The sequence below is a fragment of the Ambystoma mexicanum genome, chromosome 1p (assembly GCF_040938575.1).
Source record: "Ambystoma mexicanum isolate Mex_15411 chromosome 1p, UKY_AmexF1_1, whole genome shotgun sequence".
NCBI classification, from domain to species: domain Eukaryota; kingdom Metazoa; phylum Chordata; class Amphibia; order Caudata; family Ambystomatidae; genus Ambystoma; species Ambystoma mexicanum.
The window spans coordinates 41,628,684-41,769,077 of NC_090921.1; the positions used below are offsets into that span (position 1 = coordinate 41,628,684).

General features: G+C 47.7%; 1 protein-coding gene across 4 annotated transcripts; it reads right to left on the minus strand.

Annotated features, from left to right (window-relative positions):
• Positions 1–12,787: 12,787 nt before the first annotated feature.
• On the minus strand, positions 12,788–89,774 carry LOC138565729 (zinc finger protein 79-like). Of its 4 annotated transcripts, XM_069643003.1 has the most exons (4): positions 86,594–89,774; positions 86,236–86,285; positions 18,461–20,049; positions 12,788–16,310 (listed from the first exon to the last, which is right to left on the minus strand). In XM_069643003.1, the coding sequence occupies exons 3-4, from the start codon at positions 19,344–19,346 to the stop codon at positions 15,277–15,279; spliced, it is 1,920 nt and encodes a 639-aa protein (XP_069499104.1). In that variant the 5' UTR covers positions 19,347–20,049; positions 86,236–86,285; positions 86,594–89,774; the 3' UTR covers positions 12,788–15,276. The 4 variants fall into 4 exon arrangements, with proteins under 4 accessions (XP_069499104.1, XP_069499103.1, XP_069499101.1 ...); XM_069643002.1 differs by lacking the exon at positions 86,236–86,285 and having other exon boundaries at positions 86,544–89,774; XM_069643000.1 differs by lacking the exon at positions 86,594–89,774 and having other exon boundaries at positions 86,236–86,530.
• Between the last annotated feature and the right edge of the window lie 50,620 nt (positions 89,775–140,394).

A 140,394-nucleotide genomic window follows, 5' to 3' on the forward strand; every position in this document is an offset into this window, starting at 1 on the left:
TGAAATACTTGTATAAAGTCTTGTGTGCATTCGCTTGCATGCGATGAATGTAGTGTGTACAGCAGCACATCAGTTACCTTAATATTCCTATCCCAAGCACAGTCTTTATTCTGACATAATTGTGTAAAGTCATGTGTGCATTAGCTAGCATGTGATGACTGAGTGTGTACAGCAGCACACCAGTTACCTTAATCTTCCTATCCCAAGCACAGTCTTTATTCTGACATACTTGTGTAATGTCTTGTTTGCCTTCGATGGCACGCGATGAATGCACTGTGTACAGCAGCACATCAATTACCTTAATCTCCCTATGCCAAGCACAGTCTTTATTCTGACATATGTGTGTAAAGTCATGTGTGCATTCAATGGCATGAGATAACTGCAGTGTGTACAGCAGCACATCAATTACCTTAATCTTCCTATCCCAAGCACAGTCTTTATTCTGACATACTTGTGTAAAGTCATGTGTGCATTCGATGGCACACGATGACTGCAGTGTGTACAGAAGCACATCAATTACCTTAATCTTCCTATCCCAAGCACAGTCTTTATTCTGACATACTTGTGTAAAGTCTTGTGTACATTCGATAGCATGAAATGAATGCAGTGTGTGCAGCAGCACCTCAGTTACCTTAATCTTCCTATGCCAAGCACAGTCTTTATTCTGCCATACTTGTGTAAAGTCGTGTGTGTATTCAATGGCATCTGAGGAATGCACTATGTACAGCAGCACATCAATTACCTTAATCTTCCTATCCCAAGCACAGTCTTTATTCTGACATACTTGTGTAAAGTCTTGTGTGCATTCGATGGCATGAGATGACTGCAGTGTGTACAGCAGCACATCAATTACCTTAATATTCCTATCCCAAGCACAGTCTTTATTCTGACATAATTGTGTAAAGTCATGTGTGCATTAGATAGCATGTGATGACTGAGTGTGTACAGCAGCACACCAGTTACCTTAATCTTCCTATCCCAAGCACAGTCTTTATTCTGACATACTTGTGTAAAGTCTTGTTTGCATTCGATGGCACGTGATGAATGCAGAGTGTGTACAGCAGCACATCAATTACCTTAATCTTCCTATCCCAAGCACAGTCTTTATTCTGACATACTTGTGTAAAGTCTTGTGTGCATTCAATGGCATGAGATGACTGCAGTGTGTACAGCAGCACATCAATTACCTTAATCTTTCTATGCCAAGCACATTCTTTCTTCTGAAATACTTGTATAAAGTCTTGTGTGCATTCGCTTGCATGCGATGAATGTAGTGTGTACAGCAGCACATCAGTTACCTTAATCGTCCTATCCCAAGCACAGTCTTTATTCTCGCATACTTGTGTAAAGTCTTGTGTGCATTTGATGGCACGCGATGACTGCAGTGTGTACAGCAGCACATCAGTTACCTTAATCTTCCTATGCCCAGCACAGTCTTTTTTCTGACATACTTTTGTAAAGTCTTGTGTGAATTTGATGGCATGAGATGATTGCACTGTGTACAGCAGCACATCAATTACCTTAATCTTCATTTGCCAAGCACAATCTTTATTTTGACATACCTGTGTAAAGTCATGTGTGCATTCAATGGCATGAGATGAATGCAGTGTGTACAGCAGCACATCAATTACCTTAATTTTCCTATGCCAAGCACAGTCTTTATTCTGACATACGTGTGTAAAGTCATGTGTGCATTCGATGGCATGAAATGAATACAGTGTGGGCAGCAGCACCTCAGTTACCTTAATCTTCCTATGCCAAGCACAGTCTTTATTCTGCCATACTTGTGTAAAGTCGTGTGTGTATTCAATGGCATGTGAGGAATGCACTATGTACAGCAGCACATCAATTACCTTAATCTTCCTATCCCAAGCACAGTCTTTATTCTGACATACGTGTGTAAAGTCATGTGTACATTCGATGGCATGAAATGAATACAGTGTGTGCAGCAGCACCTCAGTTACCTTAATCTTCCTATGCCAAGCACAGTCTTTATTCTGCCATACTTGTGTAAAGTCGTGTGTGTATTCAATGGCATGTGAGGAATGCACTATGTACAGCAGCACATCAATTACCTTAATCTTCCTATCCCAAGCACAGTCTTTATTCTGACATACTTGTGTAAAGTCTTGTCTGCATTCGATGGCATGAGATGACTGCAGTGTGTACAGCAGCACATCAATTACCTTAATATTCCTATCCCAAGCAGAGTCTTTATTCTGACATAATTGTGTAAAGTCATGTGTGCATTAGATAGCATGTGATTACTGAGTGTGTACAGCAGCACACCAGTTACCTTAATCTTCCTATCCCAAGCACAGTCTTTATTCTGACATACTTGTGTAAAGTCTTGTTTGCATTCGATGGCACGCGATGAAGGCACTGTGTACAGCAGCACATCAATTACCTTAATCTTCCTATGCCAAGCACAGTCTTTATTCTGACATATGTGTGTAAAGTCATGTGTGCATTCAATGGCATGAGAAAACTGCAGTGTGTACAGCAGCACATCAATTACCTTAATCGTCCTATCCCAAGCACAGTCTTTATTCTGACATACTTGTGTAAAATCTTGTGTGCCTCCAATGGCATGCGATGAATGCAGTGTGTACAGCAGCACCTCAGTTACCTTATCTTCCTATGCCAAGCACAGTCTTTATTCTGACATACTTGTGTAAAGTCTTGTGTGCATTCAATGGCATGAGATTAATGCAGTGTGTACAGCAGCACATCAATTACCTTAATCTTCCTATCCTAAGCACAGTCTTTATTCTGACATACTTGTGTAAAGTCTTGTGTGCATTCGATGGCATGCAATTAATGCACTTTGTACAGCAGCACATCAATTACCTTAATCTTCCTATGCCACACACAGTCTTTATTCTGACATACTTGTATAAAGTCATGTGTGCATTCGATGGCACGCAATGACTGCAGTGTGTACAGCAGCACATCAATTACCTTTACCTTCCTATACCAAGCACAGTCTTTATTCTGACATACTTGTGTAAAGTCTTGTGTGCATTTGATGGCACGCAATGACTGCAGTGTGTACAGGAGCACATCAGTTACCTTAATCTTCCTATGCCAAGCACATTCTTTATTCTGACATACCTGTGTAAAGTCATGTGTGCATTCAATGGCATGAGATGAATGCAGTGTGTACAGCAACACATGAATTACCTTAATTTTCCTATGTCAAGCACAGTCTTTATTCTGACATACATGTGTAAAGTCATGTGTGCATTCCATGGCACACGATGACTGCAGTGTGTACAGCAGCACATCAATTATCTTAATCTTCCTATGCCCAGCACAGTCTTTATTCTGACATACTTGTGTAAAGTCTTGTGTGCATTCGATGGCATGAGATGAATACAGTGTGTACAGCAGCACATCAGTTACCTTAATCGTCCCATCCCAAGCAAAGTCTTTATTCTGACATACTTGTGTAAAGTCTTGTGTGCATTCGATGGCATGAGATGAATGCAGTGTGTACAGCAGCACATCAGTTACCTTAATCGTCCTATCCCAAGCACAGTCTTTATTCTGCCATACTTGTGTAAAGTCGTGTGTGTATTCAATGGCATGTGAGGAATGCACTATGTACAGCAGCACATCAATTACCTTAATCTTCCTATCCCAAGCACAGTCCTTATTCTGACATACTTGTGTAAAGTCTTGTGTGCATTCGATGGCATGAGATGACTGCAGTGTGTACAGCAGCACATCAATTACCTTAATATTCCTATCCCAAGCACAGTCTTTATTCTGACATAATTGTGTAAAGTCATGTGTGCATTAGATAGCATGTGATGACTGAGTGTGTACAGCAGCACACCAGTTACCTTAATCTTCCTATCCCAAGCACAGTCTTTATTCTGACATATTTGTGTAAAGTCTTGTTTGCATTCAAGGGCACGCGATGAATGCACTGTGTACAGCAGCACATCAATTACCTTAATCTTCCTATCCCAAGCACAGTCCTTATTCTGACATACTTGTGTAAAGTCTTGTGTGCATTCGATGGCATGAGATGACTGCAGTGTGTACAGCAGCACATCAATTACCTTAATATTCCTATCCCAAGCACAGTCTTTATTCTGACATAATTGTGTAAAGTCATGTGTGCATTAGATAGCATGTGATGACTGAGTGTGTACAGCAGCACACCAGTTACCTTAATCTTCCTATCCCAAGCACAGTCTTTATTCTGACATATTTGTGTAAAGTCTTGTTTGCATTCGAGGGCACGCGATGAATGCACTGTGTACAGCAGCACATCAATTACCTTAATCTTCCTATCCCAAGCACAGTCTTTATTCTGACATACTTGTGTAAAGTCTTGTGTGCATTCAATGGCATGAGATGACTGCAGAGTGTAAAGCAGCACATCAATTACCATAATCTTCCTATGCCAAGCACAGTCTTTATTCTGACATACCTGTGTAAAGTCATGTGTGCATTCAATGGCATGAGATGAATGCAGTGTGTACAACAGCACATCAATTACCTTAATTTTCCTATGCCAAGCACAGTCTTTATTCTGACATACGTGTGTAAAGTCATGTGTGCATTCGATGGCACACGATGACTGCAGTGTGTACAGAAGCACATCAATTACCTTAATCTTCCTATCCCAAGCACAGTCTTTATTCTGACATACTTGTGTAAAGTCTTGTGTACATTCGATGGCACGAGATGACTGCAGTGTGTACAGCAGCACATCAGTTACCTTAATCGTCCTATCCCAAGCACAGTCTTTATTCTGACATACTTGTGTGAAGTCTTGTGTGGATTCGATGGCATGAGATGACTGCAGTGTGTACAGCAGCACATCAATTACCTTAATCTTCCTATGCCAAGCACAGTCTTTATTCTGACATACTTGTGTAAAGTCTTGTATGCATTCGATGGCATGAAATGAATGCAGTGTGTGCAGCAGCACCTCAGTTACCTTAATCTTCCTATGCCAAGCACAGTCTTTATTCTGCCATACTTGTGTAAAGTCGTGTGTGTATTCAATGGCATGTGAGGAATGCACTATGTACAGCAGCACCTCAGTTACCTTAATCTTCCTATCCCAAGCACAGTCTTTATTCTGACATACTTGTGTAAAGTCTTGTGTGCTTTCGATGGCATGAGATGACTGCAGTGTGTACAGCAGCACATCAATTACCTTAATCTTCCTATCCCAAGCACAGCACATCAATTACCTTAATATTCCTATCCCAAGCACAGTCTTTATTGTGATATAATTGTGTAAAGTCATGTGTGCATTAGATAGCATGTGATGACTGAATGTGTACAGCAGCACACCAGTTACCTTAATCTTCCTATCCCAAGCACAGTCTTTATTCTGACATACTTGTGTAAAGTCTTGTTTGCATTCGAGGGCACGCGATGAATGCACTGTGTACAGCAGCACATCAATTACCTTAATCTTCCTATGCCAAGCACAGTCTTTATTCTGACATATATGTGTAAAGTCATGTGTGCATTCAATGGCATGAGAAAACTGTAGTGTGTACAGCAGCACATCAATTACCTTAATCTTCCTATCCCAAGCACAGTCTTTATTCTGACATACTCGTGTAAAGTCTTGTGTGCATTCAATGGCATGAGATGACTGCAGAGTGTAAAGCAGCACATCAATTACCATAATCTTCCTATGCCAAGCACAGTCTTTATTCTGACATACTTGTGTAAAGTCTTGTGTGCATTCAATGGCATTAGATTAATGCAGTGTGTACAGCAGCACATCAATTACCTTAATCTTCCTATCCTAAGCACAGTCTTTATTCTGACATACTTGTGTAAAGTCTTGTATGCATTCGATGGCATGCAATTAATGCACTTTGTACAGCAGCACATCAATTACCTTAATCTTCCTATGCCACACACAGTCTTTATTCTGACATACTTGTATAAAGTCATGTGTGCATTCGATGGCACGCAATGACTGCAGTGTGTACAGCAGCACATCAATTACCTTAATCTTCCAATGCCCAGCACAGTCTTTATTCTGACATACTTTTGTAAAGTCTTGTGTGAATTCGATGGCATGAGATGATTGCACTGTGTACAGCAGCACATCAATTACCTTAATCTTCCTATGCCAAGCACACTCTTTATTCTGACATACCTGTGTAAAGTCATGTGTGCATTCAATGGCATGAGATGAATGCAGTGTGTACAGCAGCACATCAATTACCTTAATTTTCCTATGCCAAGCACAGTCTTTATTCTGACATACGTGTGTAAAGTCATGTGTGCATTCGATGGCACACGATGACTGCAGTGTGTACAGAAGCACATCAATTACCTTAATCTTCCTATCCCAAGCACAGTCTTTATTCTGACATACTTGTGTAAAGTCTTGTGTACATTCGATGGCACGAGATGACTGCAGTGTGTACAGCAGCACATCAGTTACCTTAATCGTCCTATCCCAAGCACAGTCTTTATTCTGACATACTTGTGTGAAGTCTTGTGTGGATTCGATGGCATGAGATGACTGCAGTGTGTACAGCAGCACATCAATTACCTTAATCTTCCTATGCCAAGCACAGTCTTTATTCTGACATACTTGTGTAAAGTCTTGTATGCATTCGACGGCATGAGATGACTGCAGTGTGTACAGCAGCACATCAATTAACTTAATCTTCCTATGCCAAGCACAGTCTTTATTCTGACATACTTGTGTAAAGTCTTGTGTGCATTCGACGGCATGAGATGACTGCACTGTGTACAGCAGCACATCAGTTACCTTAATCTTCCTATGCCAAGCACAGTCTTTATTCTGACATACTTGTGTAAAGTCTTGTATGCATTCGATGGCATGAAATGAATGCAGTGTGTGCAGCAGCACCTCAGTTACCTTAATCTTCCTATGCCAAGCACAGTCTTTATTCTGCCATACTTGTGTAAAGTCGTGTGTGTATTCAATGGCATGTGAGGAATGCACTATGTACAGCAGAACCTCAGTTACCTTAATCTTCCTATCCCAAGCACAGTCTTTATTCTGACATACTTGTGTAAAGTCTTGTGTGCTTTCGATGGCATGAGATGACTGCAGTGTGTACAGCAGCACATCAATTACCTTAATCTTCCTATCCCAAGCACAGTCTTTATTCTGACATACTTGTGTAAAGTCTTGTGTGCATTCGATGGCATGAGATGACTGCAGTGTGTACAGCAGCACATCAATTACCTTAATATTCCTATCCCAAGCACAGTCTTTATTGTGATATAATTGTGTAAAGTCATGTGTGCATTAGATAGCATGTGATGACTGAATGTGTACAGCAGCACACCAGTTACCTTAATCTTCCTATCCCAAGCACAGTCTTTATTCTGACATACTTGTGTAAAGTCTTGTTTGCATTCGATGGCACGCGATGAATGCACTGTGTACAGCAGCACATCAATTACCTTAATCTTCCTATGCCAAGCACAGTCTTTATTCTGACATATGTGTGTAAAGTCATGTGTGCATTCAATGGCATGAGATAACTGCAGTGTGTACAGCAGCACTTCAATTACCTTAATCTTCCTATCCCAAGCACAGTCTTTATTCTGACATACTTGTGTAAAGTCTTGTGTGCATTCAATGGCATGAGATGACTGCAGTGTGTACAGCAGCACATCAATTACCTTAATCTTTCTATGCCAAGCACAGTCTTTCTTCTGAAATACTTGTATAAAGTCGTGTGTGCATTCGCTTGCATGAGATGAATGTAGTGTGTACAGCAGCACATCAATTACCTTAATATTCCTATCCTAAGCACAGTCTTTATTCTCCCATACTTGTGTAAAGTCTTGTGTGCATTCAATGGCATGCGATGAATGCAGAGTGTAAAGCAGCACATCAATTACCATAATCTTCCTATGCCAAGCACAGTCTTTATTATGACATACTTTTGTAAAGTCTTGTGTGAATTCGATGGCATGAGATGATTGCACTGTGTACAGCAGCACATCAATTACCTTAATCTTCATTTGCCAAGTACAATCTTTATTCTGACATACCTGTGTAAAGTCATGTGTGCATTCAATGGCATGAGATGAATGCAGTGTGTACAGCAGCACATCAATTACCTTAATTTTCCTATGCCAAGCACAGTCTTTATTGTGACATACGTGTGTAAAGTCATGTGTGCATTCGATGGCACACGATGACTGCAGTGTGTACAGAAGCACATCAATTACCTTAATTTTCCTATGCCATGCACAGTCTTTATTCTGCCATACTTGTGTAAAGTCGTGTGTGTATTCAATGGCATGTGAGGAATGCACTATGTACAGCAGCACACCAGTTACCTTAATCTTCCTATCCCAAGCACAGTCTTTATTCTGACATACTTGTGTAAAGTCTTGTTTGCCTTCGATGGCACGCGATGAATGCACTGTGTACAGTAGCACATCAATTACCTTAATCTCCCTATGCCAAGCACAGTCTTTATTCTGACATATGTGTGTAAAGTCATGTGTGCATTCAATGGCATGAGATAACTGCAGTGTGTACAGCAGCACATCAATTACCTTAATCTTCCTATCCCAAGCACAGTCTTTATTCTGACATACTTGTGTAAAGTCATGTGTGCATTCGATGGCACACGATGACTGCAGTGTGTACAGAAGCACATCAATTACCTTAATCTTCCTATCCCAAGCACAGTCTTTATTCTGACATACTTGTGTAAAGTCTTGTCTGCATTCGATGGCATGAGATGACTGAAGTGTGTACAGCAGCACATCAATTACCTTAATCTTCCTATCCCAAGCACAGTCTTTATTCTGACATACTTGTGTAAAGTCTTGTGTACATTCGATAGCATGAAATGAATGCAGTGTGTGCAGCAGCACCTCAGTTACCTTAATCTTCCTATGCCAAGCACAGTCTTTATTCTGCCATACTTGTGTAAAGTCGTGTGTGTATTCAATGGCATGTGAGGAATGCACTATGTACAGCAGCACATCAATTACCTTAATCTTCCTATCCCAAGCACAGTCTTTATTCTGACATACTTGTGTAAAGTCTTGTGTGCATTCGATGGCATGAGATGACTGCAGTGTGTACAGCAGCACATCAATTACCTTAATATTCCTATCCCAAGCACAGTCTTTATTCTGACATAATTGTGTAAAGTCATGTGTGCATTAGATAGCATGTGCTGACTGAGTGTGTACAGCAGCACACCAGTTACCTTAATCTTCCTATCCCAAGCACAGTCTTTATTCTGACATACTTGTGTAAAGTCTTGTTTGCATTCGATGGCACGCGATGAATGCAGAGTGTGTACAGCAGCACATCAATTACCTTAATCTTCCTATGCCAAGCACAGTCTTTATTCTGACATATGTGTGTAAAGTCATGTGTGCATTCAATGGCATGAGATAACTGCAGTGTGTACAGCAGCACATCAATTACCTTAATCTTCCTATCCCAAGCACAGTCTTTATTCTGACATACTTGTGTAAAGTCTTGTGTGCATTCAATGGCATGAGATGACTGCAGTGTGTACAGCAGCACATCAATTACCTTAATCTTTCTATGCCAAGCACAGTCTTTCTTCTGAAATAGTTGTATAAAGTCTTGTGTGCATTCGCTTGCATGCGATGAATGTAGTGTGTACAGCAGCACATCAATTACCTTAATATTCCTATCCTAAGCACAGTCTTTATTCTCGCATACTTGTGTAAAGTCTTGTGTGCATTCAATGGCATGCGATGAATGCAGAGTGTAAAGCAGCACATCAATTACCATACTCTTCCTATGCCAAGCACAGTCTTTATTGTGACATACTTGTGTAAAGTCTTGTGTGCATTTGATGGCACGCGATGACTGCAGTGTGTACAGCAGCACATCAGTTACCTTAATCTTCCTATGCCCAGCACAGTCTTTTTTCTGACATACTTTTGTAAAGTCTTGTGTGAATTCGATGGCATGAGATGATTGCACTGTGTACAGCAGCACATCAATTACCTTAATCTTCATTTGCCAAGCACAATATTTATTCTGACATACCTGTGTAAAGTCATGTGTGCATTCAATGGCATGAGATGAATGCAGTGTGTACAGCAGCACATCAATTACCTTAATTTTCCTATGCCAAGCACAGTCTTTATTCTGACATACGTGTGTAAAGTCATGTGTGCATTCGATGGCACACGATGACTGCAGTGTGTACAGAAGCACATCAATTACCTTAATCTTCCTATCCCAAGCACAGTCTTTATTCTGACATACTTGTATAAAGTCGTGTGTACATTCAATGGCATGAAATGAATGCAGTGTGTGCAGCAGCACCTCAGTTACCTTAATCTTCCTATGCCAAGCACAGTCTTTATTCTGCCATACTTGTGTAAAGTCGTGTGTGTATTCAATGGCATGTGAGGAATGCACTATGTACAGCAGCACATCAATTACCTTAATCTTCCTATCCCAAGCACAGTCTTTATTCTGACATACTTGTGTAAAGTCTTGTTTGCATTCGATGGCACGCGATGAATGCACTGTGTACAGCAGCACATCAATTACCTTAATCTTCCTATGCCAAGCACAGTCTTTATTCTGACATATGTGTGTAAAGTCATGTGTGCATTCAATGGCATGAGAAAACTGCAGGGTGTACAGCAGCACATCAATTACCTTAATCTTCCTATCCCAAGCACAGTCTTTATTCTGACATACTTGTGTAAAGTCTTGTGTGCATTCAATGGCATGTGATGACTGCAGTGTGTACAGCAGCACATCAATTACCTTAATCTTTCTATGCCAAGCACAGTCTTTCTTCTGAAATACTTGTATAAAGTCTTGTGTGCATTCGCTTGCATGGGATGAATGTAGTGTGTACAGCAGCACATCAATTACCTTAATATTCCTATCCTAAGCACAGTCTTTATTCTCGCATACTTGTGTAAAGTCTTGTGTGCATTCAAAGGCATGCGATGAATGCAGAGTGTAAAGCAGCACATCAATTACCATAATCTTCCTATGCCAAGCAAAGTCTTTATTATGACATACTTGTGTAAAGTCTTGTGTGCCTCCAATGGCATGCGATGAATGCAGTGTGTACAGCAGCACCTCAGTTACCTTAATCTTCCTATGCCAAGCACAGTCTTTATTCTGACATACTTGTGTAAAGTCTTGTGTGCATTCAATGGCATGAGATTAATGCAGTGTGTACAGCAGCACATCAATTACCTTAATCTTCCTATGCCAAGCACAGTCTTTATTCTGACATACTTTTGTAAAGTCTTGTGTGAATTCGATGGCATGAGATGATTGCACTGTGTACAGCAGCACATCAATTACCTTAATCTTCCTATGCCAAGCACAGTCTTTATTCTGACATACCTGTGTAAAGTCTTGTGTGAATTCGATGGCATGAGATGATTGCACTGTGTACAGCAGCACATCAATTACCTTAATCTTCCTATGCCAAGCACAGTCTTTATTCTGACATACCTGTGTAAAGTCATGTGTGCATTCAATGGCATGAGATGAATGCAGTGTGTACAGCAGCACATTAATTACCTTAATCTTCCTATGCCCAGCACCGTCTTTATTCTGACATACTTGTGTAAAGTCTTGTGTGCATTCCATGGCATGAGATGAATGCAGTGTGTACAGCAGCACATCAGTTACCTTAATCGTCCTATCCCAAGCACAGTCTTTATTCTGACATACTTGTGTGAAGTCTTGTGTGGATTCGCTGGCATGAGATGACTGCAGTGTGTACAGCAGCACATCAATTACCTTAATCTTCATATGCCAAGCACAGTCTTTATTCTGACATACTTGTGTAAAGTCTTGTATGCATTAGATGGCATGAGATGACTGCAGTGTGTACAGCAGCACATCAATTACCTTAATATTCCTATCCCAAGCAGTCTTTATTCTGACATAATTGTGTAAAGTCATGTGTGCATTAGATAGCATGTGATGACTGAGTGTGTACAGCAGCACACCAGTTACCTTAATCTTCCTATCCCAAGCACAGTCTTTATTCTGACATACTTGTGTAAAGTCTTGTTTGCATTCGATGGCACGTGATGAATGCACTGTGTACAGCAGCACATCAATTACCTTAATCTTTCTATGCTAAGCACAGTCTTTATTCTGACATATGTGTGTAAAGTCATGTGTGCATTCAATGGCATGAGATAACTGCAGTGTGTACAGCAGCACATCAATTACCTTAATCTTCCTATCCCAAGCACAGTCTTTATTCTGACATACTTGTGTAAAGTCTTGTGTGCATTCAATGGCATGAGATGACTGCAGTGTGTACAGCAGCACATCAATTACCTTAATCTTTCTATGCCAAGCACAGTCTTTCTTCTGAAATACTTGTATAAAGTCTTGTGTGCATTCGCTTGCATGCGATGAATGTAGTGTGTACAGCAGCACATCAATTACCTTAATATTCCTATCCTAAGCACAGTCTTTATTATGACATACTTGTGTAAAGTCTTGTGTGCATTCAATGGCATGAGATTAATGCAGTGTGTACAGCAGCACATCAATTACCTTAATCTTCCTATCCCAAGCACAGTCTTTATTCTGACATACTTGTGTAAAGTCTTGTGTGCATTGGATGGCATGAGATGAATGCAGTGTTTACAGCAGCACACAAGCTACCTTAATCTTCCTATCCCAAGCACAGCCTTTATTGTGACATACTTGTGTTCAGTCTTGTGTGCATTCGATGGCATGAGATGAATGCAGTGTGTACAGCAGCACATCAATTACCATACTCTTCCTATGCCAAGCACAGTCTTTATTCTGACATACTTTATTTACACCCATTTTATTAATGTTATGAGTTGCATTTAGAAGCAACAGATGAATTATCGATCCAATTAATCTCAGCATTAAACCAATATATAAAAAGGTTATACAACGAATCCAGGGAAATCACCCTTTCTTTCCAAGAGGGAGCTCCCCCTTTGGGACAGGGGTGGTGAGCCTGCTACACAATTCCCTCCCTACGGGACATGGCAGCAAGGATCCCATTGGGGGGACGCCCATCTGGGGTTAAGGAATGCTGAAGTAGGGATTCCCTTTCACCTCCCCTTACTGCTGTAAAGTCCCAAGCATTCATTGGTTGTATGCGAACTAAGCAGATTAGCCATGTGCAGGACCCCTTTAAGGTGGGCAGCTTGGTCTCTGATCTATATCTATTGCAGCCTCATTACAAAACCCAGAACCGATGGGATGTTTCCCTCCAATCCAAGGAGGGTCTAAAATACACCAGCCCATCAAATGAGAGGGAGACCATCAGAGGAGTGTGATACCGTGGCTTGCACTTCTGCACAAAGGAAGAAGTCCCTGCCACCTCAGCAGCAGCCAAAGAGGAAAGCCACAGAATTGGCACAGTCAGCAGGGACCGAATGCAGCCTGTGAAGCGCTGCCTCTTTACTGACAGCAGTGATCCAGCCAAACCCAGGACTGAAAAGAAGCAGCAGACCACTCCGGAAGACATCCTGCTTTTCCAATGCCAGAGGAGCAGACCAAGGCAAAACAGCCAACTGCCCAGTACGGAGCCGGACGAGAAAGCAGAACTGGACCCGCCAGGGAGACCACCTCCACAAGCCAGCAGTGCATCTGGAGCAAAGTTACGTGGCATTGCCGGGATAGTGGGTGGCGGGCAGGGAGAGAATACCAAGCCCATATGGGGCTGATAACCAGAAGACTCAGGAGGGGGTAAGAGAAACGACAAGCACAGAGGGACAACACAGGCCCATAGCCCACACAGGGCTGCTACTGAGAGGACCCCAAAAGGGGGCAAGAGAAACTACAACAAAAGCCAGAGCCAAAGTTGGGTGAAAAAAGCCCATAGCCTATCTGACTCTGAAAGGAGGAGTATCCAACCAAGAACGTTGCTTTTTCAGTGGAACTATCAAAGAAGGAAGTGGAAGATACTTTCTTCTTGAAAACTCTTTGGTGGTAAGAGGGGGGTTCAGTAAACCAGCCACCATCAATTAAACCCAGGGGGAGAGTAAACCCAGGGGGAGAGTAAACCCAGGGGGAGAGTTACTCAATTATTTCAATATCTTTTCGTAGGGGTAGCACAGAGGTTAGGATAGCTTAGGTTTGACAGAGGATTGAGTTTGTTTGTTCAACCTCCTGATGAGCACCCATTGTTTTTAGGGCAGGGGATCTCATTGTAGTGGTAGGGTCCAGAGAAGGATTTCTTTGATTTAAATAAAAGTTGTGCTCAAATATGTCCACTTATAATTCTCCTATATCTGACCAACCAGAGTTAGCAACCAGGAACTATCCCCACACCAATAAATAGCCAATCATTAGGGTCAACAGGAGTGGTTCAGAATACACCCTATCCATTTCCATCCCTTACATTCTTTCCTCCAAACGCCAGGCCACCCTCAAAGTAGTCGATGTTCTGTATTTGGTTAATGAATTGTACACATAATCGGAAAGAAAATGAAATAAAAGACAGTGGCCCTCATTACGACCCTGGCGGAAAGGGGTTTACGCCAGCATAATGCATGGCGTACCTTTCCGCCTTACTACGAGTTCCCGTAGCGCCATGGTGCTTTTTTCGCCTGGTTTTTCCGGGCGGAAAAATCCATGGCGCTACGGGACCTGTTGTTAATTACGCCACCGTAATTTACGGTGGCGTAATTAACGGCTTCCCCACTCCCATTATACCGTATGGGGCAAAAATGGGAATGGGGAAGGGTAAATGGGGATTGGGGACTTACCGCCCCACCAAGGTCGGAATGGGGCGGTAAGTCCGCCAACCCCCATGGCGGAGTTGGCAGTTTTGCGCCATGGACCATGGTGCAAATTGCACCATGGTCCTCCGCCAGGGTCGTAATGAGGGCCAGTGTTGCCTGTATTTTCCTAGAGTGCTGGGAAAGGTAGGTGCAATTTCAAGATGTATCTTCATTTGCATTTGCCTTACCTCATGGTAAGGTTAGCTACACGTCACAATATGGCAATCTGCTCTGGCCTCTTATTCCATTGGGGAACAATGAATAAGATAGACAATGGCCAAAAATCAGAGATGGTACATTTTTTAGATGTAACGCTATTAGAATCACCTTTGACCAACCCCCTTCCCCTACAACCCCCAATGTGGGTGCTTTTCCATTTTATGAAGCATGGCAAATGAGTCATGCTTTAACAACAAAAGACTTCTCACCAGAACACATCCTTTGACCATTATATGTACATATATCTTTTCACACACTTTGTACATTCATATGGTCGTTCCTAAGTATGAAACTTCTGATGTCTGTCTAAACTGGATCTTGTAGTGAAGCTTTTTTCACATGCAGTGCACTGGTATGGTCTCTCTCTCCCGTGTGAACCTTCTGATGTTGGTACAGATTTGAAACCTGGGCAAATCTTTTTCCACATGAATTACACTGATAAGGCCTCTCCCCAGTATGAGGTCTTTTATGTTCGTCTAGAGTGGATTTCAGAGTGATGGTTTTTTCAGACGCAGTGCCCTGGTATGGCCTCATCCCAGTGTGGATCCTCTGATGGCGATACAGATTTGCACCCTGAGTGAAGCTTTTCCCACATGCAGAGCACTGGTAAGGCCTCTCCCCAGTGTGGATTCTCTGATGGCGGTACAGATTTGCACCCTGAGTGAAGCTTTTGTCACATGCAGTGCACTGGTAAGGCCTCTCCCCAGTGTGGATCCTCCGATGTTTGTCTAGACTAGATTTCTCAGTGAAGCTTTTCTCACATGCAGTGCACTGGTATGGCCTCTCCCCAGTATGGATTCTCTTATGTGTGTCTAGGTTGGATTTTAGAGTGAAGCTTTTCTCACATGCAGTGCACTGGTATGGCCTCACCCCAGTGTGGATTCTCTGATGTGTCTCTAGATTGGATTTCAGAGTGAAGCATTTTTCACACTCTGTGCACTGGAATGGCCTCACCCCAGTATGGATTCTCTGATGTTTGTCTAGACTGGATTTCTGAGTGAAGCTTTTCTCACATGCAATGCACTGGAATGGCCTCTCCCCAGTATGGATTCTCTGATGTGTGTCCAGATTGGATTTCAGAGTGAAGCATTTTTCACACTCTGTGCACTTATGAAGTCTTTGTTGTCTCTGGGGTTCTATGATGCTGGTTGGATCTGTGAAGCTTTTCCCATATTCAGTAGATGCTCCGGGTGTTTGACTATCCTGCGAGTTTGTTGATGTCTTGTCCCATGCAGTGGATTGGCCGTTTCTACCTTCTGCAATATTTCTCTCTTCCGTCTGGATAGAACACCATCTTGGGTTTATTTGAAACCACTCGGTTTCGGACATAGCCCCATTGTCTGCAGAAAAAAGAAAGGATGAAGGTTGTTTTATCCCACCAAAAAGCACAAAGGTTAAAGCCTGTTCAGTCATTACAATGGAAACAATGGCCAATCCCCACTGATGCAAATCCCATGAGCAAGATACCATGATAGAGATGAACGGGGCCAGGTTGGGGCCGGGTGCTGAGCCCATTCAGCTCGAATGCACTGGATTACCCTGAATGACTCTTTGAAACCGGAGTACGGCTTAACCTGTATGTGTAACGGGAAGCAATAATGCACAATATGCACGTAAGCAATACAAGGCTTGCAAGCAGGTTGTCATAGGCGCTACCAGCCTGTGATTGCGGACCAAATCAATGAGGGATTACCAAGCCCACCAATGACCTGGCTAGTTCTTTCTGCCATTAGCCTCCATAAGTAACCTGCATGGTGCCATATTTAGTTCTCTTTCGCCACTCCCAGATACCAGTAAGCATTGTTTAGTGTTGTTTACAAGGCAATAATTAAAACATATTGTTTTAAGTAAAGCTGAAAAATAATGAAATCGCCTGGGGTAAGCCATCAGAGGAGCCAGCCCAGCACCAGGTAGGTTTTTTACTGTTCCTTCTATGAAGCGCATTAGCACCCATGTTTCTGTTTGCAGGTGGGACTTTTTTGTAAGATGGGAGCAGGGCATAGAGAGAAGGTTGTGGGTGGATGGGTGGTGTTGGTTTCGTTGCAGCACATGGTGGAGATGCGCAGCATTCTGTGCGCTCAGAATGTCGGCTTTTCATAAGTCAATAAGGCCCAGTCGTCTGCTAAATATGGTGGACAATTTCTAAAAAACAAAAACTATTTTATTTTTGTATGGACTTATAATGGAATTTAGTCAAAGTCCTGTACAATAATTAATGATAAGTTACAATTATGAAATGGAAAAAAAATAAAGAGAAAATAAGGTGTAAGCAAGAAAATTCATTATGAATGAACGACACGGATAAGAGTTAAGAGAACTTTTAGATCACTAAAGGTCTACGGTCCTCCTCTCCAATATAGTACAACAACAAGGGAGAATGAACAACAACAACGCACCAGCACAGATGGGCTGAAAATTGGGAAGCGGTCCAACCTCCCAGCAGGCAAATACACATAAACAATAAGGAAGAGGTATTGGGCTGCAGACAAAATACCAGGCTTCTTCCATGTGTCTGCCTCTCTTTCGCTGCGCGAACTGGAGGCCATGATTTTCCAGCTGAATCGGAATGGGCCCAAAAGTGAGCTACGCAGCAAGCCAACAGGAGCTAATGCTGCCAGATAAACTCTGCTGCATGGAATGGAGGGTCGATTGCTCCACACTGTTTGCACTTAGTCCCTTGAACCCTGATAAAATGAAGTCTGAGAGAAAGGAGACAAGCATACGTCTTAGAAACGTAATGTGGCAATTGTGTATAGGTGAAGGAGAGAAAAGCTCAGAATTTATTTTTTATTTTCAAATAGGGCCTTCTGCAGAAGATGTGTCATGGTCCCATTTGTTCGTTAACACTTATTTCTCAACCAAAACCCATATTGGACTGATTTGGTCTGTGGCCATCAAGAGAACGGTTCTTGGCAGAGAATCAGAGAATGTACATGGACAAGAAAAACAAGAAAGCCTTTGGAGAAAGCTGATCGTGAAAAGAAGATAAAGTGTGTTCACAAGGAGAGCTTCATTTTGTGATGATATTTTTGTGAGTTGCAATTTGTTCTTTAACACAATACAAATGAAAAAGGATATTTTTATAGCAAGTAGGTTATACGTTGAAAACTTAAATTACGGAAATGGGTTAATGGTATGGGACGAGTTGCATTAATGTTGACTATGAAGAGGATTTGTGAGGCCTGAGTTGGTCCTAATTGATGTGCATTGTTGAGCAAGGAAAAACCCAAGTCTCTACCTACTGAACACCAACTAGATGGCAATTTGGACTATGTCTACACTCCTGCAGTTGAGGGAGGAACTCTAACCTTTAACTTCTAGGAATGCATATGTGCTGCCTAGGCTCCTTGCATTCCCCCATCATGTCAACATATTATAACCTGCCCTTATCTTGCAACAACACGTGCAGCGCTTGGTAGCTTCCTCGCTAGATTTGCACTACAGAAAACTTCAAAATACAAATACATACAAACTCATAAAACATACATACCTGTGGTGGCTTTCATAACAATATTGGACTTTGCATTTCTTCTCACAAACGAGTTGGTGAACACGGCTCCATCAACAGGAAGCGCATCTGATCCCAGGGATGGTAACGCATCAAGTGAACGCTGCCCAGTAAGATACAGAGGATTGGAATTGTGTTCCTGAGCTGAAACCGAGTCATCAGGAGACACTGGTTCTAGGTTGTATCCTTGATGTAGATGCTGCCCAACTGGTAACACTGATTGTAGAGTAGATTTCTCATCTGGGCTATGCCCATCAGGGAGCAATGGTTCTACACCGTAGTTCAGTCCTGCACTCGGTTCATCAGAAAATATGTTGTGTAGAACTTTGGTCTCTTCTTGCTCCTGGTCATCAGGACAGAGTGGTTCAAGCTTGAGGCTCAAATTGGAGTTCCATTTTTCAGGGAACGTTTGTTTTGTGCATTGGTTTTGCTCCAGTTTCTGTCCATCAGGCAACACAGATTGTGTGTACTGGCTCGGTTGTTGGCTGTGCTCATCTGTGAGCAAAGTTTGTACATGCAGATTCAGTTGGTCCTGGTCACCAGTAATTCCTGGTTCTATGTAATGGCCCTGTTGCTGTCCTGGTACATATGGAAATCCTGGTTGAGGACACCAGTTCAACTTCCCGGGACACCTGCTGACATCACAACCTCTGCTCGTCACTGGCCCAAGAACCTCCACTGATGCTACATTATCCTTCAAGTAGTCCTCAGCCCTTGATAGCCAGATTTGCTTCATGAGCTCTGTAACCTTAACAGGCATGCCCTCCATGGTATTCTGCAAATTATCTATTTTCTCCTCAAGGCGCTGTAGCGTGGCCAAGAGGACCATGTTCGAGACTTCCACTGTGGCTGGCATGGACTCATACATCCTTCGAGCACCCGAGCCGCCGCTGGATGCTGCCAAAACATTGCATTTACTTAACAACAAGCTGCTCGCCTCAACGGCTTGATCAGTTTTGCGGTTCAATCTTGACCTTTAAATATGATGTTTTGCATTGGTAAATTCCCGCTCTCTTACCCTACTGGCCTTACCCAGAGTTGAGGCTTTAATCTTCAGGGGCGCCAAGCTGGGAGAGCTGATCCAGCTTTCATGGTCTCCAGGCTGTGAGAACTGGTTCAGTGTGCAAAGGCAACAAGCTGGGAGAGCTAGTCCAGCTTTCATGGTCTCCAGGCTGTGAGAACGGGTTCAGTGTTCATAGGCAACAAGCTGGGAGAGCTGGTCCAGCTTTCATGGTCTACAGGCTGTGAGAACAGGTTCAGTGTTCATAGGCAACAAGCTGGGAGAGCTGGTCCAGCTTTCCTGGTCTCCAGGCTGTGAGAACTGGTTCAGTGTTTATAGGCAACACGCTGGGAGAGCTGGTCCATCTTTTATGGTCTCCAGACTGTGAGAACTGGTTCAGTGTTCATAGGCAACACGCTGGGAGAGCTGGTCCAGCTTTCAGGACCATCAGGCTGGGAGAGCTGTACAGGTGTCTGGATGATCAATGCTAAGAAAGATGATTGGTCTGCATTATCTCTCTTCCCCGATTGAGACTTCTGTATGGGGAGCAAAGGATCAGGTGTCTAAAGGGCTGAAACAAATTAAAAAGGATTATAACCAATGTGGCAAAATAAATAGGTCAAAAGGCTAGTGTATGTCCCCTGCTCAACTGGGTCAACATCATCAATTGCAGTCTTTCATAGGGCAACATTCCCCCCATCCCACCCAAAACAGATAAAATCTTCCTCTCAAGAACCAATCCCTCAACCCCCAAACCCCACACTCCCTTACTGTCCCATCACAATTCTGCCATCTTTCATCAGAAGCATAGAACGATTTGGCATAAGGCAACTACAGCAGCACATCACCACAAACAACCGCCTTAACCTGTTCTGAACAGGATTCCTACCCAGCCACAGCACTTAGACTGTGACACTTCACATCCAGTATGACCGCCACAACCTCACTGACAAAGGACACAGACCATCTAATCCTCCATGACTTCTATGTCACCTTCAACACTTGACCACCCATCCTCCTTAACATCCCACAGGATGAACCTTTTAGGCACGGTCCTCAACTATTCACCGCCTTGCTCACCGATAGTACACGCATTGGGCCTCATTACAAGTATGGCGGTAAGGCAACAATGGTGCCGGTAGTGCTACTGGCACTGTTGCTACAGTACCACCATACTATGAGTTCTGCTCACGGGTGCCCTTGCAGCCACCAGGTCTGACCTGGTGGCCGTACAGGCACCATCGAGCAGAACAGGACTGTAGCACTGGTGGTGCTACCACCTTCCCCATTCCCATTGAGCCCTATGGGGCCGAATTGGGATGGAGAGTCCCTTATTGCCGGCAGCCGCAAATGAGCAATTACCGGGTCTGCCGAACCCGGCATGACCCGGTAATTGCCATTCGCGGGTGCTGGTAAAATCATGGGTCCGGCGCCAGCTAGCCGACATAATAGTCTAGTGCTCCCCATGTTATAACCTGATGGTACTTAACGTTTTATTGTGGATTTTCAAATTGTGAATGCACATTGTAAGACAGAGGCAGTCCAAAACCAACACAGTTCTGGATTGCTAGCCAACTTACACAGATGCAAACATAAAACAAACCTTGTCCAGGCAATGGGTATTTCACACAACCTTTAAGTGTGTAAAGCCACAAATACACTGCATTCACGTTTAAAGGAACGCATTTCCAATTCACTAGAATGATGCAGGGGTATAAGAATTCACCCAGCACATTCTCAAGTAGAATACAGAGCTTGATCGTAGACATTCTTAATTGTTGGCAAAATGTAGATGATATTTACATCACCCATGAGAATCTCAGTGAACACTTGCAACAAGTAGAGTCATTCACACATTGGCTGCAAAGAGGGTACCTGGTAAACTTCAAGAAATCAAGAATAGCTCATCGTGAGGTTACCTTTCTAGGATTCACTCTTTCAGATCAGGGCAGAGGCTTGGCAGCAGATTTTCTTGTGAAGTGTGCCAGGATACAGCCGCCTACCACACTTAGGCAAATGCAGGCTATTTTAGGGCTTTTGAATTTCGGCAGATTTTATGTGTCTAATTTTGCTGAGCTAGTGAAACCATTGTATGCTTTGATAAAACCGAATTTCAAAGCAGCTCACTGGCTGCCAGAACACACTCACATTCTGCACTCAGTATATTCATTAATGACTCACACTGGTCCTTTGCAAGACAGAGATACAGACAAAGACTTGGAATTAAACCTTGTGGTGGGGGACAATGCTTTCACATACATAGTTTCCAATCTAGGGGAGACTAAACCAATTACATATAAGTCATATGTATATTCTGCACCAAAATTAAAATGTACACCTGAGGAGAACATTCTGGCTTCCGTTCAGATGATTATTCAGAAGGAACGGCCATTGGCAGCAAATAGAATTATACACATAAATACACCTTTAGCTCAACTTGAGTCTGCCACAAAAGCTGGCGTGCCCAATTCAAAGGCATACTAGATGGATTCAATGGTCAGCATCTCAACATGCTCCAGATGTAAAGTATCATTATAAGGCAGAATTGCAAAGACTGAGTTGGTTGACTTGGACAATGGCCCCGGAGCTAGACACCTCATGGCCTGACATGCTATTGATTGATTTTTTCCAAGTAATTTACTGCGATGGGTCTGCAATACCGGCAGTAGGCACTCGTTCCAAATATGCTGCTGCATGTGCAGCAGTGGTAAGACATTTTACTCATGAAGAAGTATCTATACATACTGATATTGCAACAAGCATCTGGGAGACATGTCTGCCCAGGCTGCTGAATTGCATGGATTGCGCTTGCATTGCACCAAGCAGACTCAGCCCACACTGGTAGTCTCAGATTCAGATTACATTGTCAGGGCTAATAACACTGATTTTCATTGGTGGATTCAAAATTACTTCAGAGACATTAGGCATAAAACTATTTCTTCCAGGCAACTCTGGAAACAAGTTTGGGACCTTAAACAAACTTACCCTTTGCTGTGGGTGATGCACACAAGAGTACATACAAAAGGGCACATTTATAGCACAGGCAATGCATTGGCAGATACATATGGCAAAGAGCACACAGTTAGAAAAACAATAGCAGCCATAACTCACTCAGCGACTGCAATGGATGAGGAAATAAAAGAGGCTTGCTTAGGTATTGTACTCAGGCCAAAAGGTTTTCCCAGTAATTATGTTTATGACATTGAGAATAACAAAGCAATAGTCACAATTCCTATGCAACAAGGGGATCCTATACAAAGATGAATGCCTAATAGAGCAGACAGGGAAAAGCTGATTGCAGCCACGCACGCAATGGACTTGCATCTGGCCATTTTGGGATGAGTGCAACTGCACAGCTGCTCCTTGACATATACTGGTGGCTATGGCTACGACAACAGGTGAAAATATATATAGCAAACTGTGATACATGCTTGAAGACAACTGTATACTCCAGCAAAAAACCTAAGGAGGTTCCTTTAAGAAAGGCAACCTCACCTTTTGAGATCCAAAATCTGGATCATATAGACCCACTACCAGCAATTAATAAGTACACTACATTCTAGTAATAGTGGATTCTTGTACTAGGTTCACCTGGATGATTGCTCAAAAGAAAGCAGACTGAAGTATCAGTTATGCAGGCACTCCGGGGTGCAGTAGCTATTACAGAAACTCAAACGTTCCATGCTGATAATGGTCCAGCTTTTTCAGGGCGGACTCTGAAGCAAGCATTAGAGGCATGGGGAACAGAGTTGCACTTTGCCAATCCTTTTCGAGCTGAAAAGAGCCGAATTGTGGAAAGAGCGCACCAGTCCATAAAGGTGAGCCTAACTAAATGCATTCTGTCACTTGGAGGTAACTGGATAGACCATGTGCCCTTAGTGATAAGGAGTTTAAATAATTTGCCACGCAAGTCTCTATGCAATGGTAAGACTCCATTTGAACTCTTGTTTGGGAGAAAGATGTATATGTTCTTCCAACCCCCCTATCAAGGCACAAGCAGCTGCTGGCGGCAACGCTGCAGAGGGAATCCCTCCAGGTGGAAGCTGCTGAGGCAAGTCCTGAGAACACTCTCAAAGCAGGAGATTGGGTCCTGGAGAAGATCCATGATAAGAATCAGTTTAGCCCGTCTTACAGACCAGCAGTGCAAGTAATCAGAGTGAAAGTTTCAAGAACTGCTGTCCTAGCCGCACTACCACCCAAGAGAGGTACCCGCTTCAGATGGTTAACACAATGTTTCCATGCAATTCTCCTCTTCCAGGCGAGGAACCTGCAGAAGAAGAAATGGAGATCTGTCAAATGATGATGATTGGCGTTCAAGATGAGGAAGCATATGCCACTCTTGACTACAACTCCACAAATCAGGGAAGTACTGAAGGTCTGCCAATTTGGAACCAGAAAGCCTTTCTAGTTGCTAAAGTAATGAAATAATTATTTTGGACAGACTTTCTGAAACTGTGTTATAAAATGCTGGCAGTGTATTTCCTCCTATTGTGGCTCTGCCTCGCTTTGTTTTTCAATCCACTGACTTCCGGCATTTTCTGAGCAGGGTTTCCACTCCACCTGCAAGCAAAGAAGTTGTTCTAAATCCTTTAAGTTTTTCACCCATGTTAGAGAAAAGAGAGCTCAAAGAGCCAGGAACTCCAGCCTCAATACAAATGTTTCCTCTAACTATGGGTCATGTGTGGACGCCATCGTTCAAGACATTTAATGGCCCAGCTAGACAGCAGCAAGTTCACACTTTTTCTGTCATTGATGAATCCAGACTGTTTGCACTCAGTAATCCGGTGTCTAGAACAAACAGAGAACTGTTAAGAACTAGGCTCCAGACATGTACGCAAAATGCATTATTTGATATGATATGGTAGGTTATTTACAACGCGCTTAATACCCAGAAGTTTCTAAGCGTGGACCCGGGGATCGAACATGTGGTGCTCTGTGTCGTCTTGCTTCCAAGGCAAGCACATTGCCGCTGAGCTATCCTCCCGAGATCGGTTTGATGTGTTTGATGATGTGGAGGATCTCCATGAAATGGGGCCCCATGTGTGTTAGGTGCGATATTACAATGCATTTTTATTTGTCAAACTTGAGCCCATCCTGCGGCTCAAATACACATTCTGGGAACACTGTGCAGTGCTCTTTCAAACCGACAGTCCTGAATTCAAAGCACAGTTCCCATACTTTTCACTAAGACCATACCAAGCAAGGCATAACAAGTTTGAAAATCAGTATAAATTCCCTGCAGAGCCCTATAATACACAACACATGTATGTTGCAGATTGACAGAGAATACTTTTCAAACATGACTGAACAAACATGGCTGGACTCAACAGATATGGCAAATCAAAGGTGTTCACACGTTAGACATGGCATGTACATTCCCACATTTGATGTATTTTTTAAATCATATGCAGTACCAGACCACTTGTAGCAATACGAACGTGTGCTTCTACCCAGAATGGAAGAACGCAGAATGTGAGTTCTGAAGTGAGTCTTATCGAGAAGCAAAAGAGCGCAATGGCACTAAGCATATTACTTATATCAGGGAGACCTGTCTTATGGGAGGTACAAGCAAATGAATGCAATAAAAAGAAAAGAAGGGGTCTATGTGGGCCCATATAGGGCTTGGAATTCCCATAACACTTCCCTGACACAAGCTATATCCATAGGTAAACTGTGCCAAGGAATGCTTTCACCGTATCGCCTGAGTGAGGTGATACAATCTCTAGATAACTTCATAAAAGAAGAGAATTGGACAGCTATCATGTAGTCAGCTGCTGGTCTGAGGCGCACCCAAAGTGGGTGTGTCAGGAGAGCAGCTACCTGCACCACCTCTGACCCTAGAGTACCTTGTGAGGTGGGAGAAGCGTCCATAGCAGGTAGAACTTACACTTGGTCACAAGCAATAATGCAAATTCTGCAGACTGAGGCAGTGCAGCTAGGACTTCATGCTGCAGACTCTAATTATCAAGCGCTAGAGCAGGGCATCTATGCGCTACCTGATGTCATTACAGATGTGGTGGGATTAGTTCAAAATGACCATCTATGATTAGAAGTGACCAAAAAGCCACAGTAAGTCTTTCTGTAGTAACAGAATTTCTGGGCACTCTCAGCCGAGGGTCCCAGATTGGAATGTAATTTCATGGCCAGAACAAATACATGCACTTAACTTGTCCAAGGTTGCAACACGTCAGGCAAGGTCAGGCTCCACTTTCTTGTTGCTTAGTGTACTTGCAGAGTGTTGCAGCAGCATCTGCCTGGTTGCCAGGCTCAACAAATTGGATCTTGCACGGGGTGTTAAACATTCCCATTCAAACACCACCTTCCATCATATGTCATGAACTACATTCATGGGGTAATGTGCATTGGGTAAATGACGTGGTTCAGAGAAGATTATGTTGTACCGTATTCACATTCATGCGTTTAACAGTAAAGTCCTGAAATAACACTGTACTCCTTACTTGAATGCAGAGGCTCTACACAAATGGTGTGTGCACATACCGAGCCAGTGAATCCCTGTGACAGTAACTCTAAATGCACACTGTATGTTGCACCAATTGCGTTTTTTTTACAGTCAAGTACACAGCCTACCCAATGGTTCATACCTAGTGCATTCCAATGAGTCTTGATGTTATGTTGCAATGGGAGTACCAACTCTAATCACTATAAAATCACAACTTAAGTGTTGTGGTTTCATTTTGAATTATTCTAGGCCATCCCAATTGAAATTGTTGGACTGGCCTAGTTTCTCGTTAGCCAATTAGAGTACCCAAAATTGTGTCTGAACCTGGCGCGGCTGCTAAATATGCATGCTAAATATGCATGTAAAGGTGTGAAGCACGTAAGATACATATCTTGAAGCACACTTCGCTGTGGTCAAACAGATTGCATCTCTACTGGCCTCTGAGGATAAAATGGAAGAGGCCATGCACTCGTTGATTGACAGTTCACAGTTCAGTGGGTTCCATACTGGCTTCTCTGTGGTGCTTGGCAATATGAGATCCATATTATATATTTGATAAATCGACAACATTTAGATGGTACTGTAACGCTCACCTGGCTCCCACGGAGGCACGGGCGTGGCTCGGACTGCTGTGACCTCTTCTGCAGAGATGCGTAAGACCCGGAAGATGGACTGGACTGGATGCCCCAACCTGGCTTTTCTGGCTCGGAGGAATATCCCACTGTGTGTGAAAAGGAAGGGTTAATAGTCTGCGGGTGACATTCCGACCTCCCACTTCCCTTCTCTCCTTCCGTGAAACCCTTTTGGGATTCCCTGCGAAGACTCACCTTAGGGACCAAAATGACGAGCTCTCCATCCTGCTTCTGATGCAGGGGCGCGTTGTGATTCCAGTTACTTCACTGGATTGATGAGTTTAAACTAGTTTGTCCATTCCCGTCGTACCGCAAATGTTTATGGCAAGTTTGGGATTATAGTCACTCATCTGTTCTTTTCTTTCGCAGGTGCTGGAGAAGATTCCGGGCTGCAGGCGATTTGGATGAAGCCAAATTCTGGTAAGAATTCCGATGAGAGATTCCTTTGCAGTTTTAAGTATCTCCTTTAATGTCCAATGTCTTTTTCCCCATAGGGGCCGGGGTACGGCAATGCCGGAGGTAAGGCGCCGACCCGAAAAGAGCTGCTGTGTCTCTCTTGCAAATAGGTAAGTCTTGAGTGAGCGTATTGCTAATGTTCTCACATGCTCTCACTAATACAATGTCTATTTCTTTTCCCCTTAGGGGCCGGGGTGCTGAGATGCCGAAGGTATGGCACAAACCCGAAGGCGGAGAGGGAATTGAACCACAGGTAAGTTCTACTTAGATTCGTGTTTCCCTTCTCACCTCTCTTTCTCCTTCCTTCCAATGGGTGCTGGATGGCGTGATGGAGGACCAAGGCAGGAGCAGGCACGGTGAGCGTCCATCTGCTAAGTGCAGAACAACGCGAAGCGTGGTCTGCTGCTTGGGTGTGGCTTAAATAGCCTTTTAACTAGTTCCAGGTATGTATTCTTCCCCCAGAAATATGTATTCCTCCACCGGTCACACCCTAGAGATCAAGCAGTCCCTAGAAAAATAGTTCCTTCCAGTCTTGGAAGTTGCAGCATGGTCTGCACAGGTAAGTTTACACCAAGCACTACTCCCAACCTACTTCTGTATGAGCCTGGCGCTGATGGCGCCAGGACTGATGTCCCCTATGAGCCTGACGCCAACGGCGCCAGGACTGAGTCCAAAGGGCCCCCATCTGGGGCTGCTGGGACTTCCCTTGAATGCATGGTGTCTGTCTCTGAGGGTGCCGGGCCTGGTTTGGCTCCTTGGAGGCAGGCATCATGACAGTACCTCCCCCCAAGGCCCCTCCCAAGGGTGTCCAACCTGGAGGCCTCGGTTTATTTGGGAACTTCCGGTGAAAATTCCGTATTAGTCGAGGTGCATGTACATTCTCACTTGGTTCCCAAGATCTTTCCTGAGGTCCATATCCTTTCCAATCAATCAGATAAAAGAGTTTTGACTTGGACATCTTAGAATCCAATATGTCCTTAACTTCGAATTCCAATTCCCCATCTATTGGAATTGGTTCTGGTGGTTTGCATAACCTGGTTCTGGGTGGTACTGGTTTCAACAGTGATACGTGAAAAACGGGATGGATTTGCATATTAGGTGGCAGATCGAGTTTGAAGGCTACCGGGTTAATGATAGCTTTGATTGGATAAGGCCCTATATATCTTGGGTTAAAAGTTCGTGGACCTTTAAGCAGTAAATGTCTAGTTGCAAGCCACACTTGGTCTCCTACTTTGTAAGGAAGTACTTTACTTCGATGTAAATCAGCATTTTCCTTGTACCTTTCTTTGGCTTGTTGTAAATGAGTCTTTGCTTCCTTGAAGGCTTGGGTTATTGTGGCATGTAAATGATCCACGGCGGGCATTTCAAGGCTTTGAGGGGATTCAAGGTCCGAAGTCCTGGGATGATGGCCGAATAGAGTATAGAAAGGAGTCTGACCCGTTCCAGAATGCACAGAATTGTTGTACGCGTACTCGGCAATCCATAGAATGTCCTTCCAATTACCCTCAGATTGAGGTAACATACACCGCAGATACTGTTCCAGGGTCTGGTTTGTTCTTTCGGTTTGACCATCGGTTTGAGGATGGTGGCTGGTGGATAATCGCACATCAACTTGGCCCATTTGGCAACACCTTTTCCAGAAATGAGAAATAAATTGACTTCCCCGATCAGAAACCAATATGGATGGGAAGCCATGTAAACGAACAACATTTTCAAGAAATTCCTTTGCTAAGGTGGGGGCTGAAGGCAACCCCTTCAATGGGATAAAATGAGCCATCTTGGAGAAGAGGTCTACAATCACCAGGATAGTATTATACCCATGACTAGGAGGCAGGTCAGTTATAAAGTCCATCGATAAGGTGTGCCACGGTGCTGGAGGGATGTCCAGGGGCCGTAAAGGACCGGCTGGTTTTTGCTTCTGACTTTTATTTTGGGCGCACACTCCGCAGGTCATCACAAAGGATTTAATATCCTTTCGCCAGGATGGCCACCAGAAATGCCGTTTGATCTTTTCCTCTGTTTTAGCGATGCCCGGGTGTCCTTCCATTAGTGTATCATGATAATGTGCTATAACGAGTTCTTGCAATTCCTTGTGAGGCAGAAATAACCGCCCTTGGAAATAGGGTAAATCATTATTAATGGAATAGTTTAAGCCTTTCTGGCTCCATTCTTGTAAAGCTGTAGCGTCGAAAAGCAATTTAACTCTACCTTGAACATCCTCAATAGTTTGAGAAGAGATTACACCCAAAATCCTCTGTTCGGGAATAATCGGAACTGGCTCTAGACTTGAGGCAATGTCACCCATTCCAATTCGAGATAGAGCGTCGGCCTTGCCATTCTTGCAACCCGGGCGATATGTGATTATAAAGTAAAATTCTGCAAAGAACAGAGCCCAACGGAGTTGACGAGAAGATTGAGCTTTGGCTGTTTTCAAGTATTGCAAGTTCCTGTGATCTGTAATCACAGTAACGGTGTGTCTTGCGCCGAGCAGGTAGTGACGCCAAGCTTTGAAAGCTGACTTAATAGCCAACAGTTCCTTGTCTGTGATTCCGTAGTTCACTTCAGGAGCCGAGAATTTCCTGGACCAAAAGGCTACGGGATGTAGTTGATTTGAAACTGGATCCCTTTGAGAAAGGACAGCCCCCATGGCTAAACTAGAAGCGTCAGTTTCCACAACGTAAGGGAGGTCCGGACGAGGATGTTTTAACACAGGTGCGGAGGTGAATTTGGTTTTTAGTTCCTGAAAGGCTTGTTCTGCCTCCTTAGATCACTCGAAGCGTCTGTTTTTTCGTAGGAGCGCTGTGATGGGTTGAACCACTCGAGAAAATTCCGGGATAAACCTTCTGTAAAAATTGGCAAAACCTAGCATACTTTGAACTCCTTTCCAGAACTAGGAGACGGCCATTTGAGGATCGCATCCACTTTCCGTGAGTCCATTCGGACTCCTTTAGGTGTTAGGACGAATCCGAGAAACTCAACTTCCGTAACATGAAAAAGGCATTTTTCAAGTTTTGCAAACAGTTTGTGCTGGCGCAGTTTCTCCAAGACAGTTCTAACATGTTTTCGGTGATCGGATTCCGAGGAGGAGTACACCAGGATGTCGTCAATATATACAATGACACAAACATCGATGAGTTCTCGAAAAACGTCATTCATAAAATATTGAAAGGCAGCAGGTGCGTTGCACAACCCGAAAGGCATTACCTGGTACTCAAAGAGTCCATATTTGGTGCGGAAGGCAGTTTTCCATTCGTCGCCTTCTCTGACGCGCACCAGGTGGTAAGCTCCCCTTAAATCTAACTTAGTATAGATACAAGCATCTTTTACCTGGTCAAGGAGTTCAGGGATCAAGGGCAGAGGATAACGATTCTTGACCGTTATCTGATTTAAGGCGCGGTAGTCAATCCAAGTTCTAAGGTCGCCTTCTTTTTTCGGTACGAAGAATAGAGCTGAGGAAGCAGGTGACTTTGACGGGCGAATAAAACCATTGGCAAGGTACTGATCCAAATACTGTCGCAAATGAAGGTTCTCCAGTTCAGTAAGGGCATAGATTCTACTACAAGGCGGTTCAGCATTGGGTACCAGGTCGATCTGACAATCATATGGCCGGTGAGGAGGTAAGGTGTTGGCCTGTTCCTTTTGGAAGACGTCTTGAAAGTCTTGATACTCAAAAGGTAATGGTACTGTTGTGGAGTTTACTGAGGCTAGACCCATCTGTGGATTTCCTGGATAACACTTTTGTGCACAATCAGGGAAGGTTATGCTCTTTGCTCGCCAGTCAATTCGAGGATTATGTGTTTCTAACAAGGGATCCCTAAGATTACCTGAAATTGTGGAGCCTTGATTACGTCAAACACTGTGGTTTCCCGATGGCCATCTTGGCCAACCAGTGTCATTTCCGTGGTAGAGTGTGTTACCGGCCCGGAGGCAATTTCGGTTCCATCAACCGTGGTAATGACATCCTTGGTGGTTTTTGGACGGAGAGGGAGACCAATCCTGGAAGCCAATTCAAGGTCAACATAATTTCCAATAGCCCCACTGTCGAGGTAGGCTTTTATTCCGTGCAACCGTTGAGGCTGTTTTGGATCTATGAGGACCATAGGCATGATGAAATGCGAGGTCAAAGAGTCTGTCTTCACGCTCGGCAAGCGGACCTCCACGCTTGTCGGGCTTGGTCGTTTCCCGAATCAGGTTCTGGAAGATTACTGTCTGTGGCTCCAACCACCTTCTTAGGTGGTTTTACCGGGCAATCCCGCAGGAAGTGTCCAGAAGCTCCACAGTAAAGACATAATTGTTTTTGTCTTCTTCTTTCTCGTTCTTTCTGAGTTAGTGGTCCTTTAATTCCCCCAATGTAACGCTCACCTGATTCCCACGGAGGCGCTGACCCAAACTGGACTGCTACAGTTGCTTCTATGACTATGATGAGGCGTAGAACTCGGAAGACGCTCTGGGCAGGACCTCCGAATATTGACTGTCTGGCTTGTAAGGTGAGTTTTCTGCAGGTGGAAGAAAAAGGGGTAATTATAAGCTGGCTGGATAAGTTCTCCCACCAATCTTCTGCTTTTCCCACTTCTTGGTTCTCGACTGGTCTCCACGAACTCTCACCTTTGGTTTAGTAAAGCCGAGCTCTCCATCCTGCTTCTGGTGCAGGGGCACGTAGAATCCAGTTACGTCACTGGATGATTTCAGTGTTTAGGCTCAGTGTCCTTTTGTGGCTTGTAATAGTCCTTCAGGTGCCGAGGAGCTGTTGGCGACACCACCACTGCTGTGCAAGAAGAGGCTCGTGAGTATAGAAGATCTGAAGCCGCTTCTGAAGGAGCACCCTTTTATAATGTCCTTTTCTGTCTTTCAGGTGCCGAGATGCTGTGGGCGATGCCGCCGCTGTTGCACGTGCGGTGGCACGTAAGTATAACTGAATTGTGGCCGTTTCCAAATGGGCGCCTCTGATAATGTCTTTTCCTCCCTTTCAGGTGCCGAAATGCTGAGGGCGATGCTGCCGCTGCTGCGCGTGAAGAAGTTCGTAAGTATAACTGAGTTGCGAAACCTTCGGCTCGGACACCACTAACAATGTCTTTTGTCTTCCAGGTGCTGGGATGCTGCCGAAGCGAAGGCCGCGGTGAACTCCGGTGTGATCACGGATGGATAAGGTAAGCGAGCGCAGCTGCGAGCGTCTTGCCCGTTTTCTAACCTTATGTCTTTATTTGCAGGTTGGCGGAGACTGGACTCTTGTGGCTGAATTCTGGTGAGTAGATGTTCCTGTGCCTTTTCTTCATCCACAGGTTGCTGCTCGAGAAGCTGAGGGTGTGTCTGGACCTGGAATGCAGGAGCCGACTCGGTGAGCGTCCTGCTGCTGTTGCAGAATAACGCGAAGCACGTGAATTCTATCGGGCGTGGTTTAAATAGTGGAGAAGTGCTTTGGTGCGTATTCTTCCTCCAGCCTCACCCAGGTAAGAAAAGAGTTCCAGTGTCAGAGGATTAGCATCAGCCCCACCCAGGTAAGAAAAGAGTTCCTGTAACAGAGGATTGGTCCCTCCCAGCCAGTGGCTGGGACTTCACCCAGCTTGGATTGTTCTAGTTGAGTATGCAGCATGGTCTGCCACAGGTAAGTCCACCCAATCACTACTGCACACTTTAAGAATATGAACCCGGCGCCCATGGCGCCGGGACTGTGGTTCCTTATGAGCCTGGCGCCAGAGGCGCCAGGACATGGTCCAAAGGGCCCCTGTAGGGGTCTGCTGGAACCGGGGGTGTGGATGATGAGCCTGCTTCCGGGGACGCTGGGCCAGTCTTGGCTCCTCTGGAGTAGCGCTCATGACAGCACCCCCCCTCAAGGCCCCTCCCAAACTTGTCCTCCCCGGGGGTTTTGGTTTATCGCGAAAGGTTCGGTGGAATTTCCTGACTAAACGAGGAGCATGGACGTAGTCATAGGGTTCCCAGGATCTTTCCTGGGGTCCGTAGCCTTTCCAGTCGATTAGGTAGAATAGTTTTGATTTGATGATCTTGGAGTCCAAAATGTTTTTAACTTCAAATTCGGGCTCTCCATTCACCTGAATGGGTTCTGGAGGTCTGGTCAGTCTGGTTCCAGGTTGCATGGGTTTCAAAAGAGATACGTGAAACACAGGATTTATTCTCATATGGGTTGGCAAATCTAATTTAACGGCCACTGGATTAATTATGGCCGTAATTGAATATGGTCCCAGGTATTTGGGGTTGAAGGTGCAAGGTCCTTTTAGCGATAAATGTTTGGTGGACAACCAGACTTGATCCCCAACCTGGTATTGAGGGGCATCGCTTCGTTGTTGGTCTGCTCCTTTTTTGTACCTTTCTTTAGCTTGTTGTAGATGTGCAGTCGCTTCCTTGAAAGCTTGGGTAATAACAGAGTGCAACTGATCTACGGCGGGTGTTCCAAGATCTTGAGGTGGGTCGAGGTTGGAGGTTCGAGGATGAATTCCATACAAGATGTAGAAGGGACTCTTCCCGGTTCCCGAATGAACTGAATTGTTGTATGCATATTCAGCTATCCAAAGGATGTCCTTCCAGTTGCTTTCAGACTGTTGTAGCATGCATCGTAAATATTGTTCGAGAGTCTGGTTTGTTCTCTCGGTTTGCCCGTCGGTCTGGGGGTGATGGCTGGTTGAAAGTCTTACATCGATTTGAGCTGACCGACAACAACTACGCCAAAAGTGAGAAATAAACTGGCTTCCTCTATCAGAGATTAGTACCGACGGGAAGCCGTGTAACCGGACAATGTTTTCAAGGAATTCTCTGGCTAGTACTGAAGCTGAAGGTAAGCCTTTTAGCGGAATGAAGTGGGCCATTTTAGAAAACAAATCCACAATAACGAGAATAGTGTTGTACCCGGAACAAGAGGGTAAGTCTGTGATGAAGTCCATGGAAAGGGTATGCCAGGGACACAGTGGAATGTCTAATGGTTGCAGAAGACCAGCCAGCCTTTTCTTTTGACCCTTGTTTTGAGCGCACACACCACAGGACATCACAAATTCTTTTATGTCTTTTCTCCATGAAGGCCACCAGAAGTGTCTCTTCACTTTTTCTGTGGTTTTGGCGATGCCAGGGTGACCCTCCATTAATGAATCATGATAACAGGAGATTACCTGTTTTTGTAAATCGGCGTGTGGTAGGAATAATCGTCCTTGGAAATAAGGCAAGTCATTGTTTACGGTGAAGTTCTCTCCTCTTTGTAACCAGCTCTGTAAGTCTGATGGGGTCACAAGTTGTTTAGTTTTTGCCTCAATATCCTCGATGGATTGCGAAGAAATCAGACCCAAGATCCTTTGTTCAGGAATTATTGGTACGGGTTCGGGATTGACAACGTTATCTCCCATTCCAATTCGGGAAAGAGCATCCGCTTTGCCGTTCTTGTTGCCCAGGCGGTAAGTGATCACGAAGTCAAATTCAGCAAAGAATAGAGCCCAGCGAAGCTGTCTGGAGGATTGAGCTTTGGCGGTTTTCAGATACTGTAGATTTCGATGATCGGTGATCACCGTAACGGTGTGTTTGGCCCCGAGGAGATAATGCCGCCAGGCCTTAAAGGCAGATTTAATAGCTAAAAGCTCTTTGTCCGTGATGGTGTAATTAATCTCAGGCGCCGAGAACTTTCGAGACCAAAACGCCACAGGATGCAGTTGGTTAGTCTCTGGATCCCTTTGTGATAGAACTGCTCCCATTGCTAAGCTGGAGGCGTCGGTTTCAACGATGTAAGGGAGATCCGGGCGTGGGTGTTTCAGTATTGGCGCCGAGGTGAACTTGGCCTTTAGCTCTTGGAAGGCTTGTTCAGCTTCTGCAGACCATTCAAAGCGCTTATTTTTTCTTAAGAGGGATGTGATGGGTTGTACCACTCGTGAAAATTGGCAAAGCCTAGCATGCTTTGAACGCCTTTCACGGAAGTAGGAGATGGCCATTTGAGGATTGCGTCAACTTTTCTCGAGTCCATGTGGACTCCTTTGGGTGTCAGAATAAATCCCAGAAATTCGACCTCAGTGACATGAAAGGCACATTTCTCGAGCTTGGCAAAGAGTTTATGTTGGCGAAGTTTTTCAAGGACCGCCCTAACATGATGTCGATGATCAGCTTCCGAAGATGAGTACACAAGAATGTCGTCTATGTAGACGACAACACAGACATCAATGAGCTCTCTGAGGACGTCATTCATGAAATATTGGAAGGCGGCCGGCGCATTGCATAGTCCGAAGGGCATCACTTGGTATTCAAATAGCCCATACTTAGTGCAAAATGCCGTCTTCCATTCATCACCTTCCTTGATCCGTACCAAATGATAAGCTCCCCGGAGATCAAGCTTGGTATAAATACAGGCGTTTTTCACCTGGTCGAGGAGTTCCGGGATCAGAGGTAAGGGGTAACTGTTTTTTACTGTTATCTGATTCAGAGCACGGTAATCAATACAGGTTCTGAGGTCACCTTCTTTTTTTGGTACGAAGAACAGAGCCGAGGATGCAGGAGACTTTGACGAGCGGATAAAGCCATTGGCCAGATACTGGTCTAAATACTGTCGCAGATGAAGGTTCTCAGGCTCGGTGAGGGCGTAAATCCTACTGCAAGGGGGAGTTGCACCGGGTAGCAGATCTATCTGACAATCGTATGATCTGTGAGGTGGCAAGGTGTTAGCCTGTTCCTTTTGAAAAACATCTTGGAACTCTCGATACTCTTGAGGTAATTGTGGATCGTCAGTCGTTGCTGACGCTAGGCCAATGCTGGGTCGTGGATAGCAGGTTGGTGCACACTCAGGGAACATTATCGTCTTTGCTCGCAAATCAATCTGAGGGTTGTGTTTCTCCAACCAAGGGATTCCTAGGATTACTTGGAATTGAGGAGCCTTGATCACGTCGAACACAATTACCTCCCTATGCCCGTCTTGGCCTAGTAACGTCACTTCAGCATTGGTATGGGTTACCGGTCCGGAGGCGATTTCGGTCCCATCCACCGTGGTAATGACGTCTTTAACCGCCTTTGGACAAAGAGGTAGGTTCATCCTGGAAGCCAATTCGCGGTCCACGTAATTTCCTATTGCTCCACTATCAATGTATGCCTTAATAGCATGCAAACATTCTGGTTGCTTTGGGTTTACGAGGACCATAGGCATTATGAAGTGCGAGGTCAAAGAACTGGTTTTTAAGCTCGGCAAGCGGACCTCTACACTTGTCGGGCGAGGTCGTTTCCCGGCTCAGGCTTTTCAGAGTTCTTGTCAGAAGCTCCTACTGTCTTCTTAGGTGGTTTTACCGGGCAATCTCGAAGAAAATGTCCAGAGTTTCCACAATAGAGGCACAATTGCATTTGTCGTCTTCTGTCACGCTCTTTCTGGGTTAAGGGACCCTTTACGGCCCCAATCTGCATAGGTTCAACGGTGTCGACCCCTTTGGCGTTGCTTTGTGTTTTCGAGAATACTCGGGTTTCAAACCTGGATCGGTCCGCCTTTCTGTTTTGGAGCCTATGATCCAATTGGACCACCAAATCAATATATTCCGAACAGTCCTGAGGAGGATTCACGACCTGGGCAAGGACGTCTTTAAGTTCACCACGCAGACCTCTGTGAAATAGCGTGATCCTTTTATCCTCGGGCCATCTAGTTTCCACGATTAACCTATTAAAAGATGCAATGTAGGCTATGAGGTCCTGGTTGCCCTGTCGCAGGGAGAGGAGTTCGTTGTCCAGGGCCTGCCCTTGGGAATGTCTTGCAAAAAGTCTCTCTATACTCGCCTGGAAGGCTGAGAAGTTCTGAAGAAGTGGGTCATCCTGTGTAACCAGAGGGATCGACCAATCAGCGGCGCTGCCGCTAAGATACGAAAGTACAAAGGCTACCTTGGTCTGGTCAGTTGGAAAGGCTGCGGGTCTACAAAGAAAGTGCAGTCGGCATTGATTTATAAACACTGCAAATCTTTTAGGGTCACCAGAAAAGCGTTCAGGTGGTGCCAATGGCACATTTCCAGGTAGGTTGATTTGAACGGGATTGGTTGAAGTAACTGGGGTATAATTCCCCCCTGAGTTAGGTAAAGGAGTTTGCCCTGCTTGACTCTGTAATAACTGTCTGGCGAGATCGTCAGTTCGTTCTTTTGACATTATCAATTCCCTCTTAAGGGCGTTCGTTTCCTGGCGAGCAGCATGGACTTCAGCTCTTAATTCCCCCAACAACTGGGCCAATTGGTCTGTGTCGGAAGTTTCCATAGCGCCTGGGTAGGAGATTATGGGTAGGCTTCGCGTTCTGTAACGCTCACCTGATTCCCACGGAGGCGCTGACCCAAACTGGACTGCTACAGTTGCTTCTATGACTATGATGAGGCGTAGAACTCGGAAGACGCTCTGGGCAGGACCTCCGAATATTGACTGTCTGGCTTGTAAGGTGAGTTTTCTGCAGGTGGAAGAAAAAGGGGTAATTACAAGCTGGCTGGATAAGTTCTCCCACCAATCTTCTGCTTTTCCCACTTCTTGGTTCTCGACTGGTCTCCACGAACTCTCACCTTTGGTTTAGTAAAGCCGAGCTCTCCACCCTGCTTCTGGTGCAGGGGCGCGTAGAATCCAGTTACGTCACTGGATGATTTCAGTGTTTAGGCTCAGTGTCCTTTTGTGGCTTGTAATAGTCCTTCAGGTGCCGAGGAGCTGTTGGCGACACCACCACTGCTGTGCAAGAAGAGGCTCGTGAGTATAGAAGATCTGAAGCCGCTTCTGAAGGAGCACCCTTTTATAATGTCCTTTTCTGTCTTTCAGGTGCCGAGATGCTGTGGGCGATGCCGCCGCTGTTGCAGGTGCGGTGGCACGTAAGTATAACTGAATTGTGGCCGTTTCCAAATGGGCGCCTCTGATAATGTCTTTTCCTCCCTTTCAGGTGCCGAAATGCTGAGGGCGATGCTCCAGTGAACTCCAGTGTGATCACGGATGGATAAGGTAAGCGAGCGCAGCTGCGAGCGTCTTGCCCGTTTTCTAACCTTATGTCTTTATTTGCAGGTTGGCGGAGACTGGAATCTTGTGGCTGAATTCTGGTGAGTAGATGTTCCTGTGCCTTTTCTTCATCCACAGGTTGCTGCTCGAGAAGCTGAGGGTGTGTCTGGACCTGGCATGTAGGAGCCGACTCGGTGAGCGTCCTGCTGCTGTTGCAGAATAACGCGAAGCACGTGAATTCTATCGGGCGTGGTTTAAATAGTGGAGAAGTGCTTTGGTGCGTATTCTTCCTCCAGCCTCACCCAGGTAAGAAAAGAGTTCCAGTGTCAGAGGATTAGCATCAGCCCCACCCAGGTAAGAAAAGAGTTCCTGTAACAGAGGATTGGTCCCTCCCAGCCTGTGGCTGGGACTTCACCCAGCTTGGATTGTTCTAGGTGAGTATGCAGCATGGTCTGCCACAGGTAAGTCCACCCAATCACTACTGCACACTTTAAGAATATGAGCCCGGCGCCCATGGCGCCGGGACTGTGGTTCCTTATCAGCATGGCGCCACAGGCGCCAGGACATGGTCCAAAGGGCCCCTGTAGGGGTCTGCTGGAACCGGGGGTGTGGATGATGAGCCTGCTTCCGGGGACGCTGGGCCAGTCGTGGCTCCTCGGGAGTAGCGCTCATGACACCCAATTTGCATTGGCTCTGAAGCGTCGGTACCCTTGGGGCTTGTGTGGGTTTTGATCAGAACTCAGGTTTCAAATCTGGACCGATCCGCTTTTCTATTCTGGAGTCTATGATCAAGTTGGACCACTAAGTCAATGTATTCTCGCAGAGTTGAGGCGGGTTCACTATTTGAGCAAGAACGTCTTTTTGTTCTCCACGCAGACCTCGGTGGAATAATGTAATTCTTTTATTCTCAAGCCACCCAGTCTCTACGACCAATCTGTTAAATGTGGCTATATAAGATAGGAGATCTTGGTTTCCTTGCCGCAAGGACAGAAGTTTGTTATCCAAGGCCTCACCCTGAGCGTGTCGAGCGAATAATCTTTCCATGCTTGCCTGGAAGCCTTGAAAGTCCTGAAGGATTGGGTCGTCTTGATTTACCAACGGAATCGACCAATCGGCAGCACTGCAGCTGAGATAAGATAGCACAAAAGCCACCTTGGTTTGGTCATTAGGGAAGGCCCCAGGTCTGCATATGAAATGTAAACGACATTGATTCATGAAAACGGCGTATTTCTTGGGATCCCCAGTAAAACGCTCAGGGGGGGCCAGAGGCATATTTCCTGGCAGGTTAATTTGCACCGGGTTGGTTGAAACCATCAGAAAGGAGTTTGTCCTGCCTGACTCTGCAAAAGCTGTTTAGCCAAATCATCAGTTCGTTCTTTGGATAAGATTAGTTCCCTTCTAAGGGCGTTAGTTTCCTGGCGGGCGGCATGCACTTCTGCCCGTAATTCCCCCAATAATTGGGCCAGTTGGTCTGTCTCGGAAGTCTCCATGGCGCCGGGGTGGGAAATTATGGGTAGACTTCGCGTTCTGTAACGCTCACCTGGCTCCCACGGAGGCGCGGGCGTGGCTGGGACTGCTGTGACCTCTTCTGCAGAGATGCGTAAAACCCGGAAGATGGACTGGACTGGATTCCCCAACCTGGCTTTTCTGGCTCGGAGGAATATCCCACTGTGTGTGAAAAGGAAGGGTTAATAGTCTGCGGGTGACGTTCCGACCTCCCACTTCCCTTCTCTCCTTCCGTGAAACCCTTTTGGGATTCCCTGCGAAGACTCACCTTAGGGACCAAAATGACGAGCTCTCCATCCTGATTCTGATGCAGGGGCGCGTTGTGATTCCAGTTACTTCACTGGATTGATGAGTTTAAACTAGTTTGTCCATTCCTGTCGTACCGCAAATGTTTATGGCAAGTTTGGGTTTATATTCACTCATCTGTTCTTTTCTTTCGCAGGTGCTGGAGAAGATTCCGAGCTGCAGGCGATTTGGATGAAGCCAAATTCTGGTAAGAATTCCGATGAGAGATTCCTTTGCAGTTTTAAGTATCTCCTTTAATGTCCAATGTCTTTTTCCCCATAGGGGCTGGGGTACGGCAATGCCGAGGGTAAGGCGCCGACCCGAAAAGAGCTGCTGTGTCTCTCTTGCAAATAGGTAAGTCTTGAGTGAGCGTATTGCTAATGTTCTCACATGCTCTCACTAATACAATGTCTTAGGGGCCGGGGTGCTGAGATGCCGAAGGTATGGCACAAACCCGAAGGCGGAGAGGGAATTGAACCACAGGTAAGTTCTACTTAGATTTGTGTTTCCCTTCTCACCTCTCTTTCTCCTTCCTTCCAATAGGTGCTGGATGGCGGTGGAAGCTCTGGATGGACGTCGCAGGACTCGAAAACGCCACGTGCAGGTGAGTGAAATGCAGCGTGCTGCGCGCGACGCGATGCGCGTTTAAAATGTTTGCCTTCTTTGCAGGATCGTCGCCGTGCAGAATCCGGAGTGCAGATGTATCAGGTAAGGTTCTTGTTTTCACCTGTTCTCTTCCCTTTTCTTCTTTAGGTGTTTCCAGGATGCTGGCAGGCGTGATGGAGGACCAAGGCAGGAGCAGGCACGGTGAGCGTCCAGCTGCTAAGTGCAGAACAACGCGAAGCGTGGTCTGCTGCTTGGGTGTGGCTTAAATAGCCTTTCAAGTAGTTCCAGGTATGTATTCTTCCCCCAGAAATATGTATTCCTCCACCGGTCACACCCTAGAGATCAAGTAGTCCCTAGAAAAATAGTTCCTTCCAGTCTTGGAAGTTGCAGCATGGTCTGCACAGGTAAGTTTACACCAAGCACTACTCCCAACCTACTTCTGTATGAGCCTGGCGCCGATGGCGCCAGGACTGATGTCCCCTATGAGCCTGACGCCAACGGCGCCAGGACTGAGTCCAAAGGGCCCCCATCTGGGGCTGCTGGGACTTCCCTTGAATGCATGGTGTCTGTCTCTGAGGGTGCCGGGCCTGGTTTGGCTCCTTGGAGGCAGGCATCATGACAGGTACATTAACAGCCACAACTGGATATAGATGATAGTTGGAAACACTTAGTGATTAATATTGCAAGTAAAATCTTGGTCATGATAATAAAAAGGGACCTCCATGATAAGTCTACATCTTCAGCCTCTCAAATGAAATGAATAGACTTATACTATGGATGCTTTTCCATGTTGCCCCTAATCGGGTTTTATACGGATGAGGTTGTACCTTATGTAATGTATGGAGGTGAAACTCATCCAGTCAAGGTTGAATGGAATAAGGTGGAAAGCAATCTCTGGAGACGGGTTTTAAATCTTCCTAGGGGTGTACCGAGTTCTGCTATTAGATTTGAATTTGGGTTGAAATCTTTACAAGCATAAATCGACTGGAAGGTCCTTCTTTCCGCAGAGATTTTAAATCCCCCCAATTACATTCTGTTTTTTCTTTGTTATCTGAACTAATGGAGTCACAGACTAGCACGGTTTTAAATTGATGGGTTTTCAATGTGCAAATGCCATTATCCCAACTGAATAACAGTGAATGTGAGCGTATGCAGTTCCCTTTAAGAATTAAAGGAAACCCAAAGTTGATGGACTGGATCAATATCAGATAGTTACATGTAAAATGCAAACTGTTTAGACCTCCCCTTCTGGATGAATAAAGTGTGGGAAATAGTTCATTATACCTTAGAAAATCCCTCAATAGACAGTGGATAATGAATTATTTGAGGCAAAGGATCAATCTTCTACCAACAAATTAAATTATTGCATCCAGATCAAAGTCATGGTTGCGTCCAGTTCATGTAGGTAACGTAAAGATGATACCACTCTTGAAACTTTTAGAACATTGATTTATGGAGTGTCCAGCTCTCCAGTTCCTTCGAAACACTTGTGTTTAGGTGTCTTATAAATGCCATATCATATCCTCCTAGATCTGGTCTGAGACCAGCCCGATTTGGGAGGATCTTGTTCAGGACCAACAGGATGATGCAATTCAGCAGCCGGGATACGAAGGACATCAATGGCTGCTTGAAGCGATGTGAACTGGTGCTTTAGCCCATCATATTTAAACATAATGCATCAGTGGTTTCATTTTATGACACTTTTGGACAGTGCCCGGTGCCAGATCCTGAAAATAGTAAGAGTGGCCCCCTCTAAAGAAGATCCCGCGTTGCATATGCGAGAGGACAACTGGGAGCAGATGCTGCTGTAAGTTGAAATAGACCCTATGTCTGCTGTCCAGTATAAGATGGATTCCATAGCGTCTCCAAAGATCTCAGTAAACAGGTCACATACGTAGGCCTCCAGGTCCCGATCTGGTACATCCCGGGGATACCGCTCATTCTAACATTGTTCCGGTGAGAGCAATTTACGCTGTCCTCCATTTTCTCCTCTAAGGAAGTACGTTGCACCTCCAGGGCCAATACTCGTTGTTCAAGAGGCAAACATTATTGCCATGGTTGCAGAAGGTATTTGAGATCCCCCCCAGTCCGTGCTCTGCACATTATGGGGCATGTCAGTGAAGGAACCTTTCAGTTCTTGCAAAGTGCGAGCCATCTACCGCTAAATGACCTGGAGCAGGCATGCAATATCAGCTTTTGTGGCTGGCTGAGAGAGGATATCACACTGGATTGATAGTGGGGAGTCAGGCTGACTTGTCGCAGCCAATTTAGGTGTTTGCAGCAAGTCTTTAATTGAAGTTCTGGCCTTCTTCTGTTTGTTTGCCTTCATGGTGTGCCTTGACACCAACTGATGGGAGCACTCTTCAAGTACAGCTAAAGTAAGTGCCCAAACGGTCATCTCGCAGTGGGTGATTCAGATATTGAAACGTTCCTAGACTCCAGATATACCAGATGTGGAGGATGGGCTTGGAGGGAGGAGAAGGGGAGGGAGTGGTCACCCCAGCCTCACCAGATCTATGCCGTTGTGCTCCCGGGCGGCAAACAAATCTGAACACTGGTCAAAGGAAGTGCATCCAGCCTAATCCAACTGAACCCATCATAATCCGGCTAAAGAAAGACCTGCTGGCCGCATCAGGAGGAGATGCATCTATGTTAACTAATCCAGGCTGCACGCCCAGTGCCGATAGCCCAGCCCGGGTCTAATCACTCACAGGACGGAGCGGGAGGTACAAAAGGAGGCCGCCTGGGTAGGGAATCACAACACAGCATGAAGCAATCCAAGCCGCTTTGATCGCTGCTACAGAGACAAGTTACTAACATGCACGGGGTGTGGGGGGGCAGCTTGCCACAGCAGCTTGCAGAATGGTGAGCGGGGGGTACGCAACTCAGCCCCAAGACAACTCAATCCAAGCTGCAGGGGCAAGCAGTCAGGGTCCGCTCAACAGAGGCACGGGGGGCAGCGGCCATCTTGGAGATGTCACATTTCACCATCTCAGAGGCCCACCTGTTTGCACTGTCAGTCACCGCCAAAACTGAAGGAATCAAGCTGAAGTCGGCCCTGAGTGAAGGGAATCCGATGCCGACAGCCACATGAGAAATACTGCATCAGAGTTCCCACGAAGTTGCATGCTAGTTAGCAGGGCTGCAGAGCTTGTGAGTCTCATGACTCCATGCACCTTTTATACACACTGAAACAATTTACATAATTACACATTTTGTTACCAAGGCATACCACAACATCCCATTAGCTAACCGTAATTCAAAGAATTCTAATCGGACATTCTCTAACCTCATTGGACACATGAACAAGACACAACCCCTTTCACCACATGATTCTTTCCGTAGTTTGTCATGACATCCTAAACATAATTCTCTTTATTATCTAAAAACAATTCATCAGTTAAGTTGCCCCATTCATCCGAAAAATGTTATCCCAGCACGTGATGTGCAAGGCTTTTCATAAACACTTCAAAAACAAGAGGAGGGAGAAAAACAATAACAATTCCTTTGAATCAGCAGTAAAATTCTAATCGGCCTAGACGTGCTGGCGTCTAATATTATTTCTTCCTACATTCCTAAAGATCACCTTATTTGCAACTACCATCTCAAATCATACAGCCTCCATCACACATCCTGCATATTTTCCTGAATGCCCATAAAACACTGAACAAGCTTTGCCCTGAAGTATCCCTCATATGTGTTTTATTAACCAACGCCCAATTCAGCCCACCATGTAACCAGTCTTCCCTGGTCATCGGACAACAAACCTCCGTGACCTCAGGAAGAACCCAATCTACCCATAAACCCCAACCAGATGGCCTTTCATCCCGTTCTCGCCTTCAGCTCTTTGTGATGCCAACACCAGCAGCCCAAATGGCGTTTGCTACCTTCCCACTTCCATGACCTCGGTCGTCCATCTCTCCAAGCCAGGCAAAAAGCATTCCTGCAAAACCAAAAGACTCTGCGGCTCTCGCAGACCCCAACCGAGTGAAAACCAGACTCTGCGATGTCTCTATGTACCCACAATGAACCCCATGTTTCCCAATGTCCTAAAATGTTTCTGCAATTTAAACCATTGTCAAATACCCACATGTACACTGTTCAAGATTAACGCATTTCCTCACATTGATTTCCCCTTGGCGAGTTTCTCTCATGTGCGTGAAGCTCCCAGTTACATGCTTCTAAGCGTACATTGCACAAAAACATTGTATCCATGCTACTGCTTATTATGTTGCTACCTACTGCAAATCTAAAATGTAACCAAAGCTAAAGACTAAGTAAAACCGTATTCCAATTCCTTTAACTACACAAACACACATATTTAGTTGCAACATTGCATATAATGCAGCTGCATCATGGCCTAGTACAACATGCAACACATAAATCACTTTCTCGTGTTGGGACCTTGAATCTCCACCCTAACAAAACCCTCTTACCGCTGGTTGCACTGATCAAATCTTGCTTCATCGCTTGAAACACATCACATTCCTTCAACCACTTGAATGTCGCCCCCGTCCTAGGAAGCTCCCTCATCTCTTTGACATATACCTGACAAATCTCTCACAGTACTCAACTAGACCCAAAAAGGATGCCAGTCCAGACGCAGTGATTGGTTCACGCACCTCTACTATAGCCCTACCAGTGTCCAATCGCTATCCCTTCAATTGACAATCCACGGCCCAAGTATTGTACCTTCTTTTGTCTAAGCTTGCTTTACTCCAGAGTGAGTGCAAGACGAGTTTGCCAATTAAAATATGTTTGATTAGCAAACAAACCTATTTGATTAGCAATGTTGTACTAATATTTGTAATGTCACCAGAGGTTATTTGTACCCAAGACATAAAATGAGCAACATGTATGTGCACCACTGAAGTAAGACATTAGTGAGATGAGTCTGCAAAATGTAAAGGTTTGCTGCAAGAATGGACACTGGTTTGCAATTATTTCAAAATGAAATAGCCCTGGGGGCAAGAGAGGAATGAAGGGTGAGCTGTGCTTTCATTCAACAAGGTCATTTAAATAGCTAGCTTTGCTACACAAGTGTCAAATTAATTAGCAAACCTACAGAATTGCATAGCATATTGCTATGCGACACTGCTTAGTCTATGCCTTGGAGCAATTCATAAATCATTTTTTTGTTTTCCTTTTGCTTTTTTTTAACTGAAAACTGAAACTGAAACTGCACTGGTTACCTGGTCACCCTCTGATCTCAGGCCCAGGTCCCCACCCTTGCCTGTAGCACTCCTGCACTGCCTTCCGGGCAACCCCCACACTTGGGGACTGTCTTCTGTATCCCTTCAGTCCCACTTCCAGCACTTGACACCGATGTCTGCACTTACCCTTGTACTTGCCACCAGCTGGCTGCACTTTTACCTATTGTTATTTATTCTTTATCCCATGAACTGCTCAATCCCCTCCCCCACACTTTCCCCTTCCCCCTTTCCAATGACACCTGGCCTAGTAGGATCGCTGTCTTTGTCTTCCCTCTGTTCCCCCTCCCTGTCTCATCGCACCTTGAAACACTTGTGTACAGGTGCATTATAAATGCCATATCATATCACTGGCAACTGGCACCAACCCAAATGGCATCCTTATGAAGCGGAAAAAAACAATGGGCGTTACATAATAAAGGTTGTGAGATCAGAAGACTCAGGATATAATTTCACCTGGCGATAGGTCGATTTAAGAGCCAAAAGGTGTGAATACGATTGCTTCAGAAATCTCTGATCCCAATTAATTTATTTTTGGTATTGAACATTTTTCTGCTATAGTGTTCTCATTGAGTTCTCTTAAATCGATGCTCAAGCTAATTGCTTCGCTGGACTACTTTGGGGCTTACCCACTCAGGTGCATCTGTAGGTTCTATAACCCATTCAAATTGTAACCTCTTAAGAGTTCTTCCTCCAACTCCTTCCTCAATGGCAATGGAACTGGAGTCACCACTGAGGGCACGGCATTCCTCTTCAATCTAATCCTGTGTATAAAACCTTGCTTAATTACTGAATACCAATGGTACCCATTTTGCAATGTCCTCGTCTTCCCCTTTCTCACTGCTTGGACTGTTCACACCTTCCACCGAATAGACCTTTAGTCCCAAATCCGCTTGATGATCCCACACCAACAGATTTCCCCCAATAATTGTCACAAAAACAATTCCTTTGGTGACTCTCACTTGAAATTCTAACCTCGACTCAAGTTCCCCAATAATCACAATTGGTCTTTACTCTCGATTCTCTCAATGTGCAACACACCAGCATGAACCTCGACGGATGACTGCTCATCAATATGTAGTCAGCATCACTATCGATACCATATTGGTTCAAATTCCATTCACTTTGATACACGTATGTGGTTTCCTTCTTTTGATGCCATTAACCAAATAAACCTCTTCTATTACATCCTGCGTCATGTCCTCCTTCCACTCGCCATTCGCTACTTCATTCACCATCTTGTTGCATCCCTTCACAGATCTACAAAACCTGGCTAAATGGCTGCTCTTTCTACACTCTACATGGATTGCATGCATTCCTTCTTCATAGCTAGATGTTGGGTGCTGCCACAACTAGAACACCTCTTAACATTGTTTCCTCTTCCCTCATGTTCATAGTGTAGGGACGTGTATCCTTGCAAATCCTTGGCGCTCTCCTTGGCACTTTGGGCCTTATTACGAGTTGGGCAGTGTGGCCAAAAAAGGTGCTAATGCAGTGGTAACGTTGTTACCACTACATTACCACACCACCAATATGGGTTTAGAGGAACGGCAGAGGGCAGAGGAAAAACCTCCAGCAGAATGTTAAATGTATTTGTACCGCGCACCATCAACACCAGAGTGGTCACCAGGCGCTCCGGTGGACTTGAAAAGGAGGGTGTGAAAAAATGGGGGAGTAGGCGGGGGGTTAGTAGGGTGTAGTGGGAATAGGAAAGTAATAGTTGTGATGTCCTGTTGGCAGCTACAGTTCGGTTTGCACCGTTTGCTGAGCTTAAGTGCGGTTTTCGGGTCAGTGCGAATTCCCATGTGCAGTTGTGCCGGGTTATGTGTTATTAGTCTGTTGTTGCAATGTGGTGAAATAGGTGCGGATTGCTGTGCAGAGAGGTGGTTGTGCTAGTTTCTGTATGAGAAGTGTATGCGGAAGATTGAGGTTTCAGAGTTGGAGTAGCAGGTTTTCCTTACCCCTTTGTCCTTCGATAGTGGGAGAATCAGCCTAGGTTTCACAAAGTGGTAGACGTTGAGAAATACACAACTAGATTTGAGATTCACAAATAGTAGGAGAGAAGGCCGAAGTTTCAGAAATTGGTACACAATGATCGAAACACGCCTAGATTTGAGATTACTAGATAGTGGGAGAAAAGGTCTAGATTTAACAAAATGGTGGACATCGTACCATGCACCACTCCACCGGATAGCTCCCCCGGCGCTCCGGCAGATACGAAAGGAAAGGGGCAGGGTGAGCGTATGCCAATATCCGCAATCCTGTCCAGATGTGACGCAAGCTAATATTCATAGTTATAGCCAAATGTAATCGCGGATCTATCTCAATGTGGTGCTGGCTAATATTTACAATCCTGTTTAGATGCAACCCAGTTTAATATTCTCGATCTCTATCAGTGTGGTGCTGGCTAATGTTCACAATCCAGTCCAGATGTTGGGCAGGCTAATATTCACAATCCAGTCCAGATGTTGGGCAGGCTAATATTCACAGATTTATCTAGATGTGGCGCAGGCTAATATTCACAATCCTGGCTAATGCTCACGGTTTTCGCGGGTTGTTTTTAGCATAGTTAGGGTACAGTATATCTAGATGTGAGAGATGGCTAGACAATACAGTTGACAGTTTAGTGGGTATATATGTGGCCAATAGTTGCCAGAGGGATTGTTGCAACATGCAGGCTTCAAGCTAATGGATGGTGGAGTATATGATAGGAGAGAGGTGGGCGAGTTTGGTAGGGTGCAGTGATTGCTGTGCCTCCTGTCTCCACCACACCCACTTTGTCTGTTGTTGCTGGTTAACGGCTGCCAGCTTTCCCTGCTGACACCATCTAGAGCTGCTTCTGTGGGAGCTGCCCATTGCCCGGAGGCTGCAACGGGTAGGGGGCTGCCCTGGTTGGTTGTGCTTTGAAGGTGGAAGGTGCCAATCAGGTTTCGGGGGAGGTGCGGATGGGACCACGGACAAAAGGAGGTGGGGAACAAGCACGGGAGAGCACACTGGATGCCATTCTGTAGGGGAATTTTAAGAGGCACAAAGAGCACCAGGGCCGCGCTTACCTTCAGCCAAAAAAAAAAGCCAAATCGGCTGAATTACATTCTGGCAGAAATACTGCCATGGTAATTATGATGAAATCCCCATGGAGTCCTATGGACTCCAATAAAGAGGGACTAATACCACCTATCATCACTCGTAATCGGATGGTAATTGTGCCAGACCAGGTAATGGTAAATCCATTTGGTGGTACCTCGGTGGATTTACTGCCGGGACTCAAACAAAATCTCTTTAGATAAGCACCAGAAATATAGAACTCTCTAGAAGAACACCTCCTCTAGAGATAGAGGAAGCTCTGAAACACTCTCCAGAGAACCCTAGGCAATAACATACTCTATAGAGCTACGTCTCTATGAGAGGAACACACTAAGAGAACTCTAAGGATAAATCACACTCAAGAGAGAAAAGCACACACCGACGCTAGACAAAATACAACTCTAGAACATCAAGTGAAAACCACCCTCTACACTTTCCACACAGAAACCCCATTTAAGGGAATAATGTACTCTTAAAATATCAGCGAGAAAGCCCTTTTCTACCATGGATTACAGTGTATAAATCTACAATACAATTACTAGATACACAAGCTTTCAGAATACAAGCAGAAGACACCTCCCATCAGCCCATATAGGTTAAGTGAGCAAATATTCACATTTTTGAAAACACTGAATGTGAACTATGACCACATGTTTGAAACAATTCTGCTGAGAGGTGATACAATTAAATAATATTTCATTCAGACGAATGTTCAATACTGTCATTAAATAACTCAGAGACACTTGGTTTTCTGGCAATCTGCTGTTTCCAGATGCAATAGCATATTATGGTCCATTTGTTTCGCTCACTTTGCTAGACCCGATTCACTTCAGTCCAATAGAGAGCTCTCAGACCCGACAACATGGAAGCATTACCAGGTTCATAGATATCATTTAGAAAAAAAGCAGATTGTAGGCATTGGATGGCCGGATAGTGATGGGGCAGTAATTGTCAGGGAGTCTGAGGGGGTGGGGGGCACAATGGTTAAGGATGGGTACAATTTGTCCAGTTTTGAGAGCAGAGGGCATAGTACCATGTGAGGGATAGAAGATTATGATTTTGAGCTGTGGGGGGGAGGGCAGTGATGTAACGGATGTGGCTTGAGGTGGGCCTGCATCATCCAGGAAGTGTGCAGGTTTTCTTTTCGTAGTAAGGGTGAGGGTGTCTGTGTCAATGGCGTGGGAGGTGTCCCCATGTTATGGAAAGTTTAGGAGTGGGGGGGCAAAGGGGAGGGCTTGCCTAATGTGTATCTTTGAGTTGAATGAGTCCATGAGCGAGTTCGATCCTGTAGTGGATGGGGATGTGGAAGGCATTTTGGAGAAGTACTTGACGATGATGAATAGTTTCTGTGTACGATTGGTGGCGTATTGGGAGTTCTTGGGAGGTAGTATGTGGCTTTGGCATTGAGTATGGCTGTTTTATATTTGTTTTGGCAGTGCCCAAAGGTGTCCTGGTGGCACGCATGAGTTCTTTAGCCAAGCCATGTCTAGCCATCTGGCTTCCTGCTTGATCAAGGGATATGTTGAACCCTGGTGAAGAGAGGGTCCCCGGAATGGCCCTCATGTCCTCTATGCGCATGTCAACTTGGAGGATGAGAAACGAGAGATGCCACTCACTGTTTGGCCAACCACTGGGTGAACCAGTGTATCCCACGTATGGAAATACATATTCTCTTAGACAACCATTCAAACCCTATCCATCTGATGTCTTGTGCCTCATCACTGGATCAGGTTGACTGATAATAACAACCAGTTGTGCTGACGCCACTAGTGACAACACGACATACCAACGTTAGTCACGAAGCAAACTTGCACGCCTGCATGACGTTGCGCAGACACATACGCAGAACATGCTTACACTGTAGACAGAGGACAGAAAATTATATATACTGTCAAAAGCTTTTCCTTTTATTAGCCAAATGAAGAAACGCAAGAGAACAAAGCACATGATGAGCTACATTGCAAAAGTAATAGATAGTTTTGGGGATGTCTCAGGGGAACCCACCTGACATGGGAAGACCAATGGAACAACTCACATAGGGGATTTACATAGGTGGTATCACCTGAGCTACCCAAGGGATACAGCCCTTAGGTTTTGGGGTTGGGTTGGTGGTTGTGACGTCACTAACAAACAAAACCAAGTGACACAGGCTCAGGAGCTGCGATTGCGGGAAAGTTTGTCGTTTCCTGTATGATCCCTGTCTTTTGGAGAATAAAGAAGGTTTATTTGCCCCATGGCTGAGTTCTCCGTCATTGCAGGGGGTGGGGGGCTCGGAGAGGCCCCAAAAACTCTGCTAACTTGTGACATTACTGGTAGAAACAACCCCCCACCCCGTCCCCTGTCCTCTGCTATACTGATACACTGGTTTATTGTGGTGGCCCCAGGGTTTTTGTGATTTGAGGCGCAGATTTTGTCGAGTACCTGTGTGATGATGGCGTTGGCATTGTTGAGGAGAATGGGAGGTATGTGTGTGTGGGGAGCAGGGGGGACCTGTCTTAATAGTACAGATCCATCCCTGATATATGAAGAGGGGATCCAAGTGAGGGTGTTATGAAAAACCAGAAGGTGTTTCACTGTCCAAACCCCGGGGATCCTTTGCGCAGTTGGCCAGGACACGGCCATCGCCTTTGGATCCAGACCCTGGGGGTGGGCAAGTGTGGGAGGATCACCTGAGTGAGAGGTCCTTGGGGAGTGGGGCAGAGATACCTGATGGCGAGATGCAGTATCCCCCTTCTTGCAGTTACCCACATTCGCACTACTCCTCTACACAATGGGCCTCATTACGAGAGTGGCGTTAACCGAGGCGGTAAAACCGCCTGGTTAACGCCGGACTCGTATTACCATTCCGCCTCCGTGATTCCCGGAATTACCGGGGCATCACAACCCCGGTTTTCCTGGAATCACGGAGGCGGAATGGTGTTAATCCCCATTCCCATTGAGTCCTATGGGACTCAATGGGAATCGGGATCATGGAAACACTGGCAGCATCTCGTAATGCTGCCGGTGTTTCCTCGTCCGCCTGCAGGCGGGCGGTGTTAAACCCGCCAGGTCAGACCTGGCGGGAACATCACCTCCCGCCTGCAGGGGTCGGGATCAGGCGGTCCGGAAACAACGGTGGCGGCGGGTTTACCGCCACCGTTATTTCCGGACCGCCACGGTCATAATGAGGCCCAATATCTCCCCACCATTTTCACATAGTACTGTGACGAAGAAGAGACGATTGGGAGTAGTAAAGATTAGCCATATAAAACACCTTTATAACACAGAGGAAAGACTACCACCAACTACACTCTTGCTGTCCCGCTAATGAGATCAGACAGGGTTAGGCACTTAATTGTAATTACTCTCTGTGACTTCACTTGACTCTCCCAGGTAGCATAAAAGGCAGAGCAGGAAAGCCCAGTTTGAGCGAGTTGGGTATGCTGGAAGTTGCAAGAAGCCAGAGGAAGACCACAAGAGCTGCAGAGACCCTGGGAGACCTGGTTGAGGAGAAAAACACCCTCAGACCGGCCCTGTGAGTTCAGAGGAGACTGCACTCTGGAGAGGGCTTTGTACCTACAGAAGGCAAGACCAGGGGCAGCTGGTGTTGCCTGGCAGTGCACAAAGCAAGACTCCTCCCCTGGGCCAGGCAGGCAAACCCAGGTCTCTGAGTGTGAGGTATGGAGAGCCTGACCTCAGATCAACATCCCCCATTAGCTCCTGCAGCTCCTGCAGCTCCCAATGCCAGAAAATGAAGTTTTGGGGAGCTGTGAAGTGGGAGCGAAATTAGCCCAGTGAATTGAGAACTTTGAAAGGAGGCTCGGGCCCGCTGAGGGAAGCCTTCCTAGTGAGCTGTGAATCGTGAAGGGAGGCTCAATCCCGACTGAGGGAAGCCTTCATTGTGAGCCTTGCCGAACAAAGCAGCACCAGTAAAGACGGCACAGCCTGTGAGTTGGAGTGACTGAACTTTGGGAGGCTAAGAAAAGATACCATATACAGAGTGGTCCGGCACCATGTGGGTGCTCATTCGAAGGTGTCTTAGGTATCCAACTGAGCGTGTAAAATTGTGAACTGTGAAATTGAAGTGGTCCTGCAATGGGTCAAGCCAAACCCTGGGCACATTCAAAAGTCTTCGATAGGTAATATGCACTGTAATTGGTCCGAGACTAATTGTGTAAAAGGGATCTGAGCCCGGCTGAGGGGGATCCAGGGTGAACCGTGAGTCACCTGAGAAAAGATTGTGGTAGAAAAGGGATCTGAGCCCGGTTGAGGTGAATCCAGGGTGAAGAGTGAATTGCACTACTTGAATAGGAACTTTTTTGTTTGTTTGATACATCACGCTCTCTGAATCAAGAGACTTTTGATAACTTAAGAGACCTGGGCCCACAAGGCCCTGATGTTGGAAATTAAACTATATCTTCATGCCACAGAAGTCAGAATGAGGGCTTCGCTTGATTGAACCACCTTGCCCCGTGCTGAAAATGTGGGCAAGGTAGGGCAATGGCCCAATCATTCTGACTTATTTTGTGAACATTTATCTTTTTCATGAACTACCCTCCTCCCCCCACTATATGTAAATCAGTAGTAAGGATTGGCAATAGGTTTTTTAGTATAGGCCCTTTTATGTTGACAAGACTCCACTAGGACTGCATTCTTCATTATTCGATGGTCATAGCTTGCTCCCATCTTTGGATTTAGGTTTAGATAGGCCTTGAACTGTGGTCACTTGTATGTCTTACATCGATACCATGCCTTCCTTACAGTGAACTTAGGCAATCTGGGGGAAATTGCACACTTATCCAAGAAGAGTTCATGACCTTGGAACAGCTACATAAGAACGTTTTGAGTAGTGGCTAAGCTGAATTGGGAGGGCTCCGACAATGAGGAGAGGGAGGGGAGAAGCTTAGGCATAAGGGTCCCACAAAAAGCAGGCAGTGAAGGGAGGTGTGTTCACTTGGCAAGAAATCTGAACATAAAAGACAAATTGTTGCTAAATAGGGGAAATGTTCTAAGGCTGTTCCAGCATTTGCCAAGATTACGGGCAGTGCGATCAAAAGACATTGAGGCTGTCGAGCTCACAAGTGATTCTCGCACTGATAATGTTAAATTGTGCTTGGCCTCCAAGTTGGTAAAAGAGAGACTGATGGAGGATGCTGCCCTACTCCAGCCATTGGGGTTGGACTTGACCGATGCAAAATTAGAGTTGGGGAACCTCGAGAGAAGGTTAAGTGGACAGAGTGGGGGGGAAGAGGGAAGAAGGAACCTTGGTAATTTGGAGGGATGGGTGTGGGTATGAAGGGTAGGAAGAGGGTGAGCAGCTTCACCCTTGCGTTTCCTTTAAGTGGGAGGATTAACCTTCTTTTAAAGGAACTATCAAAGGTCAAGAAGGCAGGGGTAGGACAGTGGAACCCGCCACAGGAGGAGCAGCAAGGTGCCAGAGGGAGGACTGTTGGGATTGGTTACCTAGGGCTCTGGACATTGAGGGTGGAAAATGATAACTAGACTCAGGAGACCATAAGAGTGGTTGGAGCATGTGTTCGAGAGGTTTGAGCATGTGTTCCTGGGATTTCTCTGTATATGATGTCTTAGTCTCCAAGAAACTAAGTTAATGAAAAAAGCCACCATGAGTGGATATTCTGTATTTTTGAATCCAGAAATAAAAGGGGCAAAGTGAAGGCCAGTGTCGGGACTTCTAACAGCAGTAAGATCGGGCCTGGGATGGGAAGTGATGGCTACGTTTAACCCCAATTCATTTACTCAAGCACTACTGATTAGATTACCTGACCTTGTGAGGGGAATGGGTACTGATTTACTCTTATGTAATATTTATTGGCAACCTGAGGCCTTATCAGTCCTATAGTTTATACATGACTTGCATGAAATCCCGGACGCTTGCTCCGAGGAGACCTCAAAGTTTGCCGTCATCTTGAGTAGGGATTTTAATATGCCATGTCTAGGAGTAAGGACCGGACGCAGGGAAATCGGGAGTCGGAATGGGACGGAGGAGAACGAGAGAGAAAGGGTGTGGGCAGAGGAGGTGGGATTAAAAGACTGGCACATATTGAACAGGATGGCCCAAGGTGATGTGCCTACCAAACCCACCTGGAAGAGAGGAGAGTCTAGCTCGACCATTGACCACATTTACGTTTCAGGCAATTTCCTCCCCCTGGTAGAATCCCTGGAGGTCCTTGATACTGACAAAAGCGATCATAACTGCCTGAAAATGATCTGGACAAGGGGTATACAAGAAAAAGCAGAGTGCGGCCCCAATGATCTGGAGGTGACTCAAGGTTGTGATAGACTGAGAATGAACCAAGGGAGGATTGAAGCCCTCAGAGGTGGCGGACAGGTAACGGTGGCCTCAAGAGCCCCTTCGTGGACTATCCAGCGCTCCTCACAGAGTTTGAGCAAAAAAAAGGGAGTAAATAGGCAAAAAGCATTTGTAAAGAATAAGCATGCCTATGACAGGGAAAGAGTACTGGCAAAATGGCTACTAAGAAAAGATATCGAGACAATGAAATCATCGCCCTCCACTAGCGGGGAGGGGAGGGGAGACTCCTGAGGGCGAGATGACAAGTATACAAGAACTGATCTCGCTCGAGGCGAGTTCTACAACACCAGAAGGATGCTAAGGCCATGCTAATGGAAATATCCACAAAAAATACAACAGAAATTTGGAAGTTGATTAATTCGCTAGGGTCCCCTCAACAGGCAATCCAACTGAATGCGGTAGCAGAGGATGTGTGGGTTCACCACTTTAACCACTTTAAGCAGTTTCTGAATACAGCTGGGAGCCCACCTACATCAGATTCCCTTGGGAACGGAAGGGGATGGTCTATCGAGCTATATAAAATTGACATTCTAATGCTACTAAAAAAGGCGAGCAATTCGAGGGCGGCAGGTCTACATCGGATGACAAATGTTATGCTAAAAAAAAGATCTTACAGTATGGGTGGAATTCATATGGAAATTGTTTATCCAAATCTTGGCAGTGGGAGGGGTCCCTGCCTCTTGGCAACAATCAATCACGATCCCAATGTTTAAGTAAGGGGATCAGGAGTACCCCATAAACTACAGACCGATTTCTCTGCTGGATGTAATTGGGAAAATCTTTGCAGGTAAACTCCGGCAGAGATTAGAGGAATGGGTCATAGAAAAGGAGCATTATGACCGTTTGCAGTCGAGTTTTGAGTGGGAAATGGGGACCAGCTGTAACTTTTTGCAGGTTAATGTTTTGAAGTCACAAGCATTGTCCAAAAGCAGAAAGATCTATTAGGCCTTCGTAGATCTAGCCCTGGCTAGGTGGGACTGTCCAAGTGACTTTGTTGCAGCGATTCGAGCATTGTAAGATGGTATATCTTTAAAGGTCCGGTTGAATGTAGCAGACTTATTGTCTAAATCTATAAATACATCAAGTCGTTTGATACATGGGTGTCAGCTTGCACCAATTTTGTTTTCTCTCTTTATCTCCGGTATGGTAGAAGCACTGAATGAAGTTAGGGGCTTCCCACCCTCCCCCAAGAGTAAACGGGGAACCAATAGGACATATTGTATACACTGATGACTTGATGTTGGCAGAGCAAACCCCAGTGGGCCTGCAAAGAAAACTGGACGCACTGAAAAAGTATGTGATAAACAACGGTCTCAGTATAAATGCATCCAAGTCTAGGATTCTGGTGTTTAAGTCATTAGACGGGAGAAGGGGGAAGGCGAGAAATTGGTTTCTGGAAGGGGAAAAGCTCCTAAAGGAGGAAACAGTTCCACACCTTGGAATGTCCCTAAATAGTAGGAAGAACGATGCACCTAGGGTAGAGTTATTGAGGGCGAAACTGAGAAACCTGGCAGGTCAAGGTTTGGTGCTACTTAAAGGTACTGCAAGTTCATCCTGCCTCTGTTGTAAACCCATCAATTAAAGGTTGTTCCAATTGTGACTTATGGAGCTGAAGCTGCTCTGTATACCCTAAAAAAGCCATGGGGAACATCAGAAGGTCTTTTTTGGAGAAAAGTACTGGGGCTACCAGGTGGAGTTCCAATTCAGGTTATCAGACATTCTCAGGCATCATCCCCAACAATCTCAAAGAGTCTTGGGTCCTCCCTTCACTCAAATAACCCTCCCTAGACCCATCTATACCCACTAACTACAGACCTATCACCACCGTCCCCTTCCTGCTCAAAATATTAGATAAGACACCTTATCTACAAATACAACAATACCTTGAACTAAACCATCTCCTGGGAATCCGGTAATCAGGCTTTAGACCCCAACACGGGACAGAGACTGCTCTCATTGATCTCAAGGCTCAAATCGACACCCTTAGAGATAATGGGAAAACTGCTCTACTACTTCTGCTTTACCTCTCGGCAGCATTTGATTTAGTGGATCACAAAATTCTCTGTAACCACCTAGACTCAGCAGCCCATTTCTCTCAAGAAGCCATCGGTTGGATTGAGTCCTTCCTGAACAACAGGTCCATGCGCGTTTTCTCTACCTCAGCATCCGCTGACCATATCACTATCACTTGCGGGGTCCCTCAGGGGCCATGCGTCTCCCCAACATTGTACAACGTGTTCACGAAGCCCCTGTTTGATGATCTAGACGGTCTGGGTATCACCTACACTAATTACGCCGATGATACCCAGATCCTCATCCCGTTGACGGTAGATTACAACAAGGATTTGGCCTTGGTGAACAAGGTGTACCTCATCATCCAGGCATGGATGACCTCCCACAGTCTATGGGCCTCATTACACGGACGGCGGTAACCATGGCGCTATTAGCGCCATGGTTGCCGCCGGTATTTTACCGAGTCCGCCTTGGTGAATGGGGGAATTACCGACCCATTCCAAGGTTGGCGGGGCGGTAATTCCCCATTCACCAAGGCCCTTCCCCATTCCCATTTGAGCGCCCCTAGGGCTCAATGAGAATGGGGAAGGAGCAAATATCGGTACCACTATTAGCGGTACCGTTATTTGCCCTGAAGTCCCTCAGTGGGTCCCTTCCTTAACGTGTGGTCTGGCCACACGTTAAGGACGGGACCCGCTGAGGGACCTCGTAGTATTGCGCTAAGGAATTACCGCACCGGTGCCCGTAATCCCTTAGCGCCATCCGCGTAATGAGGCCCTATGCCTGAATGATGACAAGACCAAACTCATTATCCTTGGCTCCACTCCCAACCTAAACAAACTGGATCACAACTACACTAGCTTCATCATAGATGGCAACCCTGTCAAGGTAGCCAAGAAAGTTAAAACTCTAGGAATTTATCTAGACTCTTCCCTTTCCTTCCACAAACAGGTTAGCTCCATGGCCTTTTCCACAGCCCACACATGTAAACTAATTAGAGCAGCCAAACCCTTCCTCTCCACCCAGAGCTGTACCACCTTAGCCAGAGCACTTATACTATCAAAACTGGACTATTGTAATGCCCTTAACATAGGAGCCAACAAATATGTTACAAATATAATCCAGACTTTGCAAAATAATGCTCTCAGAGGTGCGCTTAGCATTCCCAACAGAGAACACATTTCCAACATTAGGAGAGCCCATAATTGGTTTACCACCACCGACCAAATCTTGCTCAAAGTAGCCTCCTTAACCTATAAATGCCTCAACAATGCAGCCCCCCGCTACTTAGTCGACAGGATAAAAAGATACACCCCCAACCGACTGATCATAACCGCCAATGCCAACTTGCTCTCAGTTCCTAGGTTCAAACGAACCAAAACGGGTGGCAACAGTTTCCAGGTGAAAGCAGCTCAACACTGGAACTCCCTGCCAACTTCCTTAAGGTCACCACAAACTTATCCCCACTTTAGACGCAATTACATTCAGTGGATAAAAGACGATGGGCCTCATTCCGAGGTTGGTGGTAGTCATGGTGCTATTTGCGCCATGATTGCCACCAATAACGGGTCCGGCAACGGTCTAGTTCAATGGGGACTTACCGGTGTAGTCCGACCTTTGGGGGACCGGTAAGTCCCCATTGAAAATGCTATTCCCCATTCCCATTTGAGCCCCCATGAGGCACAATGGGAATGGGGAATAGTTTCACCAGGCGTTATGGAAGGGACCCGTTAAGGGACTACAGAGCTAATAATGGTACCGCAATTTGCGGTACCGTTATTAGCACCTTCCCCCTTCCCATTGAGCCCTATGGGGGCTGAAATGGGAATGGGGAATGGCTTTTTCAATGGGGACTTACCGGTCCCGCAAAGGTCGGACTAGACCGGTAAGTCCCCATTGAACGGGACCGGACACGGTACCAGTATTGGAGGTAGTCATGGCACTAATAGCGCCATGAATACCTCCAACCTCGTAATGAGGCCCAGTGACTTGTAGCCAGCTCCGCCAGACATTTTTAAGATTCAGAATGAAGTTATATCCCACAAAAGAAGTGCTGCTGGCAAGAAGACAATGGGGCAGCAGTGATCCGGACTGTAGATTATGTAAAAGAGAGGTGGGAGCGGAAACGTTACAGCATGTAGTGCTTGATTGCAAAAGAGTCAAGGAAATTAGGGAAAGACACCTGGGTAAATTCCTACATTGAGGGGAGATGAGCTATAGGACTGGCGGGGCGGGGGAAAGAAGCTCAGTGATTATTGGGGTAGTAAGCTTTTTGGGAGAAGTGTTTGATATATTACAGTAATAGATTCAAGTCAGAGTCGCACTTGTTTTAGTAGATGGGTTTCAATTAATGCCAATGGATGGACTGTTTTATATATATATATATATATATATATAATCTTTATATAAAATATAATATATATATAATAAGATATATATATATATTTTTTTTTCAATGTAAATTTCATTGGTTTTTAACATGCTACAAAACAGATCACGGCCAGCACATAACCACATCTTCCAAATGGTGCACTAGATACAGGCCAAAACACTGCATACCCAACAGTTCCTCCCCTTTGCCCCCCCCTCCCCACTCCTCTTCCCCCACCTCACCTGGCATAGGCAAACACCTTAATCTAACCCAAGCATGTCTCTGGGCGATATCATTTATCTGATTTTAGTCCATATGGCAAACTTTTCCCCACAGGTCCCGGCTCTTTACTCATCCTTTCCCCCCGGACGCTGAGGGGTCTCTTTTGACCTCTTCATCATCCTACTATTCAGTTCCCTCACTCATCATGTGCCCGTCGATCAGCCTCTAAAGCGGCATGCACCTGGCCCTGAATGTCTTCCATTCCACTTCCAGTGCCGTACCCCCTCCATGGATGGCCATGTATGGCCGCTGCTAGCCTTTCCATTATATAGATGTTTCTTGCAGTAAGCACCCACTGCTTTTTCCCAGGGAGGCTCACCCTCCTCCAGTGCATAGCCAGGCAGGCCCAACCCGCCAACAGCAGGAAATGCAGCAGATGTGGGAGACCAACATAATGCCCCTCAATTCACTCCGATCCAAACAGCACTAGGAGTGGTGTTGGTGTTCGGGATATTTCATCAAGATCTTTAATCCACCTAAGCACTTCGTCCCAGAACATCCACACCTTCGCCCAGCCTCACCACATGCACCAATAGTCCGCCCTGGCCCTGTACTCGTGCCAACAGAGAGGGCTCACTTCCGGGATCATTTTAGAAAGGCGGACCGGGTCATACTGGGACCGGTGGAGCAGTTTAATGGCATGCAGTTTGTATTGGGCTGAAATGGAGACCGTATACGCCTTACGACACATTTGACCATACAATGACACATCCACCTCCATACCAGGTCCCACTGCCATTTCCTCCGTAGCCCCTCTGTGCTCCCCTTTCCCGCCGCAACCAGCCCGCAATATAAGGAGATCAGCCCCTTCATTTCTACCTGCGAGTCCAAATTCTCTCCACTGGTGTAAGCCCCCTCTATATTCTATCCTTCCAAATCTTTGGTGTGAGTAGTCCCTTTAATTGCAGGTAGGAGAACACTGAACGACCGCGCGCCCCCAGTGCTTCGTCCAGTTCCATTATGGTAATAAAGCGGCCCGGCCTTCACAGCTGCCCAACGTGTGTTAGGCCTGCCTGAAACCAGCTCTGGAACCTGTCCAGGTATGGGATATGGCCCCTCACTCCTGGGGCCCATAGATGACTCAGTGGAGTTGGCCACGAGATCCCTCACCAGATCTCCCAGGATTGGATGTTCCCTAATCCTCCCCGGGATCCAGTTCCCCTGGGCCCCAAGCCATTCCCCCACTGTGGCTGTCTGAAGCTGGAAATTATCAAGCACTACCCACAGGCGGTCCCCTTGTTCTCTGAGGTGCAGGATTAAGATTGTAAACTGAGCAGCTCTCACGCCCCCATCCACATCCACAAACCCTCCTATTGCATCCCGTAATTCCATCAATATACGGCAGAATCATAGTACACAACAAGACACCACACGCACCATTGCACATTCTCGCCTTCAGGTTTGCCGACAAGGGGCTGGCCGAACTCTGCGACGCTGGTTTATGCCTCGCTCTCCATTCCTGCATTGGCGGTTGCCGTGGAGACGCGCCATGAACATTCCGCGTCTCCGCTGCCGACGCTTGGACGTTCTTCCTCCACGCGTCCAATCGCGTGTGCGCCAATCACGTGTGTGAGTCACGTGACCACTGGAGCAAGCGTACAAAAGTGACGCGCGAACTCCCATCCACGCTTCACAGCTGATCTTGGTTGGACTACGGACGCTGCTATCCTTGATCTTGGATTTTGCCTTTGGATTCCGAACCGCTTCCTCTTTTGTACCTCGCCTGGACCTGCTTCTTCCTGGTTTTGACCTCGGCTACTCCCACGGACTGATTCTTGGATTTCCCTAGTTTGGTACCTTGTCTTGAACCGCTCCCCCTGGACACGACCTTGGCTTTTCTCCTGGACTGCAAGAGGATTATCCTTTGGTTTGAATTCAGCTCTCTGCATCACGTGCCATCTAGATTGGCTCACAGTACCAGGTTCCGTATCAGGTGGTGATTCCATCCTTCAAGTGCTTTGCCAGGCTGCAACCTTGTCGTCAACCCTGTCGGCCCCTCAGACAGACACCCTACATCACATTGCAGACAACCACTCAGGGTAAGCTCCTTATAGGTATACATTTAGGATTGTGCACAGGGTGTATTGGTTATCTAACCCGCGTGTTTGCCTTACAGTGGTCAGGGGAAAACATCTTCCGGCATTCCTGGTTCCGGCTGACGACATTCACCACCTGTGGCCTCAAGGGCTGCTCGGGCAGTATATTGACTGTTTGCTCGAGTGGAACTTGGGGACAGAGGTATCATCGCCTACACGACCATCAAGTCCTGACAGACTGTGAAGCCACTTCTGGTCGTTCAGGCGATGGAATCCGCTGCCGGGGATCCCGTGGCCGCTCTAATGCAAGCGGTTGCATCTCTTAGAACGGAAGTGGCGGCTGCCACAACCGCGATTCATCATCGCTTAGACACCATCCAGAGCAACCGCAACCCTTTACCGCCAGATGCCGAATTTGGGGATCCGGTACCACCTACCCTGGGGCCCTCTGCACCACTCACGCCACCTACTCCTGTGGTATTGCCCTCTCAGTTTCCTTTGGCATCCCCTGAGAAGTTCCAGGGGGACCCCAGAAAATACCGTACCTTTATCAATCAATGTAAGCTTCATTTCCTTTGTCGGCCCTTAGTCTTTCATGATTCCACCACAAAAGCCGCTTTTCTGCTTTCCCATCTGTCCGGGGTTGCCGCTACTTGGGCTAATCCTTTCCTTGAAAACAATCACCCGGCCCTTTATGATTTCGACCTCCTGGTGAGTGAGTTGGCAAAAATATTTGACACCAGGTATAAAGCCCAGTCCCGGGACCTGGAGCTGCTAGAGCTATCCCAAGGCAGACAGTCTTTGATAGAATACATCACACATTTCAACCAGTTGTCAGCTGAAACCTCATGGCCAGAAAACAAGAAAGCCGTGGTGTTCTACAAAGGTTTATGTAACGCTATGAAGGACGCTCTTTCTATTGTACCTTCCCTTCCTGACACCTATTCTGATCTGGTAGACCTAGCCCTACAGGTAGACGCTCGGAAGTCTGAACGCCGGATGGAGTCAGGCCTTTCTGTAAAATCCTTGCCCTCTACCCCAGATGGTGCTGGGGAACCCATGCAAATAGGGGGTCTACGAAGCCCTGTTACCCAAACTGAGAGAGAGTGTCGAAGAACCGCCAATGCATGCTTCTATTGTGGCCTCAGTGGACATTTTGTCAAGGAGTACCCTCGACGTCCAAAGAACAAGGCTTCGGGTTTTCAGAAAGCTCGCCCTTGAATACCGGGGACAAGGCGAGCTCGGTTTATAACCCCGGGGTTCCTTCATTCGGTCCAATAAGGCCAGTAGCTGTTCAAGCGGTTCTTCAACCGGCCAGGGAGTGTTCACATGAAGTCCACATCGTCATTGAATCAGGAGCTACTGGTTGCTTTATCGACATATCATTGGCCAAGTCTCTGAACCTTCCTCTAGTGACCAAGATACATCCCGAACTGGTCCAGACAGTGGACGGTCCTCCCTCGTATCCGGTCCGATCAAGCAGCAAACCGCCCAAATGGACGTGACCATCCAGGGCAACCATAAGGAACAACTGTCCTTTGATCCGATATCTACCCCTCAGTTCGGGATAATCTTGGGTCTTCCCTGGTTGAAAAAACATAACCCTCTCATCGATTGGGGTACTGGTCAGGTTTCATTTGAATCTGAGGTATGCCAACATTTTTGCCTACTGGACGACGATGTTCTCAGCAGTCCCGCAAGGGCACTCGGGGGGCTACGCATAGTGGTTGAGAGTCCTCCTGAAGGGGCACACACAGTGGGAGCCACTATGTCAGGGGTACCCCCGGAATACCACGATTTCCATTCGGTTTTTGATAAAGTCTCTGCCGAAGTACTACCACCCCACAGACCGTATGATTGTCCCATAGATCTGATCGATGGGGCAACGCTTCCCAAGGGGCGCATATATTCGCTATCACCATCAGAAGAAATGGCCCTGAAGGAATACATAGGTCATGCTCTTCAATTAGGCCACATCAGGCCTTCTTCATCCCCTGTGGCTAGTCCCATATTCTTTGTTCCGAAGAAGGAGGGAGACCTCCGTCCATGTGTAGATTACAGACGCCTGAATGCGGTCACCATAAAAAACCGCTACCCTCTCCCACTCATATCAACCTTGCTAGACAAATTGACCAATGCTTCTGTATATACCAAGTTGGATCTACGGGGAGCATACAATCTGGTCCGTATGCGCTCTGGTGACGAGTGGAAAACGGCATTCTGCTCCCGTCAGGGGTTGTATGAGTATATGGTGATGCCTTTTGGCCTTTGCAATGCCCCTGCCACTTTTCAAAGGTTCGTAAACGACATTTTCAATGATATTCTGGACCTATATGTCGTAGTATATCTAGATGACATACTAGTCTTCTCCCAAACTATGGCCGAGCATGTCCTTCATGTTAGGGAAGTACTCACACGACTCAGAAAACATTCCTTATATGCTAAACCTGAGAAATGCCTATTTCACACAGCCGAAGTCGAATTCTTGGGGTTTCATATATCCCCTGGGGGGCTGACTATGAACCAGTCCAAGGTCCAAGCTATCATAGACTGGCCGATTCCTGTCACTGTGAAACAACTGCAATCTTTCTCGGGGTTCGCTAACTTTTATCGGAGATTCATCGCGAATTTCTCTTCCATTGTGGCACCCCTAACCGCATTGACCAGTCCCGCGGTGATGTTTGACTGGACCTCTACACATCAGGTAGCCTTTGATACCCTCAAAACCTCGTTCACCATGGCTCCTGTCTTGCAACACCCGGACCCAGAACTCCCGTATGTTGTGGAAGCAGATGCCTCTTCATTCGCTTTGGGGGCCATCCTGTCCCAACCATGTCCCTCCACCGGAGCACTACACCCGGTGGCCTACCATTCCAGGAAATTCACACCGACCGAGACACACTATACGGTCACCGAAAAAGAGCTCCTAGCAATCACGGATGTTCTGCTGGTCTGGAGACATCATCCCCTGGGAGCAAAGCACCAGACCACAGTCTACACTGACCACAAAAACCTACAGGACCTAGCGTCATTGAAATGTGTTAACAGTAGACAAGTTCGTTGGCATCTTTTCTTTTCTGCCTATGATTTCATCGTCAAGCATAGACCTGGGACGATCCATGGAAAAGCTGACGCCCTGTCTCGTTCACCAGGGGGGGTGCCCCTTCCTTCGTATCCTGAGATGCTTCTAGGTGAAGGCCATGTAGTTTGTGCTTGCACACCACCCCCACCTATGTTGACTGCTATTCGAGAATGGGTTGCACAACGTCCCCAGATACTAGCTGATTGGGATCCTGACATACAAGACGGCTTGCCTTTTGTTCAAGGGAAACTATTCCTACCCACCAATGATACACGTAACCAGGCTTTGGAGTGGTCCCATAATGCTCTCATCAATGGTCACCCAGGTCAACGACGAACCCTGGAATTATTGAAACGCTGGTGCTGGTGGCCATTGATGCGACGAGATGTGGAGACTTATGTCAACACCTGCTCTATATGCGCACAGTGCAAAACACAGAGAGGCCGTCCGTTGGGATTACTACAGCCCCTGCCCATACCCCCAAAACCTTGGCATACGGTGTCCATGGATTTGATAACAGAATTACCACGTATTCGGGGTTATGATACAGTTTGGGTAGTAGTGGACTCATACACCAAAATGGCCCGCTTTATACCATGTAAAGGCATCCCCACCGCTCCTTCCTTGGCTCAAATGTTCTTCAGGTCTGTTTTCTGTCTGTTCGGTCTGCCATGTGTCATTGTGTCGGATCGTGGAACACAGTTCACGTCACGTTTCTGGGTGGCCCTTACCAAACTACTGGGTATTGACGCACGCTTCTCGTCGGCCTACCATCCCGAAAGCGATGGTCAGACCGAAAGAGTAAATCAGGCTCTGGAACAGTACCTACGTTGTTTAGCCTTGCAATTTCAATACACCTGGCTTGATTCACTACATTACGCAGAATTTGCTTACAACAACACTATGCATTCATCCACTGGGTTCTCCCCTTTTTACTCGCTCTATGGCTAGCATCCACGTACTCTCCCTTTTTCTGATTCTGACTTTTCCAATACCCCCGCACTACGGACCGGGAATCCGGCGGCTAATGACTGTGCCCGTGATCTCGCTTCCATACATGCACAAACCCTTGTCCATCTCCGGGAAGCACAGGAGTCGATGCGGACAGCCGCTAACAAAAGGAGAAAGGAGGCCTCTTCATACTCACCGGGCGATCGGGTGTGGTTGTCTACGCGTCACCTGCGCATACCAGGTTCACGTAAACTACTGCCCCGTTTCGTCGGCCCATATATGGTCTCCAAGGTCCTGAATCCGGTTGCTTACCGTCTTGCTGTCCCCACATCGTGGAGACTGCACCCTGTTTTTCACACGTCCCTTCTCAAACCCTGCCCTGATAACACTCGCATGACGTCCGCTCCCGGTCCTGTTCCACTGGCCTCCCAGGAGGATTATGAGGTTAGCGCTGTTTTGGGGTCCCGGATTGTTAGAGGGCAGTTGCAGTACCTGGTTGATTGGTTGGGCTATGGTCCTGAGGAACGGTCCTGGGTTCCGTCTCCTGACGTCCATGCTCCATTGTTGGTGGCTCGGTTCCACAGGGAGTACCCTTCAAGCCCACGGGGTAGTGGGCCTTTGAGGGGGGGCTCTGTCACGCCCCCATCCACATCCACAAACCCTCCTATTGCATCCCGTAATTCCATCAATATACGGCAGAATCATAGTACACAACAAGACACCACACGCACCATTGCACATTCTCGCCTTCAGGTTTGCCGACAAGGGGCTGGCCGAACTCTGCGACGCTGGTTTATGCCTCGCTCTCCATTCCTGCATTGGCGGTTGCCGTGGAGACGCGCCATGAACATTCCGCGTCTCCACTGCCGACGCGTGGACGTTCTTCCTCCACGCGTCCAATCGCGTGTGCGCCAATCACGTGTGTGAGTCACGTGACCACTGGAGCAAGCGTACAAAAGTGACGCGCGAACTCCCATCCACGCTTCACAGCTGATCTTGGTTGGACTACGGACGCTGCTATCCTTGATCTTGGATTTTGCCTTTGGATTCCGAACCGCTTCCTCTTTTGTACCTCGCCTGGACCTGCTTCTTCCTGGTTTTGACCTCGGCTACTCCCACGGACTGATTCTTGGATTTCCCTAGTTTGGTACCTTGTCTTGAACCGCTCCCCCTGGACACGACCTTGGCTTTTCTCCTGGACTGCAAGAGGATTATCCTTTGGTTTGAATTCAGCTCTCTGCATCACGTGCCATCTAGATTGGCTCACAGTACCAGGTTCCGTATCAGGTGGTGATTCCATCCTTCAAGTGCTTTGCCAGGCTGCAACCTTGTCGTCAACCCTGTCGGCCCCTCAGACAGACACCCTACATCACATTGCAGACAACCACTCAGGGTAAGCTCCTTATAGGTATACATTTAGGATTGTGCACAGGGTGTATTGGTTATCTAACCCGCGTGTTTGCCTTACAGTGGTCAGGGGAAAACATCTTCCGGCATTCCTGGTTCCGGCTGACGACATTCACCACCTGTGGCCTCAAGGGCTGCTCGGGCAGTATATTGACTGTTTGCTCGAGTGGAACTTGGGGACAGAGGTATCATCGCCTACACGACCATCAAGTCCTGACAGACTGTGAAGCCACTTCTGGTCGTTCAGGCGATGGAATCCGCTGCCGGGGATCCCGTGGCCGCTCTAATGCAAGCGGTTGCATCTCTTAGAACGGAAGTGGCGGCTGCCACAACCGCGATTCATCATCGCTTAGACACCATCCAGAGCAACCGCAACCCTTTACCGCCAGATGCCGAATTTGGGGATCCGGTACCACCTACCCTGGGGCCCTCTGCACCACTCACGCCACCTACTCCTGTGGTATTGCCCTCTCAGTTTCCTTTGGCATCCCCTGAGAAGTTCCAGGGGGACCCCAGAAAATACCGTACCTTTATCAATCAATGTAAGCTTCATTTCCTTTGTCGGCCCTTAGTCTTTCATGATTCCACCACAAAAGCCGCTTTTCTGCTTTCCCATCTGTCCGGGGTTGCCGCTACTTTGGCTAATCCTTTCCTTGAAAACAATCACCCGGCCCTTTATGATTTCGACCTCCTGGTGAGTGAGTTGGCAAAAATATTTGACACCAGGTATAAAGCCCAGTCCCGGGACCTGGAGCTGCTAGAGCTATCCCAAGGCAGACAGTCTTTGATAGAATACATCACACATTTCAACCAGTTGTCAGCTGAAACCTCATGGCCAGAAAACAAGAAAGCCGTGGTGTTCTACAAAGGTTTATGTAACGCTATGAAGGACGCTCATTCTATTGTACCTTCCCTTCCTGACACCTATTCTGATCTGGTAGACCTAGCCCTACAGGTAGACGCTCGGAAGTCTGAACGCCGGATGGAGTCAGGCCTTTCTGTAAAATCCTTGCCCTCTACCCCAGATGGTGCTGGGGAACCCATGCAAATAGGGGGTCTACGAAGCCCTGTTACCCAAACTGAGAGAGAGTGTCGAAGAACCGCCAATGCATGCTTCTATTGTGGCCTCAGTGGACATTTTGTCAAGGAGTACCCTCGACGTCCAAAGAACAAGGCTTCGGGTTTTCAGAAAGCTCGCCCTTGAATACCGGGGACAAGGTGAGCTCGGTTTATAACCCCGGGGTTCCTTCATTCGGTCCAATAAGGCCAGTAGCTGTTCAAGCGGTTCTTCAACCGGCCAGGGAGTGTTCACATGAAGTCCACATCGTCATTGAATCAGGAGCTACTGGTTGCTTTATCGACATATCATTGGCCAAGTCTCTGAACCTTCCTCTAGTGACCAAGATACATCCCGAACTGGTCCAGACAGTGGACGGTCCTCCCTCGTATCCGGTCCGATCAAGCAGCAAACCGCCCAAATGGACGTGACCATCCAGGGCAACCATAAGGAACAACTGTCCTTTGATCCGATATCTACCCCTCAGTTCGGGATAATCTTGGGTCTTCCCTGGTTGAAAAAACATAACCCTCTCATCGATTGGGGTACTGGTCAGGTTTCATTTGAATCTGAGGTATGCCAACATTTTTGCCTACTGGACGACGATGTTCTCAGCAGTCCCGCAAGGGCACTCGGGGGGCTACGCATAGTGGTTGAGAGTCCTCCTGAAGGGGCACACACAGTGGGAGCCACTATGTCAGGGGTACCCCCGGAATACCACGATTTCCATTCGGTTTTTGATAAAGTCTCTGCCGAAGTACTACCACCCCACAGACCGTATGATTGTCCCATAGATCTGATCGATGGGGCAACGCTTCCCAAGGGGCGCATATATTCGCTATCACCATCAGAAGAAATGGCCCTGAAGGAATACATAGGTCATGCTCTTCAATTAGGCCACATCAGGCCTTCTTCATCCCCTGTGGCTAGTCCCATATTCTTTGTTCCGAAGAAGGAGGGAGACCTCCGTCCATGTGTAGATTACAGACGCCTGAATGCGGTCACCATAAAAAACCGCTACCCTCTCCCACTCATATCAACCTTGCTAGACAAATTGACCAATGCTTCTGTATATACCAAGTTGGATCTACGGGGAGCATACAATCTGGTCCGTATGCGCTCTGGTGACGAGTGGAAAACGGCATTCTGCTCCCGTCAGGGGTTGTATGAGTATATGGTGATGCCTTTTGGCCTTTGCAATGCCCCTGCCACTTTTCAAAGGTTCGTAAACGACATTTTCAATGATATTCTGGACCTATATGTCGTAGTATATCTAGATGACATACTAGTCTTCTCCCAAACTATGGCCGAGCATGTCCTTCATGTTAGGGAAGTACTCACACGACTCAGAAAACATTCCTTATATGCTAAACCTGAGAAATGCCTATTTCACACAGCCGAAGTCGAATTCTTGGGGTTTCATATATCCCCTGGGGGGCTGACTATGAACCAGTCCAAGGTCCAAGCTATCATAGACTGGCCGATTCCTGTCACTGTGAAACAACTGCAATCTTTCTCGGGGTTCGCTGAGTTTTATCGGAGATTCATCGCGAATTTCTCTTCCATTGTGGCACCCCTAACCGCATTGACCAGTCCCGCGGTGATGTTTGACTGGACCTCTACACATCAGGTAGCCTTTGATACCCTCAAAACCTCGTTCACCATGGCTCCTGTCTTGCAACACCCGGACCCAGAACTCCCGTATGTTGTGGAAGCAGATGCCTCTTCATTCGCTTTGGGGGCCATCCTGTCCCAACCATGTCCCTCCACCGGAGCACTACACCCGGTGGCCTACCATTCCAGGAAATTCACACCGACCGAGACACACTATACGGTCACCGAAAAAGAGCTCCTAGCAATCACGGATGTTCTGCTGGTCTGGAGACATCATCCCCTGGGAGCAAAGCACCAGACCACAGTCTACACTGACCACAAAAACCTACAGGACCTAGCGTCATTGAAATGTGTTAACAGTAGACAAGTTCGTTGGCATCTTTTCTTTTCTGCCTATGATTTCATCGTCAAGCATAGACCTGGGACGATCCATGGAAAAGCTGACGCCCTGTCTCGTTCACCAGGGGGGGTGCCCCTTCCTTCGTATCCTGAGATGCTTCTAGGTGAAGGCCATGTAGTTTGTGCTTGCACACCACCCCCACCTATGTTGACTGCTATTCGAGAATGGGTTGCACAACGTCCCCAGATACTAGCTGATTGGGATCCTGACATACAAGACGGCTTGCCTTTTGTTCAAGGGAAACTATTCCTACCCACCAATGATACACGTAACCAGGCTTTGGAGTGGTCCCATAATGCTCTCATCAATGGTCACCCAGGTCAACGACGAACCCTGGAATTATTGAAACGCTGGTGCTGGTGGCCATTGATGCGACGAGATGTGGAGACTTATGTCAACACCTGCTCTATATGCGCACAGTGCAAAACACAGAGAGGCCGTCCGTTGGGATTACTACAGCCCCTGCCCATACCCCCAAAACCTTGGCATACGGTGTCCATGGATTTGATAACAGAATTACCACGTATTCGGGGTTATGATACAGTTTGGGTAGTAGTGGACTCATACACCAAAATGGCCCGCTTTATACCATGTAAAGGCATCCCCACCGCTCCTTCCTTGGCTCAAATGTTCTTCAGGTCTGTTTTCTGTCTGTTCGGTCTGCCATGTGTCATTGTGTCGGATCGTGGAACACAGTTCACGTCACGTTTCTGGGTGGCCCTTACCAAACTACTGGGTATTGACGCACGCTTCTCGTCGGCCTACCATCCCGAAAGCGATGGTCAGACCGAAAGAGTAAATCAGGCTCTGGAACAGTACCTACGTTGTTTAGCCTTGCAATTTCAATACACCTGGCTTGATTCACTACATTACGCAGAATTTGCTTACAACAACACTATGCATTCATCCACTGGGTTCTCCCCTTTTTACTCGCTCTATGGCTAGCATCCACGTACTCTCCCTTTTTCTGATTCTGACTTTTCCAATACCCCCGCACTACGGACCGGGAATCCGGCGGCTAATGACTGTGCCCGTGATCTCGCTTCCATACATGCACAAACCCTTGTCCATCTCCGGGAAGCACAGGAGTCGATGCGGACAGCCGCTAACAAAAGGAGAAAGGAGGCCTCTTCATACTCACCGGGCGATCGGGTGTGGTTGTCTACGCGTCACCTGCGCATACCAGGTTCACGTAAACTACTGCCCCGTTTCGTCGGCCCATATATGGTCTCCAAGGTCCTGAATCCGGTTGCTTACCGTCTTGCTGTCCCCACATCGTGGAGACTGCACCCTGTTTTTCACACGTCCCTTCTCAAACCCTGCCCTGATAACACTCGCATGACGTCCGCTCCCGGTCCTTTTCCACTGGCCTCCCAGGAGGATTATGAGGTTAGCGCTGTTTTGGGGTCCCGGATTGTTAGAGGGCAGTTGCAGTACCTGGTTGATTGGTTGGGCTATGGTCCTGAGGAACGGTCCTGGGTTCCGTCTCCTGACGTCCATGCTCCATTGTTGGTGGCTCGGTTCCACAGGGAGTACCCTTCAAGCCCACGGGGTAGTGGGCCTTTGAGGGGGGGCTCTGTCACGCCCCCATCCACATCCACAAACCCTCCTATTGCATCCCGTAATTCCATCAATATACGGCAGAATCATAGTACACAACAAGACACCACACGCACCATTGCACATTCTCGCCTTCAGGTTTGCCGACAAGGGGCTGGCCGAACTCTGCGACGCTGGTTTATGCCTCGCTCTCCATTCCTGCATTGGCGGTTGCCGTGGAGACGCGCCATGAACATTCCGCGTCTCCACTGCCGACGCGTGGACGTTCTTCCTCCACGCGTCCAATCGCGTGTGCGCCAATCACGTGTGTGAGTCACGTGACCACTGGAGCAAGCGTACAAAAGTGACGCGCGAACTCCCATCCACGCTTCACAGCTGATCTTGGTTGGACTACGGACGCTGCTATCCTTGATCTTGGATTTTGCCTTTGGATTCCGAACCGCTTCCTCTTTTGTACCTCGCCTGGACCTGCTTCTTCCTGGTTTTGACCTCGGCTACTCCCACGGACTGATTCTTGGATTTCCCTAGTTTGGTACCTTGTCTTGAACCGCTCCCCCTGGACACGACCTTGGCTTTTCTCCTGGACTGCAAGAGGATTATCCTTTGGTTTGAATTCAGCTCTCTGCATCACGTGCCATCTAGATTGGCTCACAGTACCAGGTTCCGTATCAGGTGGTGATTCCATCCTTCAAGTGCTTTGCCAGGCTGCAACCTTGTCGTCAACCCTGTCGGCCCCTCAGACAGACACCCTACATCACATTGCAGACAACCACTCAGGGTAAGCTCCTTATAGGTATACATTTAGGATTGTGCACAGGGTGTATTGGTTATCTAACCCGCGTGTTTGCCTTACAGTGGTCAGGGGAAAACATCTTCCGGCATTCCTGGTTCCGGCTGACGACATTCACCACCTGTGGCCTCAAGGGCTGCTCAGGCAGTATATTGACTGTTTGCTCGAGTGGAACTTGGGGACAGAGGTATCATCGCCTACACGACCATCAAGTCCTGACAGCAGCTCTATAATAGAGTCGCAGGTCAGGGAAACCTACCCCCATCCACTTTCCTTAGGCAGTACCAGGATATCATATGACACCCTGGCCGCCTTACCCTGAAGAAGGCGCCTCTTCATCTACCGGAATGTTGACCCAGCGACCGTAATAGGGAGCATCTGAAACAGATATAAGATTCTCGGGAGGAAATTCATTTTCATAGCGTTAAGACGCCCACGCCATGAGACAGTCAGATTCCCCTATTTTTCCATGTTTAAGTACAGTTCTTTGCATCAGGGGTGGGACGTTTGCCTTGTACAACCCCTCTATACCCCTAGTGACCTATATGCCCAGGTATTGCAGTTGGTCCTCCTTCATCACCATCCCGACATGTTAGCTGTTGCTTGCCCTGTTCCTCAATTGGCTCCAAAGGGAAATTAATCTTGAACCCCGAGAATGACTCATAATGTTCAATCAAATCCACTGCCACCGAGACAAACACTACAGGTTTTGAGGTGCAGCAGTATATCATTGGCGTATAGTCCAACCTTGTACTGAACTGTACGCACTGTGATTCCCATCACCCGTGGGTTGCCCGCAACCTCTGGGCCAGCAGTTCCATGAATAGGGTGAACAAAAGTGGCCCCCCACCCCAACCTGAACCACTGAGACAGTCACCCGCTCGCTGCCACCCGCGCCTTTGGACCAGAGTATAGTGCTTTGACCCTGCTCAAGAATCTGTTTTACAGGCCAAATTTGCACAAGCCGCCCTCAGAAATGTCCAGTCCACCCTGTCAAACGCCTTCTCCGCCTGCACCGCCGGAGCCTGGGATTACCTTCTTTCCCTCAGGCCTGATCAATTAGATGCGGGGTTTACTGCATTGTATGTGAGCCCTGTCGTCCCTGTATGAACCCCACCTGGTCCGGGTGAACCAGTTGTGGTATAAATTCGTCCAGTCTTGAGGCCAACATTGAAGATTTTCTTGTCCACATTGAGGAGCAGGATCGGGCGATAGGCGAGAGGATCCACAGGCCTGGGGGCGGTCCTTACCCTCTTGGACTGTTTTATTTTGAAGGCTTTAAAGTTCTTAACTAATATTGTATGATGAATTGTGTATGGTTAGGGATTTTACTTTTTGAAGCTATGTTTTTTATTTTTCTTTTCTATTTTCTCCAACAGAACAGATGAAAGCGATTGTCAATGGTGTGCATAAGAATGCGTATGTAGGTGAAAGGTTTGCTTGTGCAGGACAAACACTGATGAAATAAATACATTAAAGAAGGGTTGTATGTTGTTCGGTTCGAGAGGGGGTACCCAGCATACAATGCCCCACTTTCCCAGAGCCTCTTTAGAGATCTGTCTTCCAACACATTTAAAGCATTGGAATTACATTCTCGGTGACATCCAGCCAGACATTAGCTGTGCCATGTACCAATTCTGTGTAATCACGGTCTTCAAGGAATTGGATCACTGCAACGTTGAATGGAAAATACCTCCAAACAGTACACTTTTTAACAGTGGTCCTCCATATTTGAGCCGTCGTGCCCGAGAGATGTGGAGTCTTATGTACTGAGTGGGGCTCCCCCATAGTGAGGGGGCCATCCAATAAGGAGGTTGGTACACAGTGCTGAAGCTGCCATTGTTGCAAACATGGAGGTGGTGGTGCTGCTGCTACTGGGTCAAGAGCTGTGCTGAAGTAGGCCACTGGTCTCTGAGTTCCTGTACAAACCACATTTGTATTATTATGTTCAACATACTATCCTTTCTGCCCAGGAGGTCTTGGGCATGGGCAGTGGCTGGTGCTTTCTTTAAATCCAGGACAGGGCGGATGCAATGGAGGTCATCCATGCAATGGGTTAAGGGAACTTCAAGTTCGCACACAGAGTGGCAGTGCAATGCAGGTAACGTCTGGGGTCCGCTGTCAGCAGCAGTCTGTAATCCCCAAGAAACCTTCTCTGTGAGAGGGGCAGTATTGGTGAGAATATAGTAGGGAGAATTATCATAGGCCATTGGGGAGCGAGTCCGATGTGCAGACTGTCAGGCGCCACCGGCACGATCTGTGGAAGGATCAACGTCATGTTACATTCCTTCAGGAACCTGGAGCCTGTGGATATAATTGTGTCCAGAGATGGATCCAAAGATCTAAAGGCAGGAGGTGAAAAAGAAGTTAGCACATTTTCAGGACAGGATGGGAAGATCGGGGCCACTCATGCATCAATCTTGCCTAAAGAAATGATGCAAACAATCAGACCAAACAGCAAGAGTGTGAATGGGATTTCATACCAGTGCAATGAGGATATAGATCTCGATAAAGACGCGATGAAGCCCCCCTAAGGCGTTTAGGGCCAGCCAACGGGGTGACTCAGGGGGACGGGTGCCGCTCGGATCCAGTGAATGATGGGCATGTGGAAGGCATTCGGAGGACCCGTTGGTCACCTTTCCTTGTTCCCATTGCATGGCAGGGGACATTCACAGAAACCCCTGCAATGGGCCTTCTGGAGCTTCATCAGGGCAGCCACAAAGACTTAAATGCTGCACTTCAACCACCGGCATTTCATTCATCTAATGAAAGTTCTTGTTTTGATCTTCAACATCTGGTGTCAGAAAACATTGTCGAGACACACAGATGCTCCAGGAGTTCTGCTGACCTGTGTGTAAAACCATGTTGCACGTTCGGAGGTCTCGGAACACATGTGCGTCTGCATGTGAACTCACGAGAACCGCACTTGAATGGATCTCAATTGGCAGCTGTTTCCCCAGCTGTGGAAATGGGGGTGATACAGTAGAGCGCTGTCTCACAAAAGATACAATGTTGCAAATTCACTGGGAGACAACCTTCAGCAGACGTGCAGAGAGTTTAAACCCCTTACCAGGAGCCTTCTAAACCTATAATTAACATACCGAGCAAGCATAAGACCAGGTTCCTGAACAGGCATGCCCAGAGGGGAGGGGGCAGACAGGTCAGGTGAAGGCTGGTGCAGGTCTGCATTTTGTATCACACAAGATAAAACCCTCGACAATTAAACATACAAGGATTAATGTCACACACTCTGCTTCCATACAGTTATAAACAACACTCAAGAAGGGCGATAGTGGCGAATCAGGTCCATGCCAAGGGGCAGTACACAAGTCTAGCTGTCGGTAGGCCCACCCTCTGTTCCTAGGTCAGGTTGGCGTGCCGCTCGTCTATGTATGAGGGATACCTGCTTCTTTCCTTTTTATATCAATACTATCAAAACGTTCCCGTTCTCTGAATGGGTTCTGTAGACAGTCATGACAACACTCATCAATTGTTGAAAATCAATGATCCTGTAGGTCGCTGTTCCGATTCGCTGATATCCTGATGTGCTTTGTAACCTGAAGTAAACTGCACTGAGAATGGGCGCGTGTGCCTGGCTGACATACCCCGGAGCAGGCGTTGGGGGGAGGTGAGAGTTGGTGTGCTGCTGTATACTGGGACCTTCTGTGCTCTATCTCTACCTGTCGCCTCACCCTGCCATTGTGCAGTTCGTTGCTGTTCACATGTCTCGGAAACTGTGCATCCCAGGGCCTTGAAACGTGATTTTCAGGGTCCCGTAGTTTTGTTCCTCGTGTGGAGACCGATCCTTCTACGACCACATTGCTGTTTCGCTGATTTCAGGCAACCGTCTCATGTGTGAAGGCGCTAAAATCAGGGGAAAAGAGGTGTGGTGTTCAAATGTCATGTAGCCAGTAATGTCTGGAGGGTCCTAACAGGTAACTATGCAGAGTTTGGTGCAGACTGGTGAAACGGTGTTGAAATGTATAAGGAACAACGCTTCGCCAAGCCAGAAACCCACAAACATATTTTGACTTTTGTAAATATAGAAGATTTAACAGACACTCAACCTTCTCATAACTCAATCATACCAATATTTGTGGGTGTTTTTTCGTATTTGAGTCACAAGTAACACACACATGACGAATAACTAAAACGAGCAACCATGGTCTACAGGATTTTAATTGTATCCTTTCTGGGCCTATGGTGTCTCAATCTAAAAGAGATTGAGTAAAAAAGACTGTGAAGACGTAAATTAGATCCACTAGCAATGCTTTAACGATCGATAATACCAAGGTATGCTATAGTGCAGCACTGCCCTCGGTTATGACAAGCAACAGGATAGGCTCTATTATGGCCATATTGCTGGTTCTTAAAGGTCAGCCGGTTTCAGAGGCCTTTGAAGGTTCTAGCCATCCTCTTCAGGACCGCCTCCGATTACATTCTCCTATATCTTCACTCACGCATTACCTTTTGTGAGGAAACTATATGGTGTTGTACTTGCTAGCCGTAGTCTGGTCTCCACGTCACCTTGGATCAAGCTCGCTCTCTGCACAAGTGCCAGTGATTACGCCCCTATATTATTAGGGTGCTTCACGCAGTCATCCATCCCTGTGATTTTGACCCATCTCTCACTACGGCTTGAGGTGTAAGGTCTACATTTGTAAGGCTCCAGTGATGAGGTATATTATTAAAGGCAGGGATAATACATCGGTTAAGAAATGCATGTTGTTGTCCAAATAGTAAAAAGTTGATTTTTCTAATTTTTGACGTGTATCATTGGTTTTTTCGTTGAGAACCACAAACAGAAATGTCCAAATCTGTGTTGTCGTTGACATGTGCATCACTACACACCATGCAACACACAGGACGAAAGGTAATTATCATGAGATCCTGCACAAAGAAGGTACAGTGCTATCAGGCTTTCCTCCAATCCTGCTCCACTCCCAACCCTGCCTTTTTGAATTTGGACCTTAAAACAGTGAGGGGGGGTGGCAGAGGAAGGGGGTTTGATTGGGGTATGTTATTGTTCCAGTTTATAAAAATGTCAATAAAACACATTTTATTAAAACTGGAAGTCCCAGAATTCCAAGACAAAATAGGGTTGATGTCCTTCTCAAGCCTGACCACGGGAAGCTCTTAATGTGATGTATACATCAAAAAGCCCCCATGCCATTCGTGGGGTGCTCACCCAGTGCCGGTATTAACTTTGCATTCTGGGTAACTATATGTAGTGTAGACTTTCCACCCCACCTACCCCCCCCCCAATTATATATGAAGCACTATAAGGGCCAAAACACAAAGGAAAAACATAACCTAGTGGGCATATTGCGAATGATCTGGAACAGGGCTTGGGTGTGCCAACAGCATGCAAACAGAAATCAGACCAAAGCATGAGTGTCTGGCGCTGATACCTTTACTAGTGTGCCAACAGCATGGGAACAGAAACCAGACCAAAGAAACGTCTGGCACTGATACCTTTACTAGTGTGCCACCAGCATGCGAACAGAAACCAGACCAAAGCAATGAGTGTCTGGCACTGATACCTTTACTAGTGTGCCAACAGCATGGGAACAGAAACCAGATCAAAGAAACGTCTGGCACTGATACCTTTACTAGTGTGCCACCAGCATGCAAACAGAAACCAGACCAAAGCAATGAGTGTCTGGCACTGATACCTTTACTAGTGTGCCACCAGCATGGGAACAGAAAACAGATCAAAGCAATGAGTGTCTGGCACTAATACCTTTACTAGTGTGCCACCAGCATGGGAACAGAAAACAGATCAAAACGATGAGTGTCTGGCACTTTACTAGTGTGCCACCAGCATGCGAACAGAAACTAGACCAAAGCAATGAGTATCTGGCACTGATACCTTTACTAGTGTGCCACCAGCATGGGAACAGAAAACAGATCAAAGCGATGAGTGTCTGGCACTGATACCTTTACTAGTGTGCCACCAGCATGCAAACAGAATCCAGACCAAAGCAATGAGTGTCTGGCACTGATACCTTTACTAGTGTGCCACCAGCATGGGAATAGAAAACAGATCAAAGCGATGAGTGTCTGGCACTGATAACCTTTACTAGTGTGCCAGGGTGGCAAAAACGAAACCAGACCACAACAATGAGCAGTGGAACTGATACCTTTACCAGTGTGCCAGGGTGGCAAAATGAAACCAGACCAAAACAATGAGTGTCTGGCACTGATACCTTTACTAGTGTGCCACCAGCATGCGAACAGAAACCAGACCAAAACAATGAGTGTCTGGCACTGATACCTTTACTAGTGTGCCACCAGCATGCGAACAGAAACCAGACTAAAGCAATGAGTGTCTGGCACTGATACCTTTACTAGTGTGCCACCAGCATGGGAACAGAAACCAGACCAAAGCAATGAGTGTCTAGCACTGATACCTTTACTAGTGTGCCACCAGCATGGGAACAGAAAACAGATCAAAGCGATGAGTGTCTAGCACTGATACCTTTACTAGTGTGCCACCAGCATGGGAACAGAAAACAGATCAAAACGATGAGTGTCTAGCACTGATACCTTTACTAGTGTGCCACCAGCATGGGAACAGAAACCAGACCAAAGCAATGAGTGTCTGGCACTGATACCTTTACTAGTGTGCCACCAGCATGGGAACAGAAACCAGACCAAAGCAATGAGTGTCTGGCACTGATACCTTTACTAGTGTGCCACCAGCATGGGAACAGAAAACAGATCAAAGCGATGAGTGTCTGGCACTGATACCTTTACTAGTGTGCCACCAGCATGGGAATAGAAAACAGATCAAAACGATGAGTGTCTGGCACTTTACTAGTGTGCCACCTGCATGCGAACAGAAACTAGACCAAAGCAATGAGTATCTGGCACTGATACCTTTACTAGTGTGCCACCAGCATGGGAACAGAAAACAGATCAAAGCGATGAGTGTCTGGCACTGATACCTTTACTAGTGTGCCACCAGCATGGGAATAGAAAACAGATCAAAACGATGAGTGTCTAGCACTGATACCTTTACTAGTGTGCCACCAGCATGGGAACAGAAAACAGATCAAAACGATGAGTGTCTGGCACTTTACTAGTGTGCCACCAGCATGCGAACAGAAACTAGACCAAAGCAATGAGTATCTGGCACTGATACCTTTACTAGTGTGCCACCAGCATGGGAACAGAAAACAGATCAAAGCAATGAGTGTCTGGCACTGATACCTTTACTAGTGTGCCACCAGCATGGGAATAGAAAACAGATCAAAGCGATGAGTGTCTGGCACTGATAACCTTTACTAGTGTGCCAGGGTGGCAAAAACGAAACCAGACCACAACAATGAGCAGTGGAACTGATACCTTTACCAGTGTGCCAGGGTGGCAAAATGAAACCAGACCAAAACAATGAGTGTCTGGCACTGATACCTTTACTAGTGTGCCACCAGCATGCGAACAGAAACCAGACCAAAGCAATGAGTGTCTGGCACTGATACCTTTACTAGTGTGCCACCAGCATGCGAACAGAAACCAGACCAAAGCAATGAGTGTCTGGCACTGATACCTTTACTAGTGTGCCACCAGCATGGGAACAGAAAACAGACCAAAACGATGAGTGTCTGGCACTGATACCTTTACTAGTGTGCCACCAGCATGCGAACAGAAACCAGACCAAAGCAATGAGTGTCTGGCACTGATACCTTTACTAGTGTGCCACCAGCATGGGAACAGAAAACAGATCAAAACGATGAGTGTCTAGCACTGATACCTTTACTAGTGTGCCACCAGCATGGGAACAGAAAACAGATCAAAACGATGAGTGTCTGGCACTTTACTAGTGTGCCACCAGCATGCAAACAGAAACTAGACCAAAGCAATGAGTGTCTGGCACTGATACCTTTACTAGTGTGCCACCAGCATGGGAATAGAAAACAGATCAAAGCGATGAGTGTCTGGCACTGATAACCTTTACTAGTGTGCCAGGGTGGCAAAAACGAAACCAGACCACAACAATGAGCAGTGGAACTGATACCTTTACCAGTGTGCCAGGGTGGCAAAATGAAACCAGACCAAAACAATGAGTGTCTGGCACTGATACCTTTACTAGTGTGCCACCAGCATGCGAACAGAAACCAGACCAAAGCAATGAGTGTCTGGCACTGATACCTTTACTAGTGTGCCACCAGCATGCGAACAGAAACCAGACCAAAGCAATGAGTGTCTGGCACTGATACCTTTACTAGTGTGCCACCAGCATGGGAACAGAAAACAGACCAAAACGATGAGTGTCTGGCACTGATACCTTTACTAGTGTGCCACCAGCATGGGAACAGAAAACAGACCAAAACGATGAGTGTCTGGCACTGATACCTTTACTAGTGTGCCACCAGCATGCGAACAGAAACCAGACCAAAGCAATGAGTGTCTGGCACTGATACCTTTACTAGTGTGCCACCAGCATGGGAACAGAAAACAGATCAAAACGATGAGTGTCTAGCACTGATACCTTTACTAGTGTGCCACCAGCATGGGAACAGAAAACAGATCAAAACGATGAGTGTCTGGCACTTTACTAGTGTGCCACCAGCATGCAAACAGAAACTAGACCAAAGCAATGAGTATCTGGCACTGATACCTTTACTAGTGTGCCACCAGCATGCGAACAGAAACCAGACCAAAGCAATGAGTGTCTGGCACTGATACCTTTACTAGTGTGCCAACAGCATGGGAATAGAAAACAGACCAAAACGATGAGTGTCTGGCACTGATACCTTTACTAGTGTGCCACCAGCATGGGAACAGAAAACAGACCAAGGCAATGAGTGTCTGGCACTGATACCTTTACTAGTGTGCCACCAGCATGCGAACAGAAACCAGACCAAAGCAATGAGTGTCTGGCACTGATACCTTTACTAGTGTGCCAACAGCATGGGAATAGAAAACAGACCAAAACGATGAGTGTCTGGCACTGATACCTTTACTAGTGTGCCACCAGCATGCGAACAGAAACCAGACCAAAGCAATGAGTGTCTGGCACTGATACCTTTACTAGTGTGCCACCAGCATGGGAACAGAAAACAGATCAAAACGATGAGTGTCTGGCACTGATACCTTTACTAGTGTGCCAGGGTGGCAAAATGAAACCAGACCAAAACAATGAGTGTCTGGCACTGATAACCTTACCTGTGTGCCAGGGTGGCAAAATGAAACCAGACCACAACAATGAGCGGTGGAACTGATACCATTACCAGTGTGCCAGGGTGGCAAAATTAAACCAGCCCAAAACAATGAGTGTCTGGCACTGATAACCTTACCAGTGTGCAACCAGCCCAAAACAATGAGTGTCTGACACTGATAAACTTACCAGTGTGGCAAAATGAAACCAGTCCACAACAATGAGTGATAGAACTGATACCTTTACCAGTATGCCAGGGTGGCAAAATGAAACCAGACCAAAGAATAAGCGGTGGCACTGATACCTTTCCTAGTGTGCCAGGGTGGTGAAATGCCCCATGGTGGCATAGCATGGAGCTGCCCCAAAACCTACTAAGCTAGCATGCCTCTCACCCTAGAGATCAGCGTAAGGCTGGGGGTGCGAGTGAGAAATGGCAATAAAGAGTGCCCCCCGCCACTCAGAGACTTTACTGGAACCTTTTGCTCTGTGCCCCACAGTTTGCCCAGGTTTAAGCTATTCCTGGATTACAGGAACGATGCTCCAATTCTGAAAGGAAACAGCAGGTTTAGGAATGAAAGCAGGACAGCAAAGCCAGCAGCACAGGTTCTCTTCCTGCACCCTGATCCCCAGAGCCCCTGGGCACAGTCTGCAGCCTGGCTGCCCCCATTGGATAACATTACTCGCCCTAACCTCCTTGCTTGCCTTTGTGCATGGGGGCCCAGGCACAGGGTTGATGGCACCTCTCCTTGGGCTGCTCCCTCCTCTGGGTGCAGGAGGTCAGATGCTCGTGCTGCAATGGACACGTGCAGGGAGGAGCTGCACACCCGTAGTAAGAGCCTCTGCATGCACAGAAAAGCCAGAGGATCTGAGAGCACACCAGAGCAAGCAGCACAGGCCCTCTTCCTGCACCCTAATCCCCAGAGCCCCTGGACACAGTCTGCAGTCTGCCTGCCCCCATTGGATAAAATTACTCGCCCTCACCTCCTTGTTTGCCTTTGTGCATGGTGGCCCAGGCACAGGATTTAGGGCACCTCTCTTTGGGCTGCTCCCTCCTGTGGGTGCAGGATGTCAGATGCTCGTGCTGCAATGCACGCGTGCAGGGAACAACAGCGAGCCCAAAAACCAACATCACATTCATCCTGGTATACAGACCACCGACATATGATGCAACATTTGTCAATAACTTCATAGAAGCCATGACCAATTTAGCAATCAACCACGAACACCTAATCATCCTGGGGGACTTCAACATCTGGTTTGAAGACAGCCACGCCAACTCCCAATTGAACAATTCAGCACCATTAAACTATGACAACTAGTCAAATGAGCAACGCACTCGGCAGGACACACCCTAGACGCAATTTTCGCCAAAGAAAAACTCATTACCACGGCACCTCCAATACAAATACTGTGGAACGACCATCTCATCATCCCATTCGTGATCACTCTGCCTACCCAAGCCTACATCCGACATCCGAAACTCACAAACACCACCAAAAGAAACTGGAAACAAGTCAAAGAAAGCAACCTATCCGAACAACTGGAATTAACGAAACCCTCAACTACAGAACTGGAGCTAGCTGATCTAGACGAGAAAGCAGAGATACTGCACAAATGGATCTCTGATACAATAGACAAGATCGCCCCAGAAAAACCGTTCACCCCATCAAAAAAAAGAGCAATGGCAAAGTGGTTCACCCTACTATTAAACACCATGAAAAAGGAAAACAAAAAGATGCAATTGGAATGGAGGAAAAAATACAACCCAAGGAAAAAACACTGTATCAGAAACAAATCCGCGCATACAAAAGGGAAATTCAAAAGGTAAAGAGATGACATTATGACGACAGAATCAACAATGCCACCAACACACAAAAAGAAATGTTTAGCATCTTTAAAGAAATGAGAAACCCACCAGGCTGCGATAACACCCCAAACTCCTCAGAAAAACTATGCAACGACCTGGCAGACTACTTCAAAAACAAAATCAATGCCATCCGACAAACCATACAAAAGCGACCAGCCAACCACAACATACAACCCAACCAACCTAACACGGAACCACAGCACAAACTCCAAAGCTTTCCTGAAATATCAGCAGAGGCAATCACAATGCTGGTAAAACATAGCAAGAAAGCGGGATCACTCATGGACCCCTGTCCCCCAGACATCTACAAATCAATCCTCGCGCAAGGATCGCCAGCAGAACACTACAGAAACCCCCTAAATCTATCACTATCAACAGGGACTGTACCGAAGATCTTCAAATCAGAATACATCAAGCCACTCTTAAAAAACACAAGTGGTGACGTAGATGACCTTTCCAACTACAGGCCGATATCTAACATCCCCTACCCAGCAAAACCTCTAGAAACCTACGTATATAAACTAACCCAAGAACACCTTGAAAAACACCACCTGCTGGACCAAGCTCAAATCGGCTTCAGACCAGCAAGAGGAACGGAAACAGTGCTACTATCTATCTGGGACGACCTAAAAAGTAACGCAGACAAAAACACTACCTCAGCCCTTATTCTGCTTGACCTCTCCGCAGCCTTTGACACAGGTAGCCACAACACCCTGACCAAAAGACTAGAAGACATAGGCATAACAGACACAGCCCTACGCTGGACCAAATCATTTCTAGCAGACAGAACAGAAACCGTATGGATCAAACCTTTCAAATCCACTCCACGAGTTAACGACTGGAGTGCCACAAGGATCCTCACTATCTCCACTATATTTCAACATCTATCAGACTCCGGTCATCAGAATCTTAAAAAAATACAACATTACATGTTACAATTACGCAGATGACACTCAGATCATCTACAAAATCAAAGACACTGATGCCGACCACTCAACCCTAAACGACTGTCTAAAAGAAGTCTTCAACTGGATGGATGCCAACAACCTGAAAATCAACCCAGGAAAGACAGACATCATGATCGTATCCAAAGACCAAGAGAACGAAACCACCATCCCGTGGCCTATGGAAATGGGAAACACACCAACACCATTGAAGGTAGTAAAAAATCTGGGAGTCCTAATGGACAACACCCTAACCCTGGAACCACAAATAAATGCAACAGTGAAGAAATGCTTTTTCCTCCTCCACACAGCAAGAAGAATTCTACCTTTCCTCTCCTTCACGCACAAAACACTCACTATCGTTGCCCTAATTATGTCAAAAATCGACTGCAAACAGCCTTTACCTCGGAATACCAGAATACCTCCTAAAGAAACTGCAACAGATCCAAAATGCAGCAGCAAGACTACTCCTCAAACTATCCAGAAGGGACCACATAACTCCAGCCCTAAAAACACTACACTGGCTCCAAGTAAAACATTGCATCACCTTCAAAACAATGTGCATAACGCACAGGGCAATCAGCGGACAAGAGCGGAATTCCTACAAAAGAAAATAACAGTCTACAAACCAACAAGACCCCTCAGATCAAGCAAAGAAATCCGCCTGGAACTCAAACCATACCTTAAGAAAAAACTTGGAGGCACCTCCTTCTACCACTTAGCCGTAAAAACCTGGAACAACACCCCAAAAGAAATAAGAAACACTGAAGATCACCTAAAATTCAGGAAATCACTAAAAACCTGGCTCTTCAACACCACAGACTAAATCTGGAAACCACAACTGGATGAGGATGACTAAACCGGAAAGGACACGGACATCCTCGACCCAGGAGGGTAGTTCCCACGGCACCTGGACGGGTGACACCGGATAGACTGGAACACAGGCGGCACGCACAGAGACTGAGTCAACTACCCCAGACAATCCCACCAACACTTTGCACGCCCCTTAGTTATCGCCAGGTACCACAGTGGTGTGGAATTGTCGAGATACTGGCAATCACCACACTACCTGAGAGGTTGACATTGGCAGGTGCACTAACCACAGGAGTATGAAGGGAGGATAAGAGGCGCTATAAGAGAGCATGTTAGAGGTGGGGGCAAGAGGAGTAAGGAACCTTGTATGCCAGTCGGACCAAGATCAGTACAGAGCCGCATCAGGGGAGACTACGCAAGCCGAGCGTCTCAACTAGGATAGAGACGCAAACTAACCAACCCTACTAACAATTTCCCCTTCTACATACACCTCTCAAACTCCAAACCAAACACACTCAAAACCTACAGCACAACAAACCGCACAAACTTCACTACATTGCAACAACAAAACAAAAAACACACAGTCTTGCACAACAGTACACAACGACTACCGCCCGCAAACACCCCAGGCCCAGCCAACGGACCCCCCGGGCTGAGGCCGCCAACAGCACATCACTGCTCTCTTGCACTTTTCCTGCTTCATCCCACTAACTCAACCTCCCCTCCTCTTTCAGAGCCGCCAGAGCGCCAGGGGACCACTCTGGTGGTGATAGTTCGCAGTACAAATGTTCTTTAACATTAACATTAACATGCACAGAAAAGCCAGGGAATCTGGGAGCACAGCAAAGCAAGCAGCACAGGCCCTCTTCCTGCACCCTAATCCCCAGAGCCCCTGGACACAGTCTGCAGCCTGGCTGCCCCCATTGGATAACATTACTCGCCCTCACCTCCTTGCTTGCCTTTGTGCATGGGGGCCCAGGCACTGGGGTTAGGACACCTCTCCTTGGGATGCTCCCTCCTCTGGGTGCAGGAGGTCAGATGCTGGTTCTGCAATGCACACGTGCAGGGAGGAGCTGCACACCCCTAGTGAGGGCCCCTCCACACATGGGGCCTCTGCATGCACAGAAAAGCCAGGGAATCTGGGAGCACAGCAAAGCAAGCAGAACAGGCCCTCTTCCTGCACCCTAATCCCCAGAGCCCCTGGACACAGTCTTCAGCCTGGCTGCCCCCATTGGATAACATTACTCGCCCTCACCTCCTTGCTTGCCTTTGTGCATGGGGGCCCAGGCACAGGGTTTAGGACACCTCTCCTTGGGCTGCCCCCTCCTCTGGGTGCATGCAGGAGGTCAGCTGCTCGTGCTGCAATGCACGCGTGCAGTGGGGAGCTGCACACCCCTAGTGAGGGCCTCTGCATGCACAGAAAAGCCAGGGAATATGGGAGCACACCAGAGCAAGCAGCACAGGCCCTCTTCATGCACCCTAATCCCCAGAGCCCCTGAACACAGTCTGCAGCCTGGCTGCCCCCATTGGATAACATTACTCGCCCTCACCTCCTTGCTTGCCTTTGTGCATGGGGGCCCAGGCACTGGGGTTAGGACACCTCTCCTTGGGCTGCTCCCTCCTCTGGGTGCATGCAGGAGGTCAGCTGCTCGTGCTGCAATGCACGCGTGCAGGGGGGTGCTGCACACCCCTAGTGAGGGCCTCTGCATGCACAGAAAAGCCAGGGAATCTGGGAGCACACCAGAGCAAGCAGCACAGGCCCTCTTCCTGCACCCTAATCCCCAGAGCCCCTGGACACAGTCTGCAGCCTGGCTGCCCCCATTGGATAACATTACTCGCCCTCACCTCCTTGCTTGCCTTTGTGCATGGGGGCCCAGGCACTGGGGTTAGGACACCTCTCCTTGGGCTGCTCCCTCCTCTGGGTGCATGCAGGAGGTCAGCTGCTCGTGCTGCAATGCACGCGTGCAGGGGCGAGCTGCACACCCCTAGTGAGGGCCTCTGCATGCACAGAAAAGCCAGGGAATCTGGGAGCACACCAGACCAAGCAGCACAGGCCCTCTTCCTGCACCCTGAGCCCCAGAGCCCCTGGACACAGTCTGCAGCCTGGCTGCCCCCATTGGATAACATTACTCGCCCTCACCTCCTTGCTTGCCTTTGTGCATGGGGGCCCAGGCACAGGGTTTAGGACACCTCTCCTTGGGCTGCTCCCTCCTCTGGGTGCATGCAGGAGGTCAGATGTTCGTGCTGCAATGCACGCGTGCAGGGAGGAGCTGCACACCCCTAGTGAGGGCCTCTGCATGCACAGAAAAGCCAGGGAATCTGGCAGCACACCAGAGCAAGCAGCACAGGCCCTCTTCCTGCACCCTGAGCCCCAGAGACCATGGACACAGTCTGCAGCCTGGCTGCCCCCATTGGATAACATTACTCGCCCTCACCTCCTTGCTTGCCTTTGTGCATGGGGGCCCAGGCACTGGGGTTAGGACACCTCTCCTTGGGCTGCTCCCTCCTCTGGGTGCATGCAGGAGGTCAGCTGCTCGTGCTGCAATGCACGCGTGCAGGGGCGAGCTGCACACCCCTAGTGAGGGCCTCTGCATGCACAGAAAAGCCAGGGAATCTGGGAGCACACCAGACCAAGCAGCACAGGCCCTCTTCCTGCACCCTGAGCCCCAGAGCCCCTGGACACAGTCTGCAGCCTGGCTGCCCCCATTGGATAACATTACTCGCCCTCACCTCCTTGCTTGCCTTTGTGCATGGGGGCCCAGGCACAGGGTTTAGGACACCTCTCCTTGGGCTGCTCCCTCCTCTGGGTGCATGCAGGAGGTCAGATGTTCGTGCTGCAATGCACGCGTGCAGGGAGGAGCTGCACACCCCTAGTGAGGGCCTCTGCATGCACAGAAAAGCCAGGGAATCTGGCAGCACACCAGAGCAAGCAGCACAGGCCCTCTTCCTGCACCCTGAGCCCCAGAGACCATGGACACAGTCTGCAGCCTGGCTGCCCCCATTGGATAACATTACTCGCCCTCACCTCCTTGCTTGCCTTTGTGCATGGGGGCCCAGGCACTGGGGTTAGGACACCTCTCCTTGGGCTGCTCCCTCCTCTGGGTGCATGCAGGAGGTCAGCTGCTCGTGCTGCAATGCACGCGTGCAGGGGCGAGCTGCACACCCCTAGTGAGGGCCTCTGCATGCACAGAAAAGCCAGGGAATCTGGGAGCACACCAGACCAAGCAGCACAGGTCCTCTTCCTGCACCCTGAGCCCCAGAGCCCCTGGACACAGTCTGCAGCCTGGCTGCCCCCATTGGATAACATTACTCGCCCTCACCTCCTTGCTTGCCTTTGTGCATGGGGGCCCAGGCACAGGGTTTAGGACACCTCTCCTTGGGCTGCTCCCTCCTCTGGGTGCATGCAGGAGGTCAGATGTTCGTGCTGCAATGCACGCGTGCAGGGAGGAGCTGCACACCCCTAGTGAGGGCCTCTGCATGCACAGAAAAGCCAGGGAATCTGGCAGCACACCAGAGCAAGCAGCACAGGCCCTCTTCCTGCACCCTGAGCCCCAGAGACCATGGACACAGTCTGCAGCCTGGCTGCCCCCATTGGATAACATTACTCGCCCTCACCTCCTTGCTTGCCTTTGTGCATGGGGGCCCTTGCACAGGGTTTAGGACACCTCTCCTTGGGCTGCTCCCTCCTCTGGGTGCATGCAGGAGGTCAGCTGCTCGTGCTGCAATGCACCCGTGCAGTGGGGAGCTGCACACCCCTAATGAGGGCCTCTGCATGCACAGGAAAGCCAGGGAATATGGGAGCACACCAGAGCAAGCAGCACAGGCCCTCTTCCTGCACCCTAATCCCCAGAGCCCCTGGACACAGTCTGCAGCCTGGCTGCCCCCATTGGATAACATTACTCGCCCTCACCTCCTTGCTTGCCTTTGTGCATGGGGGCCCAGGCACTGGGGTTAGGACACCTCTCCTTGGGCTGCTCCCTCCTCTGGGTGCATGCAGGAGGTCAGATGTTCGTGCTGCAATGCACGCGTGCAGGGAGGAGCTGCACACCCCTAGTGAGGGCCTCTGCATGCACAGAAAAGCCAGGGAATCTGGCAGCACACCAGAGCAAGCAGCACAGGCCCTCTTCCTGCACCCTGAGCCCCAGAGACCATGGACACAGTCTGCAGCCTGGCTGCCCCCATTGGATAACATTACTCGCCCTCACCTCCTTGCTTGCCTTTGTGCATGGGGGCCCAGGCACTGGGGTTAGGACACCTCTCCTTGGGCTGCTCCCTCCTCTGGGTGCATGCAGGAGGTCAGCTGCTCGTGCTGCAATGCACGCGTGCAGGGGGGAGCTGCACAACCCTATGTGCAGCACATGGCGCCTCTGCAGGCACAGCCTGCTGCTGGGAAATGCAGAGAAAGGCCACGGAAGCGGGGTGCACAACACCCTGTGATGGCGGAAATGAACGAGAGCATGCAACACAGATGTGAAAGAAAGCTTGTGAGGCCTTTAACCCGGAAGTAAACAAAAGCCACGGCACAGGAAGTACACTGAAGAATAGTAGTTCGGCGTTTGTGACGTGTCTGTTATTCCATGGCTCCTGCATTCGCACCCGGGGGGGGGGGGGGCAAGGAAACCTACATTTCGAGTGGGGGGGGGGGCTAAGTGGTGGTGGGAGGGGCTACTTCAGAAAATAAGGGGGCAAGTTGGATGCTCCGCCCCCACTGTTCTATTCCCCCCACCATGGTCTGGTGTGGGGACTATCAAATAGTATATTTTAAAGCCAATATGTAGAGAGGAGATACAACCTTTAACACCGCCAGTTTCAGGAAAGGCTTCCCTTGACTCTCTGCCTAACAAAATGCAGGGCTAGGGGGAGCACCTAGGCTAAAAATGTAGGCGGGGGCTAAACCTTTAAATGTTGGGAGAGGTGCTAACTTCAGAGACGGTGGACACATAGCTCCATAGCTCTCAACTCACACGCTTTTGGCGGGTGTCACCCGCCTTGTAAAGGGCTGACTCACCCGCCAAACCTCCTGCACGCCCATTCATTCCAATGGGCGTCTCACCCGCCAAAAACAAAATCGGGTAATTTCACCCGCCTTTGCAACACAAATGGTTGAAAGCTATGAAAGCTCTCAACTCACACGGTTTTTGGGGTGACACCCGCCTTCTAAACAGCTGACTCACCTGCAAAGCCTCCTGCATGCCCATTTGTTTCAATGGGCCTCTCACCCGCCAAAAATAAAAATGGGTTGTTTCACCCGCCTTTGCGACACTAATGGTTGAGAGCTATGGCAAACTTACTTGTGTAAGGGCAACTAACTTCTTTACTCATTGCAATGAGACTATTCTAGTGCAGCTTCAATGTTACAATCAGTTAAGTCTCTCCTTTAACACCCATGTCTTGCAGATCCCGAAGGTCCTAGAAAGTGTGAAAATGGCAGATGGTGTGCAATGAAAGACTCAATATCATAGCATAACAGGGCATTGCAGAGTGTGGGGCAGTATGTTATGGTCTGGTTAAGGATCACACGCAGGCAGGGAGGTGTAGTTACTGGTATTTCTTTCTGGCTCAGTAGAAACTCTCTCAGCTTTATTGTCTTATCTCTGTGCACAGTCACTGCTGGATTCACATGTATGCAGAGCAGGAGCTTATGTCTATTCACTTTGAGTCTGCAGGGAGAGCGAGGGGCTGCCACCCTCTTGCTGGTTTGCCGCGCTCGTATTGAATTTAGCGGGAAGTCCTGCTTTGTATCCCGCGTCCACTCTTGCAAGACTTCTTTTAAGTAGTACTCTGGACGGCCCAAGCAACTTTAGTGGCTGGGAGCAACAGGGGAGAAAATGTAATGTTGGTTCTACCACAGTTAGTCTGCTATATTAGAATCTCTGGTGCACTGACTGGCTGGTGAGATTATGTCTGCCTGTCAAATCAAGTGATGCGAGACTGGGGGAGGCGAGTGCAGCAATAATGTAATTCTATGTGACTGTATTGACTAGCAGAGGTGCACCAAGTTACACCAATTTGTTGCTGCACGCATTAAAACTGTCCTATTTTAAGGGTGTAAACATAATCATTTATAATCACTCCAATTTTTTTCAGTTGAAGTCAGGGTGAGACTACATTATTTGCCTAGGATCACACACAGTAAACAGTGAAGCAGGGATTTTAACCCACTCTGCAATTTGGACACTGCCACCTTCTTCCACGCTTTATTTGGAACACATATTTAAATTTTGGGTGTCAAGAACTACAATAATACTGTCCTATAGAGTTCATTTGCAAAATACACAAATTGCATAGTAAAGCATAATGACAACATGTAAATCCTTCTAGCAGCAGCATGTTGGGCTTAGATACTATCAGTGGCCCTTTATTTTCCACATCCTGAATGGGAAACTATAAGATGCTAAAGGCAAAATATCCATTCACCCACTTTCCTTTCAGCACTTTATGCACAAAATAAAATAAGTTGTGTCAAAAACTCACTTAGATATTTAAACTTGCCACAAACCGCCAGCGTGTTGTTAGGTGTGGTTTTAAGAACATTCAACTAAGGACATCAAAGCAAACTTTACTTTTTAGCATATCAAGCTATTAGATGTTATGTGTATGAACACATTTTCAAAAGACGCTTTATTGTGTTGCTCGCTTCAACTGTCACAGATTTGCAAAGGGACTTGTGGTCTTTCAGTTGGACATTCACCAGCATGCATCAGAAAGGCTATGCTGCTTATGACAAAATAAACGTGTTGTCAAGTTCATCAGGGCACGGGCTGCAGAGCCAGGGACGCAGACTGTGTGCCTCATTACGACCCAGGCGGTAAGGGGATAACCTTCGGCTGTTTCCTCCTGAAGATCAGTTTCGGAGTACCTCTCCCGCCCCCCCTATTGATAACCTTCGGCTGTGTCCTCCTGGATTTCAGTGTCTGAGTACCCGCCTCCACTTATTGATAACCTTTAGCTGTCTACTCCTGGAGATCAGTGTCTGTGCACCCACCCTCCTCCCCTTATTGATAACCTTTGGCTGTGTCCTCTTGCAGATCAGTGTCTGAATACTCTCCTCCCCGTATTGATAACCTTTGGCTATGTCCTGCTGGAGATCAATGTCTGAGTACCCACCCCTCCCCTTAATGATAACCTTTGGCTGTGTCCTCCTGGAGATCAGTATCTGAGTTCCGCCCCCATTGACAACCTTTGGTGGGTCCTCCTGGAGATCAGTTTCTAAGTACCTACTCGCCCCCTTATTGATAACCATCAGCTGTGTCCCCTTGGAGATCAGTGTCTGAGTACCCACCCCCTCCCCTTATTGATAACCTTCGGCTGTGTCCTCCTGGCGATCAGTGTCTGAGTACCCACTCCCTTTATTGATCATCTTTGGCTGTGTCCTCCTGGAGATCAGTGTCTGAGTAACCCCTCCCCTTATTAATCAACTTTGACTATGTTCTCCTGGAGATCAGTGTCTGAGTACTCACCCTTCCCCTTATTGATAACCTTTCGCTGTGTCCTCCTCGAGATCAGTGTCTGAGTACCCACCCGCTCCCCTTATTGATAACCTTTGGCTATGTCCTCCTTGAGATCAGTGTCTAAGTACCCACCCCCTCCCCTTATTGATAACCTCTAGTTGTGTCCTCCTAGAGATCAGTGTCTGAGTACCCACCCCCCTCCCCTTACTGATAACCTTTGGCTATGTCCTCCTGGAGATCAGTGTCTGAGTACCCACCCCCCTCCCCGTATTGATATCCTTTGGCTATGTCCTCCTGGAGATCAGTGTCTCAGTACCCACCCCCCTCCCCGTTTTGATAACCTTTGGCTATGTCCTCCTGGAAATCAGTGGCTGTGTACCCACCCCCTGCCCCTAATGATAACCTTTGGTTGTGTCCTCCTGGAGATCAGTGGCTGTGTACCCACCCCCTCCCCCTATTGATAACCTATGGTGTGTCCTGCCGGAAATCAGTGTCTGAGTACCCACACCTCCTCCCCTTATTGATAACCTTTGGCTGTTTCCTCCTAGAGATCAGTTTCGGAGTACCTCTCCCGCCCCCCCCCCTATTGATAACCTTCGGCTGTGTCCTCCTGGATATCAGTGTCTGAGTACCTGCCTCCACTTATTGATAACCTTTGGCTGTGTCCTCTTGCAGATCAGTGTGTGAGTACCCTCCTCCCCTTATTGATAACCTTTGGCTATGTCCTCCTGCAGACCAATGTCTGAGTACCCACCCCCTCCCCTTAATGATAACCTTTGACTGTGTTCTCCTGGAGATCAATGTCTGAGTACCCACCCCCTCCCCTTAATGATAACCTTTGGCTGTGTCCTCCTGGAGATCAGTGTCTGAGTACCCACCCCCCTCCCCGTATTGATAACCTTTGGCTATGTCCTCCTGGAGATCGGTGGCTGTGTACCCACCCCCTCCCCTTATTGATAACCTTTGTCTATGTCCTCCTGGAGATCGGTGGCTGTGTACCCACCCCCTCCCCTTATTGATAACTTACGGTTGTGTCCTCCTGGAGATCAGTGTCTGAGTACCCACACCTCCTCCCCTTATTGATAACTTTCAGCTGTTTCCTCCTAGAGATCAGTTTCGGGGTACCTCTCCCGCCCCCCTATTGATAACCTTCAGCTGTGTCCTCCTGGATATCAGTGTCTGAGTACCTCCCTCCCCTTATTGATAACCTTTGGCTGCCTCCTCCTGGAGATCAGTGTCCGTGCACCCACTCTCCTCCCCTTATTGATAACCTTTGGCTATGTCCTCTTGCAGATCAGTGTCTGAGTACCCCCCTCCCCTTATTGATAACCTTTGGCTATGTCCTCCTGGAGATCAATGTCTGAGTACCCGCCCCCCTCCCCTAATGATAACCTTTGGCTGTGTCCTCCTGGAGATCAGTATCTGAGTTCCCCCCTCCATTGACAACCTTTGGCTGTGTCCTCGAGGAGATCAGTGTCTGAGTACCCCCCTCCCCTTATAAATAACCTATGGCTCTGTCCTTCTGGAGATCAGTGTCAGAGTACCCACCCCCTCCCCTTATTGATATACTTTGGCTGTGTTCTCGTGGAGGTCAGTGTCTGAGTCTCTCCCACCCTATTGACAACGTTTGACTGTGTACTCCTGGAGATCAGTGTCTGAGTATCTGTTGGCGGCCTGCTATGGGTCACCGGGCAGGCCCCATGCACACGTCGGGCACACCCGCATGGGCCGCTAGGGCGGCGATCACGCTGCAGACAATGTAATGGGGGTCACCCCACTTGCTCCAGGACACTGGAGGCCCACACGTGGCTGTGGGCACCCAGAGCACACGACGGCCCCGGCTCTGGGGGCACCCAGGCCGGGGTCGCCACAACAGCCATAATCACATGGCTGCCGCTTCTTCCAGGGACAGCGTTGCCCAGCAGGGGCACCGTCCTTGTGCTGGGCCCCGTCCTTGGGCCCACAGTACGCGTTGTAGCACCAGCATGGTGCTGAACAGAAAGTACACCAGAGTCGTGGTTAGTCTGACTGAAGAGCCGGAAGCGGCTGGTAGCTTTTATTTGGTTGGTCACGTGACCACTGCCACGTGACCCATTACAACATCATGGGAGCTACCATGCTCCCAGGAGGGGTGCCATGCAACACTCCTCCTTTTTCATAACAACAAACAAACAACCCCAAAACCCCAACACAACCACACACTAATACTACTGTAACCACCCTACTAGTTTTTCACACCTTTATTAACCTGGGTGAGTGGTTCTACTATCACAAACGGGCACCAATGAAGCAGTCCATGGGTACAGATGTACACCACATAACATTGTCCACCAATTTAAGCAAGTCTGTGTCTGCAGGCTCCCAGACTTCATGGGGATGTCGATGATGTCCACCTTCCGCCACCGTGGAGTTGCAGGAAGCCAGTCCTTGTCGTCACCAACATTCACCAGAGTAAAAAAGAAACGGCAAAGCCGCACCTGGGGAGGCCCAGGGGCCACATCAGCCTAGTCCACAGTCTGGAGGGCAAACCTTGTGGCAGGATGGCAGAACCCGCTTCTTTCACTTCCTCTTCTGTTAGGGAGAATTCTCATTATATGGGTAATTTCCCTTACCTGTAGAGTCCTCCATCAGCTTTGCTGGATTTGAAGGTTTTGTTTTTTTCTCCTGCTAAGAGTGAGACTCTTTGTCCCACTCTTAGGCATTGTTGCTATGTGTGTTCTAGGCTATTTTTGTGTTTAATGTCTATAGGGTTTTTCTCACCTCCATAGGAAGCATCTTTATTCACATGTGTTACACAGCACCCTCCGTGCAGTGACACAGGGGTGTAGTATCGACCCCCAAACATAGACTCCATACCCTGGGACTGACTACTGTCTCCCAGGGCATGTAAAGTCCCCATTGACTTTACTAGTCCATTTTTATGAACTAACCCAGTACAACCCATCTTAATATGGAGGTACTGGAAAGGGTTAATAGTTTTTCCCTTATGTTCATTTTTGAGGGGGTACCGTACAGTCCCTCTCTCAAAAGTTTCTGGCTGGTGGCAGTGGTTACTACCGTAAATATTCGGCCACAAATATTTTCCTATGGGATTTTCCCATTGTTCGAGGCTACCACATTTTCTGACAGCCTCTAACATACCGCCGGTGTATTTTAATATTAACTTTACTCCGGTAGGTTTCATTTGCCAGAACTTTAATATAACTTCTTTCTCGCGTCTTTCTCTAAACTCCTAACCCAGGTCGGGGATCCTTTGTTCGTCCTTTTGGCAGGCTTCTGCCTAGAAGCCCTCCTTTCGGCGCCACTGAGTCTGGGGTGGGTCCATTGTGTGAGAGGGGGATTAGGACGCCTGGACAGGGTTGCCTCAGCAACCCATGTCGCACTCTATCCTGATAGGCTGGAGGCTCTCCCGCCAAGATGACCACTCCACTGTGTGAGTGACAGCTAGGCTGTATGAATGGGGATCTTTTTGCATAAAAGCAGGGTCCTGAGGACTGGAAGAGCAAGACGTCGCCACTGGAACTAAGAAGCTGAAGAGGAGAGAAGCCAAAGACATCTGCAATGACTGAACCACCGGTGAAGCCCTGCTGCAGCGTCTCACCACTTTTCTTCACACGACGAGAGAAGATCTTCATCTGCAAGAGCCTTCTTCCCTTGAGCTGGTGGGGCCAACCAGTTTGCCAATCGTCCTCCCAGACCTGCCTTGGTCGAATCGCCAGTACCCTGTACTCGGAGGCCAGATAGCCAGGCACCAGTCCACCTTGAACGCGATTTAAGGGAGCGTACCGTTTATTCATCGGGCAGCACCGTGGCTGGTTTAATCCCTGGGTAGTTGAGCCTTCCTCCATGACGAGAGCCTCTCTTCCTCCGCTGGATCCTCCGAACTGCAGGAACTACCAGGAACAACCGCTACCGCAGGAGCCACTTCTTCATTTTAAAGGTACATTGTTTTGCCCGGACGACCTTTCTGCGTGGTAGAGCTAAAAGTGTTTTAAATCCTTTACCTACCTGTTGGGTCGGCCGCCCCCCTCTCTGAACATTGTCTTTCACCTTCTACATCCACCTTTTCAATATCGTTAACCAAAGACTTGACTGCAGCTACAAGAACATTTTGCTCCTGGGCCCTTGCCCTGTACCACTAACTCTGGCACATGCCTACTGACTCTGGCTAAATTTTCTTAGAACTGCCTTCTCTAGATTGTTTCTCAACTAGAACTGTGTTGGTGCACCTACTTCTTATAACCACCCTTTCCTCCCCACTTTTAAACATTGTGAAGTGCCATTTTGCTCAGTTTTCATTTAAGTATTTTCTATACTGATGTACTGCCTTGCTTAAACTGGTTCACAAAGTTAGAGATCAGTGTCTGAGTACCCCTCCCCCTCCCTTATTGATAACCTTTGGCAGTGTCCTCCTGGAGATCAGCGTCTGAGTTCCCCCTCCCCTTATTGATAACCTTTTTCTGTGTCCTCCTGGAGTTCAGTGTCTGAGTCCGGCACCCTACCCCCCTTATTGACAGCATTTGGCTGTGTTCACGTGGAGATCAGTGTCTGAGGACCTACACCCCCTCCCCTTATTAATAACCTTTGGCTGTGTCCTTCTGGAGATTAGTGTCAGAATACCCCCACCCCCTCCCCTTATTAATAACCTTTGGCTGTGTCCTTCTGGAGATTAGTGTCAGAATACCCCCACCCCCTCCCCTTATTGATAACCATCGGCTGTGTCCTCCTGGAGATCAGTGTCTGAGGACCCACCCCCTCCCATTATTGATAACCTTTGGCTGTGTCCTCCTGGGGATCTGCATCTGAGTACCCCTTTCCCCTTATTAATAACCTTTAACTGTGTTTTCCTGGAGATCAGTGTCTGAGTACCCACCCTTCCCCTTATTGATAACCTTTCGCTGTGTCCTCTTGGAGATCAGTATCTGAGTCTGACACTCCCCACCCCCTTAATGACAGCCTTTGGCTGTGTCCTTCTGGAGATCAGCGTCAGAGTACCCACTCCCTCTCCCCTTATTGATAACCTTTGGCTGTGTCCTCCAGGAGATCAATGTCTGAGTACCCACCCCCTCTCCCCTTATTGATAACCTTTGGCTGTGTCCTCCAGGAGATCAGTGTCCGAGTACCCACCCCCTCTCCCCTTATTGATAACCTTTGGCTGTGTCCTCCTGGAGATCAGTGTCCGAGTCCCCAGACCATCTCCCCTTATTGATAACCTTTGGCTGGTTCCTCCTGGAGAACAGTGTCCGAGTCCCCAGAGCATCTCCCCTTATTGATAACCTTTGGCTGTGTCCTCCTGGAGATCAGTGTCTGAGTCCCCAGACCCTCTCCCCTTATTGATAACCTTTGGCTGCGTCCTCCTGGAGATCAGTGTCTGAGTCCCCAGACCATCTCCCCTTATTGATAACCTTTGGCTGTGTCCTCCTGGAGATCAGTGTCTGAGTCCCCAGACCATCTCCCCTTATTGATAACCTTTGGCTGGGTCCTCCTGGAGATCAATGTCTGAGTACCCACCCCCTCTCCCCTTATTGATAACCTTTGACTGTGTCCTCCAGGAGATCAGTGTCCGAGTACCCACCCCCTCTCCCCTTATTGATAACCTTTGGCTGTGTCCTCCTGGAGATCAGTGTCTGAGTACACACCCACCTCCCCTTATTGATAACCTTTCTCTGTGTCCTCCTGGAAATCAGTGTCTGAGTACCCACCCCCTCCCCTTATCCCCTTATTGATAACCGTTGGCTGTGTCTGCCTGGAGATCATTGTCTGAGTACCTCCCTCCCCTTACTAATAACCTTTGACTGTGTTCTCCTGGAGATCAGTGTCCGAGTACCCCCTCTCCCTCCCTTTATTGATAACCTCTGGTTGTGTCCTCCTTGAGATCAGTGTCTGAGTACCCACCCCTCTCCACGTATTGATCGTCTTTGGCTGTGTCCTCCTGGAGATCAGTGGCTGTGTACCCACCCCCTCCCCTTATTGATAACCTTTGGCTTTGTCCTCCTGCAGATCATTGTCTGAGTAACCGATCCCCCTTCCCTTATTGATGACCTTCGGCTGTGTCCTCCTGGAGATCGTTGTCTAATTCTCACCCCCTTATTGATAACCTTTGGCTGTGTCCTTCTGGAGATCAGTGTCTGAGTACCCACACACCCTCCCCTTATTGAAACCGTCAGCTGTTTCCTCCTAGAGTTCAGTGTCTGAGTACCCCCTGCCCCCCACACACCTATTGATAACCTTCAGCTGTGTCCCCCTGGAGATCAGTGTCTGAGTACTCCCCTCCCCTCATTGATAACCTTTGGATGTGTCCTCCTGGAAACCAGTGTCTGAGTAACCACTCCACACTCCATCCCCTTATCCCCTTATTGATAACCTTTGGCTGTGTCCTTCTGGAGATCAGTGTCTGAGTACCCACACCCCCTCCCCTTATTGAAACCGTCGGCTGTTTCCTCCTAGAGTTCAGTGTCTGAGTACCCCCCACACCTCCACACCCCTATTGATAACCTTCGGCTGTGTCCTCCTGGAGATCAGTGTCTGAGTACCCCCATCCCCTTATTGGTAACCTTTGGATGTGTCCTCCTGAAGCTGTCCAGTCATTTGGTCGACTGAAAACTGGTCGAATGACATTTGGTCGATGCAATTTGGTGGAAAACTAAATGGTCGAATTTTTTTTTTATTTATATATTTATTTTTCGGGTTTTCGTTTTTTAAAAAAAGGGGTTTTTAGAGAAAAAAAGGGGGTTGGGGGGGGCCCAGGGGTGGGGGGGGCCCAGGGGTGGGGGGGGCCCAAAAAAATAAAAAAAGGGGTGAAAATAAAAAAAAAAAATTCGACCATTTGGTTTTCAACCAAATTGGTTCGACCATTTGTCTGGTCGACCAATTTTTTTCGACCAAATGTCTGGTAACCCTCCTGAAGATCAGTGTCTGTGGACCCTCCCTCCTCCCCTTATTGATATCCTTTGGCTGTGTCCTCCTACAGATCAGTGTCTGAGTACCCACCCTTCCTCTTATTGATAACCTTTGGCTGTGTCTGTTGGGGTGAACTCTCTCACTCACTCACACTGGGCCTTACCAAGAATACTTGGAGCCACGTCTCGCATCAACCATCTTTATTCCTACATGTACTTCAACTGTCGTTCCCTTCCCTTGTCCTTCCCCTTCCGCCCTCCTCCCGCCCTGGTGTGTGTCTTCCCTTAAAGGGGCTCTGTCCCTTATTCAGATACAACACCTCCCCCGTGCTTAGCGTGAAAGCCGGGGTCAGATCTGTTCAATGAGTCTCACCGATCTCCTCACTATCCTGCTAGGTCTGCCTGGAGATTCTCTGCTTTTGCCACCACTTCGACCAGGCGGTCTTCATCGTTTTCGTCCACAGGGTCCTCAGCAGCCACTCTGGTGCCTCTTGGTCATCGAGGTATAGTCTTTTGAAGAATGACACGTTTCTGGTCATCTCCCCTGGTTCTCCGGTTGCGGTTATCATGGGTCCCTTTATAGCCGTGATGATTCGAGGTTCTGGATTGTAGCGGGTGTCCGTTTTCTTCCTCTGGTTTTATCATACTAGGACTGTTTGTCCTACTTCCAGCTGGGGGTCTTTTGCGTTCCTCTTTTTGTCAGCCCATTCTTTGGCTTTCCTCTTCTTCTCTGCGTCTCGTTCCCTTATAGCTGTGTCTTCGTCCGGTGTGTAGTCTTCCCACTGGGGGATGCGTGTTCGGGGTCGGTACCTCAGCGGGTGAGGCGTATGGTGGCCTTGGTTGTCGGGTCGGCCTTGCTTCGCTCTGCAAATATTGCTGTTGATATTGTTGGTGGCATGGCGTTGGAGGATAGGTACGAGATGTATTCTGCAGCCTCATGGGCTAGGGTGTCATCACTTCTCATCAGTGAGTGCCTGGACAGAGAGTCTGCCAGGTTGGGCTCTCCTCCAGGCTTGTGGATGATCACATAGTCATATTCTTGTAGCATTATCCACCAGCGCTCTATTCGGAGAGGCATTTTTGTCTTGGTATTTCCAAATATCGAGCGAAGCGCTTGATGATCCGTTATGAGGGTGAACTTTCGGCCAATTACGAAATGGTGGAACTTTTCACAGGCCCATACCACTGCAAGGCTTTCCCGTTTGGCTTGGGAGTAGGCCTTTTCGGTGTGAGATAGGGTGCGGCTGGCGTAGGCTACAACTGCATGTCGTGCGTTGTCCTCAGTGTCTGTTTGGGCTAAAATGGCTCCGAGGCCAACCGGGCTGGCATCTACTGTGATGATGCTGTGGCGCTCCGGGTGGAAGTAAGCTAGCTGGCAGTGGTTGGTGAGGTTCTCTTTGATGGCTGAGAATGCCGTTTGGCAGTGTAGGTCCCAGAGGAACGGCTGGTCCTTTTTCAGGAGAGTTTGAAGCAGGTCGGTAATTGTGGCATAGTTTGGGAGGTAGCGCGCACAGTATCCTGCCATCCCATTAATGAGTGCAGTTCTGCAGTTGTCGTGGGGGCTTGGTGATCAGTGATTGCTTTTATCTTGTCCGAGTCAGCTTTTATGCCTTTGTCAGAGAATATATCTCCAAAGAATCTGAGGCTGGTTTTGTTGATGTCGCACTTGAGTCCATTCAGCGTCAAACCCGCCTCTTGGAGGATCTTGCAGACGGCTGTGAGTCCCTTATCGTGTTGTTCTTGGTCCCTCCCGAAGATCAGGATATCATCGCTGTAGTTTAGGGCGTTCACCTCGGATGATATTAGGCGTCTGATTGTTTCTTGGAAGATTTCTGCGGCAGAAGATATGCCAAAGTTGAGGCGTTTATATCTAAACAGTCTTTCGTGTGTCGCAAAGGTGGTGATTGCCCTTGATGCCGAGTCTATGACGAGCTGGTGATAGCCCTGATTCAGATCTAGTTTTGAGAAATGCGTCACTTGGTTCAGTCTGATAAGCATGTCCTCTAGGCTTGGTCCTGGGTGCCTCTCCCTTTGAATGGCGGTGTTGGGGAAGCGCATGTCGACGCATATGCGTAGGCGTCCATTGTTCTTGGGTACTAATACTATGGGGGACACCCATGGCGTTGGTCCTTCTGCCTTTTCAATAATGTCATTGAGGAGGAGGTGTTGGATCTCCTTCGAAACTTGGGTCTGGAGGTGGAAACCCACGTTGCAGGGATGTTGCGGCACCGGCGTGACTTTGGGGTCGATGTGTAGATTGACGACATAGTCTTTGAGCCTTCCTACCCCTTCAAACAGTTGGGGAAACTGGGCCATGAGATCCTCTTTGGTGAGGGGTTGGCATGTTAATGAAATGATGGCATCACCCTCTGACAGGTGTCCTTTTATTATTTCAGTTTGTTCATATTGTAGGTCAATGAGTGCCAGTGCTCTGGGCGTTCTGTAGCTGAGGAGACAGCGCCCTACAGAGGGACTCCTTATGACATGTATTGTGGTGGATATTGTGAGGTCACGATGCGTCAGATCACATTGAAATTGTCCTTTGGACATCATGGGTAGGACTGCACCCCATTGGAAGATGTGTGTTCTGGACTTCTGCAGAGGGTAGAGGGCTGCAATCGCATGGTATAGTTCTTTGTTCATAACATTCGCTGTCGCCCCAGTGTCAACGACAAATTGGTTCCTGGTGTCTCCCATATGTATTGTGACTCTGGGAGCTGGTGTGTCCTCGATGTCGACGCTGAGGAGTCGGACATACTCTCTATCATATCTGTCTTGTAAGTATTGGAGTTGTTGTGCTTCATCCTGGTGATACCTTGGTGGAGAGTTGTCGTATGGGTCGATGACTAGTGGGAACGGCTGGGCATGGCTGTCTTGTTCGTGGGGTGGCGAGAGTTCTCGCGTGTACATTCTCTCTTGTGCAGCCAATTGCATTGAGTCACAGTGACGGAAGTCATAGAGTTCATGGGTTTTCCTGTCAGGTTCAATTTGTAATCCTTCTAGTGCTCTCACTGTATTCGGGCGTTGGTAGACGTTCGTGTGGCGCTGGTCATGTTGTTCTCTGTGGGCCTCTGGTGGGCGATTGGTATTCTGTTGGCGGGTTGGGCTCGTCTCCGGGATTTGTTCCTTGAACATGGCTTGGAAGTGGTTTTCTTGCCCACATCGCATGCATCGTTGGCTAATCTCAGGGCATGGTCCTTTGTGTGGGTATTCAAACCCACAGCGGTAGCATTGTTGGTCACTTTGTGTACATTGTGAGGAGTATCTGGTAGTTGGTCTGCTCTGAGCATTCGGGTATCGGGTGTAAAGGGTTATGGCCGTGATGACGTCGCCCTTTTTGGGGTTTTCTATGGCTGCTGCTTGTACATCAATCCTTTCGTACACCCTGGCCAGGTCCAGTACCTCCTTGAGGGATAGGGACTTTTTCAGAAGATGTTTCCTGAACATTGAGGATATACATCCCTTTATTATTCGCAGCTTCATTGCTTCGTCATCGTTAAAGTTGGCGAAGTTGCACTTTATGATCTTCCTTTGGAGGCGGATGACAAACTCCCCTATCGACTTGTGTGGGAGTTGGGTACATTGATTGAAGGTATAACGTTCGTAATCACGATTGGGTGTTATGACAAGTTTTTCGTTAATGGCTTCCAAAAGGCGCAGATAGGTAGCGCGGTCTTGCGGGGGAATTGTGCGTATTATGTTTTTAATTTCTCTTCCCACAACATTGGTGAATATGCTGATTTTGTTAGGGGGTCTTGGGTGCCAATGGCACCTACAAAGTCTTCAAATTCCTCAACTCACTCTTCCCATCGCTGACCTTGGTCATTGTGAGGGTTGATCGTGAATGGGCTTGGTCTCCTCATGAGGCTAGCATGCGAGGTAAGGCTGGCATTGGCCGTGGGGTGTGTCCCTGCGTCTGCAGCTGCCTGTACTGCGGTGGTCTGGGTCAGTCATGGTTGCACCCTGGGTGGTGTTGGCTCTGCGGTAGGTTGGAGCTGTGAGCGGTATTCCAATGGAGTTCTAATCTTGTCTCGCACGTGGAGATGTTTGTAGTACCACAGAATGTGGTGGTGGTAAAATGATTTCTGGCCTTGTAATGTGGGAGATTCGTGTGCTCCAATGCTTTTCCAGAGTGTTTGGCTCTTTCCAGTCACTTTGGGGTGTGGCATTTCTCTGTTGGGAGCGTGCTGCCCTCTTCCCTTGTGCCTTGGCGTGGTAGGGTGAATTTCGGCATGGCTTATTTTCATGTGTTGGGTTTGGTTGCTCACTACGTGTGGCGGAGAGCATAGTGATATATGGCTAGGGAGCAGTTTGAGAGGTGTGGTAATGAAGGCGTAATGATATGCTTCGATGTGTGTCCTGAGTGGGTACGAGTCTGCACCGGGCTCCGTGTCCCTGCTTTGCTCTCTCTCCCCCCGCGTCAGCACTTCTTACTTGTTGGTGGATGGTTCCGCAATGCTCCGCTCTTCCGATCCTCCTGTTGGTTCGCTGGGTTGTGGTCCGGGGCAGCTCCACTCCTCGTTGCTGGCTACTTGTGTTGGCGGTTGGTTCCGTGATGCTCTGCTCCTTCGATCCTCCTACAGGGTCGTTGGGTTACGATCCGGGGCAGCTCTGCTCCTCGTTGCTGGCTTGTGGTCAGGTAGCGACGCTCTGTTGCTGCTGGGCTCGTCGGGTCTTCTTTGCTGCGGTCGGTGGCTGCTTCACTCTCTTGGAGCTGCGGTTGCCGAGAACTCCTCTTCCTTCCTCTTTGTTGCTGCTGGGCTCACGGGCCCTCCTTCTGGGCTCCTCCTCAGCTGGGCACACGGGCCTTTGTTTTCTGCTTGGCTCACGGGCCCCCCTTTTGGCTCCTACTCTGTTGGGCACACAGGCCCTCGTTTTCTGCTGGGCTCACAAGCCCACCTCCTGGGCTCCTCCTCTGCTGGGCACACAGGCCCTCGGTCACTGCTGCAGAGGGTGGGCTCTTATCGGCTTTGTCGGCAGTTGTTGGGGTGAACTCTCTCACTCACTCACACTGGGCCTTACCAAGAATACTAGGATTCACGTCTCACATCAACCATCTTTATTCCTACATGTACTTCAACTGTCGTTCCCTTCCCTTGTCCCTCCCCTTCCACCCTCCTCCCGCCCTGGTGTGTGTCTTCCCTTAAAGGGGCTGTGTCCCTCATTCAGATACAACAGTGTCCTCCCGGAGATCAGTGTCTGAGTCCCGCAGCCCTGCCCCGTATTGATCAGCTTTAGCTGTGTCTCCTGGAGATCACTGGCTGTGTTCCCACTCCCTCCCCTTATTGACAACCTTTGGCTGCGTCCTCCTGCAGATCAGTGTCTGAGAACCCCTCCCTTCATTTATAACCTCTGGCTGTGTCCTCCTGGAGATCAGTCTCTGAATACCTACCCACCTTCCCTTATTGATAACATTTGGCTATATCCTCCTGGAGATCAGTGTCTGAGTCCCCACTCCCCCAATCCCCCCTCCACTACCATTGTTGGTAACCTTCGGCTGTGTCCTCCTGGAGATCAGTGTCTGAGTACCCCCCCCCCCATATTGATAAACTTTGGCTGTGTCCTCCTGGAGATCAGTGTCTGAGTACCCCCCTCCCCTTATTGATAACCTTTGGATGTGTCCTCCTGGAGATCAGTGTCTGTGCACCCACCCTCCTCCCGTTATTGATATCCTTTGTCTGTGTCCTCCTGCAGATCAGTGTATGAGCACCCCTCCCCTTATAGATAACCTCTGGCTGTTTTCTCCTGGAGATCAGTGTCTGAGTACCCACCCTTCCTCTTATTGATAACCTTTGGCTGTGTCCTCCTGGAGATCAGTGCCTGAGTCCTGCACCTCCCGCCCCGTATTGATCATCTTTGGCTGTGTCTCCTGGAGATCAATGGCTGTGTACCCATCTTTTAGGCCCGGACTGGGTCTTCGAAAGGAGGACAGACACACCGATGGAGAATACACGTCTCTCTTTATTCTCATACATCAACTAACTGCCCGCCAAGCTCCTCCCCTCCTTCTGACGTGCGTCCTACGCAGGGCTGGACTGGGAACCAAAAGTGGCCCTGGAAATTATTTTCAAAGTGGGCCCATATTTCGCTGAAGGAGTGAGCACAGCACGTCAGCCAACCCCTTTTATGAGGGAATTGCGAGTATCCCCTAAGAAGATGTTCGATACAATTAGTCCAAATTAGTGCGTTTAAACCATGTTTAAATCATATATGGATTAAAAAAATTAATGTTTTAAATAAGTTCATGATCTCGCAAATGTCTGTTTTGGGTAAATTAAGTTATGCATGAAGTAGCACTGCCCTCTTAGACAAAAACAATTTCCTGGGTTACAAGAAAAGGCAGAGGGTCATGGCTGCACCTTCTACAAATTAAAAGAAAGTTAACCATATGAAAAATAAAAGAAACAACTTGCAAAAAGAAAATTCAGAGAGGTCAATTAACTGTGACATGTTTGACATGCTGTAATCTTGACCCTTCTCGGCCAGGCTAAATAGCATCAAATATTTGAAAAATGAGTTTGGAAAAAATATATGAATTGAATACTGACTGCATATCTGGTCGGCTTGAACTCTGCATTAGTATTTTGTTATTGGTTTTATATAGTTTGAAACTAGCTAGGCAGCAACGGAGCGCGGTGACAGGGAAGTTACAGGTTGTACTAGCTAGTGAATCCCATACTAGGGGGTTGGCATATACCCAGGGTCTTGAGTCCTGTCCTGGGATGCAGGTGCACAAAGGCCTCAGTATGGTGTTGCAGAAGGCCAGGGGCCAGGCATGGCAAGAGAAGGCCTGTCTCCTGGTTTAATCTCGATTTGTGCAATGCTCTAGCATTACACCTGAGTCGCGACTCGCAAGTAGGCAATGGTTGCCTTATGGGTCATACGGGCAGTTTTGATGAGTGTCCAGGATGGTTGGGAAGTCTCCTCTGTGCTTAATGCAAGCAGTGAAAGCAGCCCAGATTGAAAGGGGCCCCTGGGGGTCCCTAACGTGTATGGAAACAAGGCGAGTCACCACACACGATAGATACGCCAGACACGAGGTTGTATTCCCAAAGCTAGAATTTATTGCAAAGCAAAAGTCTCAGTTGGCCAACTCGGTCTCACGCCCCGCGACGTGTATCTCTACACCTCGAGGGACGCAAGAGAGTGAATTACGTACATCAGTTACATATATACAAAATGCATATCAAACAATCAGCTATGACATGTTTAACAGACCCCTTTTATTGGGTTTCTTTGAACTTGGTGTGATGATGGACATCTCCGAAAACTATGACACCTTCAAACATCTATTCTAGTAACAATTTGCAATTTGTGAGTGCGGAGGCATCTTTTAGTTGTTGAATAGAACACAGTGCTCCTGTTCTTGGAAGCAAGCTACATATGGGGGGAAGAGTTGCATTGCGGACCTTGCTATCTATTAGGTGCTATTCGTGTCCTGGGAGCCGACACGCTCTAGCGGGGCTCAGCAAAGGGGGGCCGTAAGAAAAGCATAATTCAAGCCTTTAGCTGTATTATCCTAACATATTCTACCATATAATGAGACTGGCTGGTAGCTGCGAAATGATTAAATGCCCTGCAGCTCTGCTTCAAGGCTACATTCGGGAGGGAGCCGGGCATTCTTCCTGGCGCTGCCTACGTTTCATTTCAACAAACTCTTGTTATCCTCACGGCCCTGCGGCCTTGTCCTTTTTGCGTGCAGACAACAATGTTTTACAGTCGAGCAGTGTAAGCAGAAAATATACTGCAAAGCAATAGGAACAGAAAGCAATGAGCAATGGTTAGAAAACAAAATGGCGATTCTTGTTACATCAAAATGGCCGTTCATTGGCAAGCTCGAAAACCTATATTCTGTCATATCGTGCATGAGACGGTTGGCCCACGGCCACCAAAATATGTTTGCGGTCACAAAGTAGAGGTATCCATTTTTCTAGACTGACAAGCCCTCCTTTGGCCGTATGCCAAACGTCTCATCTATTTAATGAAACCTCCTCTAGTGATGATGAGTCTGAAATACTTATGTCTGAATCTTGCATGCTATCGTAAACATCATCGTCTTCATCAATATCTATTGCCATCAACTCTTTTACTGTTTTCGTTTCATTTGGGTCTTGGTCAGCTCGACCATGAGGTTGTTTTTTCTTCGTCATCATATGCATACATCCTTCTGTACATCCCTCAGTTATCTCAGCGCAAACTATTGGTAGGCAGTGTATGCAATAACAGCACGTTAGGAATATTCCAAACACCACTACTAATATTGAAATCAACTTCCATCCCCAAGAACATAGTATTCCCCAAAACCAAGACCCTATTCCCCAGCTTCCTTCTCCAGTAGGGAGTTCAGAGCTTAGGACATGCATTTTCTTTATCGCTTCAAAGATCGTAGGGGAGTAGTCATCGACATAAACACAACACGCTGATCCCATTATTTTGCAAATTCCCCCACGATCAACCAGGATCACTTCGAGAGCCATTCTATTCTGCAGCGTCATTAACCTGATTCCTCTTTCTTCCAACGTCATGTTAAATAGTATATCTGTCGTTGTGTTTATGGTATTTTTTAGTATTCTGGACAGCTGCCTTATATTATAGGAGTTCACTATCTGCCCTAAGAATGGAATTAATTATTTTGCTACATCAGTTGCTATCAAAACACCCTTGTCAGTCCTTTTGACTCTAGTTCTGGATAGTCTGGCCATGTCTGCTGTTTCTAAGAAGAATACTCCTGGGAACAGTATACCTAGGTAACATGTACCTCCCCAGTTTCTGGGCAACCAAGGATATGCTTTCTCTCCACATATAAAATAAACTGGATCACCTACGTACACTGGTTCTATTTCCCATTTTAGTACCACTGTATTCATACAACCAGTATATGTTCTGACTGAAAAAGAGCCTTTCTTTTTTAGACAAAAAGGGACAGTTCTTGGGCTATAATTCACCGTGTAAGATGGGGGGATTGCATCTTTGTCCCCTTCTGTTCTTACACGAAACGTCATTACAGATGTCTTTTCTGGTGGGGACAATCTATCTCGTCTATTTTGTCGTGTTATCTTTCGTGTACTTTTCCTTGTGGGCTCTGGGGCTATTACTTGCGCTTTATGGAAAATGGAACAACCCACAGGCTTCATTATTATCTCCTCAAACCCATTCATGTTGGTTCTGTCTAATTGACCCGTACTACTCTCATTCCATTTCCCATAAAACATTGCACCTAAAGATGCACTACATGCAGAACTTAATGGTAATAGCTGTACATACCACCCTATTCCTTTCCCAGCTTGCTGTGGTAAATGGGCACATGCCCAGCAATTTGTTTTCTTAAGAATTGCATGTGTCATGTTCATGATTAATAATAACGTATTATTCCCAAAACCTTCCCTGTGTCTTTCTTCCATTGGGGGAAGGGTATAAGTAATCACCTGAACCGGGCTTTCAGTAGTGGATATATTAACTATTGGTAAAAACATTTCTAATGGGTGTATCGCTTCCACATACCATAATATTAGGTCTGTCGATATTGGTGCTACCACGCTCATAAAGCACATTATTATTGTCAGTGCCAGCATAAAATTCGTTTTACCATGCGTTTTTCTTAAGCTTACAGTCTTTATAATTGACTCATTCTCAGCAGTGGTGGTGCAGGAGGAGGCTGAAACCGGTCCCGGTATGTTTCTCGTCGTCCTTCTTCTTCCTTATCACAGTTCTTTGTGGATATCTCTCTTTGTCGCGCTTGCTCTGAGGTCAAAAGGTTAAACGGAATTGTCACAGTTCAGTTCTGCCAGTCCTTAATAGCCTGGATTTGTTTCAATACGTTTTTTAGGCAAGATCACTTGTCCTTTCTCATACTGCTCAGAGGACCTTTGATCAGTTATCTTATTGCCCTAGTACCATGTGCGCCCAGCTTGTCCGCTCTGGTTCCTCACACATGTACTTTTATGATTGCACCGAGGAGCCGCAAGTCTTGAATTGTCCGACTTGCACAATTCTCACGCTTCTCTCCTCTACACCTCTAGTTCCTTCTCCATCCATGAGCTGAACCAGAGGTTGACATAAACACCAAAAAGAACTACGGATCACTTTGTCTTTCGAGGCCGCAAGTTGTATCACCTTACTCCTGGAATCGTGTGACCAGTGAACAGTGCCGGTGCACTTCCAGATTCAGGCTCAAAGTCAGACTGTGGCACTACTGCAGGTTCTGGTGTGCGCCGCGCCAATGATGCAGATCAGTTTTTTGGCGTGCTGGCAAGTGCTGGTGGGCGCCAAAGGGGTACACGATTTGTTTCTGCTGGTATTTGCAAGGCAGATTTTGTGTCGGCCAGCAGCGATGTCGATTCTGCTGGGCAACGTTGGGGCACTCTTGCCCTTCCCCCTCTTTGGCAATCATCTCAGGCTTTGTTTCGAGTGTCACTTCTCGTTTTGGCAGATTTGGTGGCTGCTTACTGGCAACAGTTTCTTCCGTTTCTGGTACCGCTGTCTCTTTCCGGTCATCTGGGTCAGGCAGGTCTTTCAGTGAAGTTGGAATCTTCTTGGCATGGGTGGCATGGATCCACGACTTCCTTACATCCACCCGTATTGCCGTCTGCGTCGCCAAGAGTACTTGATAGGGCCCCCGCCACCTGGGTGCTAACGATGACTTTCTTTCCAAATTCTTTAGCAGCACCCAGTCGCCTGGCTCCAGCGCGTGCCCCGGACCGGTGTATCTCACTGGTAATGCCTCCTGCACCTGCTGATGAATCAAACGCAATTTCTGCATTAAAAGGCCACAATAAGTACTAAGCACAGGATGTTCTACCTCACTAAGTCGTTTTGGCTGTGGTGAGCACCATACATTTGCCAGCCTCCCCATTGCGATCTCGTACGGGGAGAGCCCAGTTTTAGCCTGTACAGACGTACGCATGCATAATAGTGCTATTGGCAGGGCATCCACCCAACTCAACTTGCTTCCCGCACAAATCTTGCTAATCTTTGATTTAAGAATCCTGTTGTGCCTCTCCACAAGACCGGCAGAACTCGGATGCCTTGAACTATGGAATCTCTTATCAATCTGAAGACCAGCACATATCTGTGACACCACTGCGCCAACAAAATGTGGTCCATTATCGGACCATAGGACACGGGGCAAGCCAAATCTGGAAAAGTACTCCTTAAGCCTTACTTTTTGCCGTGTTAATTGCTGTGCAGTCCTTCAAGGGATATGCCTCCACCCACTTACTGAATGCACAGATCACCACTAAGAGGTATTTTAAGTTTTGGCATCTCTCCATCTCTATGAAATCAAAATGGATCACCTCAAATGGCATAGAGGGCGGGTCAAAACTGCCTATTGGAGTCACTGTTCCCTTTCCTACATTGTGTTGCAAACACATGATACAGTTCTGCACCAACCTCTCTGCATACTTTTTTATGTTTACATTCTGCCATACTGTGGATAGGTGCTGTATTATTTTCTTCGCACGGATGTGCGTAGGGCTGTGGGCCATTGTGACCATTGCAGTCACATACGAATTTGGCAACATCCAGTTTCTAGTTCCCTTGTCCACCCAACAACCCTCCAGATCTAACTCGGCAGATCCCTCTGCCCACCCCTGTATTTCATCGGCCGTAGCTTCAGCCTGCATTTCTTTGACAGTGGCAACTCCATTTTCTATCATACAGGGGACTTCCTCAGTCTGAACCGTCATCATTTTGGTATTTAAATCAGTGGCAGTTTGTTTCGCAATTCTGTCTGCAAACGCGTTTCCTTCTCCTATTTTGCATGTTACCTTTATATGTGCATCGCATTTCACTATTGCTAGGCGCTTTGGAAACGTGAGTGCAGACAGAAATCGTACAATCAAAGGGCCATGTTGAATTCTGGCGCCATGTAATGTCAAAAAACCTCTCTCAGCCCAGAGTCGACCAAAGGTATGAACCACCCCAAAAGCATACTGCCTATCAGTATATATATTCACATTCAAATTTTCAGAAATCTCGCAGGCTCTAGTTAATGCTATTATCTCTGCGGCTTGTGCCGAATTGTAGGGAATTCGTGGTAGTGCGCGCGCTACAGGGTCCAGCGCAGAAGAAAAATAGCCGCTTGGCCTATTTCTTCCACCTTGTTCATGTGTCAAAACCGCCAATGCACATCCTTCTCATAATTCGCCGTACCCAAAACTGGAGCCGAGCATAACGCAGTTTTCAATTCATCAAATGCTTGCTGACATTCATCATCCCACTGTAACGGCATAACCGCATCTTTCTTTGTCAAATTCACCATCGGTTTCACAATTAACGCACAATTACCAATCCATTGTCGGCAATATGAAGCCATGCCTATTATGGCTCTGACTCCATTTTGTGTCTTTGGAATAGGCATACAAGAAATATTTTCTATGCGTTCTGGCGTTAGCCTTTCTACCTTCTTTCGAAAGTAGGTAGCCCAAATAGGCCACCTCCTTTCGATTATATTGAAATTTCTTCAAACTAGCTTTATGGCCATGTGCCGCTAGGTGTGACAGTAGTAATACAGTGCTTTCTTTACAAATCTCCTCTGTGTCAGCAGCTAACAATAGATCGTCTATGTATTGCAAGAGTACACAACCCACAGGTAATTCTAGCATGTCTAGCTGCTCTTTTAATGCTCTACTGTAAATACTCAGACTTTCCGTGTAACCTTGCGGAATCCGCGTGAATGTAAATGATCGTCCTCCTAATGTGAACGCAAACAAATATCTGCTGTCCTTGTCCACTGGAATGCTGAAGAACGCATTTTTCAAATCCATTACACTAAAATATTCTGCTGAAACAGGTATCATTGTCAATGTTGTAGTGACATCTGGCACTAAAGGAAATTGTGGATCTACTACCTTGTTTAATGCGCGCAAATCAATTATAAAACGGTATGGTACTTCATTGCCTCCTTTTTTATAAACTGGAAGAATCGGGCTGTTGCATGTACTGCCTGTAATTTCCTCGATTACCCCTAATTTTACCAAATCTGTAACAATACTCTTCAATCCTTTCTCACCTTCAGCCGAAATTCTGTATTGGGGAATTTGCGGTAGGGTAAAACCTTCTTTCAAAATGATCTTTACTGGCTCTATCTTTAAGCATCCTACATCATTGTCATGCATTGCCCATATACAGGTTGGCACTTAACTTAGTTCTCCTGGTAAAGTTTCAGACATGAATTCTGACACAGGGGCATCGTGTGGCAAATCGTTAGGAACACTCCATCTACCGTGCAATGTATAACGGAACCTAATTTTTTCAACAAATTTAATCCCAACAAGTTTTCCCCACAATTTTCTGTTAAAAGGAAAGGACAATGTTCAGTGAATGGTCCTATTGTAACTTGGACTGGTTTGGACACTGGGTTTATGACTGGCGTACCTGCGAACCCTACGGAAACATTCTTTTGCCCTGACAGTGGTATATCCGGAACCAAGTGGGGGTCTTTTGAACACTTCTGCGCTCCTGTATCTACAAGAAAGCGGTGCTCCTCATTCCCGACTCTCATTTCTACGTAGGGTCCTCTCTGATTCATGGGAATAGACACTGGATCCGACCCCTTTCCTGGGCTGTCATGTTGGGGAAATAACACATCGTCCGATATGTAATCATTACTATTACTGTAATACGTGTTTGGTTGTGTATCAAAAGCGCTCCCACTCTTTCCTCTATTTCCCCCACTCTGGTTTCCATACTGTTGATTTTGCTGTCCCTGACTCTGGTTTGGGGCATTTTGGTTTTGGCCTTGGTTTTGATTACCTCCGTTATTGTGATGCTGCTGCATACTATTCCTATTTGGTCCATTTGCTCCTGGGTGTCCTCTATGCTGTCTCCTCTGACCAGACCCATTTCTATTCTGTAGATGCGGACATTGCGCTCGCCAACGTCCTTCCTCCTTACAATATGCACACTGATTTGGTCCCACTGTACCCCCATGCATATTCAAATTACTCCTTCCTGTGCGTTCCCTCTCCCTACATCATGTCCTACTACTTGTTGTAGTAGTACCTGTGTTCTCAATAGACATTCTTTCAAGTCTGCCCCCATCTGTTTTAGCAACGATAATTCGTTCACCATCTCCTTCTGCCCCGGTGATGGTGACTGCTGCCGTTTATTATGTGACCCCTTTTTTCCCTTCCGATGTCTCCCGATATCCTTACTCCTGTACCCAGGTGTAGAAAACATTTCGGCATAATCATTATCTAATTCATCTTTAAGTTCAAAGAGTCCATATACATGTTCTCTCACTTCTTCATCTCTCTTCCTACAACATGCTAATGCATTCAAATCTAACAAACGCTGCGGTGGTAATTTCCCAAATAACTGTTTCCATTTCTCCACCAAATATTCACCCATGCATTCCAACACTACCTGTCTTTCGTTGCTTCTTCGGAAGTCATACATCAAAGCCAATGCTGCCGTTCCATCATTCCTGTCTATATACATCTCTGCCTGTTGCTGCAATTCCACCTTCCTTTCTTTGCTGATCGCGCTGCAAGTTACCCTCGTGCATCCCCATTGGTCAGTCCCGCCTCTTGCCCCCGCGGTTTCAACTTTAACCCCGGGAGGAACGGACGGTACCGAGTGTGTGTCTGAGGCGGGAGGTGCGGATGAGACAATGGGAACAGGGAGTGTCTGTTGTGGGCCTGGTTGGCTAATAGGAAGTGCTACATGCGCGGTCTGTGGCTGTGGGAGGGCTTGAGCTACCGGAGGGAGAGCTTGGGCTACGGGCGGGGTTTGGGCAATAGCTACTGATGTGTCTGGCCTCACTTCTGATCTTGGGCCTTGTTTTGTATGGGTCCATATGTTTTCTATCAATTCATCTGCTATGTGTAATTCTCGTTGTGGATATATTTTTTCTATATTCAACTGGTCACACCTACCTGCCCTTCTTAGACTCTCAGTCCACTCCTCCTCTTCTTTCTCTTCCGTTACTTCACCTTTCGATTTATGCCTGCGCGCATGCTTCGCTCTGCTTTTAAATTGGAGCATTGCTTCCTTTCTCCAGTCTTTAATAGTCTCAAATGCTGCAGGACGTGCTTTCTTTCTTATCAACACCCTTTCCAAGTTATCTATTCTCACTATCTCAAAACTACCATTAATCGGCCACTGATGGTCTTGTTCCTTTCTGGTTTGCCTATGCCAAGTCTCACAGAATATTATCGCACCCACTCCATACTTCACATACGTCTCATACGCCGGCGTTCCCCCAGGTGGTACAATTTGGCCATCTTCCTAAGATTGTCTACCACAGCGGAAAAACCCTGCTAAGGTGGACAATACCCCAGGCATGTTTCAACTTCCCGCTCTTTAATCAACCTTACCTAGGGCGTTTGATTTTGCAAAGTCAACTCTCAACCAATATCAGGATTACTTTGAATCGGGGAATGACTCACCTGATAGATCAAATCGTCTGTATACGGACGCACCAAATGACGTTGTGTCTGCGTTTCTTGGCTTCCGCCTCATTTTGGGACCCTCGCCTCCTTGTTCTCTAGCCAGGCACGTCGATCAGGGATCAGATGTGTGCAGATCTGCAAAGGAGTCTCTCATCAATTTTACAGGGCGCCCCAAACACCTCTTGATCCCGGCTCGATCGTCCCGTCCTCGCCGTTCTCCGTCTTACTCAATTACGTTATGCAATGGAACAAGGGGGGGGGGGTCCCTAACATCTATGGAAACAAGACGAGTCACCACACCCGATAGATACGCCAGACACGAGGTTGTATTCCCAAAGCTAGGGTTTATTGCAAAGCAAAAGTCTCAGTTGGCTAACTCGGTCTCACGCCCCGCAACGTGTATCTCTAGACCTCGAGGGACGCAAGAGAGTGAATTACGTACATCAGTTACATATATACAAAATGCATATCAAACAATCAGCTATGACATGTTTAACACCACCCTTTTATTGGGTTTCTTTCAACTTGGTGTGATGATGGACATCTCTGACAACTATGACACCTTCAAACATCTATTCTAGTAACAATTTGCAATTTGTGAGTGCGAAGGCATCTTTCAGTTGTTGAATAGAACACAGCGCTTCTGTTCTTGGAAGCGAGCTGCATATGGGGGGGGAGAGTTGCATTCCAGACCTTGCTATCTATTAGGTGCTATTCGTGTCCTGGGAGCCTACACGCTCTAGCAGGGCTCAGCAAAGGGGGGCCGTAAGAAAAGCATAATTCAAGCCTTTAGCTGTATTATTCTAACATATTCTACCATATAACAAGACTGGCTGGCAGCTGCGAAATGATTAAATGCCCTGCAGCTCTGCTTCAAGGCTACATTCGGGAGGGAGCCAGGCATTCTTCCTGGCGCTGCCTATGTTTCGTTTCAACGAACTCTTGTTATCCTCACGGCCCTGCGGCCTTGTCCTTTTCACATACCGACAACAATGTTCCACAGTCGAGCAGTGTAAGCGGAAAATATACTACGAAGCAATAGGAACAGAAAGCAATGAGCAATGGTTAGAAAACAAAATGGCGATATTTGTTACTACAAAATGGCCGTTCATTGGCAAGCTGGAAAACCTATATTCTGTCACATCATGCATGAGACGGTTGGCCCACGGCCACCAAAATACGTTTGCGGTCACAAAGTAGAGGTATCCATGTTTCTAGACTGACAAGATGTCTCAGTGGTACACCCCTCCCATGTCTCATTGGTAAACTGTTTGACCACTTGAGTTCACTGAATACAGACGAGTGTTAGGGAGAATTCTTATAAATGTGCTAATTCCCTTCACCTTAGAGACCCCCAGCAACTTTGCTGGATTTTGAGGACTTGATTTTTTTACCTAGAAAGAGTGTGAGCCTTTTTTTCCCACTCTTTCATGTGTTTTGAGTTTTGTGTGTGTTTTGATGTGTGTTTTACATTTGTGTTCTTTGATTATGGAGTTTTAGACAACTCCATAGGCATCATCTTTTCATGTGTGTTACATAGCACCCTCAGTACAGTGTCACAGGGATGTCTTTTAGACTTCCCAAAGGTTTAAGTACCTTCTCTGGGATAAACTACTGTTTCAACTAACAATGAGAGACTAGAGGAGTAGTTTAACGACGCCTGGACCTAACTCCACTGAAGCCTTCTAGACAATAAAAGACAAAAAAGGGGCCAGCCGTCATTCTCCAGTATAAACTCAATCCTTTCTACCAAACCTCGGTCCATGGACCAAATAGGAACCAAGTCATAGGTTGTGAAAATATAAATGTATCATTTATTCAAAAGAAACACACAATATTAAATGTCACCATTAATAAAACAAACATCACATTTAAAAAAAGTGTAAAACCGAAACGACTGTTTCCCAGAAAATGTGAAGTGAAATTGACTTTACTAGGCTTTTCCAAATTCCTAGACCCAGCATACACCATCTTACAATGGAGTGCTGGAGGGATTACCTAGTATCCCCTGTGTCTAAAAACTCATGTAGCACTCAAATGCTACCCTTTCCTATTGAAAAGGCTGGTGGCAGTGGTTTTACAAAGAACTACCATGATTTTTCCCGACCGAGAACACCAGTAGCTAAAAATCACGGGAGCCATGTTTTTCAAGATGGCGCCTTAAGCCCCTTTGTTTAAACAGGTCCCTGTCTTTATTTTTTGCCATTTCTTTTTGGAAAGGTCCTTCTAGTGTTTGTCTCTGCGCGCCAAACCAGGTTTGGTCCCTTTGTTTGTGTGCCTTTGGCAAGCTTCAGGACTGAAGTCCGCCCTTGGCGTCTGAGTGTCTGGGGTGGGCAGAAAGCGAGGCAGGTGCCCGAAACTCCCTGTGCTTGGTCCTAGGAGACCCAAATGCACGCTGGCGTCATTGGCTGGCTGGCTGACTGTCCGGCAAGGAAAGCCACCCTGCTGGGTGAGTGACAGCTGGGCTGGAATGTACGGGAGAAAACTGTTTAAAAGGCGAGTCTCGTGGACTGGAAGGCAGAGTCGACCACTGGAATGAAAGAACCGAAGACGAGCTGGAAGAGGACGGCTGCTGCAACCACTGGACCGTTGGTTTTCCCGGTGAAGTCCTGCTGCAGGTCCGAATTGCCAAACTCCATTCGACAGAGAAGCTCCTTCAAGGACAGCTTCTTCTTTTGAGTTGGTGGGACCAATTAACTCATAAGACACCTTGATACCATTCTCAAGGCTGGTTAGGTTTAACCAGGGAGAGGGACACCAGCTCGGGTTCTTGAATCTACAGCTACTGGAAATGAAGTGACTCCATTTTGTTTGCTTTCTTCAATGATCCTGTGCAGTGCAGGAGTCCCCAGATGTCCTCCCTCTTGTCCCCGCGGCTGAGGCTCAGGAACAGCGAGATCTGCAGGAACTGCCAGGAACCACGACTTCAGCAACATTTGTTTTCTTCATACAAAGGTACTGTGCCAACCCGATTGAGAGAACACCACTCTCGCAGTGAAAGTTCGTGAAATTCTCCCAACTCGTAGGCCTAATCAGCGTGTGACCCCACAAATGATTCTTTTTCACCTAAACTACTAATGAAAACTTTTGCAAAGACTTTAATAATAATAATAATTTCACATTTATATAGTGCTATGAACCCTCAGGTATCTGAGCACTGCTTATTATAACCCACGGTGTGTGGTGCTCATTTATCAATCTCGGAAGAATGAAAGGCTGAGTTTGATCTGCTGGGATTTGAACCTGTGTCAGCAAGCTCTGCACAGATGTCAAAGCAAGCGCTCTACTCGCTGTGCCACTTGACCGGTAGCACAGTGTTGGATACCAGAACTGCTCTTTCCTATCCAGAACACTAGCTCATTGACTTTGGCCCGGCCTATTGACTTGAATTGAACTGTACTGGTGAACTGAAACTATTTGCACTGCCTATAAAGTATATGTAATCTATACGACTTACTTTTGTCCTTTTTGCTCACTGCTAAGTAACTGCACTGCCATTTGGCTCCTTTTTCAGGGAAGCTCAAACTGTCTCATAAACTTAGAGTTTTGTATTGAAATGTATTGGTATATAAAATTAAGTAGTCTTCTTCTAGTGAAATGTTTTATAAATGATTGTGCAATAAATGAATAAGTGTTTTACCAAGAAACCTTAAGTATAAGTGTCTACTTGAACCACTGCAATTGAAAGCCCTCTGTGTAACTACGTGTACTGCTCACATTCACTCTTGAGATAAGCCTGGCTGCTCAGCTCGCTACCAACAAACTGCGTGGTACAGACTTATACCAAACGTTGGTCTTGCTTACACCTGTAGTCCTAATTGTGTGTGGTGGTCCCAGAGGGTACTGCATGCAATTCTGCCTAACAACAAGTCTTGTATTCTATAACTGAGAGTGGTATGTTACATCTGCGTGGTACACATACTACACAGCTGTGGTTTTGCACACAGCAGTGTATATTTGAGTGGTACACATTGGACACGACTGGAGGACCCCCACTGTGTGAGCCATACTCATGCATTGAACTAAATTATACAGCGCATAGCACGAATATGCGCCTATACAAAACCTGCGCATACATCTGATCTCCCCAAACAGTGCATTGCTGCAGAGCATGCAGTGTGCACCACTACATTATACAGCGCATAGCATGAATATGCGCCCAACACAACGTGTGCATGCATCTGAGCACCCCAAACAGTGCATTGCTGCAGAGCATGCAGTGCTCACCACTACATTATACAGCGCATAGCATGAATATGCGCTCAACAAAACCTGCGCATGCATCTGAGCTCCCCAAACAGTGCATTGCTGCAGAGCATGCAATGTGTACCATGTGCATACACTGACACGTGTCTGCATGTTCGAATGAAGGAATATGCGTGCCATTTAACACAGGCAGCATATGTGAATGGGACACTCGTTACAAGGACGCAGGCCATGTTCTGCGTGTGCTATCATGTCATGACATGCCATGAACAAGGGCCCAGCTGAAGGCTGTGATGCGTGCTTCCTGGAGTCAAATGGATATGCTTTGTCATGAGACCAGATCACCCACCCAGCTCAATTCACTAAAAAGAATACTGTTGCTTAGTCATGCTGAGGTTTTCTACTAAGCAGAAGGACTGGCTTATGTTAATGCAACATAACATTCCCAGTTCTAAGGACGTCGAGGTTATAATGCAAATCCTAAAAAGGATAAGGATTTGTTATTTAAATGGAGCTTTCACCAAAGCGCTGTATATAGAACATATTTACACACAATCATCATAGAAACCGAAGTTGGTACTCATTTATGGAACTCAGAAAGATGAACATCTGAGTGGGCCTTGCAGGGATTTGAACCTGCGATCTGCAGATCGCACATAGATCACAGAAGCAAGCTCTTAACCCACTGAGCTACCTTAACGGTGCAAACAACCCAAAATTCAGCAACTCTTACTCTCCAAGCGCAGTGCTTATGGCCGCGCACATAATTTATCTGCAGAGCCCTTGATGATGTCATTGTTCATGTAATTGGCACTAGTGTAAGCGCAGATATTTGACTTACTTTTGTGATGAATTGTGGGACTTTTTTGGCTCGCGATGCAACATTCATGTCTGGCGAAAATTAAGGTTTTCTGGCAATATACAATTCTAGAACCGCTTCATATACATATACACCCTTCAAGGTTTGAAAAGTAAGGATTCACATGTGAGTCCAACCCACAGGTAATAACTAGTCCTCCATTTACAGTGTGCACTATTTTGTACTGATTTTCACTGTTGCTTGGCACTGTTGCATACTGGTTTGCAAGGTTCATTTGCACTGTTCCATCCCTATTTGAATTATCAAACAAAATAATAAAACAACGGCTGCTGTGATTTTAAAAGTGCTGCTCTTTGTATTTTTGTGTTTTTTACCGTCTTGTGCGGGAGGCAGTGTGCAATGCAGCTCAGTGTGATGATGGAGAGGGCCGCTTTATTGACTAGCCAAATGTTGCGGCAAAGGTCAACCTCCTCTCCTTCAGGCCTATACAGTAGCGGGACATGTTTAGTGTCGGCCGTGCAGGGAAGGCACTTGGGGCTCTGGAGCGGGTGGAGGGCTTCTTGCCAAGGCTTGCTGGGGTCCTGCTGAACTCACAACCAGCCAATGCAGGTGGTGGTGGTGGGGGGGGAATATGGCAGCCAAGCTGCACTGGTGTAAAGGTATACAACAACACGTGACACTTGACATAGTCAACTGTCTAGTAAAATGGAGAGGTGCGCGAATCCGGTGCAGTGCTCACAGGTCTCTCGTGATGAATGACCTGATTGTTGCCGGAGCCTTGCGAGATACAAGGGGAAAGAAACACTCGGCCCATGCGGCAGAAGAGGACACATGAGCTCCGTCAACAACAGGTCTGGAACAGATGTCTTATGCGCCATCTGTTAATATGTGCTTCTCGTTGTTCATTCTGTCGTCACTATCTGCTTACCTTGACCACGCCATAGCGAAGAAGGCCCCTCACCGCAGCTGCCACTGCCCTGGCAGTGCACACCAAACACTTCTTTTCCCGGCCCGCACTGCCAGCCTGCCCTGCACCTGACCTGTGCGCTCCACATTGTGTGTGGAGGGGCAGGCAGGGCACGTGTGGTTTCCGTTCCCCATGCCAGGAGGCAACCCAGGCCCTCATGTGCAGGCGCACAGCCTAGCTGCCCAGCCCAGCCCTGGGAAGAAAAAAATGTACAGGCAGCGCCAGCGTGGCGTCAGTGGTGGCAGCCGGCACTGCAGGCAGCCAATTCACACAAACTACCCAGGAGGATTCAGACGTCAAAGGGGCCCTGCAGGCCAGAGGCCTACCGGGGGATATCCCGGTGTCCCGGTGGGGCAGTCCAGCCCTGAAGGCCAACCATCTGATGCACAGAATTATAGAAACACAGACAGCCATGCTTGACGAACAAGCGGCCATTTTAAACGTAGCAAGAATCGCCATTTTTGCTTGTTAACCATTGCTCATTGCTTTCTGTCTAAAACTGCTTTGCAGCTTGTAATTCTTGCGAATTCTGCTTACTCTGCTCAACGGTTAACATTGTTGTCTGAATATGAAAGGGCAAGGTCGCGGGACTGAGGAGTTCGTTGAAACTCTTCATGAGTAGCCCTGAAAGGAATGCCCACGCTCCCTCTCTGTAGCCTTGAGGGAGAGATGCAGGGCATTTAATCATTTCACAGCTGCCAGCCAGTCTCGTACTGTGGCAGAATATGTTAGAATAAAGCAGCCAAAGGCTTGAATTATGCTCTTCTTATGGCCCCCCCTCACAAAACCCTTTAGAGCGTGTCGGCTCCCAGGACACGAATAGCACCTCATAGATAGCAACGCTTGGAATGTGGCTCTTCCACCTTGTGCAGCTTGCTTCCAAGAACAGAAGCACCGTGTTCTGTTCAACTACTAGAATATGCCTCTGCACTTTCTAAATTGCACATTGTTACTAGAATAGACATCGAAAGTGTCATGATTGTCATACTGGTCGGAAATGGCCATCATCATCTCGAGTTCAAAGAAACTTAATGAAAGGGGGGGTGTTAAACATGACATAGCTGATTGTATGATATGCATTTTGTATATATGTAACTGATGTACGTAATTCACTCTCTTGCGTCCCTCGAGGTCTAGAGAATACACGTCGCGGGACGTGAGACCACAGTTGGCCAATTGGGACTATTTTGCTTGCAATAAACCCTAGCATTGGGAATTTGAACCTTGTGTCTGGCGCATCCTTTCGTGTATGGTTATTGCCTTGTTTCCACATCGCGAGGGACCCCTAGGGGCCCCTTACAGGCTGAGCTTGCTAAGTGGGGAAAAAGAGCAGCAACCATGAAGGCATTGGGTGGGCGGGGCTTAGGCCAGGTAACCTAGATCCACTTGCACCTGCTCCCCATCTACAAAGGAAAAGAGGCTGGAGGGCTCCTTAAGTAGAGGAAAAAGAGCGACAAGCAGGAAGACACCAGGTGGGCAGGGCTTGCTAAGTGGGGAAAAAGAGCGACAACCAATAAGGCACCAGGTGGGCAGGGCTTGCTAAGTGGGGAAAAAGAGCAGCAACCAGGAAGGCACCAGGTGGGTGGGGCTTGATAAGTGGAGAAAAAGAGCGGCAACCAGGAAGGCATCGGGTAGGCGGGGCTTAGGCCAGGTGACCTAGATCCACTTGCATATGCTCCCCACCTGCAAAGGAGAAGAGGCTGGAGGGCTCCTTCAGTAGTGAAAAAGAGCAGCTACCAGGAAGGCACCAGGTGGGCGGGGCTTGCTAAGTGAGGAAAGAGAGCAGTAACCAGGAAGGCATCGGGTGGGCGGGGCTTAGGCCAGGTGACCTAGATCCACTTGCACCTGCTCCCCATCTGCAAAGGAAAAGAGGCGAAAGGGCTCCTTAAGTAGGGAAAAAGAACAGCAATCAGGAAGGCACCAGGTGGGCGGGGTTTGCTAGGTGGGGGAAAAGAGCAGCAACCAGGAAAGCATTGGGTGGCGGGACTTAGGCCAGGTGACCTGGATCCACTTGCACCTGCTCCCCATCTGCAAAGGAAAAGAGGCTTAAGGGCTCCTTAGTAAGGAAAAAGAGCAGCAACCGGGAAGGCACCATTTGGGCGGGGTTTGAAAAGTGGGGAAAAAGAGCGGCAACCACGAAGGCACCAGGTGGGCGAGGCTTAGGCCAGGTGACCTAGATCAACTTGCCCCTGCTGCCCATCTGCAAAGGAAAAGAGGCTTGAGGGCTCCTTAAGTAGGGAAAAAGACCGGCAACCAGGAAGGGACCAGGTGGATGGGACTTGCTAAATGTGGAAAAAGAGCAGCAATCAGGAGGGCAGCAGGTGGGCGGGGCTTTCTAAGTGGAGAAAAAGGGCGGCAACCAGGAAGGCATTGGGTGGGTGGGGCTTAGGCCAGGTAACCTACATCCACTTGCACCTGCTCCCCATCTGCAAAGGAAAAAAGGCTGAAGGGTTCCTTAAGTATGGAAAAAGAGTGGCAACCAGGAAAGCAGCAGTTGGGCGGCTTGCTAAATGGGGAAAAGGAGAGGCAACCAGGAAGGCATCAGGTGGGTGGGGCTTCATAAGTGGGGGAAAAAGAGCGGCAACCAGGAAGGCACCAGGTGGGCAGGGTTTAGGCCACTTGACCTAGGACCACGTGCACCTGCTCCCCAAATGCAAAGGAAAAGAGGCTGAAGGGCTCCTTAAGTAGAGGAAAAAGAGTGGCAACCAGGAAAGAACCAGGTGGGCAGGGCTTGCTAAGTGGGGAAAAAAGAGCAGCAATAAGGAAGGCACCAGGTGGATGGGGCTTAGGCCAGGTTACCTAGATCCACTTGCACCTGCTAAACATCTGCAAAGCAAAAGAGGCTGGAGGTCTCCTTAAGTAGAGAAAAAGAGCATCAACCAGGAAGGCACCAGGTGGACAGGGCTTGTAAGTGGGGGAAAAGAGCAGCAACCAGGAAGGCATTGGGTAGGCGGGGCTTAGGCCAGGTGACCTAGATCCACTTGCACCTGTTCCCCATCTGCAAAGGAAAAGAGGCTGGTGGGCTCCTTAAGTAGAGGAAAAAGAGCGACAAGCAGGAAGGCACCAGGTGGGCAGGGCTTGCTAAGTGGGGAAAAAGAGAGGCAACCAGGAAGGCACCAGGTGGGTGGGGCTTGCTAAGTGGGAAAAAAGAGTGGCAACCAGGAAGGAACTGGGTGGGCGGGGCTTAGGCCTGGTGACCTAGATCCACTTGCACCTGCTTCCCATCTACGAAGGAAAAGAGGCTGGAGGGCTCCTTAAGTATGGAAAAAGAGTGGCAACCAGGAAAGCAGCAGGTGGGCGGCTTGCTAAATGGGGAAAAGGAGAGGCAACCAGGAAGGCATTAGGTGGGCGGGGCTTAGGCCAGGTGACCTAGATCCACTTGCACCTGCTCCCCATATGCAAAGCAATAGAGTCTGGAGGGCTCCTTAAGTAGGGAAAAAGCAGCAACCAGGAAGGCACCAGGTGGGTGGGGCTTCATAAGTGGGGGAAAAAGAGCGGCAACCAGGAAGGCACCAGGTGGGCAGGGTTTAGGCCACTTGACCTAGGACCACGTGCACCTGCTCCCCAAATGCAAAGGAAAAGAGGCTGAAGGGCTCCTTAAGTAGAGGAAAAAGAGTGGCAACCAGGAAAGAACCAGGTGGGCAGGGCTTGCTAAGGTGGGAAAAAGAGAGGCAACCAGGAAGGCACCAAGTGGGTGGGGCTTGCTAAGTGGGGAAAAAGAGCAGCAACCAGGAAGGCACCAGGTGGGCGTGGCTTAGGCCAGGTGACCTAGATCAACTTGCACCTGCTTCCCATCTGCAAAGGAAAAGAGGCTGTAGGGCACCTTATAAGTAGGGAAAAAGAATAGCAACCAGGAAGGCAACAGGTGGGCGGGGCTTGCTAAGTGGGGGGAAAAAAGCAGCAACCAGGAAGGCATCGGGTTGGCGGGGCTTAGGCCAGGTGACCTAGATCAACTTGCACCTGCTCCCCATCTGCAAAGGAAAAGAGGCTGTAGGGCTCCTTAAGTAAGAAAAAAGAGCGACAACCAAGATGGCACCAGGTGGGCAGGGCTTGCTAAGTGGGGAAAAAGAGTGACAACCAAGAAGGCACAAGGTGGGCAGGGCTTGCTAAGTGGGGAAAAAGAGCGGCAACCAGGAATGCATCGGGCGGACGGAGCTTAGGGCAGGTGACCTAGATCCACTTGCACCTGCTGCCCATCTGCAAAGGAAAAGAAGCTGGAGGGCTCCTTATGTAGGGAAAAAGAGCAGCAACCAGGAAGGCACCAGGTGGGCGGGGCTTGCTAAGTGTGGAAAAAGAGAGACAACCAGGAAGGCACCAGGTGGGTGGGGCTTGCTAAGTGGGCATAAAGAGTGGCAACCAGGAAGGCACTGAGTGGGCAGGGCATAGGCATGGTGACCTAGATCCACTTGCACCTGCTCCCCATCTGCAAAGGAAATGCGGCTTACGGGCTCCTAAAGTAGGAAAAAAGACCAGCAAGTCTGCGGGACTTGGTAAGTGAGGAAAAACAGAAACAACCAGGAAGGCATCGGGTGGGCGGGGCTTAGGCCAGGTGACCTAGATCCACTTGCATCTGCTCCCCAACTGCAAAGGAAAAGAGGCTGGAGGGCTCCTTACATAAGGAAAAAGAGCGACAACCAAGAAGGCACCAGGTGGGCAGGGCTTGCTAAGTGGGGAATAAGAGAGGCAACCCAGAATGCACCAGGTGGGTGGGGCTTGCTAAGTGGGGAAAAAGAGCGGCAACCAGGAAGGCACTGGGTGGGCATGGTTTAGGCCAGGTGACCTAGATCCACTTGCACCTGCTCCCCATCTGCAAAGGAAAAGAGGCTTAAGGGCTCCTTAAGTAGGGAAAAAGAGCAGCAACCAGGATGGCACACGGTGGGCGGGGCTTGCTAAGTGGGGGAAAAGAGCGGCAACCAGGAAGGCATTCGGTGGGTGGGGCTTAGGCCTGGTGACCTAGATCAACTTGCACCTGCTCCCGATCTGCAAAGGAAAAGAGGCTGGAGGGCTCCTTAAGGAGGGAAAAAGAGCAGCAACCAGGAAGGTACCAGGTGGGCGGGGCTTTCTAAGTGGGGAAATAGAGAGGCAACCAGGAAGGCACCAGGCGGGTGGGACTTGCTAAATGGGGAAAAAAGCAGCAACCAGGAAGGCACCAGGTGGGCGTGGCTTAGGCCAGGTGACCTAGATCCACTTGCACCTGCTCCCCATCTGCAAAGGAAAAGAAGCTGGAGGGCACCTTAAGTAGGGAAAAAGAACAGCAACCAGGAAGGCACCAGGTGGGCGGGGCTTGCTAAGTGGGGGGAAAAAAGCGGCAACCAGGAAGGCATTGGGTGGCGGGGCTTAGGCACGGTGACCTAGATATACTTGCACCTGCTCCCCATCTACACAGGAAAAGAGGCTGGAGGGCTCCTTAAAATGAGGAAAAAGAGCAGCAACCAGAAAGCCACCAGGTGGGTGTGGCTTGCTAAGTGAGGAAAAAGAGCGGCAACCAGGAAGGCACCAGGTGGGCAGGGCTTGTAAGTGGGGGAAAAGAGTGGCAACCAGGAAGGCAATCGGTGGGCGGGGCTTGCTGTGTGGGGAAAAAGAGCAGCAACTAGGAAGGCATTGGGTGGGCGGGGCTTAGGCCAGGTGACCTAGATCCACGTGCACCTGCTCCCCATCTGCAAAGGAAAAGAAGCTGAAGGGCACCTTAAGTAGGGAAAAAGAACAGCAACCAGGAAGGCACCAGGTGGGCGGGGCTTGCTAAGTGGGGGAAAAAAGCGGCAACCAGGAAGGCATTGGGTGGCGGGGCTTAGGCACGGTGACCTAGATACACTTGCACCTGCTCCCCATCTACAAAGGAAAAGAGGCTGGAGGGCTCCTTAAGTAGTGAAAAAGAACAGCCACTAGGGAGGCACTAGGTGGGCGGGACTTGCTAAGTGAGGAAAAAGAGTAGCAACCAGGGAGGCATCGGGTTGGCGGGGCTTAGGCCAGGTGACCTAGATCCACTTGCATTTGCTCCCCACCTGCAAAGGAAAAGAGGTTGGAGGGCTCCTTAAGTAAGGAAAAAGAGTGACAACCAAGACGGCACCAGGTGGGCAGAGCTTGCTAAGTGGGGAAAAAGAGCGGCAACCAGGAAAGAACTGGGTGGGCGGGGCTTAGGCCAGGTGACCTAGATCCACTTGCACCTGCTCCCCATCTACAAAGGAAAAGAGGCTGGAGGGCTCCTTAAGTAGAGGAAAAAGAGCGACAAGCAGGAAGACACCAGGTGGGCAGGGCTTTCTAAGTGGGGAAAAATAGAGGCAACCAGGAAGGCACCAGGCGGGTGGGGCTTGCTAAATGGGGAAAAAAAGCAGCAACCAGGAAGGCACCAGGTGGCCGTGGCTTAGGCCAGGTGACCTAGATCCACTTGCACCTGCTCCCCATCTGCAAAGGAAAAGAAGCTGGAGGGCACCTTAAGTAGGGAAAAAGAACAGCAACCAGGAAGGCACCAGGTGGGCGGGGCTTGCTAAGTGGGGGGAAAAAAGCGGCAACCAGGAAGGCATTGGGTGGCGGGGCTTAGGCACGGTGACCTAGATACACTTGCACCTGCTCCCCATCTACACAGGAAAAGAGGCTGGAGGGCTCCTTAAAATGAGGAAAAAGAGCAGCAACCAGAAAGCCACCAGGTGGGTGGGGCTTGCTAAGTGAGGAAAAAGAGCGGCAACCAGGAAGGCACCAGGTGGGCAGGGCTTGTAAGTGGGGGAAAAGAGTGTCAACCAGGAAGGCATTGGGTGGGCGGGGCTTAGGCCAGGTGACCTAGATCCACGTGCACCTGCTCCCCATCTGCAAAGGAAAAGAAGCTGGAGGGCACCTTAAGTAGGGAAAAATAACAGCAACCAGGAAGGCACCAGGTGGGCGGGGCTTGCTAAGTGGGGGAAAAAAGCGGCAACCAGGAAGGCATTGGGTGGCGGGGCTTAGGCACGGTGACCTAGATACACTTGCACCTGCTCCCCATCTACAAAGGAAAAGAGGCTGGAGGGCTCCTTAAGTAGTGAAAAAGAACAGCTACTAGGAAGGCACTAGGTGGGCGGGACTTGCTAAGTGAGGAAAAAGAATAGCAACCAGGGAGGCATCGGGTTGGCGGGGCTTAGGCCAGGAGACCTAGATCCACTTGCATTTGCTCCCCACCTGCAAAGGAAAAGAGGCTGGAGGGCTCCTTAAGTAAGGAAAAAGAGTGACAACCAAGAAGGCACCAGGTGGGCAGGGCTTGCTAAGTGGGGAAAAAGAGTGTCAAGCAGGAAGGCACCAGGTCAGTGGGGCTTGCTAAGTGGGGAAAAAGAGCGGCAACCAGGAAGGCACCAGGTGGGTGGGGCTTAGGCCAGGAGACCTAGATCCACTTGCATTTGCTCCCCACCTGCAAAGGAAAAGAGGCTGGAGGGCTCCTTAAGTAAGGAAAAAGAGTGACAACCAAGAAGGCACCAGGTGGGCAGGGCTTGCTAAGTGGGGAAAAAGAGTGTCAAGCAGGAAGGCACCAGGTCAGTGGGGCTTGCTAAGTGGGGAAAAAGAGCGGCAACCAGGAAGGCACTGGGTGGGGAGGGCATAGGCCAGGTGACCTAGATCCACTTGCACCTGCTCCCCATCTGCAAAGGAAATGCGGCTTAAGGGCTCCTTAAGAAGGGAAAAAAACCAGCAACCAGGAAGGCACCAGGTCGGCGTGACTTGGTAAGTGAGGAAAAACAGAAGCAACCAGGAAGGCATCGGGTGGCCGGGTCTTAGGCCAGGTGACCCATATCCACTTGCATCTGCTCCCCAACTTCAAAGGAAAAGAGTCTGGAGGGCTCTTTAAGTAAGGAAAAAGAGTGACAACCAAGAAGGCACCAGGTGGGCAGGGCTTGCTAAGTGGGGGAAAAGAGCGGCAACCAGGAAGGCACCTGGTGGGCAGGGCTTGTAAGTGGGGGAAAAGAGTGGCAACCAGGAAGGCAATCGGTGGGCGGGGCTTGCTGTGTGGGAAAAAAGAGCAGCAACTAGGAAGGCATTGGGTGGGCGGGGCTTAGGCCAGGTGACCTAGATCCACTTGCACCTGCTCCCCATCTGCAAAGGAAAAGAAGCTGGAGGGCACCTTAAGTAGGGAAAAAGAACAGCAACCAGGAAGGTACCAGGTGGGCGGGGCTTGCTAAGTGGGGGAAAAAAGCAGCAACCAGGAAGGCATTGGGTGGCGGGGCTTAGGCACGGTGACCTAGATATACTTGCACCTGCTCCCCATCTACACAGGAAAAGAGGCTGGAGGGCTCCTTAAAATGAAGAAAAAGAGCAGCAACCAGAAAGCCACCAGGTGGGTGGGGCTTGCTAAGTGAGGAAAAAGAGCAGCAACCAGGAAGGCACCAGGTGGGCAGGGTTCGTAAGTGGGGGAAAAGAGTGGCAACCAGGAAGGCAATCGGTGGGCGGGGCTTGCTGTGTGGGGAAAGAGAGCAGCAACTAGGAAGGCATTGGGTGGGCGGGGCTTAGGCCAGGTGACCTAGATCCATGTGCACCTGCTCCCCATCTGCAAAGGAAAAGAAGCTGAAGGGCACCTTAAGTAGGGAAAAAGAACAGCAACCAGGAAGGCACCAGGTGGGCGGGGCTTGCTAAGTGGGGGAAAAAAGCGGCAACCAAGAAGGCATTGGGTGGCGGGGCTTAGGCATGGTGACCTAGATACACTTGCACCTGCTTCCCATCTACAAAGGAAAAGAGGCTGGAGGGCTCCTTAAGTAGTGAAAAAGAACAGCCACTAGGAAGGCACTAGGTGGGCGGGACTTGCTAAGTGAGGAAAAAGAGTAGCAACCAGGGAGGCATCGGGTTGGCGGGGCTTAAGCCAGGTGACCTAGATCCACTTGCATTTGCTCCCCACCTGCAAAAGAAAAGAGGCTGGAGAGCTCCTTAAGTAAGGAAAAGGAGTGACAACCAAGAAGGCACCAGGTGGGCAGAGCTTGCTAAGTGGGGAAAAAGAGTGTCAAGCAGGAAGGCACCAGGTCGGTGGGGCTTGCTAAGTGGGGAAAAAGAGCGGCAACCAGGAAGGCACTGGGTGGGCAGGGCATAGGCCAGGTGACCTAGATCCACTTGCACCTGCTCCCCATCTGCAAAGGAAATGCGGCTTAAGGGCTCCTTAAGAAGGGAAAAAGACCAGCAACCAGGAAGGCACCAGGTCGGCGTGACTTGGTAAGTGAGGAAAAACAGAAGCAACCAGGAAGGCATCGGGTGGCCGGGTCTTAGGCCAGGTGACCTATATCCACTTGCATCTGCTCCCCAACTGCAAAGGAAAAGAGTCTGGAGGGCTCTTTAAGTAAGGAAAAAGAGTGACAACCAAGAAGGCACCAGGTGGGCAGGGCTTGCTAAGTGGGAAGAAAGAGAGGCAACCAGGAAGGCACCAGGTGGATGGGGCTTGCTAAGTGGGGAAAAAGAGCGCCAACCAGGAAGGCACTGGGTGGGCAGGGTTTAGGCCAGGTGACCTAGATCCACTTGCACCTGCTCCCCATCTGCAAAGGAAAAGAGGCTTAAGGGCTCCTTAAGTAGGGAAAAAGAGCAGCAACCAGGAAGGCACACAGTGGGCGGGGCTTGCTAAGTGGGGGAAAAGAGCGGCAACCAGGAAGGCATTCGGTGGGCAGGGCTTAGGCCAGGTGACCTAGATCAACTTGAACCTACTCCCCATCTACAAAGGAAAAGAGGCTGGAGGGCTTCTTAAGTAGAGGAAAAAGAGCAGCAACCAGGAAGGCATTGGGTGGGTGTGGCTTAGGCCAGCTGACCTAGATCAACTTGCACCTGCTCCCCATCTGCAAAGGAAATGCGACTTAAGGGCTCCTAAAGTAGGGAAAAAGACCAGCAACCAGGAAGGCACCAGGTCGGCGGGACTTGGTACGTGAGGAAAAACAGAAGCAACCAGGAAGGCATCGGGTGGGCGGGGTTTAGGCCAGGTTACCTAGATCCACTTGCATCTGCTCCCCAACTGCAAAGGAAAAGAGGCTGGAGGGCTCCTTACGTAAGGAAAAAGAGCGACAACCAAGAAGGCACCAGGTGGGCAGGGCTTGCTAAGTGGGGAAAAAGAGAGGCAACCAGGAAGCACGCAGCAGATCAGCTGACAGTACTCGTCCGTACTGGCTCATGGTGCGCGCGCATTGGTGCACGCCAGGATTCAATTTATAGCGTGAAACGTGAGTTGTCGTGGCCAAAAGCTTTTCCCAGTCTGTAAGCAGTAGCTGAAGATGGCAGACAATCCTGGTAGAGTCGGCAGCAGATCAGCTGACAGTACTCGTCCGTACTGGCTCACGGTGCGCGCGCGTTTGTGCACGCCAGGATTTAATTTATAGCGTGAAACGTGAGTTGTCGTGGCCAAAAGCTTTTCCCAGTCTGTGAACAGTAGCTGAAGATGGCAGACAATCCTGGTAGAGTCGGCAGCAGATCAGCTGAAAGTACTCGTCCGTACTCCCTCATGGTGCATGCACTTCAAGTGGTATTACTATATGCAGTATTAATGTATGCAGTATTACTGTAAGATGCATTACTGCAAGCAGTATTACTACAAGCTGTATTACTGAATGTGGTAAGCATGCATTTACTTGAAGGGCCTGCATGATTCTGAGGCATGTGGACCCTTCAGTTACACCCATTTAGGAGTCCCCAATGGCTCATGAGGAAATGCCTTATTACTGCAAGCGGTATTACTGCCTGAGGTAAGCATGCAGGAACCTGATGGGCCCACATGATTCTGAGGCATGTGGACTATGACTCATGAGGAAATTCCTTTTTAGTGCAAGCAGTATTACTGCAAGACGTATTACTGCATTCTATAAGCATACAGTAACTTGAAGGGCCTGAATGATTCTGAGGTTGTTTGTTTGTTTGTTTGTTTATTTGATATGGCGCAGCCGAGACCCGAAGGTAGTTGGGCGCAAGCATTACAAGGATACTTATCAACTTAGTTACAGAAGTTATATACATACATACTGGGATACAGGAGTTATATACATACAGGGATACAGGAGTTATATACATACTTACAGGTATGCTTATCAGCTAGTTACCAGAAGTTATATACATACATAGTTATCAGTGGAGTAACTTTGCTGAAAATGTTGGGGGGGGGGGTGGCATGACATCTGAAGAAAAGGTGCCCTAGCCAAATGAATGAGGTCAAAATGGTGTGCCATGAAAGTTGGTGGGGGGACCCCTAAAATTACGCCCATGATAGTTATATACAGGCATAGAAATCTATACGGAGGGTGGACATAATACAAATACAATTTCAGAGGTGCCCGCAGGTGGTACAGTGGCATATATACAAATGGAGTGGTGGTTAGGTGGGCGCTGTCTGGATGGGGGGAGATTCATTCATAGCTCGGATTAGACATCATTGGTCCAAAACCAAGCTAGAATTTTTCGCCTAAATGCGGGGTAGGTTTGGTCGGTTCTGAGCTCTAATAGGAGATTGTTCCAGGATAGGGCAGCCGTAACTGGGAAGCTGGAGCCGCCAGCTGCGTTTAGTTTCTATCTAGGAACCTCAAGGGAGAAGGCGTTAGCTGATCTCGTGGGCCAGATTGAGGTTCTTCTGTTTATTCTCTCTGTAAGGTACGGAGGCGCTATGTTTTTAAGGCATTTGGAGGTGAGGGATAGTGTTTTGAGGAGGACCCTGTCTTTTATTTTGAGCCAGTGAACATTTCTTCTGAAGGCAGAGATCTGATCTCTGTTGGGGCTATTTAGAGCTGCTTTTAGGGCATTGTTTTGGATTCTCTGCAGTTTGTCTATGATGTGCTTGTTGGACCCACATAGAGTGCGTTGCAGTAGTGCAGTCTAGATAGTATGAGTGCTTTGGCTAGCGTGATGCGGCTAGTTTCAGAGAGGAATGGTTTGCAAGCTCGGATCAGTTTGCATGTGTATGCAGGGGACGATGCTAGTGAGTTCACTTGCTTCTTGAAGGAGAGCGCTGAGTCAAGATAAAAGCCAAGTGTTTTAACTGCCTTTAATGTCATTGTTGTTGATATTGAAAGAGGCATAGTTGGGGTCAAGTTCTTTGATGGCCATATCGGAGCCTAGCATTAAGAGCTCGGTTTTGTCGTCATTCAGGCAGAGGCCATGGGATACCATCCATGCCTGAATGAGGTTGTATATCTTGTTTACTAAGGCAGAGTCCTCCAGGAAGTTTCCCAAAAGGGGGATGAGGATCTGAGTGTCATCGGCGTAATTGGAGTAGGTGACACCCAGTCTGTCCAACTTGTCGAACAGGGGCTTAGTAAGGATGTTATACATAGTGGGGGAGATGCAAGAGCCCTGTATCGGGTCTGCAGCTGTGAGAGGGGAGAAGACACTCATGGTGCGGTTTACTAAGAAGGATTGAATCCAAGTTATGGCATCACTTGAGAAATGGGCGGCTGACCTGAGGTGGTTACATAAGATTATGTGATCCACTAGGTCAAAAGCCGCCGATAGGTCAAGGAGGAGTTGCATAGCTGAGTTCCCTTTGTCCTTTAGCTCGTCAATTTGAGTCTTAAGGTCGACCAAGGCCATTAGTGCAGGCAGTAATACCCCTTGCAGTAATACTGCTTGCAGTAATAAGGCAGGTCCTCATGAGCCATATGGGACTCCTAAATGGGGTAAACTGATGGGTCCACATGACTCAGAATCATGCAGGCACTTCAAGTTACACATGAGTCCACATGAGGTCCACATGAGTCATGTGGACCCTTCAGTTATACCCTTTTTATGAGTCCTGTTCATGAGGAGAGGAATTCACTGACATGCCCATAGGTTAGCGCTCACCCTCTAGAACTTGTAAGACAAGATAGCTGCACCATATGAGGACAGGGGGTGCAGGATCCACTTACTCCAACACGACTCAATAATGAGGACTCAGTAAGTTGTCAAAGGGAAGCGCGTTTAATGACAAGTACATCAAACAGAGAAACAAATGGAAATCAGCAGCATTGGGATCACCTGTCTCGCTCCGACCACCTTGAACTTCAGTCGAACAGTCATTGTTATAGGCAAAACTCATCATCACTGACGTCTAATTCTATAAAAAATCATCATGCAATATAATTGGTTAGGAAAGGTAACTTAAGTAAAGGTGTTATATCTGTATATGATAATAGGGCATGCGGATTGGATAACTCTACATCACGCGTGATGGATGTCACTACAACTACGACGTATTATTGGTTCTACTATCTATAGGACTCCAGATAACTTGGTCCATTGTGATTGGGCAGGTTACACCCCTGGAAATAAATCCCTGTTTTAATTAGCAGCATGCAGAATGGACACCCATGTGCCTGGTGTCCCAAGTTTCACCCTACCTCCCTTCCATCAATCAGTGTTTTAGGGCGATGTGTCAATTAGTTGGCTAAGGATGGCCTCGAAACTGTAGTCTCTTATCTGGAAAAGTTATGGAATCCTCGGGTCCTGGATGACATCAGGTGGTGGTACTTCTTCACGCCTGGCTGGTCACGTGTTAGTTCACCATGAATCTGCTTCAGTTTCCAGCTTTTAGTGCATTTAATTCTGTTTCAGCCTTGCCAACTGCATGGGCCCCCCTTATCTTGACCTTCATGAGGCAGGCTGGTATGCTCTGAAGTTTGAGTCTTGTTAGCTGACGCTCTCCTCCCTTTCTCTGGTTGACCTCGATTCCCTAGACATGAGCCACTCAATAGCTGCTTTTGTTCATTCACGAGTCTGTTCAAGCCCTTGAGTCATTTCCACTGGCATTCCATTAGGGCTCTTTGGGTCTCTTCATGGACCGTCTGTAGGTACTCTTCATTTCGTATCAGCGGCTGGTACGGCTGTCTGATAGGGCACCGTGCTGCCCCGGGTTGTCTGGTTATGGGCGCTTCAACAGGTATGGATCTTCTGATGTATACTGGGCAGAGCCCCAGTGCAGCTCTTTGTTGGTTCATTTGCTCTTCATACGTCACATACCTTGGCGAGTACGCTCCTGGTACCTCGAAATGAGGGGAAGGGGTGCAGGCCATGTCTGGGACCTCCTCTACAGTCCCCGCTCAGGTCGGTTCATCGACCACTTCTGCAACCTCTTTTGCATTTATTTCTTTTGATTCTTCGGTGTCATGCTCATTGTCTTCAGGTTTTGTACATGATGGTGTGAATGTGTGAGGTGCAAATTTGCTGGCTTTCACAAAGTCTCTTATTTCTTCATCAGTCAGGTCTCTGGGCTTCCAGCCTGGCTCGACATCAACCATTATTTTCATCCCTATGGCTTTCTTTGCAGTTTTCTGACACTGTGTAAGGATTATCTTGATAACACAGAATCCTAGGAATACCATTGCTAGTAGAGCTCCCAGAACCTTGAAAATATCTGCCATTCATTGTGGGACCCACGAGAATAGGTCTCCAAACCAGCTGTTATCGTCCACTTCATCACTTTCATCGATCATCTGGTTTTTCAGGTTTGTCAACATGCTTATGGCCTCTGTTAGGGTTCCGTTTTCTTCATCGTGTGATGGTACAAATGTGCAACATTATTATCTGATTTTTGCACAAACACCTCCATCCATTGCAGTGATCATGTCAAGCACATATCTGATTGCTCTCAGCTCTTCTTTGATCGTGTTGTATCCTTTTATAGTGGTATTGATGGTCTGCAATAACTCCCATCTGGTTATCTGCAACCATTTAGCATTCACTCCAACTTGTTTGTGGGGCAGGAGTAGTGTTGTGAATACTGTTGAGGTGAGGCTGAACAGCCTGTATTCATACAGTATTACATGGAATGCCTTTTCTGATTTGGGAGAAAAGTAATTTTCCCTCTTCATCCTGGATACCAGTTCCACAGATCTCCTTCTTCTTAGATGAGCATCTGCTTTCGGGAAACTGTCCAACTTCAGGTCATTCTTAGGGATCACTAGCGCGGGAACGTGGACGTTCACTAGTGTGCATATGCCTCCCCAGTTTATCGGCAGCCTTGTGTATGCCTTGGAGCCACACGCCCAGTAATGGTCCATAATAACTGCGGTTCCTTGTGTCCTTCCTGGGGCTTCAAAGATTCTTCCGCAGTTTTGATTCTCTCCCATCTTCCTTGTGCCATTGTTGCTGAAACTTAGTTTCGGGCTCTCCAGTGGCACTATCTTCAGGGGTGCCCCTCTATCTTCGACCCATGTTAGTAGCTTTACTAGCTTTAGCCATAGGAGTTTGCACAGTTTTTGAGAGTTTTCTATTGCTTCTTTGCAGGCTCCAAGGACCATCCAAGCCCGGCAGGTCATTACTCCTTCTTCCCACCCATTTGGGGGAAACCACTGTTCCCCAGATCTGCATTTGGCCTCTGTTCTTCCAGATTTGTGCCTCTTCTGCAGTTTTTCCGTGAATATTCAGTCCCGGGTTTTTTCACCCATCGTGTCCCTGATCCTTTGACGTCAGGATTCTCGTATCGGATCACGTGATTCCTGGTGTGCGCCCTGTTTCTTGTTCTAATGTCCTGGACGTAGCCATCTTTGTCTGGGTAGTCCTTTGCAGTGGCCCATTCGGTTTTCCCATGCTGTATGGTAGGAGAGCACAGACAAAGCATTCTCCTTCCCACTGTCTTCGTCCTACTTCCTTCATGTGCTGGTACCATATGTTGTTTCCGAGATGGGCTGTGCTGACCAGGTAATCATTAAGTTCATTGTTATCTTCGTGTGGGCTTCTCTTGATTCTCAGCGTTCTTCTGTAGTTTGCTATGACTATGTCTCTAAATGCGTCTGTGCTGCTTTTCCTCTCTGGTTGTCTCAGTGGAGCAGGTTGCCTCAACTGCATCACTGTGGTAGGAGAACGGTTTGTGTTTTCTTTCCTTCCCTTTTGTATGTTGTCATAGACTTCCTCTAACCGCTATTGGCTCCCCAACCTCCCAATGCGTGGTCGTGTTGTAGGCCTGAGGTGTGTGTGCTTGCTGTTATAGTCTCTATAGTCCTGCCTTTCAGCTCCTCGTGCAGTTTCTTTGCTCTGACTATGAAGGGGAACAAATAGTCTATCAGTATTTGTGTTTTCTCTGTGAATACCTTTGTGGCTACTTCTGTTGTTTTGAGGGATTTTGCTATGCCCTCTCTCTCTAGTGTTTCACTTGGCTCCTCTTGGGTACTTCCACTGTTTTCTGGAACTGATTGTTCAGCAGGCAGTCTCCCCTTCTCTGCTGCCTTTGTTGTAGGCCCTGTAGCCATTGACACTTGCCCTTGTCTGTGTGCATACTGTGTGTGGGTGCGTGCAGTGGTCATTGCAGCGTTTTCATTCATTTTGTGCTGACCCTGTCTCCAACTTTTCTCTTCATTTGTTACCTCAAATGTGTCTAATTCATTGCGCATTACATTTAAATTTAGTTTGTTACTTTTATCATCAGGTTTTCTTGGGACTGGACCGACTATATAGGGTCTGGGTGCTTTCGTAGGCCCCAGATGTTCACTATCTGGTGGGTGCACTGAGATTGGGACACTTTGTGCACCAATAAAGAAAGCAGTTCTGATTGTTAATGACAGAAAAACAATAATAATAACTATACATATAGCATTTTCTTCCAGGGAAGTGGGGGCGCCCTTCTGTTGGGGGTAAAACCAAGTTACTGTTCTGGGCCCCCATTTCGAATGAGTTCATAGTCAGTTATTTATTCCTTCTCTTGCTCTGGTCTCGTAGTTCGAGAGTTCATTACTATTAAAGTGACAAGTGCTTCTCCAAATGTCCCCCCTCATGTGAGTGACGACAGTAGTCTCTGGGTACTCAGTACAGTTCCTGTGCTAGACTATGGAAAAGGGTTAGGCTAGCAACTTTGGTACATCACATTGATTATGCATATCGATGACAGGCGAGGTCCCAGTGCACTCCTCAAATTTGCTTTGGTCCTGAGGACATGCTGGAACTTGCTCTATGCGAAGGAATGAAGAGATGGAACTGCTAAAAATCACACAAAAATAAAATGTTGGAAAATAAAAACAAAAAATAAAAGTGAACATATGAAAAAATAGGAAAAGATGAGAAAAATGAAGAAAAAGGAAAATAAGATGGTGAAGTTCTTGTGTCCGCTCCTTTCGCTCGGTCTCTCGGCGACAAGTTGAAGAACAGTGTCTCTCTCCTCAATCTGCTCCACGGCAGAAGGATGACGAAAAGGATAAGAAAAATAGAAGAAAAAATAAAAATAAACTAGGAACAAGATGTCGTAATCCTCGTTTCTGCTCTTCTCGATCTGTCCTCGGCGGAAGAATGAAGAACTGTGTCTTTGTCTCCTTGATCTGTCCCCGGTGGAAAGTCTCACTGGAATCTCCTTAGGAATTCTAGCTGGAAGTTGGACAGCTCCACTTTGAGCATTATACCATGGAGAAGTGTGCCCATGTGTGGGGCGTTGGCCGGATCTCTAAGGAAGGTGATGACGTCAACATCTGCAGGCCTTCCTACCATTTCTGGATAGTCTGTAACTAATCTAAACAGGATGTTCTGTGCCAGCCGGGTGTCCTCGGTTGATAGGGAAATTTGCCCTGTTTGGCTGTGTCCTGATCACAAGCTTTTCTTTTGATTTGCACAGTCTTTGCACCTTCCCGTTGCGTGGATTACCACCAAATGATTTAATGTAGTCCATAGCTGGCTCAGTTGAGCTAGGTTTCTTGGATCTCTGATATAAGTGCGTGTATCAGTTGTTCTCCCGACGAGTTCTGGGCATCTCTCGATTATTTGGAAGAACAAATTGAACGGGAGTTCATCAATGTCTATTAGCAGTGGAAGCATTTGTGTCCCTCTTACTATGCTCGGGTAACTCAGCGAAGACCTCTGCGATGACGGTTAGCAGTCGCCTGATTACCTTTTTGTTGGCTGGATTTTAAATAAAGTCTGTGACACTGGCTCCTCTACCTATGAGTGATGGGTATGATAACACCACGAGTTGAAAATAGGTTAGCACATCCCACTTGAGACTTCTGCTGGAATGGACCATAAATTCTGTGAACAAAGTTTCAATACTGGTCACATCAGGATACCATGTTACACTCTCAGAGAATATTTTGTTTACAGTCTATCAGAGTCTTTATTCTTTGTACTACTTGGGCATGACATGCTTTCAAAAATTCATTTTATCAATGTTGTTTGGATGTGCTTCTCTTTACCCTGCAACTGGGTGAACATCATTCTCTGTGGCACCTCCCGTTTGATCACTTTGACCCAAAATGTGAGACTTACTTCCACTCTTGTCTCCTCTAGATCAGGGTGCCCTTCAAACAGATCATCATAGGTGACGTCAGTCACTCGATACCCTTCTTCGATGGCGATAATCGCACACCATTGTCTGCCTTCGTCATCATATCCTTCGATCAATACCACTTTCCATCACACTGCGGCAGATTGTATCATTAAGGGAAATACTTGTCCCTCCTCTTCGTGCATGGGTATTCTTGGTCTGAACAGAAACTCATCAGGTGTTCTCATAGTTTTGTCTGCGAGGCCTAGCAGTCCCGGCATAAGCACCTGCACGCCATATGCAAACGCTTCTGGCTCTAACGGTACAGCTCTCATGGCTATACATCCTGAGTATGCTCTGATCATTTCGCACACGTTTGAATAATGCATTCCTGGAGTGGAGCACACTATACCATTTTCGGTAAACAAGATGGTCATGTTTAATTTAGTCATCAGATCTCGGCCCAGAATATTTACTGGGGTCTGACGTGAATATAATAGGGGTACATTCATTTTGCGCTCTCCCACAGTCTGTAAAGGGAACTCTACTATGAGCTCCAGTGAAACTCTGAGTATCCATAGCCTCGCCGGACAAGGAAAATTTGCTCTCTCGTATGCATGAGCGCATTGCACCCATGTCAACTAAGAAGGAATATTCTTTACCCCCTATGACGACATTCACCCTAGGTTCCCTGTTAGGGTCTGGTGTCACTGATAGGATAGAGCACATCAGAGTCCCCCGTGAGATGTTCTATTTCATATACCGGTTCAGTCCACTGTATACGTGTGGGTTTCCCCCATTTCCAGGGCTAATTCCCCCTCCGGAATTAGCGCCCTGGGCTATTTGCGGTGGTGTCTGCTGGGATTGTCCCTGTGACAAGTTCCCCATGTTCGGTGGTTGAACCACTTGCTGTGCACCTTTCTGCACGCCTGATGCCTGCTGCTGTACGGTGTAGTTTTGTGCACTGCCCTGTTGCGGGACGGCAGGCTGATTCACCATGCCTGCCCCCATCCCTTGGCTATTTTGCCACATGCCTTGGCTTCTGCACATGCGCGCCACATGTCCTGTCATTCCACACAGCCAACACACTGGCGGTGGTCGGGCCATCCGTCCATCTGGCGTAGCTTTACTGCCCATCTGCGCGTTCTGAAAGCAACCTTGAACATTCTGGAAACTTCTTGGTTTCCTCAAAACCCTCCTTGATTACTCTGACATCCTCTTCCTCCAAAACCCCTTCCTCTTGGGTA

Bases quoted from the DNA above. Each gene is read 5' to 3' on its own strand.
- LOC138565729 (XM_069643003.1), bottom strand. From the start codon at position 19,346: ATGTATGAGTCCATGCCAGCCACAGTGGAAGTCTCGAACATGGTCCTC. The intron at 16,311-18,460 runs GTATGTATGTTT...TTTTTTCTGCAG, and splicing joins TGTTATGAAAGCCACCACAG to ACAATGGGGCTATGTCCGAA.